This window comes from Diceros bicornis, chromosome 14 (genome assembly GCF_020826845.1).
Source record: "Diceros bicornis minor isolate mBicDic1 chromosome 14, mDicBic1.mat.cur, whole genome shotgun sequence".
Lineage (NCBI taxonomy): Eukaryota > Metazoa > Chordata > Mammalia > Perissodactyla > Rhinocerotidae > Diceros > Diceros bicornis.
In genome coordinates, this window is record NC_080753.1 from 42,411,166 (window position 1) to 42,555,344 (window position 144,179).

Consider the following 144,179-nt stretch of genomic DNA (forward strand, 5'->3'; position numbering starts at 1 on the left):
GATCAACAATAGCAAAATGGCTCAAGATGGTCCTTCATAAGCTGGAAGGTGGTCAGTATATTACACAGGTCAGATTGCTTCAGTCCTAGTGATGCCAACAAGTTACAGGTACATGTAAGGATCCCTGTCTCTTGGAACTGGTCCAGGAGCCACAGGCAGTGGAAATCAATGACACTTGGAATTTAATTGTGGTACTTGTGATAGGAGGGAACCCCTCTTTATTGTTCTTTTCATTGAGAACCACCACCTCCATGAGAATTTGGAGGGCCTAATGAATCTCCCAATATGCTCATTTTTTCAGTGGACTTTGATCTGAGTATCTCATGGTAGAACATAAAATAAGAAAGAACATCGATCTCAGGCACCAGATAGATTTCCTATTTGTTCTTTCAACAGGGAAACTGAACCTTTGCTTCCGGAGAAAAAAAAAAGACTTCATTGTAAATTGCCTGTGTCTCTGCAATTCCTGGAACAGCAGTGTCAAGTGATATAAAACTCACTAGAGGGGCCGGCCCGGTGGCGCAAGCGGTTAAGTGCGCGCGCTCCGCTGCGGCGGCCTGGGGTTCGCTGGTTCGGATCCCGGGCGCGCACCGACGCACTGCTTGGCAAGCCGTGCTGTGGCGGCGTCCCATATAAAGTGGAGGAAGATGGGCACAGATGTTAGCCCAGGGCCGTCTTCCTCAGCAAAAAAAGAGGAGGATTGGCGGATGTTAGCACAGGGCTGATCTCCTCACAAAAAAAAAAAAAAAAAAAAAAACTAGAAAAATTTTTAAATGCCAGTGGCAAAATAAAAAATGTTGGTTCATTAGTAAATGATTGCATAAAGTGCAGAGGCCCAAAGGGAAGACACGTGATGGGTCTCCTCATGCTGGTGGTATGCTGGTGAATACTTCACAACTGGCTTTCCAGGGGGAAAAATGCGTATAGGTTTATTACAAATTTTGCTGAACAAAGGATCTGGGGCACACAATTTACAAATAATAATAAAATATACAACACTGCTTATTATAAATTCCATATAGCCAATTTGATTCTCATGGGACTACTTTCCTTTTTTCAGATTTACTGAGGTACAATTAACAAATAGGAATTGTATATATATTTAAAGTGTACAACTTTCGTTTATTTTTGATAAACTCTGTGTCTGTAGGCAACATACAGTTGAAATTCAACCACAATTTGGCAAATGAAATTGCATCCCAATCTGCCAATTCTTCCCAATATATTTATTGTCATTAAATCTCATGGATTATCTGTTGTTAAATTATTTCTCACTCTCGTACAAATTATATTCATTAAACTGAAACCACTTTCAGCTTCAGCACTATGGATTACAATAGTTCTATATTTTTTTTAACTTTTTGCATAGTTGCGGGGATTGGAACATTGTTTTATTTTACATTACTATCTAAAAATATACAAGTTATCTAAATTAACTTCATGTTAGTAAAATTCGCAATACCACTTGAGGGTTAACATAAACTTTCTGATACTAATGTCCTTACATTATTTTTAAAATAACATTCATTTTCAGCTAAAATACTTAATCTGCTTTCCAGTTACCTCTATAACTTCAGTGTGATTCCTCTATTTCTTGAAAAATCCACTCTGAGTTTTTATAATTCTATCACCAACAGTGCCACAAAATCAGACTATAAATAAATGTTTGATTAATATCCAATTAAGCAAAAACATCACTCACATCATCAATAATGAGTATAATTCTAACATAATATTGTTTGATAAATTTCTGAAGTCTAGGAAATCAATAAATCAAGCCCAAATTTTTAGCATTTGCCATTTTTTCGGCATAAAAACTCCTGTCATGGCCAATTTCACGCTACCAACGTGACATCACTGAATTCAGAGCTAAGAAGAACTACACAATAGCCTGCCTTTGTGTAGTAATCCCACCATATAGATACAAGAGACATAAATGACCTCAAGAGCATAGCTGACAGTAAAATGCAGTAAAATAATTATGAAGTAATGAACTTTAAATATGTATTATCTTTTTAAAGAATAATTTATTTAACTCTAAATTTACATAATTTAATTTGTAATAAAGGCTATTTTCAACAACCAGCTTTCAGAATTCCTAAAAATTTAACAATCTGCTTTTGCAGGCTCATGGTAGCTGACTCCAGGACACCACTGCCTTACCTTGTACTCTCCTCTCTGAGGGGACCATGTTGGGGTTCTCTCTTGTTTTCCTATCTCAATTCAGGTTCTGCCTTGCCTTCATCTATTTATATAATTTTGTCCTCTGATATAACTTAATGTTCCTGAGGATGTCTGTTCTGTTGTCTTATTTTTCTTTGTAGGGCCTCCATTTAAACTTCTTCTACAAAAATTATTGAATTTCTTGGATGAGACAGATGTCAGATGACACATAGCCCTCAACAGAGTCTAAGGAAGAGGAAACTAAGAACGTGTTCCAACATCATAGTTCAGGGGACTCAGAGCCTTGAGCCCCCATTCTTGGCTGCTAAAATGGAGTGTATTCAAACACGTCAGCATTATTTCTGAACTCAGACCCAACTGCTAAGAGATGACATTTTGATCATCAAGTTTTACCTCCATTTTCCCTGCCAGATTATATATATGGTTTCACTTTTTCATGCTATGAGTCAGTTAAAAGCAACTTCACAATCCCAGCTACTCATTGATTAAACAAGAGGATACGTATACCTTTAAACCAAAGAGATCCCATTTACAACAGAAACACTGTTCACCTGAGGCAGTCATGGGACTCATGCAATTATTAGCATCTCACTAAGCACTTCTTTTTCTTGGCCAGTCATTGAGGATCCAGCATCCAATCTTCCCTTCAAGTGACCAAAAACAAGAATACAGAGGCTGATGCTCTGTGAAGAGGCCATAGATATGGGCAAGTCCCACTGCCTCTTAACTGGGGTTAATCTTAAGAGTGGCTTAGAATGGAAATCTGACATTCAGAGTGGTGAACATGATGTAATCTATGCAGAAATAGAAGTATAATGATGTACACCTGAAATTTTTACAATGTTATAAACCAATGTTACTGCAATAAACAAAACATTAAAAAAAAGAAAAAAAAGAATGTTCCAGTCCGAACAGTCCCACAGTAGGGGGCTGGTAAAGTTTCACAGCTACAGAGTCACATTGACTGACTTCATAACAGAGCATCAAAGTGAGAATAAAGATCACTCATGCGGAAAAGCTGTTAATGGAAACAACATGTTCCTATTCAGCACTGCTAGGTTGTACAACACTTTGGAAAATAGCTTGCCGTTTTCTTAAAAAGTGAAACATATACTTATCACATGACCCAGCTATTCCACTCCTAGGTATGTATCTAAGAGAAATGAAAGCACGCTTCTAACCAAAGACCTGTACATGAATGTTCACAGCAGTTTTATTTGTAATGACCCAAAACTACAAACAATGTAATTTTTCATCAAAAGGTGAATGGATAAACAAGTTGTGATAGAACCGTGCAATTAAATATTACTCAGCAATAAAAAAGAATGAACTATTAATATGTACAATGTAGATGAATTCAAAATAATTATGCTGAATGAAATAAGCCAGGAAAAAACTGAGTACATACTGTATGTTTCCATTTCTATAAAATATCTAGAAAACGCAAGCTAATCTGTATCACAAAAAGCAGATCATTGGTTGCCAGGGTGGAAGACCAAGACAAATGGGGATGAGCTGGGAGATGCTGCAGGCAAGGATCACAAAAGGACAGAAGGAAACTTTTAGGCAGTAACGTGTACGTTCACTATTCTGATTGCATTGACTGTTTCGTGGGTGTATACATCCTACAAAACTTATGAAATTGTACACTTTATATAAGCTTAGTTCATTGTACGTCAGTTATACCTCTATAAAGCTGTTTAAGGTAAAAAATGACTAGAGGGGAGACATCCAAAGGCCGAACTGAACTTGACCTGCAACCAAGTAGGATTATTTTAACATGAAAGGAAAATAGTAATCACGTTTAAATGGAATCATTTTTAAACCATGGTTCCCTAATAACTCTCTAAAAAGGAGACATTAATGTAAGAAATACTAATATAAGAGTTGTAATGCAAAAGAACGATGACATTATTAGAGATATTTTAAAAATAAATTTTAACACATAGAGGAGAATAGACAGAAGTGTGCTCCCCTCCTTTTTTTTAGGTACGTATCTCTACTTATAAAGTTCATTTATGTGAAGAATGGATGGATTTGGGTCCCGGAAGTAGGGTAAGTAGTTGAAGAAAAATGGGATCGAGAACAAAAAAGATCAATCAACCTGGTAATCACATACCGCCATGAAGTGAGAAAGAGAAGCAACACTGCTGGCCACATGCCACCAGAGGGGGCCTGCCTGTACATCCCAACCGGGCAGCCTACTGCACTGAATCAAGCCCTCATCTCCCGGGGAGAAACACCTCTGAATAGTGAAACTTTTAATTACAAAGAGATACTAAGAAGTTATGCCTCAGTTTGCAACAATAGTATTAGACCAGGTCTAGTTAACCGCCAGTTTTTAAATGTTTAAGAGGTATTTTATTTATTAAATCAACAAGTTTGATTTATTAGTGGCATAAGTAGTTATATATTTTGAAAGTTTTTAAAAAATTTATAAATTTAATAAATTGAGCAGTAAACATAACACAAATATTGTAATTCTACACACAGTACCACAAAAAAATCCCCTTGGGTGTTAAACATTCTAATATTGTAAGTGATAAGGATTTTTTTAGTTCTCTTACAGGCAAAAAGGTCAAAATCTCCAAGTTAGTTATTTCCAGAACTCTGTAGACACATCATCAACTTGTGGCCAAAAATAATATGAGATTAGAATTGTATCATCTCATTATGCAAATATGGTCCCCAGTTATTAGTGACATACGTATCAGCAACACTCACAGTGGGTCAAATGAAGAAGCGTATGGGACACATCAAGGGCACTAGAAACTAGTGCAGGTGCAGTAGAGGATTCTGAAGGAGCACAGCTCTGAGGTAACTCACGTCAGTGGTAGCTCCAGCGACAATGACAATAAACTATACAATTACCACTTGCTGAGCATTAGGCATGTGTGGTCTATTGAATTCTTACAATCCTTGATGAAGCCGCTGTTGTTGTTGTTGTTATTGCTATTGTTAGCAACAGATGGGAAAGTGAAACACATATATTTGCTCCTGGTGGCACTTGGCACATTAGGTAAATCACCAACCTGGATTTGAAATTAGAAATGCCTAGCTCCAAAGCCAGCGCTCTTAAACTGGCACACAGTGAGCACTCTAGATCCTAAATGGACAGTTCCAAACCTTAGGTGTGGTACACCTGTTGTATCGAGCCAAGAGGGAGTAATGATCCTCCCTATTCTCCATCCAGATGGAATGACCCAGTTTTGTTTGCTTGTTGCCCACTGGTTAAATGTCTCAAAGGAGTCGCTTTCTCTTGGCTGACACCTGTGGATTACATATTGCTCTGATAGGTGAAAAATAGTCATCAGGTGAGAAGAACGCGATGGCCACCGTGACAGAGTTGAGTCCCACAGCAGAAAAGAGTAAGTGCTCCCAAGATATGCAAGTGGATGAGAAGCTCATTCACAGAAAAGGTAAACTCAATCTCAACTACTTGGTTTTAGGATTTTGTGGTAAATCGAGTACTATTAATGTACATTTTGCAAATACATGAAGGAAACAAATACCACTATTCTAAAAAAAAAAAAAGTCTTTTATTTTTGATGATTACCTTCTGATCTTTGTTCATATGTGTTTACATTCTTGATAATTGCTACCAAATTGTCTATTTGTAGTATTGTGTATTCTGCTTGTTATTGCATGTAATATTGTAAACATAATTGTGTTGCTTTATTAGGTAAAGTAAGAAAATTTAATTACAGAATGTTTGAAAAATCAAGAAATGAAAAAAGATTTTAAGAAGCTTAATTCAACCACTGTAATTTGTTTTTACTGTCTTCCTTTTATATGTATGTTTTACATAATTCTGTGCTGTATATTTTTTAATTTGACAACAGATGCTTTTCCATACACTGTATAATGTTCACAATCATTATTCTTTTTTTTTTAAAGAGAACATGATTTATTTTTTATTGCAGTAACATCAGTTTATAACATTACATAAATTTCAGGTGTACATCATTATATTTCAATTTCTGTGTAGATTATATCCTGTTCACCACCCAAAGACTAAACACAATCCATCACCACACACATGTGCCTAATCACCCCTTTTGCCCTTCTCCCTCCCCGCTTCCCCTCTGGTAACCACCAATCCAATCTCTGTCTCTATGTGATTGTTTGTTGTTATTTTTGTCTTCTATTTATGAGTGAGATCATATGGTATTTCACTTTTTCCCTCTGACTTATTTCGCTTAGCGTAATACCCTCAAGGTCCATCCATGCTGTCACAAATGGCTGGATTTCATTGTTCTTTTATGGCTGAGTAGTATTCCATTGTGTGTATATATATATATATCACATCTTCTTTATCCGTTCATCCCTTGGTGGGCACCTAGGTTGCTTCCAAGTCTTGGCTATTGTGAATAATGCTGCAATGAACATAGGGGTGCATGTATCCTTACGCATTCGTGTTTTCATGTTCTTTGGATAAATACCCAGCAGTGGAATAGCTGGATCATATGTAGTTTTATTCTTAATTTTTTGAGGAATCTCCATACTGTTTTCTGTAGTGGCTGCACCAGTTTGCACTCCCACCAGCAATGTATGAGAGTTCCCTTTTCTCCACATCCTCTCCAACACTTGTTATTTCCTGTCTTGTTAATTATAACCATTCTGATGCGCGTGAGGTGATATCTCATTGTAGTTTTGATTTGCATTTCCGTGATAGCTAATGATGTTGAACATCTTTTCATGTGCCTGTTGACCAACTGTATATCTTCTTTGGAGAAATGTCTGTTCAAATCTTTTGCCCACGTTTTAATTGGGTTGTTAGTTTTTTGTTGTTGAGATGTATGAGTTCTTTATATATTTTAGATATTAACCCCTTATCAGATATATGGTTTGCAAATATCATCTCCCAATTGTTAGGTTGTCTTTTCATTTTGTTGATGGTTTCCTTTGCTGTGCAGAAGCTTTTTAGTTTGATGTAGTCCCATTTGTTTATTTTTTCTATTGTTTCCCTTGCCCGGTCAGACACGGTACTTGAAAATATGCTGCTAAGACTGATGTCAAAGAGTGTACTGCCTATGTTTTCTTCTGGAAGTTTCATGGTTTCAGGTCTTACATTCAAGTCTTTAATCCATTTTGAGTTAATTTTTGTGTACGGTGTAAAACAATGGTCTACTTTCATTTTTTTGCATGTGGCTGTCCGGTATTCCCAACACCATTTATTGAGGAGACTTTCCTTTCTCCATTGTATGTTCTTGGCTTCCTTGTTGAAAATTATCTGTTCCTAGATGTGTGGGTTTATTTCTGAGCTCTTGATTCTGTTCCATTGATCTGTGTGTCTGTTTTTGTGCCAGTGCTACGCTGTTTTGGTTATTATGGCTTTGTAGTATATTTTGAAGTCAGGGAGTGTGATACCTCCAGCTTTGTTCTTTTTTCTCAGGATTCCTTTGGTTGTTCAGGATCTTTTGTTGTTCCATATAAATTTTAGGATTCTTTGTTTTATTTCTGTGAAAAATTTTGGAACTTTGATAGTGATTGCATTGAATCTGGAGATTTCTTTAGGGAGTATGGACATTTTAACTATGTTAATTCTTCCAATCCAAGAGCACGGAATGTCTTTCCATTTCTTTGTGTCTTCTCACAACCATTACTCTTAAAGGATACATGTTATTATTCCAATATATCCAATAGATAAAGCATTATTTACCTGAAAAATCCTCTTGTGGTTGGATATTTAAGTTGTGGAGTTTTGTTTTTTTACTTAGCTATTATATATATAATGCATACACACACACACACACACACACACACATATATATATATATAAAACAGTTGGAATTTTTATTTCTTCAGGGTTTGTTCCTAAGAAATTAAAATTTTTTAGCAAAGGTTATAAATATTTCATTTCCATTAGCCACTACAGAGACCTTAGTTTTTAATCTGAACAAACCTGAAGCCACATAGATTTTGAGCAGAGGAGGAGGATGATCTAATTTGTGGTATAACTTGAGTACTCTAATTGCTGTGTTGAGAATAGATTGGAAGCAGGAAGTCAAGTTGAAGGCTATTACAAAATCCAGGCAAGAGATGTTGGTAGCTAGAATCACATGGAAGAGGCTCTAAACCAAAAGAAGCAGTGGCCCTGGTGAGAAGTGATTGGATGCTACATACATTTTGAATGTGAAGACAACACTATGTTCCAGATAGATTGGATATAGGATGTGAAAGAAAGAAATCAAGGATAATTGTAAAGTGTTTGGAAGGATGGAATTTCCATCAATTGAATTGGGAAAGAATCTGGGCAGAGCAAGTTTGGGAAGGGGAATGCAGGAGTTTAGTTTTAGATCTAAGTCTGATTTGTTGATTAGTTGGTCAGTTGATTTTCAGTGGAACAAAAAATGATGTCCGTTGACGTAGCGGTTAAATTCGCGTGTTCTGCTTCCATGGCTCAGGTTTCGCCGGTTCAGATCCTGGGCATGGACCTACTCACTGCTCATCAGGCCGTGCTGAGGCGGCATCCCACATAGAGGAACTAGAAGGACCTACAAGCAGGATATACAACTATGTACTGGGGCTTTGGGGAGGCAAAAAGAAAAAGAGGAAAATTGACAACAAATGTTAGCTCAGGGCCTATCTTCCTCAAAAAAAAAAAAAGATGCATCTTAAAATCAATGGCAGCTTGAATTTTACAAAATGCAGTATACTGTATTATAGCTTAACTTTACTTTGATTTAAAAGATGAGATATTGTTCCAACATTATCTTTCCATATATTTAATCAGTTATCTCAGCACCTGTTATTACATAATTTAGCTTTCCTCTATTAATTGCCATAACATCTTTTACTCACCATATGGGTGAGTTTTTGATGTTTTCTACTGTTCCTTGGATTTTTTTGCTTATTCTTTTTTCCATATGATTATGTCTTATCATTTTACCCTCATGACAAATTTCAATGCTTTATAACGCATATATCTTTCAATGCTTGCCCTCACCTCCAAAATAAACTCTTGTGTAGTCTATTAATATATTCAACTGATCTTTATTATTTCTTGCCAACTGTATTTATTTTCTATTCCTGCAAACATATTACCACAAACTTAATAGCCTAAAATGACACACATTTGTTATGTCATAGTTTCTGTGGGTCAGAGTTCCAACCGTGGCTTGGCTTAGCTGGTTCTTCTTCCCTGGGTCTCATAAGGCTGCAATCAAGTGGTTGGCCAGGTTGCATTCTAATTTGGAGGCTAGACTGGGAAAAGCCCACTGTGTTGGGGGGCCCGTAGCTGGTGTATTAAATTAAGATTATGATCTACTGAATGAGGAGGTACAAGCCACCCACATGGGATTGGCAGGTAGCTCCCTCAGCATCCGAGCTCCCGCTTCAGGGAAGTGAAAACCCCAGGGTCATTTTGATTGAAGGCATAGACACAATACACTCACACAAAGGAAGAAAAGTCATAGCACTTATTACTTACAGATCCCAGCATCCTATTACTTACAGGGTGGGTAGGAGGTGGGAGGGATGCAATGAGCTGGGGGAAGGGCAGTCTTCCGTCCCAGGTCATGAGCAATCAAGAGATAGAGAACAGGGCAGCAAGCACCTATTATAAGGTGACTGGGGAGAAGGCCACTAACTTTTTGTGGGCTCAGCTCTAAGTGGTTATTTTAAAGGTGCCCCGGGAAAAGCACAGTGGGAAATTGTGGCAGGAATCCTAAGCTCAGGTCCTTATCTAAATGTCCAGATTCGGGGTATGAGCAGGGTTGTCATACAGTAAAATGCCTAGGCAGCAACTCAAAATTGCTATTTTCTCATTACACCAACTTCCAAGCTTATTCAGGTTGTTGTAGAATTCATTTCCTTACAGCTACACAGCTGAGGGTTCTGGCTTTTGGCAGGATTTTGGCTGGATGCCACTCTCAGGTCCAAGAGGCTTCCCATAGTTCCTTACCATGTGGCCTTACCCAACTTTCTGCTAACTCCATTAAGCCCACGAGAAGAGTGTCTAGCTTCAGTTTCCTAAGATGAAGTCTTATGTAATGTAATCATGGGAGTGACATCCCATCGCCTTTGCTGGCTAGAAGTAATTCATAGGTCCTGCCCCCACTCAAGGGAAGGAAATTCTACAAATTTGTGAACAACGCGAGGTGGAAATCATTGGGGGTCACCCTAGGGTCTGTCTGTCACATCAAGTTAAAAATCAAGTCTCCTGGATTCTGATTAGAATAGTATTTAATTCCTCAATATAACCTTCCAGTTTCAAAAGTCCATGATTTATGGTGTCAATGCCCTCTGCCAGTGGTTAAATACTATGCCTTCAGGATATTTATTAATTCACACACTCTCTCATACACACATACAAACTCACACATTCTCAAGTGCCTAAGGAGAATCATTGAAAATATTTAACAGCCAGCATAGCACTGGCACCAACCTATTAGATTAGACACAACTGGAACAATTCATTCAGAATGGACACAAGAAACAAATAACTTTTAAGGACACATACAGTAGCCTGTAGGAAAAACTTAATAGCCAGCAAGCACCAGGCTAAGACTTTTAAAAACATCCTCTAGTTAATCTTTCAGCAATCTCACAAAGCAGGCGTTTTACTTACTCATTTATGAGCTTCCTATTTTGCTGATACTCTCTTTCAGTAGCCTTTGGCTCTAGGATCCCCATTCACTACAAAGACTCATGCTTCACTAAACAGGAAACATAATGGTCTTGAGGAGAAGGCTCTGTTAATCTCAAGGCACCTCTTTTCCTGAAGTTTGAGGACTTCTTGAAGATGGAAAGTGTTACTTTCTTCTCCCATACAATATAGCCATATAAACCCCACAGATGGGTGCACTTGGGTTGTAGCAAAGGTATTCTCATGAAACCGTCTGGGACAAAATCAAAGCCACCATATACATGCAGAATGGTGGTTAAGAGCGTAGACACCTGAGCTACACTGTTAGCTGGCCTCTCTGTGCCTGTGTTTCCTCATCTATAAAACGGGGATAGTAGTAGTAGCTGCCTCATAGGATTGTTGTGAAGATTAGATGAGTTAATTCTCAGTCATCATGTTACATAACCTATCAGAACCTGACACACCTGCTGACTCCCTCTTCCCTGAAGCCATTTTCCCTTGGCTTCCAGGACACCACACTCTCCTGGTCTTCTTCCCACTCGACCAACCATTCCTTTTAAGGTTCCATTGCTGGTTTCTCTCTATTTATCCAACCTCTAAACATTGGAAAGCCCCAGTGTCAGTCTTTGGTTCTCTTCTCTATTTATTTTCATTTCCCAAATATCATGGCTTCAAGTATCATCTGTAGGTTATTAACTCCCAATGTTATTCCTCAACCCCTACCTCTCTTCTCAACTTTAGAGTTGTATATCAGACAACTTTCTCAACACCTTCTCTCTTGGGTACCTAAAAGGCATTGCTGTCCTAATTGTCCTACTAAGCTCTTTATTACCTCGCTTCCCCAAAACCCACTCCTTCCAGAGAATCCTCTTCCTCAGTGAATGGCAACACCATTCTTCTAGTTGTGTAGAGCAAGAACCTCTCCAATGCCCCTCCCCCATCCATCTGTAAAATTGAAACCCTGATTTAGTTTAGTTGATTCCCATACTGGGATTTATCTGGGATCTGATCACATCTTAACTATTCTCCAGCTATCATCCTAGTCCAAGGTTTTTCATTTCTGTCCTGGATTATGGCAATAGCTTCTTCCTGACAATAGTCATCTTTTCTGGAAACACAAAAACACATTATTTGCATGCTGTGCTCATTTCTTTTTCCACTATTTTTTTCATTATATTTTTTCATTGTTTGTGGATGTTAATTTCTCTAATGAAAAAATCTTCCTAGAGGTTTAATTTCAAAATTTAAATGAAAGTTTGTCCTCAATGCCTGAAGACATATAGAAGAATAACCAACTACACCAATGAACAACTCTTTCAAAGTTTAAAAGTTACATTATATATATACAATTTATAATATATTAAATATAATATAAATTATACAACTTAAATATGTACACACAAATATTTTTATTTATATGTAAATATTTACTTTTAATACATATGTACTATATAGCTATATCTTTATCTATTTACTTATGAGTAATTTCAGCAACTATAGAATACAATAACTTAGGAATGAGAGAGACAAAATTACAGGAAAGACAGAATGCCCCAGAGCAAGTCAGGATCTATAAAGCACCCTCTGCCTCAACTCAATAATTTCCTCGTTTTGTATCTTTCTTTCCTAAAGCCAGTAGAAATGCCTTTTACCATCAGATGATCATCTGTGGTATTTTTCTGTATTATAACTTGTGAAAAATAAATGATGTCTCAATAAGGAAAGCGCTAATGTAATGACTAATGTAATGTCATAATATTTCCAGTTCCAAGCTTATGTTCCATCCGCTATGGAATAGCCTTCCTCGCACATCTCTGCAACTTCATAATAATGGCACAAAATGTTATCATGAACATCACCATGGTAACCATGGTCAACAGCACAGACCATCAGTCCCAGTTTAACAGCTCCACTGAGGGGCTGCCTGTCGACTCATTTGGTGGCCCAAATAAAGCCCCAAAGAGTCTTCCTGCGAGGGTAAGCAATGCAAGATTTAAGTTGTGCTCTTGTTTTTCTGTTTGTTTGTTTGGACATTTATTTTTCTAGAATTTTTATGTTAAAAAGTTCTAACTAAGAAAGTAGTGATTTTAAAGCAAGTGAAAGATCTAAAGAGGCTTCTTAAGTTATGTAAGAGCCTTCCCATAAATGGCTTACTACAGTTTTCTCTGTTTCTTTAAGGCCCCTGTGTATGACTGGAGCCCTCAAATCCAGGGCGTCATCTTTGGTTCTGTCAACTATGGCATGCTTCTGACACTGGCTCCCAGTGGATACCTGGCTGGAAGAGTAGGAACAAAGCGAGTTCTTAGTGTTTCTTTGTTTGTCTCCTCACTTTTCACTCTCTTCATCCCTCTGGCAGCTGACCTTGGACTAGGTTTCCTCATTGCAACTCGAATAGTCCAGGGCCTAACCCAGGTATCCATGTATTTTATAAATATGAGCTGGATATGAATTTCTATATAGCACCATATATCAAGAACTCTAACTATTTTTATTTCAGGGATCAGGATTTGGGGGTCAGTTTGCAATTTGGGAGCGATGGGGTCCTCCACGTGAACGAAGCCAACTCTGCTCCATTGCTTTATCAGGTAAAAGCATATACCTAAAACGAGTATGCTACAATCCAACATTCTTGCACTGGGTTCCTTGACAATTTTTCTATTGCATGATTCCCTGTCTTCTCAATGTTGACCAAGTATTTATAAATTAGAGAGATGGATCATTTGTCTGTGACATGACTTTCAGTTATTTTTCCCCAGGTTGTCATTTGTAATGTGACTTTGCCTATAATGATTTTTTCCATTTTTTAAAAATATAATTTTGTAAAGTCAAATCATTCTTTTCTTTTATGGTTCCTGGATTTTGGGTCGTAGATGGAAAGTTTATAAAAGCATCCACTCACGGTTTTTCTTGAATTTGTATGATTCTGTTTTTATATTATATTGGAGTTTATACCAATATTCAGTGTAAGTTATGGATCCAACTTAATCCTTTTTGGAATTGCTCTCAGTTGTCCTGAGAACTTCTTTCTGATAAGGATCTGCCTGGACAGTGTAGCTGGAATAAATATTCTGGAGGAAGAAGCCTAGGTTATATTGGGGAACAATGAAAAATGGAAAGAGTATGGCTAACAAACAGGAGATTGCCAAAGTGGGTGCTGGTAAGAAAAGAGGGGTAACGGGCCGGCCCGGTGGCATAGCAGTTAAGTGTGTGCGCTCCGCTGCTGGCGCCCCAGGTTCGGATCCCGGGTGCGCACCGACTTGTCAGGCCATGCTGTGGTGGCATCCCACATAAAGTGGAGGGAGATTGGCACGGATGTTAGCTCAGGGCCAGTCTTCCTCAGCAAAAGGAGGAGGATTGGCATGAATATTAGCTCAGGGCTGTTCTTCCTCACCCAAAAAAAAAAAAAACAGAAGAGTAACTCTCTAGGTAACTTATGGATACCAAGAAAGCCAGAGACTCTTCAAGTCCAGAAAACAAGCCACACACACACACACACACACACACACACACCCCATACCTGACCTCATGCCCCTCTAGAGGATTAGTCTCTGTCATCACAGCTTGTATTCACTGATAGGGGAATGGAGCCTCCAATTTGGACTAAGAAAACTCACTTCAGTTATCATAACTAAGGAAGGTCTTCAAATATAAATAAGAATTGACCTCCCCAAATCCTCCAAAATTTGAAGGAAACCAATAGCCTGAAAGAGAGAGACAAAACTCAAAAACTACAAGAACAAAACCAAATGAAAAAGAAATTAATAAATGAATTAGGAGAAAATCTTAAATAATTGACAAATAACATCAGAGAAACCCAAGGAAATATGTGTAGACAGCATTTATTTAAAAATTACTGTGAAAAAAACAGTTATTGCTAATTAAAAATATGATTGCCAACACTTTTAATTAAAATGAGTAATCTGAATTTCTAAATGAAGGGAGATGACCATTAAATTATTGAATTGGACAAATAAGTTGAGGGATTATCCCAGAATACAATACAGGAAAATCAGGAGTTGGAAAACATGAAAGAAAATTTAAGAGACTTGGAATGAAGATAGTGATCTTATAGGAGGGGCAATGCCCTTTCCTCTCACTGCCTGTTATACAAGGACAGAGCAACTGGAATAGGTAAACTGACAGTGTCTAGAGGAATCTTAGAAACCTACAAGACAGCAAGTTCCAGAGGTTTCCTTGTCTTTGGTGTTGTGGGAATATCTTAGCATACCCAGGCAGGTGGTCTTCTCTGGCTTCCAGAACCTGGTTCAGAGAATACAGAGCCTATGACTGTCTGAGGAGGCCCAATAAAAAGTCACTAGAGGAACCCATCAACATGTGGAGTGGACTGAACCTACTTGCTTGCCTCAGTAGTTCTTATAGAAACTGCCATTTCCAGTGATGCTGGGGCTCCTCAGCAGGCTGCACTGGTGAACAGGATCACTCAGCCCATGAGGTTGGAGGAGGACTCTCAAGAAAGGCTCCTGCCCTCAGTGGAAGGGCCCAGGTACTGCCAGCCTCTAGGACAAAACGTATCTTTCTCTAAGGGGGCCCACAATGGCACACCTATAGGCAGGAAAATTTTTAGCCACTTAAGGAGCTCAATAACGTAAGGGAGGAAGACTAAGCAGACCCAAAAGGACTAGTAGCTCGTATTTGAGACAGGCCTCATAGGTGATGGAAACACACACAAACACACACACATACTCACACCCCTTTAATCTAAAGATGAAATATCATACAGCAATGAAAATGAAGAAACTACAGCTGCATGCAATAACATGGATAAGTTTTAGAAACACAAATGTTGAATGAATAAAGCATGTCTAAAATTGCCTTAATGCAATGGTAGCCCTAGGTAAACTACCAGGCAAACTATCCGAGAGGTCATGGAACAGATAAGCTCACAGGCCAAATTAGGTGCTATAATTGCACAGTTTGTTAAACCAATTTAAAACACAGAGTGAGAAGTTAGATGGAAAACGGGGTAAAGTAACACGTTTAAGATAGGGTGCAAGCACGTGGAAGGACCACACTACCTGAATCAAGTGTGCAGAATGTTCAAACACTCTGTCTTTCTGTCTGACTCTGTCTCTCTCTCTGTCTCTTTTTCTCTCTGCTTTGTCGTCCTTCCCACTGATGGCGTGGGTATGGGGACCAGAGTTGGGCTTCAAGCAAGAGAGCCCACAGAGGGAAGGCATCCTGGGCCAATGACGCACACTTGCTCTGTGGGAGAGACACAGAGATGAGTACAGCTGACCAGAACTTAGTTTACCAAATAACCTATTATTGTCACGGGTTTCACTTATGTTTGTTAAACAGAGGACACATGGGGCCAGAGTGGGTATTCCCAGTGGATGGCTAAATTAGGCCTTCACAAATATTGAGCCAGTGCTATGCTGGTAAACAGGCTCCTTAGGAAGAAAAAAAAGCTGATTTATAGTATTTATCAATTTCTGTTCTCTAAATACTCCCACCGTGGCTGATTTAAAGATATCCACTTCAAGTCACTGAACGCGGTCAGGAAGAAATGTGCACAATCAAATTTCACCAGCATCAGCACTCCACTGATTGAGTGCCTCACATGCCCTATGAATGTACAGAGTATCATGTTTATAATTGTTACCTGACTAATGTTATGTGTCTCTTGATCTTTCTATCTTTTTCTATCTATGTTTAAAGATCAACACATTCTTTTATTTAATTACTTATCTTTAACACAGCTTGTGAATCTTGTCTCTCTGTCTCACAATCTACTGACAATCATTATCTATACCTAACGTATCTTAGGATATTTGCCTGTGTTTTATAAGATGAATTTATTCATCTTCTATGGTTGAAGTGAATATTCTTGAATAATGAAGCAAGCACACATTACAATGTCCTAGACGAGAACATCCAGGATGATATTGCTTTAATAAAGTACAAAAAATAAAACAGGGGTGGCCCCATGGTGTAGTGGTTAAAGTTTGGCGCACTCCTGTTCTGCGGCCTGGCTTTGAGGGTTTGGATCCCAGGCGCAGCCCTACACCACTCCTCAGCCACGCTGAGGCGGCGACCCACATGCAAAACAGAGGAAGACTGGCACAGACGTTAGCTCAGGGCTAACCTTCCTCAAGCAACAAAAGAAGATTGGCAACACATGTTAGCTTCAGGGCAAATCTTCCTCACCAAAAAAACAAGAAAAAGGAAGAAGAAAATAAATTAAAAAAAACATATACATTAGGTATACATATGCATATATGATACAGTTCTCATACACATATAGGTAGATAGATAGATGATAGATAGATATGTTCGAGTAATAAGTAATTTGCAGTGTACATAAATCAAGTGTTAGCTATGAACTATGAGGCATCTGAGTGGAGATCAGATTATACTCTGGAATTCAATGGAAAAATGAGAGATAACAAGACATATTGAAATTTCTCAGTACATATACCGACTGTATTTAAAGCATTGGGACTGAATGCTATCACTCAGAGAAAGAACATAGATGGAGAAGAAAACCAAGGAAATAGCCGTGCAGCCTTTAATATTCAGGCCTCAAACAGAGGAGAATGAGAGGCCAGCAGAAGGGACTGAGAAGCTTCCTATGAGGCCATTGGACAACACTGAGTCAGAGGTGGAGGGTCAACTGTACCACATACTGCTGGAGTTGAGCATATAGTCATGGGTTTGGCAAGCTGGAGGTCATTAAAGGCCTTGACAAAAACCATGTCAGTGGTGTGGGGGAAGTTGGAGGAGTGTTTGGAGTTGGCTGAGGAAGGAAAGGAAGTGGAAGCAGTAAGCACAGCCTTTTAAGAAGTTTTGCCCTGAAGAAAAGCAGAGAAATGGCAAAGTACATGGAGCCTCTGAAGAGGTCAAAAGTTTTGTTTTGTTTTGTTTCAAACATGGGCTATATGAAGGTATGTTGGCATGTGGATGGGAGAGATCCAGGAGCTGAGGATGTAAGTGAGGACACAGAAGTGAAAGTACATTCTCAGAGTAACCCAGGCCTAGGGCAGATTGGAGATGTGGTCCAGAAGACAAGAGGAGGCCTAGTCTTGAATGAATGCAAGAACCTGTCCCCCATTGTAATTGGAGTAAAGGCGGAGAGTTCAGGGGAAAGATGCAGATTTGGTGGACTTAGTGGTAGAAAAAGGTACTGATTTCCATCTTCCTCTATTCATGCCCTGGAATCAGGCAAACTTCATTTCAAATGCTGCCTTTCTTTGTTATTAGCTGTGTGACTTTGAGCTAGTTATTTAACTTTTCCATGTCTCTATTTCCTCAATTGTAAATTTTGATACTAGTACTTAAATGAGATAACACAGGTAAGATGCTTAAATAAAGAGGATGGCTAAATGAGAGGGAAAACATAAACGACCATTTTTTTAAACTGTGGGATGGAGAAAGCCCTTTTAAGCAAGGAGTAAATCTAGAAGTCATTACAGAGGAAATTCATAGAGCTGACCCTATAAAAACTTACAACTGCTGAATTACAAAACACACCATACACAAAGTTAAAGAGGGGAGAATAGAATTGCAGCCAGCATGATAAACAGAGGATTATTTTTCATAATATATAAAGATTCTGTAAATTGAAACAAAATTAAACAAGAGAAAGAAACGAAGAAAAATGATTACTAACATTTCACAGAAGAAATAAAAATGATTAACACAGGAAAAAATATTCAACTTCACTATAAAAAGGTAATAATGAGATACTGTTTTACATTCATATTTGGAAAACTATTTTTATAAATTCTGAGGATGTCCAATGTTGTCAAGGAGATGAGTAAAAAAACCAATATTTGTTGGCAATTTAATTTGGTATATATCTATCAAAGTTAAAAATGACCATAGCCTTTGATCTAGCAAGTCTACTTATGATATTCTATTGTAGAGAAATAAATTATGTTTATGTTCAGAAATGATGATTAAGTCTATGTTCACAAATAACAATAACTAGGTAGAATCTACAGTGACGTGGAAATACTTATAAGACCAATTGTTAAATGAAAAAAAGTAACGTCACAGGACAATAAGTACATTATGATTCTTTTTTATTTAAAAATAATAATAACTCATATACATATATATAAAATTTAACAAATTGATGTTAATATTCATCTAGAAAATAAAAAGCATAATAGTCTCGGATTGAAAAAGTTGTAAAAAAGAAATGTGTCCTACTATATATGAGAATACTCTGTAAAGCCGTGGAAATTAAAACAGAGTGCTATTAGCACATTTATAGATAAAACTATCTAGCTTCTTGTCCACATACTACATAATGCACTCACAAAGAGATAAGTATGTTTGTAGATATATAGTATGAATGCATGCAGAGAGGAAAAGATATACAATTATATATCATATCACAAATTGTTGCTAATGGTTAACATTAGAGAGAAGAGGAGGAATAGATTGGGGGACATGTGAGAGGAACCGGTTCTTTGTGGTAATTTACTTTTACAATAAGCATATATTATATGACTTGTGTAATTAAAAATTAAAATAGCATAAAATGAAGCGTGGCTCCCATCTGCAATGTTAGTAGGAAACTGCCAGAAAAATAGGTCCTCAGGAGAACGTATGAACTAAATCATGAATCTGAAGTTCATATATTCCAATATGTTCATCTCCTTATGGTTTGGCAATAACTGCTCTATAACATGTCAGTGTCGTTCTGTAGGTGTCTGTCAGGTGGGAGTCCAGAACCCCATAGCTTACTCTCTGTCTCTTTGCAGGACTGGTACTGGGAGCCCTCGCCGCCATCCTCCTCGGTGGCATCATCAGTGAAGCCCTCGGGTGGCCTTTTGTCTTCTATATCTTTGGTAAGTTACTGTCTACCCATTCCCAGGTTTTCATATTTGGGGCGATTCTTCTGAGTTTCTATCTATATGCATGTACTTTTATGGAGGAAACGAGTCAAGACAAAAATATCCTAGAAAAACAAAATGTCTTAATATAATATTAGAGAAAAATTCACCCACACTATCAAAGAATTTGGAAACCCTCCTGCCTATGATGCTATTAACCCACTCTAATGCATTATTGATACAAAGTGACTGGGCATAATCTGCAGGTAGCAGGGGACAGGTTTGCAAAGCAGTGCTTTGTGAGAGATAGAAGAAAGAAGTCCAGAGAGATAGCTGCTGCTGTCGGTTTTTTCTCAGATTAAGCACAGCAATGAGGGGTCCTGGAAAAGGCTCAAGTTCCCTAAAGGAGAGAAAACACTACACACCAATAGGATGAATTTTGCCAACCCCAGCATTTTCCCCAGAGCCTTCCATTTAACTATTAGAAATCAAGAAAGAACTTCTTCTTCCACTATTGCGTACTTCAGTAGCTTCTATATTCTACTTTCAAATCTCCCACCAGCTTGCATATATTTGTTTAAACATCTATCTCCCCTTCTGGACAAGATGAGCTTCTTGAAGGCAGAGATGGAGATTTGTTGGTTCCTTGGACCCTGCAGAGTCTCTGGCACATAGTAAGGGCTGAATAAATATTTGTTGGATCAAACTTAGGAAAGACAGAGTTACCCTTTCTGTGGCTCTGTCAGGATGTGTTTATTAATAACTGTAACCTGACATTTTCACTTGCCTTGGTGGGATCCATTGATGTAACTTGCTTCTTTTTTTTTTTTTTAATTTTTAATTTTTTAATTTTTTTTATTTTTTAATTTTTTGTTTAGTGCAGTAACATTGGTCTATAACATTGTATAAATTTTAGGTGTACATCTTTATACTTCTATTTCTGCATAGATTACATCATGTTCACCACCCAAATACTAATTACAACCCGTCACCACACACATGTGCCTAATTATCCCTTTCACCCTCCTCCCTCCTCCCTTCCCCTCTGGTAACCACCAATCCAATCTCTGTCTCTATGTGTTTGTTTATTGCTGTTATTATCTACTACTTAATGAAGGAAATCATACGGTATTTGACCTTCTCCCTCTGACTTATTTCACTTTGCGTAATACCCTCAATGTCCATCAATGTTGTCACAAATGGCTGGAGTTCATCATTCCTTATGGCTGAGTAGTATTCCATTGTGTATATATACCACATCTTCTTTATCCATTCGTCCCTTGATGGGCACTTAGGTTGCTTCCAAGTCTTGGCTATTGTGAATAACGCTGCAATGAACACAGGGGTGCATGTATCTTTACGCATTGGTGTTTTCAAGTTCTTTGGATAAATACCCAGCAGTGGAATATCTGGATCATATGGTAGTTCTATCCTTGATTTTTTGAGGAATCTCCATACTGTTTTCCATAGTGGCTGCATCAGTTTGCACTCCCACCAGTGGTGTATGAGAGTTCCCTTCTCTCCACATTCTCTCCAACACATGTTGTTTCCTGTCTTGTTAATTATAGCCCTTCTGACGGGAGTGAGGTGATATCTCATTGTAGTTTTGATTTGCATTTCCCTGATAGTTAATGATTTTGAACATCTTTTCATGTGTCTGTTGGCCATCTGTATATCTTCTTTGGAGAAATGTCTGTTCAGGTCTTTTGCCCATTTTTTAATTGGGTTGGTAGTTTTTTTTGCTGTTGAGATGCATGAGTTCTTTATATGTTTTGGGGATTAAGCCCTTATCAGATGTATGGTTTGCAAATGTCTTCTCCCAATTGTTAGGTTGTCTTTTCGTTTTGTTGATGGTTTCCTTTGCTGTGCAGAAGCTTTTTAGTTTGATGTAGTCCCATTTGTTTATTTTTTCTATTGTTTCTCTTGCCTGGTCACACATGGTGCTTGAAAATATGTTGCTAAGACTGATGTGGAAGAGCATACTGCTTATGTTTTCTTCTAGAAGTTTCATAGTTTCAGGTCTTACATTCAAGTCTTTAATCCATTTGGAGTTAATTTTTGTGTATGGTGTAAGGTAAGGGTCTACTTTCATTTTTCTGCATGTGGCTATCCAGTTTTCCCAACACCATTTGTTGAAGAGACTTTCTTTTCTCCATTGTATGTTCTTGGCTCCTTTGTCAAAGATTAGCTGTCCAGAGATGTGTGGGTTTATTTCTGGGCTTTCGATTCTATTCCATTGATCTGTGTCTGTTTTCGTGCCAGTACCATGCTGTTTTGGTTACTGTAGCTTTGTAGTACCTTTTGAAATCAGGGAGTGTGATACCTCCAGCTTTGTTCTTTTTTCTCAGGATTCCTTTAGCTATTTGGGGTCTTTTGTTGTTCCATATAAATTTTAGGATTCTTTGTTCTATTTCTGTGAAAAATGTTGTTGGAACTTTGATAGGGATTGCTTTAAATCTATAGATTGCTTTAGGAAGTATGGACATCTTAACTGTGTTAATTCTTCCAATCCAAGAGCACGGAATATCTTTCCATTTCTTTGTGTCTTCTTCAATTTCTTTCAGCAATGTTTTATAGTTTTCCATGTACAGCTCTTTCACCTCTTTGGTTAAGTTTATTCCTAGGTATTTTATTCTTTTTGTTGCAATTGTAAATGGGATGGTATTCTTAATTTCTCTTTCTGCTACTTCGTTGTTAGTGTATAGAAATGCAACTGATTTTTGTATGTTGATTTTGTATCATGCAACTTTACCGTATTCGTTTATTACTTCTAAAAGTTTTCTGGTGGATTCTTTAGGGTTTTCTATATATAAAATCATGTCATCTGCAAATAGTGACAGTTTCACTTCTTCCCTTCCAATTTGGATCCCTTTTATTTCTTTCTCTTGCCTGATTGCTCTGGCAAGGACTTCCAGTACTATGTTAAATAGGAGTGGTGACAGTGGGCATCCTTGTCTAGTTCCCGTTCTTAGAGAGATAGCTTTCAGTTTTTCACCATTGAGAATGATATTAGCTGTGGGTTTCTCATATATGGCCTTTATTATGTTGAGGTACTTTCCTTCTACACCCATTTTATTCAGAGTTTTTATCATAAATGGATGCTGTTTCTTGTCAAATGCTTTCTCTGCATCTATTGAGATGATCATGTGATTTTTATTCTTCATTTTATTAATGTGGTGTATTACGTTGATTGATTTGCGAATGTTAAACCATCCCTGCATACCTGGAATAAATCTCACTTGATCATGGTGTATAATCTTTTTAACGTATTGTTGTATGCGATTTGCTAGTATTTTGTTGAGGATTTTTGCATCAATGTTCATCAGTGATATTGGCCTGTAATTTTCTTTTTTTTGTTGTCCTTGTCTGGTTTTGGTATCAGGGTAATGTCGGCTTCGTAGAATGAGTTAGGGAGCTTCCCCCCCTCCTCAATTTTTTGGAAGAGTTTGAGAAGGATAGGTATTAAGTCTTCTTTGAATGTTTGGTAGAATTCACCAGGGAAGCTGTCTGGTCCTGGACTTTTATTTTTGGGGAGGTTTGTGATTACTGTTTTGATCTCCTTACTGGTGATTGGTCTATTCAAATTCTCTACTTCTTCTTGATCCAGTTTTGGAAGGTTGTATGATTCCAAGAATTTATCCATTTCTTCCAGATTGTCGAATTGGTTAGCATATAGCTTTTCATAGTATTCTCTTATAATCTTTTGTATTTCTGAGGTGTCTGTTGTAATTTCTCCTCTTTCATTTCTGATTTTACTTATTTGTGCCTTCTCTCTTTTTTTCTTGGTGTGTCTAGCTAAAGGTTTGTCAATTTGGTTGATCTTTTCAAAGAACCAGCTCTTGGTTTTATTAATGTTTTCTATTGTTTTTTTGGTCTCTATTTCATTTATTTCTGCTCTGATTTTTATTATTTCCCTTCTTCTACTGATTTTGGGCTTTGTTTGTTCTACTTTTTCCAGTTCCTTTAGGTGCATTGTTAGATTGTTTATTTGAGATTTTTCTTGTTTGTTGAGATAGGCCTGTATTGCTATAAACTTCCCTCTTAGAACTACTTTTGCTGTATCCCATAAATTCTGGCATGTCGTATTTTCATTTTCATTTGTCTCCAGGTATTTTTTGATTTCTTCTTTGATTTCGTCATTGACCCAGTCGTTGTTCAGTAGCATTTTGTTTAATCTCCACGTATTTGTGGCTTTTCTGATTTTCTTCCTATAGTTGATTTCTAGTTTCATACCGTTGTGGTCAGAAAAGATGCTTGGTATTATTTCAATCTTCTTAAATTTATGGAGACTTGTTTTGTGGCCTAATATGTGATCAATCCTGGAGAATGTTCCATGTGCATTTGAAAAGAATTTTGGATGGAATGCTCTGTATATATCTACTAGGTCCATCTGTTCCAGTGTGTCATTTAAGGCCAATGTTTCCTTATTGATCTTCTGTTTGGATGATCTATCCGTTGGTGTAAGTGGAGTGTTCAAGTCCCCTACTATTATTGTGTTACTGTCTTTTACTGTTTTTATGTCTGTTAATAATTGCTTTATATATTTAGTGCACCTACATTGGGTGCGTGTTTACAAGTGTTATATCCTCTTGTTGGATTGTTCCCTTGATCATTATGTAATGCCCTTCTTTGTCTCTTTTTACAGTTTTTGTTTTAAAGTCTATTTTGTCTGATATGAGTACTGCTACCCCAGCTTTCTTTTCCTTGCCATTTGTGTGGAGTATCTTTTTCCATCCCTTCACTTTCAGTTTGTGAGTGTCTTTAGGTCTGAAGTGTGTCTCTTGTATGCAGCATATATATGGGTCTTGTTTTTTTATCCAATCAGCCACCCTATGCCTTTTAATTAGAGCATTTAGTCCATTGACGTTTAAAGTAGCTATTGATAAGTATGTACTTACTGCTATTTTTTAACTTTTTGTCCTCAGTGTTTTAGTAGTTCTTCTCTGTTCCTTTCTTCTTCTATACAGAATTGATGTTCTCTTTAGTTTGACCCCTGTCTGAAAGCTCTACTCTTTAACTCCCCTCCTCCCTCCTTTTATGTTTTTGATATCATATCTAACCTCTTTTTTGTGCATTTGTATCCATTACGTTCTTATCATGGAAATAGATAATTTTTCCTATTTGTGGTCTTCTCTTTTTCCCTTAAATCAGTCCCTTTAACATTTCTTGTAGCACTGGTTTCTTGGTGACAAACTCCTTTAATTTTTGCTTGTCTGGGAAATTTTTGATCTTTCCTTCCATTTTGAATGATAACCTTGCTGGGTAGAGTATTCTTGGCTGTAAGTTTTTTTCCTGTTAGCACTTTAAATGTATCATGTCACTCTCTTCTATCCTGTAAGGTTTCTGCTGAGAAGTCAGCTGATAGCCTTATGGGGTTTCCTTTATATGTAACTTGACTTTCTCTTGCAGCTTTTAGGATTCTCTCTTTATCTTTAATTCTGGACATTTTGATTATGATGTGTCTTGGTGTAGGCCTCTTTGGGTTTATCTTGTTTGGGGCTCCCTGTGCTTCCTGTGCCTGGATGCCTGTTTCCTTCCTTAGGTTAGGGAAGTTTCCATCTATTATTTCTTGAAATAGATTCTCTGCCCCTTTGTCTCGCTCTTCTCCTTCCAGGACACTTATAACATGGATGTTAGTGTGCTTGATGTTGTCCCAGAGGTCCCTCAGACTGTCCTCACTCTTTTTAATTCTTTTCTCTTTTACCTGTTCACCTTGGGTAATTTCTTCTAGTCTTTCGTCCAGCTCACAGATCCGTTCTTCTGTATCCTCTACTCTGCTTTTGAGTCCCTCTAGTGAATTTTTCATTTCCAATATTGTATTCTTCATTTCTGATTGGTTCTTTTTCATATCTTCCATTTCTTTGTTGACATTCTCACTGAGTTCATCTATTCTTCCCCCCAGATCAGTGAGCATCCTTAACACTCTTTGTTTGAACTCTCAGTCGGGTAGGTTGCTCATTTCTGTTTCACTTAGTTCCTTTACTGGGATTTTGTCCTGTTCCCTTACTTGGAATGTATTTCTTTGCCTCCTCATTTTGCCTCTTTCCCTGTGCTTGTGTCTACGTATTAGGTAGGTCAGCTACGTCTTCTGCTCTTGGATAGGTGACCTTATGTAAGTGATGCCTTAGGAGACCTGCACTATGCTTCCCTCAGTTCTCAACGTTCCAGGGGTGACCCCTATGTGGGCTACATGTGTCCTTCTGTTGTGGCCTGTTTGCTCTCCCTGTAGGTGCCCAGGGAGGCTGAGTTATGCTCCTGGCCAGCTGTTGTAATGCTCAGCTGCTTGTAGTTGTTGTGGGCCCTTCAGTCTCTTTGTCAGGTGTGGGGAGCCCCAGCACAGTTGGCTGCAAGTTCTAATACCACATTTGTGTTGCAGTATTTCTTTTAAGTGAGTAGGCCCCCAGCATGGCAGGTTGTTAGATTCAGGGCCTTACAATTGCTATAAGCCTCCAGCCTTTAGGTCTCTTGTCAGCTCTCTGAGGATTGCAGCTGGGTGGGGCTGGCCTCAGGCACGGGAGTACCCAATTGTTTCAGGCTTTGGCAGGTCGGGCAAACCCCCTATGTGGGTCTTTGAGAAGCACAAATCTTCTGCAGCTGACAAGCCCTGCAGCCCACAGGTCCACACACACAGTCAACACAGTCCTGCCCCGTGTGCGTGCCCCAACCTCCCGAAGCAGACCCAGTCCCTCCACGGCGGGAGCCCCACACACTGCACCACCGCCCCACACTCTCCACCAGCTCCTTGTGCCCACCCTGCCCCACTGAAGTCGGCTCAGTTGCCAGGCTGCAGAGAATCCAGTCACCAATCTATGCAGGCCCACAAGTTGCCTGAGGGCTTGTTGTTGGGTGGGGCCAGTCTCTAGGGTGGGCTGCCTGCCCTGGCTGAGCTGGATTAAATCGGTGCTCTAGCGGGTGGGGCAGACCTGGGCTAGCAGGCCCCAGGGAAATCTCCAATGGCGTCCGTGTCAGCACACCCACACCAGGCCACAACAGTGGCCGCCGCCAATGTCCCAGTCCCTGGAGAGGTCTCATCTCTCACCGAGATGCACTCAGGGCCTATCAGGTGAGTCTCTTTTCACCACAGCACTGTGCACCTTTCTTTCTGGTGATTTTAGGTTGCTTTCTGAAATGGGTGAGTTTGTGCATGGGCCCTTCAAGAGCCGGTTTTAATTTCTTTGTAAACCAGCTTCTCTGGGGGTACTCCCCAATGTTTTAGTAGCAGGCAAAGTCAGATATTATGCCACTCATCTCGATTGTGCTGGGCCCACAAAATGCCCACAGCGGGGGCGCTCCCCGGCTCAGGGCCCCGCACCTCCAGGGAGGCTGCGTACCTGTGAGCTGCTCCCGGCGGCCGTGATGCTGGCAGCTTGTGAAGGCGGCGTTTTTCCTCTCCAGAAAGGAGTCTCTGCCTCTTCCACCTCAACCAGGATTGTCCGTTGTTGCAAGAGTTCCTCTTATCCAGTTTTCAGCTCTGTCTCAGGGGTGATTTTTCCACGAGTAGTTGTAAATTGGCTGTGTCTGGGGGAGGAGGTGAGTTCAGAGTCTGCCTACGCCACCATCTTGACTTCTTCCTGTAACTTTCTTCTTAACTTAAGTTCTCAACACTCCTTGCTATTCCTACACATTAATAGACTCCAGAAACACCAGGATGCTTTCCGTTACCAGAACAGCATCTGCACTGATGGCCCTCAGGGCTTTTCCTACACAGCTCCCTCTGCCTGGGGGAACTTTCCCTGCTTCTCAACCTGTTGATGTCCTACATCTTTCATAAGTCACTCTCCTGTGAAGTCTTTCTCTTTTCCTCAGTCATTCTGTTATTCTTTTCTTCATGCTCACATGGCATTTTGTTCATAATTCACTTATCATCCAACTTACATTATACCTAGTACCATGTAGTCCACAAGTCCAATCCCTCCAGTAGACAGTGGACTCCATTGTGACCATCTTAGTCGTCTTTGTAGTCCCCACCCAGTGCTAGACATACTTGTTGAACAAATGAATTAAACCTAATTGAATTGTTTGGAATTTTGCTCATGGATGTTTAAATTGATTCATTTATATGATGCTACAAATATTAAGCTAAAGTGAGACAGAATAAATTTTTAAATAACAGTAATAATAATGACAATAATAGTTAACTATAAAACAATTACTATTTAACAGGCTTTAAAGATTTTATGTTCATTTTCTCACTTAATATTTAAATAACCATGTGAGGTTGGTATTATTATCTCCATTTTACCAATAAGACAAAGGAAGGAAAGGGTCTAAATGCAGATTTGTCATGTTTATTGATGCTGCAGAAGGGGCAGTGAAACTTCAAGTTTCACTTCAAAATATCTTTCTTTATGGCTGCCTGAATTTAAAATCACATTTTGTGTCTCTATTTTTCAGTTTCAGACATTACTTTGTCATTTCAATGGCTTCAGTAATTTGATAGAGAAATGTGGGACAATAGTCTATATGTGCCAATCAATCCAGGGTGTTCCTCAGATGGTGAACTCAAGTAAATATTCAATACTCTCTCTCTTTCTCTTTCTCTCTCTCATGCATTCTCTCTCACTCTCACTCTCTGCTCTCTCACACGTTTACTCAAACACACGTGTAGTCACATACATACAACTGAAAAAATTTCATTCATTCAAGAAATAATTACTGAGATTTAATTCCACTCTTGTAGCATAAGTCTACCATAACCTATCTCACTGATTAAAACAGAAAACTCTCAAGAAAATACAAAAAGCACCATTTGAGGACTCTTAAACAAAAACAAAAGTAGGCAGATTGTGGGAAAGAATTAAAAACTTGGAAAGGTGATGTGCAAGGGTTGGCTTTCCTTTTTTCTTTATTTCTCTGCTTTTCCCTGAGGGTGATCCTAGTCACAATGATGCAGATGGGTAAAATTCCAATAGAAATTCCATTTTTTAAACAGAGGAACTGGGAAAATAGACTCCCTCAAGCAAGATAGTGTATGGGAGAAAGAGAGGAAAGGCTTGGAGATAAACCTGCACAAGTCTTAGGATCACCGCTAAATTGCACATGTATGGGGCAGATCAAAGTGGATTAGCAAAGGCTGTAATAATCGCACTGATTTAAATCATGGTTCAAGTCACAGCAATTACAATGTTCAAGATATAATTAAGAAATTTCTCAACATAAGCATATCAGGAAAATGTGACCAATTCCCAAGGGAAAAGACAATCTACAGATGCCAGCCCTGAGGTGCCTCAGATATTGGAATTACCAGATAAAAGTCTCAAAACAGCTATTAAAACCATGTTCTATGAGACAAAGTTAAACACACATAAATGAATAGAAAGATAGAAGTTCTTAGCAGAGAAATAGAAACTGTAGAAAAGAACAATGTGTAAATTTTACCAGTGAAAAATACATTATGTAAAACAAAAAATCACTATATAGTTTTAACAGGAAAATGGAGATAATAAGAAAAAGTCAGTGAACTTGAACATAGAGAAACAGAAAGTATATAATCTAAGGAAGAAAATAAAACAATTGGAAAAAATTAAAGAGAGCCTTAGGCGCTCATGGGACAATATCAAAAGGTCTCCTATACATGTTATTAGAATCACAGAAGAAAAGAAGAAAGAGTGCAGGGCTGAAACAAATGTGGAAAAAATGCCCTCAAAATACCCAAATTTGGTGAAAGACATAAATTTGCAAATTCAAGAAGTTGAGTGAACCCCGAACAGGATACACTTAAAGAAAATCATACTTAGATACATCATAATCAAAGTGCTGAAAAACAAAGTTAAAAAAATTCTTTAAAGAAACTAGAAAACAGGTAAAACATTACACACAAGGAGACAACAATTTTAAAAACACAGACTTCTTATTAGCAAACTTAGAGGCCAGAAGGCAGTGGAAAAACACCTTTAAAGTGCTGGAAGAAATGAACTGCTAATCAGGAATACTATACCCACTGAAAATACCCTTCAAAAATGAACGTCAAATAAAAATATTCTCAAATGAAGGACAACTGAAAGAACCATCACTAGCAATCTTGCTCTAAAAGTTATGCTAAAGAAAAAATTTCAAGTTGAAAGAGAATGATACCAGAGAGAAACTTGAACCGTCAGGAATGAAGAGTAACACAAATTATAAATATATGAATGTGTAAAAAACTACTATTTTTTTCTTAAGTTATTTACAATATGTATGATTGTTGAAAGTAAAACTTACATCATTGTCTGGAGGTGTTTTCAATGTATGTAGATATAAAATATATGACAACTACAACATAATGGCCAGTGGAGAGGGTAATGGAACCTATATATTTGCAACACTTTTATATTTTACTTAGAGTTCTACAATATTAACTCTATGACTATGACTAAATTAAGAATAAGAATAGATAGTATAGATAGTATGTATATTGTATTCCCTAGAGCAACAAATAAAAAAAAAAATAGAGAGACAAAGCTGAATTTCAAAAGGAAAACTACACTGGACTATTTAAAAATTCCAAATAAACTAAAACAGGGCAAAAAAAATTGGACGAAAAAATACATAAAGAAAACAAAACAGAACAAAAAAGAGATAATAAAATGGTAGATGTAAATGCAACCATATCAAGAATTATATTAGATATAAATGGTTTCGACACACCAGTTAAAAATACAGAGATTTCAGACTGGAATTAAAAAGAAAGACAAAACTATATCCTATGTTCAAGAAACCCACTTTAAATTTAAAGACATGGATAAATACAAATAAAACAATGGACAAAGATGAACCAAGAAAACACTAATCAAGAGAAAATAGAGTGAATATATTAATATTGGCCACAGATGACTTCAGAACAAGGACTATTACCAGGGATAAAAGTAGACAGCAAATAAAGATAAAAGTGTTAATTCACCAAGAAGACGTAATAATTTGAAATGTATATTCACCTAACAAAAGGCTTCAAAATGTGTGAAGAAAAACCTAATAGAAGAGCAAGGAAAAATAGATAAATCCACAATTAGATATTGTGGAAGACGGATGAAGCATACTTCATCTAACAACAGCAGAATATTCTTTTCAAGTGTGCTTGGCACATTCACCAAGATAGTCAACCTTATGGCTCATAAACAAACTTTAACAAATTTAAATGAATTGAAAATTATATAAAATGTGTTCTTCGAACATAATGGAATTAAAATAAAAAGCAGTAACAGAAAGATATCTGGAAATGCCCAAATATTTGAAAATTAAACAACATACTTATAATAGGTTAAAGAAAAAGATACAAGGAAAATTTTTAAGTTGAATAGAATGAAAATGAAACTCAATATATCAAAATTATGGAATGCAGCTAAAGTAATGCTTTGAGAGAAAATTTTAACATTAAACCCTTATGTTAGAAAAGACAAAAGGTCTCAAATTAATGATCTAAGTTTACATCTTATGAAGGAGAAAAAGAAAAGAACTAAACCCAAATCAAGTAGAAGAAAGAAAATAAAAATAAAAGCAGAAATTAATTAATTCAAACAGAAAAATAATCAGTAAACCCAAAAACTAGTTCTTTGAAAAGATCAATAATACTGATAGGTAGGTAGATAGATAGATAGATAGATAGATAGATAGATAGATAGATAGAAGATAGAGAAGATACAAATAACCAATATCAAGAATGAAAAAGAGGACATCAATACAGACCCTACAAACACTAAAAATCATAATAAACGGATATTATGAAATACTCTATGCCCATAAATTTAACCATTTGGATAAAATGGACAAAGTCATTGAAAGATACAAAGTAACGAATTTCACTCAAGAAGAAAGAGATCCTCTGAATACTTCATATATATTAAGAAATTGATTTTGTAGTTTAAAGCTTTTGAACAAAGAAAACCCTAGACCCATATGATTTCAGTGGCAAATTTTACCAAACATGTAAGAAATGATACCAATTTTACACAAATTCTTCTTGAAACTAGAAGAGAAAATACTTTATGAATCATGATATGAGACCAGAAATACCTTGATACTAAAACCAGACAAAGGTATTACAAGAAAGGAAAACTATAGACCAATATTTCTCATGAACCTAAACACAAATATCCTGAAAAAAATATTGGCAAATAGAATCCATCAATACATGAAAAGAATAATGCATCATGACAAGAGGAATTTATATCTGGAGTGCAAGGCAGGTTCAATATTCAAAAATCAATGTAATTCAGGGGCACAATGAGGCCTATGCAAACAAAACTGCATGGAATGTCCACTTTTGCTTAACATATAGTAACAAGCAACAGATATACCTTCTGGCCTGAAACACCTGGAAGAAAAAACACAGACACAATGTATGAAACAATGGTTTTCAAGATACTAGACATCAAGCAATAAAGAACAATGGCCTGTGAGAGATGAGCTCTAGGGCATGGCATAGAAAGAGGGAACTCAGGCAAAGCTCAGCAGAAACAGAGTTGAAGAGAACGAGCTAAGAGCCCGGAGAGAGTAAGGCAGGTAGAGTTCATAGGAAAGAGTACCTACAAGGAGACAACTGCACACAGAGATAACCCTGGCTATCTGCAGAGTCCCCCTTGATACTCAGCTGAGCACTGATCAGGATATGTGTGTGAAGACGTAACCTGAGCCCAGAGGAAAACATCTTTGGAATAGATTAAAGAACAGTGTCCATTACTTACAGAGAATCAGAAATAGTGCCTGTTCCCACAAGACAGACTGAAAAAATTTATAATTCATGGGTCATTGAGCAGAATACCCATAAATGTCTTTCCTAGTAGCAAGAAATAATTATCCCTAGAGGAAGCACTATTGTGTATACCTCTCACAAATGATGATGGCAAGACCTAAATGGATCAAACTGTTTCCACATAACAACTGCAACCCAGAGCAAAGCTAAAAGATATTTATAGGAATACAAAAATATTCAGCACCCAGCAAGGTATAATTCACAATGTCTGGCTCCATGGAAAAAAAGCAAGAAGACACAATCCACAATAAGAGGAATAATAAAACAATCAAAACACCCAGAACTGACAAAAATGTTAGAATTAGGAGACAAGAACATTAAATTAGATAGTTGTTATAACTGTATTATAACATAAGTCTATTTATTCAAAAGTTAAGTAGAGACATGGAAAATATTTTTTAAAAGACCCAAATCAAACTTCTAGAGATGAAAACTCTAATATATGGATGGAATTAATGACAGATTAAACACAATAGATGAAAGATTAATGAACTTAAAAATAGCAATAGAAACCATCCAGAATGAACCACACAGAGAAAAATAATAATAATGAAATGAGAACATCAGTAAAGTGTGGAGTGTCCAAAGGAGAGGAATGGCATGGAAGAATAGAAAAAAAGTCTTTGAAGAAATAATGGCTGAAAGCTTTCCAAATTTGATGAAAACTATTAACTCACAGATTCAAGGTCAATGAACCTCAAGCACAAGAAACATGAAGAAAACTACCCTAAGCTACACCATAATCAAATGGTTCAAAACCAGTTATAAAGATAAATCTTAAAAGCAGCCAAAGCTAAAAAACGTGTTATATACAGAGGAACAAAGATAATGATGCCGCTTTCCTGTCAGGAGCAATGCAAGCGAGAAGGCAATGGAATGACATTTTTCAAGTACTGCAAGAAAATAAAACTGTCAACGTAGAATTCTAGAGTCAGAGAAAAAAATTTTTCGAAACCAAAGGCAAAATAAGAACATTTTTAGACACTCAAAAGTTGAAAGAATCAGAAATCTAAATTAAAGAGAACAGTATCATCTTCAATAACATCAAAAAATATGTAATACAGGGATAAATGTGACAAAAGATGTGAAAGACTTATGCACTGAAAATTAAATTCTCTTGAGAATAAAAAGACCCTAGAATAAGCAAACGATTTTGCAAATGAATTACAAAGTTGGAGGACTAATACTGCCTGATGTCAAGACATATTATAAAATTACAGTCATCCAGACATTGTGGTATTTGTATAAAGACAGACAAATAGATAAGTGGAACATAATACAGGCATAAATAGACTCACACATGAAAGGTAAACTGATTTTTGACAAAGATGCAAAGGCAATTCAATGGAGAAAGGATAGTCTTTTCAACAGATGGTGCTCAAAAATTGGATATCCATGTGCAAAAAAAAAAAAAGAACTTTGATCCATATCTTACACCCTATACAAAACCTAACTCAAAACGAATCCTGGACCTAATTGTAAAATTTGAAATTATTATCCTTCTAGAAGAAAACAGATGAGAAATTCTTTATTCTCTAGGTAGGCAAAGCTTTCTTAGATATGACACCAAAGGCTTGATCCATAAAATAACAAATCGATAGATTGAATTTCATCAAAGTTAAAAACTTCTCCTCTTCAAAAGACATTATGAGAATAATAAAAAGACAAGCTGAGATAGGGAGAAAATACTTACAAAACACACACATACATGCACACACATATATATATAAAATAAGGAATCTTATCCAGAAAGTGTAAATAATTCTCAAAACTTAATAATAAGAAAAAGACCCAATTAAAAAATGGGCAAAGACACTTCACCAAAAAAGATAGAGGGAAAATCAGCACATAAAAGGGTGGTCAACTCAACATCATTAGTCATTAGGGAAATGCAAATAAAAATGACAGTGAGATACCTCTGCACACCTATTAGAATGGCTAATTATGACATAATAAGAAATATATATATAGTGTCTGCTCCCAGTTCCTGACACAGAGCTCCTAAAATCCTTGTAACTTCCTGAGTGATAGGAATGACAGGAGAATCTTACACAGAGTTCCTAAACCCCTTGGAATTTCCTGAGCGATAGGAGTATCTTTTGTTCTAATAAGACAACTCTTTGTGGCCTGCTGGATAGCTTCAGGATGGAGGCTGGTCACCAGAAAGACCAAGCCATGATTAGAAGTTTGGAACTTTTGGCCCCACCCTCCATCCTCTGGGGAGGGATGGGGGCTGCAGATTGTACTAATAATCAATTATGCTTACATGATGCAGTCTCCATAAAAATCCCTAAACTGTGGGGTTCTGAGAGCTTCCAGGTTGGTGAATACATCCACATGCTGGGAGGGTGGCACACCCCAACTTCGCAGGGTCAGAAGCTTCTGCTCTCAGGACACTTCCAGACCTCTCCCTGTGTGTCTATTCATCTGGCTGTTCATCTGTATCCTTTATCATATCCTGTATAACAAACTGGTAAACATAAGTAAATTTCCCTGAGTTTTCTGAGCTGTCCCAGCAAATTATCAAACCTGAGAGGAAATTGTGGGAACCTCTGACTTTGTAGTCAATTCGGACAGAACTTTGAGTAACCTGGGGACCCACTCCTTGCAACTGGTATCTGAAGTGGGGAGACAGTCTTGTGGGACTGAGCTCTTACCATGTGGGGTCTGTGCTAATGCCAGGTAGTGTCAGAATTGAACTAAATTGTAGGATACCAAGTTGGTGTCCACAGAGAATTGGAGAATTGCTTAGTGTGAAAAATACCCACACATTTGGTTTCAGAAGTGTTGTGAGTAGAGAAGTAGTTTTCCTTTACTAGGATTAAAAAGGTTGAGATACCAAGTTTTGTGCTATTCCTAGGGTCTGTGATTTCCACACACACAAATAATCAAGAAAGATAAAGGAATGGGTTCTAGAAAGCTGTGATATTCATGTGAATTTTTTGAGAAATGAAAAGGGGATATTATGAGCAAGAGATTTTCCAGGGACCTGTACCAGAAAATGTCCCAACATAAAAGAAAAATTCACGCAGAAGGCAGAAATCAGCTCAGTTACCAATTTTACCCTCTGCTTGCAGGAGGCATTGGCTGTGTCTGCTGCCTTCTCTGGTCTGTTCTGGTTTATGATGACCCTGCCTCTCACCCATGGATAAATGTCACAGAAAAAGAATACATCATATCCTCCTTGGCCCAACAGGTACATGTAAGGACTCCAACCTTCTCTACCTATATAGTGTCAGCATCTGGGTTTATCAGGGTGACTAAGAATGTGTGAACATGTCTCAGATCTCACTATTCTGATCAGGAAATTTGTTTTCAGGTCAGTTCTTCTAAGCAGTCTCTTCCCGTCAAAGCTATGGTCAGATCTCTTCCCCTTTGGTCCATGTGTTTTTGCAGTTTCGGCCATCAATGGTTAGTTAACATATTGATGGTATACACACCAACTTACATCAGCTCTGTGTTCCATGTTAACATCAGAGATGTGAGTATATGTCCCCCCCAACCCTTTCTCCTATTTGCATGACTCATTGATTACTCTGCCTTCACAAATCATTCCATCTAGAAAAATTTATCTTTTATTACCAAGAAATAATCTAATATTTAACACTCATGCCAGTAGCTTTTCTGAGGGTATGACTGAAGAGGCTACTGATTTTCTTAAGAAAGTATGATTCAGGATTATCAGCATGATTATCAGTGATTCATCAATGAAAGATGTGGTCTCACCACCTTTATTATGACGGTTTACTCAATTTTTTCCCCTCAGAATGGGTTCCTGTCTGCCCTTCCTTTTGCTGTTGCCTGGGTCGTTGGTATCCTGGGAGGCTACCTGGCAGATTTCCTTCTGACCAAGAATTTTAGGCTCGTTACAGTGAGGAAAATTGCCACAGTTCTAGGTAAGAACAGGACCTAAGGGTCAGTAATTCACAAAGCATACACAATGGCAAAAGATGTATCACATTATTTAATTTGTCTGCTCCTCATTCCCTAGGAAGTCTCCCTTCTTCAGTATTCCTTATGGCTCTGCCCTACCTCACCTCCAGCTATATCACAACAATCATTCTTCTGACGCTGTCTTGTGGACTAACCCCATTATGTCAGTCAGGGGTCTATATCAATGCCTTAGATATTGCTCCAAGGTAGGACACCAATCTCCACTCATATTTTTGCATTTTTTGAGAAAAATTTAGCCTCCTTAGCTTTCTGGGAGCCCCAAACTTTGGAAAATACTAAATCATGGGCAAGGACCACAGATAGACCTGTGGCCATTTTTTTCAGGTATGTGGGGGGAGGGGTATTATTGATTTGTCTTAGTGCCTCTCATGAGTCATACACAGCACAAGTCCTTTTTGATATAATTATATGATGGAGTCATACATGGAAAAGGGCTGAAGAATACTGTCAAGCATCTCTGGATCTAGCCTGGAACATTCCTGTCACCCACAGACACTCCAGTTTTCTCATGGGAGCCTCAAGGGGATTTGCACACATAGCAGCTGTCCTGACACCCACTGTCAGTGGATTTCTCCTCAGTCAGGTAGAGTTTTCTTGTCAAGGACTCTTAAAATGCTCTGCCAAATCCATTCATAAAGGTAATAGCATAAAGAATGTGTTCCCATTTTGGAAAACAACGTTAAATTGTGAGTAACTTTGTCATGAAGATCAACCTGGCAAAGAAAAATATAGAACAATTTCCTTCATGACCTCAATCTTTATTCATTCTAAAGCCAAGAATTATCTAGTGATCCACTAGTAGTATTCAGTCTTTGAAACTGAAATCACACAGCCACATAGATGTCATGAGATGATGATTCCATGCATAGACGCAACTGGCCATGTCTTCTGCAACACTGAAATTTTCATTTTCCTAACCATACAACATCAAAGAGATAATAAAAGCAAATATGTTTAAGTGTCTGATACATGCAGGCATTATTATAGTTATTTTATATGCGGCAATGTCATTTAATTATTGATTCTCACACCAATTATGAAAATGGAATATTATTATCCTCATTTCCTGATGATTAAACTAAAAATCTGATAAGTCTTTTCACTAAGAAGATATAGAATCAGAATTCTTCCAACTTAGACCTGTCTAGCTCCAAAGCCCACAATCTTTTCACTATGCCATTGCAATGCAAGAAGAACCTTGAAAACATCCTTAGTATATTTTACATTGTCCCGATTCACACAAAAGAAAAAGTGTATGGCACTTTGACCTACAGAATGCGACTCTGGAGGTTAATTGTAAGGGCTCCTAAATCTCTTTTATTAAGAATATTCTGAATGTATTTTGAAATTCTTCTTTCCATCCAACTATCAAGCCACTTTCAGGAAATGAATTTCTACACGGACCTTACTAGCAAGCCTTGTCTTCTAAACTATTAATATGAGTTTCAAAGAAAACAGGTTAAAGGGGTTATATTGACTTGAGGTTTTGTGTCCCCAGGACCCTGAAAATGGGTGGAGGAATGTCTTCCTCTTGTTGTTGGCCATTGACCTATCAGTACTGATCTTCTATCTCATATTTGGAGAAGCAGATGTACAAGACTGGGCTAAAGAGAGGAAACTCACTCATTTATGAAGGTAAAAGATAATGATTTCATCTATGGTTCTAACCAGAGAAGCACTGCCTAAATTTTTAATTCTATGTCATTTTTCTTTCTTAGTAATTTCACCTTGGATGGAAAGTCTTTAGGCACCTTATTTCATAAATGAGAAGGCTTCAGTGATGAAAATACCAACAGAAAGAATTTTGTTTGCCGTGGCTCTTTTCAAATCTGAGATCAGTTCTTTATTTTACTCAGATTTCTTTTTGAGGAAAATATAAGATGAGTGAAAATTCAAATAAAATGATAGCCAAGAACAAAGTTGTCATCTTCATAGAATTAACAATGGATTCAGAGGAGCTGCTTGCTATAAAGGAGTCAATAGGCTAGATTCAGTTTCTGGATCTTGAAACAGAAAACAATGTTTTGAAATTCTTAATCTAGAGTGGTAACCTCACTAGAGGAAAAACACAATGGTTTTTCCTATTTGTGAAAATGAATATTAATTTATATTTGTTGGGCTGGATATTGTTCACATGCTCCTCCCTTTGTGCATTCTACTCTTCTCCATCCTGCTCAGGCCCCAGGAGGCTGACCTGCATGGTTTCCATCCCACCCTCCTTTGTCCACTAGCTTCTGCTGGATTTCCAATGGAGGCAGGAGAGTGAGGGCAGGGAGTATTTATCTCTAAGGTTCCTCCTTGTGGGGTCTGCAGGTGGCTGATCCTTCCACTACAGTTCACAGCTCCTGACAGGCAGCTCCTCCACATGTTCTGGTAACTTCTCTCTTCCCCTGTCCCTTCAGGTCTTTTTTGGCCTTTATTTTGCTAGTTCTGGGATTCTCCACAATTTCTTGTGATTTCCTTACCACCTTCCCAATCCTCTGTAAATTGTGTCTTTTAACACTGCCCTCAAATTACCCAATGTAAGCCCGCCATATTTTCCTTCTGAGATCCAGCTAATTCAGTGGTCAAATCATATATAAAGCTCAAAACATGAAATGGATCAGTATTTTTGTAAAATGATAATTTGTAGGTGTTGGTGGGTCAGAGCACATTCAGAGGGGCCAGGACCATGTTCCAGGTTGCTTCTTGTGGTGATCTCTACCATGCAGATGGAGATTACAGCCATTGAGTCATTTTGTGTAGAGGTGATGTGATGGACACTAATTCTGAGTGAAAAATCAGCGCTAGGATATAGAAGGTCAAATTTGAATAAATTCAATAATTACTGAGATCTTGCTATAGTCTAGAATCTAGGACCTTGGGACACTAAAGTAAATTAGACACAGTCACTATGCTCCATTCTAATATGGAGGACAGACATAATAATAGATGGCAGTGCATTGTCTTAGGTACAGTAGCAGGAAGACATGCAGGCCATTATGGGAGACCAGATGAGGTGTTCCAATCCCAAGCTGAAGAGCACAGGGGAGATCTCCTTCAGTAATTCCTGAGTAAATGTTAGATATGTAGTGTTACGGTAAGATTTCCCACTCTGGAGCCCAACATCTGCAAAGGCGTGAAAAGAAGAAACAGGATGGATTCTGAAAGGAATCACCAGCCTGTATGGTCAGTTATTAAAGGACAGAAGATGAGTTTAGGGAAACAGGCATGACTAGAGCATGGAGGTCTTGTTTGCCATGTTAGGGAGCTTGAGGAGTATCTTACAAGCAATAGTGACATGGGAAGGTTTTGTCTCTAGATAGAACACTCTGGCCCAATTCCAGAATCAGGAAGACTAGTTAAATGACCATCTGTGCAGTGGTCCACACAGCATTGGTAAGGACTTAACTAGCATAGGAAGAGCTAAAATGGAGAGGAAGAGAGACATGAAAAATGTTTAAGAGGTAGAATTGAAAGATCATGGCATTTGGTTAGATGGATGCAGGAGAAGAAAGCAGTTAAGGAGTCTTGGGTCTCTAACCTGAGAGACTGGATAGAGAATGGTCTGAACAATTAAGCCAGATAATGCAGGAAGAGGCGTCCTTTTCAGAGAGAAGATAATGAGTTGACTTTGGGGCACATTGTGTTAGTGGTAACAGTAGGATTATCGAGTGGGCATGTCTATTCGTTTCCTGGGGCTGCCATAACAAAGTACCATAAACTGGTGGCTTAAACAACAGTAATTTTTGTCTCAGTTCTAGATGTCTGAAATCAAAATGTCAGCACAGTTGGTTCCTTCTGAGGGCTGTGAGGGAGAATTTGTCCCATGTCTCACTTCTGGTAGCCTCAGGCATTCCTTAGCTTGTAGATGGCTTTCTCCCTGTTTCTTCATATCATCTTCCCTCTGTACATGTCTGTCTCTCTGTCAATGTTTCCCGTTTTTATAAGGATGCCAGTCGTATTGGATAAGGGCCCACCCTAATGACTCCATCTTAACTTGATCTTCTACAACGGCCCTATTTCCAAATGAGGTGACATTCATAGGTACAAGGAGTTAGGACTTCAGCATCTTTTGGGGAGACACAATTCAACATAAAACAGCAAGCCCAACGAAGAGCCAGACCATAAATCTGAAACTTGTAGAAAGACACTGGGCAGGAGACAAAAATATAGAAGAAAAGTGCAGATGTTTATTACTAAAGACCGGAATATTTAGTGCTCAGAGAGTCTGTGAATGGAAAAGCACCAGGCCAAAGACAGAATGCCAGCATTAAAGGAGTGAGCACAATAAGAAATGCCCTCATATAGCAGAGATGAAGGGGTCTGGCTTGCACATGTGAGGAACAACAGGAGGATACAATTACCATAGAAACTCATAAACATGGCCTTTAAGAAAGATGGAAGATCAGTGGACAGCCCCATGGTGTAGCGGTTAAGTGTGCGCGCGCTCTGCTGCTGGCGGCCCAGGTTCAGATCCTGGGCGTGCACCAATGCACCGCTTGTCAGGCCATGCTGTGGCAGCATCCCATATAAAGTGGAGGAAGATGGGAACAGATGTTAGCCCAGGGCCAGTCTTCCTCAGCAAAAAGAGGAGGATTGGCATGGATGTTAGCTCAGGGCTGATCTCCCTCACAAAAAAAAAAGAAAGATGGAAGATCAGCAATAACAAGTATAGTGGAATTCAGTTAGATAAGGTCAGGAAAGGAACCCAGTCATCTTGTGATTAGTTCATTGGTGGCTTTTTCATGGCACATTTAGCATAGATGTGGGTTTGCAGGTCAGTTTGCAGTTTATTGGTGAATGACTAGGAATGAGAGAGCAGAGAAAGCAAGAGAAATATTTTCACAAAGTTTGGTTGGGAAGAGGAGGGGATGGGGATATAGCCAGAGGAAAATACAGGAAAAGGAAAAGTGACCTAAGGGGGAAAGGGACTGGCCCACAGGAGGCTTTGGGGAAGAAACAGTGGAGTGGGAGTGAAGTTATAGAAGGACAGGGCGAAGAGATGGAGCAAGGTCGTAGAGGAGGCAAAAAGGATTCAGATGCAGGAGTTTAGAAAAAAATATAAAATCAGAAATGTAAATTTTCTCTTTAAGAAATAGACTCCAGAAAACCATCAACAAAATGAAAAGGCAACCTATGGAATGGGAGAAAATATTTGCAAACAATAAATCTAATAAGGGGCTGATATCCAAAATACATAAAGAACTCATACAACTCAATAGCAAAAAAAATAATAAAAAAAAAAATTTGATTACAAAATAGGCAGAAGAACTGAACAGATATTTTTCCAGAGAAGACATATAAATGGCCAACAGGTACATGAAAAGATGCTCAACATCACTAATAATCAGGGAAATGCAAATCAAAACCACAATAAGATATGACCTCACACCTGTTAGAATGGCTATCATCAAAGAGATAAGAAACAACAAGTGTTGGCGAGGATATGGAGAAAAGGGAACACTTGCACACTGCTGGTGGGAATGTAAATTGGTGAAACCACTATGGAAAACAGTATGGAGATTCCTCAAAAAATTAAAAATAGAACTACCATTTGATCCAGCAATCCCAGTTCTGGGTATATATCCAAAGGAAATGAAAATAGGATCTTGAAGAGATATCTGCACACCTATGTTCATTGCAGCATTATTCACAATAGCCAACACATGGAAAGAACCTAAGTTTCCGTCAACAATGAGTGGATAAAGAAAATGTGAGATATATATATATGTATCATGTGGAATATTATTCAGCCACGAGAAAGAAGGACATCCTGCCATTTGTACAACATGGATGGATCTTGAGAGCATTATGCTAAGTGAAATAAGTCAGACAGAGAAAGCCAAATACTGTATGATATCACTTACATGAGGAATCTGAGAAAGCCAAACTCATAGAAACAGAAATTAGAATGGTAGTTACCAGGGCTTGGGGGATAGGGGAAAAGGGGAGATGTTGGTCAAAGGGTACAAACTTCCAGTTGTAAGATGGATAAGTTCTGGGGATCTAATGTATAGCATAGTGATTAATAGTTAATAATACTGTATTATATACTTTAATGTTTCTAAGAGAGTAGATCTTAAATGTTCTTACCACAAAAAAGAAATGGTAATTATGTGACGTGATGGAGGTGTTAGCTAACACTGTGGTGGTAATCATTTTGCAATTATATAAGTGTATCAAATCAACAGGTTGTACACCTTAAATGTACACAATGTTGTATATCAATTATATCTCAATAAAGCTGGAAAAATAAAAAAGGAAAGGGAATCCTTTTTGTTCTCAGTAAAATGCCTGCTGACTACACTTGTTAATCTAGATTGAGTTCCAAAGCAGATACATTTTTGTTTGATGAAACCTCTTTGTTCCCTATGATCTTGATGTCCCAAAAGAAAAAGAAAATTCACCTGGTGCTAATGAAACCTGTAAGTTTTCCCTGTTGTGCATTATAACCTAAAAGCTCCATATGCTTATATCAACTGTAAGATCTTGATTATCAAATATATAATTAAAATGTCTACTGTGAAAAAGAAACATGATAGGCAAGGGAGCCTTCACCTTCTGTTTTTTATATGTGCTCATCTTTATCATTTCTAAATTCTGCAGTTTGGGTCATTTGGCCAGAAGTGACCAGTTTCCTCTGTAAAGGATTCAGCCATATGGTCTCCCCGCTTGAGCACGTATCTGACCAGAGATGCACTGACTTAGGGTGAATTTCTGCTAGTTTTTCTTTTCTGTACCCTTGCCTTAAGTCTATATACTCTGATCTCCCTTCCCATGATTTTATGTGCAAGCAATTCATTACCAAGCATACACACAGCCTCTAGTACAACATATTTCATACACTAATTTTAGTGTAAATTTTTATAGACATAATCTACATGATACTGGAAGTGAGCTGTTTAACTGTAACTACTGAGCTATTTCATGAAGATAGGAAGTTTTCAGGTGATATTCAATAAATAAAGACATGAACTGTCATGTCATTATTTCAACTCTCATGAACTGTGAAACTTTTATTTCCCCAGGCAATACCAACCTGGGGTAGAAGTGGGGGGAAATGATTCACATTTACGGGGGAATAAATTGTGTTGATCTGACTCCAGCCACAACCTGCTCCTATCAAGCCTTCAGCCTCCAATAAAGCTCAAATATTTTGGGGAATCCCAATGAGGAACTTATGAGTTTTGTGTTATCATTGCAATGTCAATATTTTGTGTCAAATCAACAAGAAACTTAAAATGATTTCCAATATGGTCATTTGATTTCCTCCTTTTCGTTATTTGGATATTCCATTACACATGTGAATAGGCACGGTAGATGATATAAGTATTTCAGGAAGCCGTTCCTGTACCAGGGTAGCTAGCAATAATTTAACTATACCTGTTACCGACCCAAACTACATAAATGTATTCTAATTTTTAGCCCAAACTATATTCCCACTTAAGCTTTGCCTTAGCTATATTAAAAAATTTCCTCCACCACTCCATCAGCCAAAACTAGAGGGAGTCCAACAGAATGCAGATAAATAGTGGCCTTACACAATTGTGGTTAAACAGTGGTTAAAATCATCAAACACATAAGATTATGTGAACACATTACTAATGTTCTCCCTCCACTCGGCCCTTGGAAATGGCCCATACTGTTGACAAGGTCTTAATCTTGTCACTGAGAGTACTAAATAAATATGACTGATGTGCTGAGCCCCTGACATTCCGAGGCTGTGCCATGCTTCTTTGAGTCTTCAGTGTATGCACTTAATAAATATCTAGTAAACTGAATTGAAGCACTGGTGTCTTCCAAATGTCCATTCTCAATTCATTGCGTGAGTTTCCAAGACGAACTGCCTTGTCCACAACGTCTTAGAGAGATTTTGGTAGAACTGTCCGTTTTGTTTTCACCTGCAGGCCCCTCTCTCCTCTGAGGTCTTAGGGGCTGAACCACACTCACTTTTACTCTCCAATTAATTGCTTCCCTTCTCCATATACTGCACTGTTGCTACTGAATCAGCAATATTGATATTGTATGCCTGCCTCCATCAACCTTTTGGTTTTTTTTTTTTTTTTGGTTTTTCATCATTCCCAGGGGGTCTTTAGTCACTTATGAAGAGGTTTCTGGTGAAACCTATCCCATTGGATTCCTCCATAAACCAGGCGTATCCAGATTTTACTGAATATTAGCGATTAAAAAAGTTTAGGTTCAACCTGAGACAACCCCCACCTTAGATAAATGTGTACAGATATGCAGAAGTACAGGAAGAAATAAACCTAGGGATGATTTCCCATCAAAAATAAGAAATCTTCAATTACATTCAGTAATTGCAATACACACCCTCAGTTCTGTGAAAATGAACAAAGGGAACCTAAATCAAAATGGAGCCATGAAGGGAGGACTCTCATGCACGTCTAACTCACCACAGCTTACAGACCCCAGCAGGAAGAAAGATTTCCTTCTGACCCAGCAACAGCAAGCTGCCCACTGCTGCCAGCCAATGAAAAACCACCATGGCCCTCCCCAATTTCCTCCTAAAACCTAATAAAAGCTGACTTTCCCTTTGTCTCTTCAGACTTGCCTATGTCTCACCATAGTTTGTTTGTTCCAAATTGCAATTCATCTGCTATTCCCAAATAAACTCACTTTGGCTAGCTAAAGACCCTGTTATTTCATTTTCATTTTTAAGGTTGACAGTTCCCTTTACCATTATGCTGCATACCAGTTCCTAGTGAGTTTTCATTCCCAACACCTGGAACCTATTTTTCCTTGCTTGACGGCTGCCCTTAGGCTAGAGGAGCCTGTTTTGCCTGCCAACATGGACTTGCCTGGGAATTTATGTCCTCCTGGGGCATAAATTGGCTTGTAGCCAATAACTCATTGCTACAGAGATATAAATACTCCAGCTCCCTTGCTCCTGCCTGGGACACCTCTGAGGCAAAACCTACATTGTCTCCCAAACTCTGTAAGAATTGAGCTGGACCTTGCTTGATATCCCCTCCAGATCTTACATCTCTTCTCTGCCAGTTTCTCCTGGGAATGTGTCTAACAGATCATTTTCACAGGAATTCCCATCTCAGGATCTGCTTCTAAAGAATCTGATCTAAGACAGTTGTTTCTACAAGGGAACCTAAGATGCAGACTCTCAGGATAGACTTCTGGAGTTGGATCATTCACAAGCCAGAGGGCACAGGGACACACTTGATGTTAGTAAGAGCAGTGGTAATAACGCTGGCCTACTACAACCCTATGATTGCTAAGACTCTCTTCTGTGGAATATTGGAATGGCAAATGGGATACAGATGAAAGGGAGTGCACTGTCTTGGTCACTACTGCTAGCACTGATAGATATAGAGAAATGGCAGTTATAACAACTTTGAAGTTAGCTGTTTGTTTGTCAGTACCACTGAGGTGTTCAAACTAGAGAATTACATCATAGATGGTATGAAAGTCAGAAAACTTGCCTGGCAGCATTTAAAGATATCATGATCTCCAATAGCCAGAGAGAAGACCTGTTTTGAAGATCAGACTCGGGATTTGATTATCAGAGTAGCAGAAACAAAAAGGAGGCTAGATTCAAAGGCACTACAAGTCTCTTATGCTAAAGTCAAGTCTTGGGTAGACCTGAAATTTTTCCTGCAGGGATGGCCGATACCTGGTGCTGGTGGACAGCAGCCTCCTTTTACCTGAAGACTACTACACAGAAAGCACAGTTGTTACAAATGCCTTGCAAGAAAATATTTGCTTAGGTAAGTTCAATCTTCACTTCCTCTAATACTAGACAAATAACAAAATACTACACAAATAACTAGGTCAGGTCTTAGTATGCTCCACCTAGCATAGTGCTGGTCTTACTGAGAGAGGGAAGGGATTATTCACCAACAGCATGGTTGGGACAAGGAGAGCATGCCTGGAATAAAGGACCAGGATTTTTTGGGTAGAATATAAGGCTGGATAAGGGACACTTTGCCGATATGGGGATACAATGCTGTGACTCAGGATTTAATATCACGTGAGCCTAAATGGGAACTTCTGAAATGGTCCACTCCTGCCAAATTAGTAATTCAGAAGCAACACTGCATCCCAGGTGGAATGGCAGAGAATGATGTCATTTTAAAAGACTTACAAGATGCTAGAATGATGGTCTCTATCATATTCCCATTCAACTCACCAGTGTGGCCCCAGCAAAAATAGATTGTAACAGATGATAGAGGCCTACAACAGACTTAACATGGTGGTAGCCTTACTTACATATACTATGCCAGATGGCATATCTTTAATAGAACAGACGAACACAGGCTCTGTTACTTGGTGTGCAAGTACTGATTTGGTGAAAGTGTTCTTTGGAATAGCCATCAGAAAGGAGGATCAGAAGCAATTTGCTTTAACTTGGGATAGACAACAGTACACATTCATAGTCTTACTGAGGACTACGTTAACTTTCCAACCCCTTTCACAATATAATCTGAAGGGATCTTGATTATCTAAAACATCATATTGTTTCACTATATACATGAAATCATATTGAAAGTACCTGAATGGTAAGAAATGGTGAGGATTCTGGACGCCCTGTAAAGATATGCACACTCGAAAGGGAGGGCGAGAAAGTCTACAGAGTATCAAGGACTTGTCATATAAGTGAAGTTTTCAGAAATCCAGTGGTCTGGAATATGCCAGGATATCCTCTCCAAGTCAGAGGACAAGTTATTGTGTCTTGAAACTCCTACCACTAAGAAATAACCACACAAAGCTTGGTAGAAAAAAGGCGTAAAATTCATCAGGTTTATGAGGCAACATATACCACACTCAGGAAATACAATACTGTCCAATTTATCAGGTGACTCAGGAATGACGCCAGTTTTGAGTGGGGTCCAGAAAAATAAAGGGCTTACAGAGGAACTAGCTGTATCACAAGCAGTCTTGATGCTTGGATCATATGGCCCAGCAGATCCCATGGTGCTATGTAGAGGCTCCATCAATTTCCAATAGGAGAATCATAGCTCAGATCCCAGAGATTCTGGAGCTAGATCATGACAACTGAAGCAAAGCACTATATTCTATTCAAAAAGAAGCTCCTGACATGCTACTGGTAACGTGGAGCATCTGATGATGAGATCAAGTTACTCTGCAACTAGAGCTAGATGCTTTCATCAAGTCATATGAGTTCAAGCAGGCTCAGAAGCAATCCATTTTACAATGGAAGTAGTTCATCTGGAATCGGGCTTGAGCAAACTCAGAGAGCACAAAAACATTTCATGATCAGTTGGCCCGTTACCCACCATTGTTGCATCAGTGCTTGACAGGGGGTGATCTACGACCAACTAAGGGAGGAAGAAAATACTGAGGCTTGGTTCACAGACATGTTGGCTCAATATATTGATGCAAGCCAAAAGTGTACAGCTGCTGCACCACAGCTGCACTCAGGGAGTGACTTTGAAAGGAAGAGTAAGGGAAACTCTTCCCAATGAGCATAGGTTTAGTTGATGCAACTTATTATCTCTCCAACTTTGAACAGAGAGAGAGATGGCCTGAATTTAGGATACATCCAAACTCCTGGGGAGTGGCACATGTTTTGCTGGTTGGAGGAGCAAGACAGAGATCAATGACAAAGAGATCTGGAGAAGAAGTGTGTGGATGGAATTATGTTTGAGGAGCTTTGTATCACACGTTACTTTGTACCAGGGACCATCCTCTGCAGAAGAGGCATTAAACAATCAGAGGAATAGGATGACTCAGCCAGAAACATCAGCCACTCTCTGTCCTTGACCACTCCTGTGCTTGCAAATGGACTGCTGAAGAGATTAGCCTTGGTGGGCATGGGGGAGGCCATGAGTAAGCCCCAAATTCTGGGATTCTTCTCCCCAAGGCTAAACTAGCTATAGTCACTGCAGAATTTTCAAACTATAAGCAGTAGAGACTCCTGTTTAGTGTTCTATATAGCACCATCCCTGAAGAAGACCAACCAGCTATTTGTTGGCAAGTTGATTATACAGGGTAGCGATTTGCTGGAAATGGGTCTGCCATCCTTGCCCACAGTGCCTCAAACAGCACCACACTCTGAGTACTCAGAGTGTCTGAGTTATGGACATCAGATATGCACGACATTGCCTCAGACCAAGGGACTCATTTGACAGCAAATGAGCACTTGTTCATAGGATCCAATGATCACTTCACATACTGCAACATGCTGAAACTGTAGACCTGACAAAATGTTCTTAAATGCCCCACTAAGGGCAACCACATTAATGTAATGGGCGTTACCTATTACAGCAACCACATCCAGACAAAAGCATGACCTCATGCGCAAGAGATGAATGATCGAGTCATCCCATTCTGCAGGCAACCCAAACCAGCAGAAATACCAAGGCCAAGGGAGAAGGACACCTGAAATAGGTGAAAGAAGAGAGATCGTGGATATCAATTAAGTGCTTCGGACTGACTACAACAGTAGGAATGTAAATGTTTCACTAACTCTCTCTTTTCCTTCTGAAGAATCAGTGCTATGAACTTAATGTGAAGAGAGAATGGAACTGAGCAGTGTGAAGAGTAACAGAAGCTATCAGTGTTCTGCTCATATCTGCTGGGATCCTTTATTTTTTGGTGCACATGAGCTCCCCTTGTGCTTTCACTGTCAAAAGCCAGCACACCTATCATTTGGTCTGAGGGCTGCTCTTGGGCTGCTGGAACCTACATTACGTGTGTTCACTGAGTGCCTGGGAACTCAGGACCTCCCTGAGGCAGCCCTCAGCCAGTGATCAATAGATGCTGGCATATAAATACTCTAATTTTTTTAGCTTTGGTTAGGACAACTCTGAGGTGTAGCCTACACTGTTCCCAGTGCTTCCTTGCAGAATTAACCCCAAATTACTTTCCTCCAGACTTAGCTTGTTATCACATTCTTTTTTGGTCTCCCTCCTTTCCCTGCCCACTTCCCTACTGTTTTTATTGTTTTGCTTTGCTGAAAACACTATTAAATCACTTTTACAGAAATCTTAATCTCAAGGTCTGCTTCTAGGAGAGGTAGTAAATTTATTTTGGTGATAATATTAGTGTTATTTTGACATTAATATAGGTATATTATAATAAAGCAAAAAGTAATTATATTCATTAGAAACCAAGACATTCAACATAAGAGAAAAATGTAAGAGTATAAAATCAAAGAAGTTTTAAAAATTACTCTAACATTCAATTTGAATTAGAAATATCAGACAGAATTTATAATTATTTTTCTTAAAAAATACTTTTTTCAAATTCTTTCACTGAAAAGTACCTAGGAACAATGAGACCCAGGAGCAACAAGCACCCTAATGCCCAGAAGGTGGTCTCTAAATGTTGTTTTCTATTGAAAGGAACCAGCACTCCTTAAGAAAGTCCGGATCTGGGAACCAGAAATATATACTAGGAGCCTGAAAATTTTTTGGGTGTCCTAGAAAACAAAGCAGCTATCCAAGACCACTAGGGTCACATCATAATGATATAGGAGCCATCTTGAAGGAACTCCCACTGGACAGAGAAGAAACAATTTGAGCATCAAAAAAGAAAAAGGATTGTGACATTGAAACACATGAAACAAAATCCATAAGGTCATAATTTTACTTGGTCATCTCTGCTAAGGCACTAAATTATTGTATTACTCTGAAATTTTATAAAGTATTTATCCTAGCTTTTCTATTAAATCTGTATTTCTGGGTAACCAAATATTTGATTAGGTAAATTTCCCATTTTGTAGAAAATTACACCCCATAAATGAAGAAGACATAATAGAATTAGAAAATCACCATTTGCAACTTCTAATGAAATAATGGGTCTAGGCAACATTACTAACAACTGCTATAAGCCATAGGTGAAAGGTTGATGAAAAGTTTATTAGTGGGTAAGTCAAGCTGAGAATATCTGAACCCACTGATCAATCTTACCTCAGTAAAAGTGAGACAACCTGCATCATGAAAGTATCCAGCACGCCTATGAAGTATTCTTGTCCTGAATTTAACCAAGCCTCTCTATATACCTAATAGTTTGCAAGATATAAGGGCATAAAGAAAAATATCAAATGACACTAAAAAGAAGCAATTAACCAAATCAATTATGAGAGTCACTCTACAAATGACCCTGTTTTGTTGTTATTATTGTTGTTGTTGTTTTTAAGTAACAGTAAGTATAAAATGGAGAAAGCAATTGTTATGAAATTAAAGAGATATGAGGGGCCGGCTCCGTGGCTTAGCGGTTAAGTGTGCATGCTCCACTACTGGCGGCCCGGGTTCAGAACCCTGGACACGCACCGTCGCACAGCTTGTCCTGCCATACTGAGGTGGCATCCCACATACAGCAACTAAGAAGGATGTGCAACTATGACATACAACTATCTACTGGAGCTTTGGGGAGAAAAAGAGAAAAAAAGGAGGAGGATTGGCAATAGATGTTAGCTCAGGGCCGGTCTTCCTCAGCAAAAGGAGGAGGATTGGCATGGATGTTAGCTCAGGGCTGATCTTCCTCACAAAAAAAAAAAAAAAGAAAAAAAGAGATATGAGAGTCATAACAATTAAGTGCCATATGTGAATCTTGTTTCAATCCTTGCTTAAATAAACCAAGTATAAAAGGATAACTTTGAAGCAATTGGGAAAATTTTCATAATGACCAGATATTAGATGATATTATGGATTATTGTTTATTTATAAGATGTGCTGATGGCATGTTAGTTATGCTTTTAAAAGTCTTAATGAATTATATATCCATGCTGTACTCTTTATAGGAGAAATGACATAATGTCTGAGATTTACTTTAAAGTACTACAGAAAACAACCATTGGGTAAATGGAAACTCAGACGGCCAAATATTGAAAATTGTTGAAGCTGGTTAATGAATACATGGTTATATTAAACTCTTTTACTTTTTTTATATGTTTGAAAATTTCCATAATAATATATTAAATTTAAAAACTCAATAAAGAAAACAGAGAATTCAAATGTAAAGAATTCAGAAGTGATTTCAGAGAGTATTACAGAGCAACATAGAGCTTTGAGGCCAGCAAACAGAAAGATGGTTCCTTCCTGGGTAATCAGTACCCAGAGCCTGGGACATTGACATCAGATGGCAATGTTGTTTATTTAAAGCACAGGCATTAAATAACTGCTGACCTGGGTCTTTCAATCACTAACTGGGTCCTTGTACCAGAAAATGCCAGAAATTGCCAGCCTTGGTGCCAAACAGGACAAATAATACAAACATCTGAGAACAGCCAGAAGAGGATCAACAGAATCTGGACTTCTGAAGAAGAAAAAATCCAACTGAATATAACAACACATCAAAGCCTCTTGGGCAACAGATTAAAGATTTTCAACATTTATTTAGAGAGAAAATAATTGGTTCAACTTACAGAGCATCTGCTATGTGCCAAACATTTATTAGGGATTTTAAACGCATAATAAAAATTTAGAAAGCTAAAGTATATAACAAACTATCTACAGTGCAAAATCACTGATTTAAGGGCTTAGATGTTCCTTTCTGATCAGTAAGTTGCCTTCAACAAGTACCAAGGTAAAACGCTCCCAGGTGTTGCTATAGACAGATGTCTGAACCAGGAGAACTTACAGTCACTGCAGGAGAGGCCATGAGGGAAGAGGGAAGTCACACCCTTTGGGGGACATGCCTTAATAAAATGTACTTCTCTCTGAGTATCTTGAATGTCAAACAGATGTGACCTTTGCAAGAGAGAGAGAAGAGAAGGGAAGGGAAGGGAAGGAAAGGGAAGGGAAGAGAAGAGAGGAGAGGAGAGGAGGGAAGAGAAGAGGAGGCAAAGGAAGGGAGGGGGGAGAGGGGAGGAGCATAGAGAAGGGAAAGAAGGGAAGAAGAAAGAAGGGAGGAAAGAAGGAAGGAAGCAAGGAAAGAAGGAAAGGAAAGAGGGAGGGAGGGAGAGGGGAAGAAAGGTAGGGGGGAAAAAAGCCAATAGGGCATTTATAGGGCATTTCGAAAACCATAGCGTTCCTGTCAGAATAGTACTGTGTACCCAGAGCCATCCTCAATAAAAAAGTCCTGAGAGCACTGATGGAGCAGGCGGGTTCTACCTCCCAGCAGGGAAAGAGACTACCGATGTCTGTCTATTACAGTCATGAAATTACTAGCAGATTTCCAGCAGGTTTCTAGTTCATCGGATAATTTCTAAGACTCACACTCCTCCCCTGAAGATTCAAGGTAATGGTGAAAGTGAAGTTAAAAATTAAGCTTTTAGCTTCGTCATGGTGAGGTTGAAGGATTCGGTGAAGGATTTACAGGGCCAAAATTAGTAAATCCAAAAATACAGTATCTTTCCAAGTTGAGAGGCAAGTCTTCACAGAAAAAGAAAGAATCACTTTTCCGTCCTGAATCAGGTTAGTCTTACTCTTATACACTACTCATTTTATGAAATTAACAATCAATTAATTCCCCAGAGGGTGATAGAGGGGCCTTCTCTGTTAGAGATCCTATCAAAAATATTTAGCAATCTGGGGAAATGTTCAGGAAAACATATCTATTTTCACAGCTTTTTAATAAGAGAAAGAAAAAAGAACATATTCCTAGGGATGAGTGTGAGGTGGACAGCTGTGTGAATAGATAAGGGAAGAGAAGTATGTGTTGTATGGTATAGGATGCTTGTGTATCTGTGAGTGATGTGGTGTGTCTGTGGTGTGTGTGGTGGAAGGTATGTATAAGTATGTTTGTAATGTGTGTGATGTGGTATGTGAATGTGTGGCTCGTATGTGTGTGGTATATGTGTGTGGTGTGTGTAGTTTGTGTGTACACGTTTGTATGGTGTTGAGATGTGTTTGTATGTGTGGCTTGTATGTGTGTGGAGTGTATTGTGTGGTGAGTATGAAAGGAGTTTGTGGTATATGTTTGTACTATAAGTGGTATATGTATATGTGTGGTGTGTATGTGTGTGTTTTGTGCGTAGTGTTGTGCTGTGTTTGTATATGTGGGTAAAGTGTATGTGTAGCAAGCACGAGGAGGGTTTGTGGTGTGTGTTTATGCTTTGTGTATGTGTGTAATGTGTGTGGTGTGTTTGTGTGTGTGTGTATTGAAATAAACAGCAGTCCCAGAAGATGTTCCAGTGTATGATAAGGGTAGTTGACAAAATGCTCATTTAAAAATACTTTGCAAATCCAATCTTAGGAATTTCAAGTATCTTTTGAGTGTCTGGTGTCATATAAACTGATGTGGTCAAATCTCAAGATGTAAACCAGCACTTGACCAGAGCATGTTGGTGCTGAACTCCTATTGAAAAGGGCTGCCTGAAATGAAACTGCTTCCTTCAATTCACCCATTTTGCTGAGTTTCCCACCAGCAAATGTAGACCTGGCAGCAGTGGCCACTCTGTCCAGGGGAGGGGGGAGTGTGTGGAGAATGATCTGCCTATCTTCATGACAGTGATATTAATAATCAGACAGTTATCTTTCAGAGCTGTTATGATATAAGGAAAATAAAAGAATTTATTTTACCTTTATTTATTCCTTTTCTGACATTCTTTCTTTCTTTTTGTACATCCAAATTTCTGATGTTTAGCAATCTCCTCCTGCCTGAAAAACTTTTAACATTCATTGCGGGGCAGGTCTACTGGCAATAAATTCCCTCAGTTTTTGTTTGTTTGATAAAGTCTTTATTTCTCTTTCGCTTTTGAGGGATATTTTCACTAGATACAGAATTATGGGTTGGAAGAGGTTTTTGTTTGTTTTCTATAGTTTTCAGGTTTTCTGTATATATTTTTTATTGATGTTTTAATAGTTTATAACATTGTGAAATTTTGGGTTGTACATTTTTGTTTGTCCATCACCATATATATGTCTCCCTTCACCCCTTGTGCCCATCCCCTACCCCCATTGCCCCTGGTAACCACAATACAGTTTTTTAATCAACCAACAAATCATTAAAGTGAAATGTCAGAGGAAGTGCATGATGGAGTTGAGTGGGTACTGGTGTGATGAAGCTCGTTTCCCTTTGACGCATGTTTTAAATCAGAGAGGACTACTAGGTGGTTTGGGGTCATTTCCTTCCCGTGTTATTCTGACATCAATATGTTTTGCACTTGCAGTGGATAGAGACCAAACCCTTCAGCAAGAAGAGAAGCATCAGGAACCCCTATGCAAATGGATAACAAGTTCCCTCCCAGGAAAGGTAGAAATTATTCTCTGTCCCATCACATAGGCTTTCTCCTTCTTAACTATGACACCATAGATTCCAGGTGAGAGGATTTTGCCATCAAGACATATAAGGCATCTTAGAAATGTTCAGGAAAGGAGGTGAAAAAACCGGTCTTGCTATGGTTTTCCATTAGAAAAACCCTAAATAAAAAGAATCCGTGTACCCTGGTTGTTCACACTTTAAGTAATTTAGTGAGACGCACTGCTTCTCCGGCCATGCTGAGGCCGCGTCCCACATACAGCAACTAGAAGGGTGTGCAACTATGACATACAACTATCTACTGGGGCTTTGGGGAAAAAAAGGAGGAGGATTGGCAATGGATGTTAGCTCAGAGCTGGTCTTCCTCAGCAAAAAGAGGAGGATTAGCATGGATGTTAGCTCAGGGCTGATCTTCCTCACAAAAAAAATAAATAAATAAATAAATAAAAGAGGAGAAATTACAATGGATACCACAGAAATACAAGGGTTTAGAGGAGAATACTATGAAAAACTATATACCAACAAATTGGATAACCTAGAAGAAATGGATAAATTCTTAGACTCATACCACCTCCCAAAACTGATTGAAGAAGAAATAGAGAATCTGAATAGACCAATCACAAGTAGAGAGATTGAAACAGTAGTCAAAAACCTCCCAAAAAACAAAAGTCCAGGACCTGATGGCTTCTCTGGAGAATTCTACCAAACATTCAAAGAAGATTTAATACCTATCCTTCTCAAACTATTCCAAAAAATTGAAGAAGATGGAACACTTCTTAACTCACTCTATCAGGCCAACATTACTCTATACCAAAACCAGACAAGGACAGCACAAAAAAGATTACAGGCCAATATTGCTGCTTAACGTAGATGCAAAAATCCTCAACAAAATATTGGCAAATCAAATACAGCAATACATTAAAAGGATCATACACCATGATCAAGTGGGATTTATACCAGGGATGCAGGGAAACTTCAACATCCACAAATCAATCAATATGATACACCACATTAACAAAATGAGGCGTAAAAATCACATGATTATCTCAATAGAGGCAGAGAAAACATTTGACAAGATCCAATATCCATTTATGATAAAAACTCTCAATAAAATGGGTCTAGAAAGAAAGTACCTAAACTTAATAAAGGCCATATACGACAAACCCACAGCCAATCATACTTCACATGAAAAACTGAAAGCCGTCCCTCTGAGATCAGGAACAAGACAAGGTGGGAGCACTGGGGGCATATAGCTTGTCTCTTTAGTTCCACAAGTCCACAAGTATAGAGATATTGTGCCCCAGGGTGGATTAGTTCTAGGAATCTCATCCACACCTATTTTAGATGATGTAGATGATGAGATTTTGATGACACTTTGGACTTGATACTGTAATGAGATAAGACTTTTAGGAACCTTGGAATGGGATGAATGTGTCTTGCATGTGGGATGAAAATGAATCTTTTGGGACCACAGGGTAGGCTGTGGTAGGCATAATTCTAAGATTGCTCCCAAGATTCTGGTCCCTGATGTACAGGCATCTTCCTCCATTATTTAAGCAAACACTAAGCTAGGCTCTGCTTGAAGGGAGTTTGCAGGTGTAATTTTGGTCCCAAATCAGCTGATCCTAAAAGAGGGAAATTATCCAGGTGGGACTGATCTAATCACACAAGACTTTAAATGAGTAGAGGTCAGAGACAGAGCAGTTAGAGAGATTCAAAGTGTGAGAGGGATTCAACATAAGGGGAGATTCCTCCTTGCTGGCTTTGGAGCTGAAGGGGGTCGTGTGGCAAGTAACATGTACAGCCTCTCAGAACTGTGAGCAGCCCCCAGCTGACAACCATGTTCATCCATTCCAAATATTCAGCTATTTTGAATAAAGCTGCTATAAACATTTCAGTACAAGTCTTTTTGTAAATATGTTTCTATGTCTCTTGGGAAAATGCCGTTTGTTGAAAAAGACTTTACTTTCCTCCATTGAATTGTATTAGTATGTTTATTTAAAAGCATTTGACCATATACATGCATCTGTTTCTGGACTCCCTACTTTCTTCCACTAATGAATTTGTTTGGCCTTACACCAACACTACACTGATTACTCTAGCTTGAAACTACTTCAATAAGTACATTACATACTTTTAAATGCAATTTTTCTCTGCAATGTGCATATATAAGTTTCTCAACCACACTATTCATATAAGTTTGGAGAACAAAGCAGTTTCCTTGTCTTCGTTGTTATTAAGGGGACTTACTTCCAAGAGTAACCCAGACTATTTGTAAATGGTCCTTTAAAATAGACATGAGCCAAAGTACTTGGAGGACTGACTTAATTTTCTGGGATATTCCAGTTGGGATTATATTTTAAGGGAGTATGGGATTATTATATCAGTCACATATCCTTTTCTTATATCATAATTTCTCAAAGGCCATTGAATACAAGAAAATTTTAAATTAATATCTAGGGCTTCAAGTTTCTGCGTGGCCCTTCCAAAAGCTAAAGTCTGTTTTTAACTGTGTTGACAATGAACACTTTCTGTTCTACTTCCCAGTTCCAAGTTTTTGTTCCTTTCGCTATGGATTATCTCTCCTCCTGCATGCCTGTAATGTCTTAATAACATCACAATGCATGTGTCTGAGCCTCACAATGGTAGTCATGGTGAACAGCATGGATCCGCGTGGTTTGCCCAACACTTCCACAGAGGAGCTCCTGGATAACATAAAGGTATACCAAAAATATTATCCACAGTCATAAGTTTAAAATTCCATCTTGCTAACTAATTTGTGTAGAGATTGAATGTTATCATAATTGATATGACAGTAATAATTAGAAAAAGAAGCTTAAGTCTTGATCTCCTTTCCCAGTAGTAACCTAAATAAACATGTCCATGATTGGGGCCGGCCCCGTGGCTTAGCGGTTGGGTGCGCGTGCTCCACTACTGGCGGCTTGGGTTCGGATCCCGGGCGCACACCGAGGCACCACTTCTCTGGCCATGCTGAGGCCGCATCCCACATACAGCAACTAGAAGGATGTGCAGCTATGACATACAACTATCTACTAGGGCTTTGGGGGAAAAAAATTTATTAATTAATTTAAAAAAAATGTCCATGATTAAAGTATGCCTCAATATTGTGAAAGGCTTCATTGTATGAATCCCTCTATGTGAAGAAGAATAAAAACCAAAAGTTATGGCCTCTTTAGAATTGAGAAGTTTTGACAAGACAAAAAAGGGAAAGCATTTTAAACTAGAAGTGAAAGTCAAGACACATTCTCAGGGTGGCCTGGTGGCGTAGCGGTCAAGTGCATGCACTCCACTGTGGCGACCCGAGGTTCGGATCCCAGGCACCGAGGCACCGCTTGTCAGGCCATGCTGTGGCGGCATCCCATATAAAACACGAGGAAGATGGGCACGGATGTTAGCCCAGGGCAATCTTCCTCAGCAAAAAGGGAGGATTGGCATTGGATGTTAGCTCAGGGCTAATCTTCCTCACAAACAAAAAAAAAATGAGGCCAGCCCGGTGGTGCATCAGTTAAGTGCCTGCGAGTTCTGCTGCGGTGGCCCAGATTTGTAGGTTCAGATCCCAGCGTGCACCGACGCACCGCTTGTCAAGCCATGCTGTGGCGGTGTCCCATATAGCGTGGAGGAAGATGGGCACGGATGTTAGCCCAGGCCAATCTTCCTCTGCAAAAAGAGGAGGATTGGCATCAGTTGTTAGCTCAGGGCTAATCTTCCTCACAAAAAAAAAAAATAAATAATAATTAATTAATTAATTTAAAAAAAATCAAGACACATTCTCTTTTTTAAGTTTCTGAATATGCAGCATATTTACATGTTTAATTTCATCTCCAAAAGGTAATGAGTTGTTATCTGCCAGAAAATGTAGTCCAGGAAAAAATGGAAATGAGTGGGAAGAATACTTTTTCCCTTTACTCTTCCTATGTTCCTTTATGAATGCACAGGCAAATATGAACATATTTCCTTCCTTTTTACATTAAAAATAACACTCTATATGCAATGTACTGCACTTTGACTTTTTTTTTACATAATCATCAGAACTAGGCTCACATATGACACATATGTAGGAATTCCCAGACAAGAAATTTAAAATAACTGTAATTAATACGTTAAGGGCTCTAATGGAAAAAGTTGGCAACATACAATACCAGATAGGTAATGTCAGTAGAGAGATTGAAACTATAAGATTTAAAAAGAAACATTAGAAATCAAGGCAATAGAAATGAAGAATGCTTTGACAGGCTCATAAGCAGTCTCAACACAGCTGAGGAGAGAATCAGTGAACTTGAATATAGGTCAATAGAAACTTCCCAAGTTGAAATAAAAGAGAATGAGAAAAAAAAAGTGCTTAACAGAACATCCCAGAACTGTGGACAATATCAAAATGTATAACATATGCATGGCTGGAATAGCAGAAAGAGAGAACGGGAAGAAGAAATATTTTTAAAATTAATGGCTAAGAACTTCCCAAAATTAATGGCAGACGCCAAATCACAAATCCAAGAAGCTCAGATAACAACAAACAAGATAAATACCAGAAAGGAAAATAATTAACAACAAGAAAAACCACCCAGACATACATATTTAAACTGCAGAAAACCAAGACAAAAAGAACATCTTGATGAAGTCAGAGGAAAAAACAACCTTACCTACAGAGGAACAAGGATAAGAATTACAGAAGCCTTCTTATCAGAAATCATTCAAACAAGAAGAGAGAAACGAAATCTTTGAAGTGGTGAAAGTAAAAAAAACAAAAAACCTGCCAACCTAGAATTCTATATCCAATGAAATTACTTCAAGAGTGAAAGAGAATAAAGACCTTTTCAGCCAAAAACAGAGGGAATTCATTGCCAGCAGGCCTGCTATGCAAGAAATGTTAAAAGATGGTAGATTTTAAGCCAGCTATATCAATAATCACTTTAAATGTGAATAGTCTATACACACCAGTTAAAAGACAGAAATTGTCAGATTTGATAAGAACTGAAGAGCTCCAAATATGGGGTCTGTAAGAAACCCTCCCTAAATACATAGATTCAGATAGATTAAAAGTAAAGGGATGAAGAAAGATGCAAACATTATGCAACCATGCAAACACTAATCAAAATAAAATTGAAGAAGCTGTATTAATTTCAGACTAAGCAGAATTTATAAGGAAGATTATCAGAGATAAAGAGAGCATTACTTAATGACAAAGAAGAAGACATAATAATCTCCAAGAAGACATAATAATCTTAAGCATGCATGTCCCTAATAACAGAGCATCAAAATATAGAAGGCAAAAACTGCTAGAACTGAAAAAAGAAAGAGACAAATATAAAATTGGTAACTGTTTTCTGTTTGTTACATTTGTTTCTAGTTTCCTTTCTTTTTTTCATTCCTTTTTTTGGCTCTTCTGAGTTTGAGTATTTTATATGATTAAATTTTATCTCTTCTTTTGATGTATCATTATACTTAAAAAAAACCTGATTTAGTAATTGTCTTAAGGTTTACAATATACGTTTTTTAAGAATCTAAATCCACCTTCAAATAACAGTATCCTGCTTCATGTGTAGTGCAGATACCTTAGAACATGGTATTCCCAATTCCTCTCTACCATCTCTGTGACACTGCTGTTATTCATTTCACTTATCCATATGCTATAAATACCCAATACATAATTACATTATTGCTTTAAACAAATAGTTATCTTTTATATCAATTCAAAATAAAATAATTTACACCTTCATTTATTCTTTTCTGTTGCTCTTCCTTTTTTATGTATATCTACATTTCTGAGCTATATCATTTTCTTTTTGCATGAAGAAATTCTATCAACATTTCTTTTGTAGGTTGTGCTTTTGTTTGTTACATCTAAGAAATTTTTGCAAAGCCCAAGGTAAAAAAAATTCAGCTATGTTTTCTTCTAGAAGTTTTATAATTTCAGGTTTTACATTTAAATGTATGATTCATTTCAACTTAATTTTTGTATATATTGTGTTGAAGATCCTTTTTTACATATGGATATACAATTTTTCTAGCACCATTTGTTGAAAAGACTCTTCTACCTCTGCTGAATTGTCTTTGAATGTTTGTCGGAAAATCAGTAGTTGTAGGATTAACACGACCTACCTGATTTTAAGACTTGTCATAAAGTTGCAGCAATCAAGACGGTGTGGTAGTACCATAAAGACAGAAAAGCAATCAATGAAATAAAGTTCAGAAATAGACTCGCACACATATGAACTGCTGATTTTTTCATGATCCACAAAAGAACAAACATAAAATTGGACTTCATCAACATTCAAAAGACACTGTTAAGGGAATGAAAAGACAAACCAGAGGGGCCATCCCGGTGGCATAGCGGTTAAGTGTGCACACTCTGCTTCGGTGGCCGGGGGTTCGCAGGTTCAGATCCCGGGCACTCACCCACGCACCGCTTGTCAAACCATGCTGTGGCGGTATCCCATATAAAGCAGATGAAGATGGTCACAGATGTTAGCCCAGGGCCAGTCTTCCTCCGCAAAAAGAGGAGGATTGGCATCGGATGTTAGCTCAGGGCTAATCTTCCTCACAAAAATAAATGGAAGGAAGGAAGGAAGGAAGGAAGAAAGGAAGGAAGGAAGGAAGGAAGGAAGGAAGGAAGGAAGGAAGGAAGGAAGGAAGAGAGGAAGGAAGGAAGGAAGAAAGAAGGAAAGAAAAAGAAAAGACAAACCAGAAACGGGTAAATATTTGCAAATCATATCTAATAAAAGAATTCTATAAAAATAATACAAAATACAAAAATAATTTAAAAATGATTAAAAAATAATACAAAAACAGAGGAAAGATGTGAACAGACACTTCATCAAAGAAGATATATGGATGGCAAACACTCACATGAAATGATGCTCCTAATCATTAGTCATTAGGGGCAAGCAAATTAAATCCACAAAGATTTATTCCAAAACACCAGTTCAAATGGCTAAAATTATAAAGACTGGACATACCAAGTGTTGACGAGAATGTGGAGGAACTGGAAGTCTCCTACACTGCTGGTGAGAATGCAAAATGGTATACCCACTTTAGTTAAGCATACACCTACCACATGATCCAGCCATTCCACTGCTAGATATTCACTGAAGAGAAATGAAAGCATACGTCCATACAGAGACTTGTACATAAATGCTCACAGTAGCTTTATTTGTAATAGTCCAAAATTGGAAACAACCTAAACATTCATCAATAGGTGAATGAATGTACAAACTATGAGACATCCATAAAATGGAGTACTACTTAGCACTAAAAAGAAATGAACTATTGATACACAGAACAACATGTATGAAACTCAAAATAATTATACTGAGTGGAATAAGCTAGACAAAATAAATAGTACATACAGTATGACTGCATTTATGTAAAACTTCTAGAAAATGAAAACTAAGTTATAGTAAGAAGCAGCAGATCAGTGATGGGGAGGAGCAGGAAGCAGCAATTATAAAAGGATTAAGGAAACTTTTGGAGGTGAAGAGTATGTTTATCATCTTGATTGTGGTGATAGTTTCATGAGTCTACCTGTATTTAAAAATTTATCAAGTTGTATACTTTATGCCAAAGATTAAATGTGCAGTTTATTGTGTCAATTGTATCTCAAAAATCTGTTAAAATCTATATTATTCAAAAACTTTTTCCTGAATTGTATTCTTAAATATTTTAATAATCCATTGTTTTAGTTTAAATAATGAGAACCCCATTTTCTAGAGAAACGGCCACTCACAGGGGCTGTATTTTAGATCCTTCTCTGTAGCAAGAGAGGAGGAACCTCAAGCTGTGGAGCTTGGAACATTTCTCTGGAACATTCACTCCCCTATGGAACCTCCTGCTGTAATCCAGGAAAATTGATCTCCTTCAAATATGAGTCACAGAAGAGTAATTCTGTTTGCTGCTATACAAAGATACTAGATGAAGAAATAAAGCACATAAGTATTCTAAAATATGAAAACTCATCAGAAAATTGTTTCCATGAAGCAGATCTAAATCATAACCTGAAATTACAAAATGAACCTAAAAGCTAGCAAAGCAATTATAGCTATGGAAGGAATACCACAGGGCAGCATATGCAGGAGCTCAAAGCAGAGATGGTCAGGCTGTGCTCAGATGGAGGCTATGCTCAGACAGCAGATGAATGAAAAAAATGAAATTGACAGAACTCAGCAAAGGATTATGAAAAAAAAAAGACAGAACATTTTAGAAAAGAAGACAACAGGGAAAACAAGAGAATAGAAACCACAGAGAGCACAGTAAGGGACACTAAGTATGGAAAAGGAAGGGAGATGAGAAAGAAGGTGATACACATGAATGAGGAATATTCTGTAATCAGGTTTCCCTCTGCCACAATAGCCAAGGAGTATGTATCATTATTCTATTTAAAATTTACCAATCTGATAGCTAGAAATTCTGCCATATCGTTAAAATAGTCTATTATTATTAATGGAATTGCACATTTTTATATTTCTGTGACCTATATTTATTGGTCATTTCCATTTTTTTATCTCATAAGTTATCTATGGATACCCTTAGTCCATTTTACGTATTGGGGCATCATCTATTTGTTATTTATTTGTATGACTCATACAGATGTGTATATATATTTTTTCTTCCTTTTTTTTTTTTGTGAGGAAGATTAGCCCTGAGCTAACATTTGTTGCCAACCTCCTCTTTTTTGCTGAGAAGGATTGGCCCTGGGCTAATATCCGTGCCCATCTTCCTCTATTTTATGTGGGACGCCTGCCACAGCATGCCTTGATAAGTGGTGCATAGGTCCGCGCTTGGGACCCAAACCTGCAAATCCCAGGCCGCCGAAGCAGAGTGCGCGAACTTAACCACTACACCACACGGCTGGCCCCTAGATGTATATATATTTATTCCTAAGATTTATATGTATATATATTTATATGTGGAGTACTTTGTTTAATGACAACTAGTTAATGCATTAAATAAATGAAATATCAACTGAGGTTTTATCCTTCTGGTATGGAGAATTTCAGTCTGAGCTCAGTGGTTTTAATCCAACTATGGTGGGCTCTTTTTCTTCTTTCTCTAAGAAGAAAAGGAGTGATGGCTCAGAAAGAGGGATGGCTTTATCCTATAAGAAAAACAACCCAAGATTTTGAGTGATCTCTTCACGTACACAGCGAAAGTTGAATACATGTGTGCTGGACCACATGATGTAAGTAAGGGTGAGTATTGATTTCCTTGGTGCAGCTCCTGTGATTTTAAAAAACATGGCAGAGCATTCTCTTCCACCCTCTGGGTAGCCTCCCACCAAATATCTGGAGCTTCCATGCCCCTCCAGCTACTTTATGGATGCCTCTCCCTGTTATTATTCTGTATTCTCAGTCGTACTCCTATCAGAGCTCTCGTGAAAGCTTATTTCTCTCAGAGACATTACTCTCCAGAGGCCACAGCCACAGGATGACAGGGATTTGAGAAAGGGAGAAAAAAAGAGGAATGAGGGGGACAAGATAATACTGATGAGAGAACAAACACATAGATTTCTACCTATTTCCTTATTTCGTATTCAACCAAAAATACCACTTGGACCATTCACTCTTTATTCAACAAAATCCTTCATTACTTAATATATTCCTCCTAATTATGCAACTAGCAGAGAAAGTTTAGAGAAGGGGACTATCTTAGATGCTTCCAAAGAAGCTTTATCCTGCCCTCACCTACTACCATGAAAGTTTCTCCCTGTTCAGTGAGTCCAAAAGCATATGCAACCTCCTCCGCATAGTCCCAACCATAAGTTCAATATTCAGAATTTCTTGTATCAACTTTAACAATGCAACAAAAGTACAGAAGGCTCTCTAACCTGGGAATTGACAGAGAAATCCACTCCCAGGAAAGACAACAAAACATGCCACATCTGGGGCTGGCCTGGTGGCTTAGTGGTTAAATTCGCACACTCTGCTTTGGCAGCCCGGGGTTCATGGGTTCAGATCTCGGGCATGGACCTATATACCGCTCATCAAGCCATTCGGTGGCAGCATCCCTCATACAAAATAGAGGAAGATTAGTTCAGCGACAATCTTCCTCAAGCAAAAAGAGGGAGATTGGCAATAGATGTTAGGTTAGGGTCAATCTGCCTCACAAAAAAAAAAATATCTATGCCACATCAAAGCCAAGCAAAGGAAGAGAAATGGCCTTTTTCTTTCACTGTCCCATCCAATTATTTCCACAGTTCAGCCTGAGAACTTCTCTTCATGATTTGATCTTCTCTCTATCACTATTTTTTTTCCTCTGGGAGCAGTGCATATGTGGGGAAATATTATTTTGTGAATGAGGCTAACTTAATGGAGGAGTTAGAAGAAGAGAAGAGGAAAGAGGAAACTAACAATTGCAGTAGATGTCGTACCATGTAGCACTCTACAGAAGCATTTACACATAGTTTAGCAACATTCAAGAAACAAGTATTAAATGTTTATGCTGTGACAGGTACTGGGGATATAGATGGTGCCCTTGGCTTGCAAGGACTTTACATATAGTTGAGGATACCAAAGATTAAATGTAACTACACACAGAAAATAATGTTATAAAGGAATAAAGAAGGTCCTGTGACAGAGAATATTAGGCTAAGGGGAGCTACTTGACACAGGGTGAGCTGGAAGACCAGTTTTACCACATCCCTGATTATCATAGTAAATCACCAACATTCAGAGTGGCTAAATGTGTCTCCTCTTTTCTTTCAGAATCCCATGTATAACTGGAGCCCTGAAATCCAGGGGATCATCTTCAGTTCTATCTTCTATGGTTCAGTTATCATCCAAATTCCTGCTGGATACTTATCTGGAATATATTCCGTAAAGAAAATTGTTGGATCTACATTATTGCTTGGCTCTCCTTTTAACCTGTTCATCCCACTGGCAGCTCAAGTCGGGGGAGAAACTTTGGTCATTGCATGCCGAGCAGCCCAGGGAGTAGCCCAGGTATTAAGATAATGCAAAAACTGAACAGAGTTTAAATTCACAGAAAGTATCAGATATCAACTGTCCTAATCCTTCTCGTTTCAGGGAACAGTAGTGACAGCTCAGCAAGTAATATGGGTCAAGTGGGCTCCTTCCTTGGAACGAGGCCGACTTACCTCTATTAGTCTATCAGGTAATGACTTAGGGCCTAGGATGTTTGAATCCCATTGTCATTTCATTGTATCATGTTATTCCCTAGAGCCATAAGTGTTCTGAACTGTCAAGAGCTTTGGAAACCATCTATTCCAGCACCTTCACTTTAAGGATGTGGAAACTGTCTAGAATGGAGAAGAAACTTCCTTATCTCAAAAAGTAGAAAAGGAGGAAAAAAGCAAATGTTTTATTCCTTTCTTCTGCTCAATGTTGTGCTAAAACAAATTTATTTCACTGAAAATTGTTCATTGCTACCATGAGGCTACATTATGTCTACTTTCAGATACCTGTATTCATTAGGGATGTGCTTTCTGATTAGGATTTATGCTGGGACCCTTCATTATCATCCTTGTGACTGGATTCATCTGTAATTCTCTGGGCTGACCCATGGTCATCTATATTTTGGATGAGTCTCTTTCTATAAAATCCCAGTCATTATTCAGAACTTAAGAAAAAATTAAAAATAGAAACTGAATATAATGTAATAATTTATATAAAGTTAATGAAATTAAAAATCATGAATCCCATCGAAGAAAAGATATGTCAACATTCACTAATTTCTTATTACAAGCAAGGAATCATGCTCATAACTATACATGTATTATTGTATGTAACTTTCAAAATTCTATAATGTAGGTGCTACAGATCCATACCTCTTAGATGAAACTCTTGCACAAAAGGATGATCAGAGTAGATCACTTTTCAGATTTCAGAAAGACAATATGATAAGTATACTATTTATACTTAACACCCCAAGCATGATCTGAAGCACCATCTCATAATCAAACACATTGATCTCTGAAGTAAAACATGAAATTCTCACAAATTGGAATAAATAAAAAGCTATAAAGAATTGGAGTTTCCAAATAAATTAGAAAATCACTTGTCGCTTTCAGATCTTGGTTTCAGATTTACGGACAAGGGACTGTGGATGGGCGGTATTATGCCCATTTGATAGGTGAGGAAATTTATAGAGGCTTAATTCAGAAGGACTTATTTACAAAGTGATTAATTAAAAAAGAAGGTAAGAGATACGGCAGAATCACAAGGATAATACAGTAATCTGGGGCTAGCAATGTGGAAGCTGTTACCATCCCCAGGTCCAAAGGGGAAAGCAAGGGAGTAGTTAATGGGAATCCATTAGGAGAGACTCCCATAGAGACGGCTGCCTTAAGAAGACTCATGATTTTTCATAAAAGGGCATATAGACTGAGGCAATGCTAGGAAGGTGATGACTAAGGGAAGAGACACACTAACCTCATTCAACTCTCTCTCTCACGTCTTCTGCTTGGGCTTTCTGTTGGCCAGGTCCATCTGGAAAGTAGAGGACTCGGGGGCCTGTTGATATTCATTCAAGTCAGCCATCTGTGGTCAAAGCAGGGTAAAGAAGGGTGGAGAGTGGATCTAGGGGGACAAACAGAATACACACAGTGAGCAAATGGCAGAGCCATAATGTGAAAACACGTCTTCCATCCTCAAAATTTCATTGCTCTTCATCACTGTGTTAGTCATCACTAGTAAGTAACGGTTGGCGTATTGATGGTATGCAAACCCTGTATCAGGAAAGGGGCTGAAAAATCTGGAACTGTCTAGCCTGGTGAAAAGAAAACTTGAGAGACTATGCCTTGTAGGACTGTCATTTAAGAGAAATGCATACCTGCTCTGCATTACAAAACTAAAACTAATATGTAGAAATTATAGGGAGGTGAAGTTTCAGCCCCATGTAATAAAAACTTTTTAATAATTAACGCTGCTCAACATTGCTGATCAAAGTTTGGATGAGCTCCAACATTCATATTGCATACATATTTCAATGTCATATACATGTGTACCGCAACATGTGTCATTTGCAGTTATCCTGAGTGGCTCCATGAACCTCAAAGAAAGGGACTACATTTTACGATAGCAGCTTTACTGTGAATTGCCTCATACACTTTTTGAATAGAGGAAAAGTGCCATTACTTAAATGGCAGCGGTATAGAGACTTAAGTATCTTCCTCCACAATGAGTGTTTTTTTACTGCCTCAATCTGCCTCTCTTACAATGAGTCATACGATGCCCATAGATGTGAAATGACCTGCCCACGTTAGTGGCAGGATTTTTTTTTTTTTACTCTATTTAATGTTCTTCTTAATAACGTTAAATAAATCTAAATTGATACTGTTTTAAAGAACAAAATATTGTCTGCCGTTTAGCAGCTGATAATTGCTGAAGAAAATTCCCAAACAGAGCAAATTGGATCACACATTCACATTTGCGCTTAAAATGGCCTGACTGTCCTGCTGTTTCTTTCCACAAAGACTATTTCAAACTTCTCAAAACTTCTCTCCTCTACTCAAATCTCTAAAATGGCTCCCTTTCCCCTGCCTGCTCTTTTAAGTCACCACCCTTTTAACAGTCAAAATTATTGTACAACCTGTCTGTACCCACTGCCCCCATTTCCTAGCCTCCCACTCTCTCCTCAACTTACAACTAACTAGTGTCTGACCCATTCTCCATCAAGGCAGCTCTTGCCAAGATCACTTACGGCTTCCATCAGAGCTGCTCTGAGCCCCAGCCAAGAGGGCCCTTGTCCTAGATACCACACTGTAGACAGCCCATTCTTGCCCCCTTTCAGCCAAGACCTCTTCATAGGGTAGAGAGTCTGTGGCATCAAGATTATAGGTGCATCAGAGCCCATGACTTTCCTTCTAGTCATCACTCCCAGAATTTTTTACCCAAATACAACCAAAGCTCTTTGAGACATGACGGGACTCTTCCCCACATTCATTGAATTGAGGCTTAGCCGGGGGTGAAGGCAAAACCATTTGCAGAGGATGTAGACAGAGCACGATGGAGAAGGCAAGAATTTCTACACATATCCAATTAAGACGCGTAGTGATGTGGGAATGAATCTGGGTAGGAACAGAAGAGGCCAAGCCTTATATCAGTGACCAGAGATTTTTGGCCAGTGGAATCTAAAAATTCTAAATTTAAACCCAACTCCTCAGGTCATTTTTTCCCTCACACTTCTTTCAAAATTTTCTCATTGTCTTTGACTTTCTGAGGTTTGAATATGACATGCCTAGGTGTAAATATTTTTAGTATTCATCCTGTTAGTGTTCTCGGAGCTTCTTATATCTGTGGTGTGGTGTCTAGTGTTAATTTTGGGAAATTCTCAGTAATTATTGATTCAAATATTTCTTCTGTTTCTTTCTCGTACTTCTGCTTCTGATATTCCCATTACACATATATTACACCTTTTGTAATAGATCCACAATTCTTGGCTATTCTGTCTTGCCTTTTTTATTCTTTTTCTCTCTTTGCTTTGGAAATTTCTACGGACACCTCTTCAAGCTCAGTGATTTTTTCCTCAGTCATGTCTAGTCTATTGATGAGCCCATTAAAGGCATTCTTCATTTCTGTTAAAGTGTTTTTGATTTCTAGCATTGCTGTTGAATTTTTTATTCGAGTTTCCATCTATCTACTCAGATTACCCATATATTCTTGTAAGATGCTCACTTTTTTCATAAGAGGTCTTAGCATATCAATCATAGTTGTTTTAAATTCTTGATCTGATAATTCCAACATCTCTGTCATATCTGAATCTGGTTCTAATGCTTGCTCTGTCTTCAAACTATGTTTTTTGTCTTTTAGTATGCCTTGTGATTTTTTGTTGAAAGCTCAAAAAGATGTAATAGATAAGAGAAACTGAGATAAATAGCCCTTTAGTGTGAAGTTTTATGTTTATCTGGCTTGGCTAAGGGTTAAGCTGTGCTTATTGTTCTCTGTAGTTGTAAGTTTCAGAGGCTACAATTTCCTCTGGTGTCTTTGTTTTTGTTTTTCTAGAGACTTCTTAAACAAGGTTTGAGACATGCAGTTCTTCCATTTGTATTCCCATTTATATACAGGGACCCTACTGATGTGGTAGTAAGGTATGTATGTGGGAAGATAGTGTTCTATAGTCCTATGATTAGGTCTCAGTCTTTTAGTGAGCCTGTGTCTCTGTACATATAAGAGAGATTATACGGTATTTGTCTTTCTCTGTCTGACTTACTTCACTTAGTACAATGCCCGCAATGTCCATCCACGTTGTCACAAATGGCAAGATTTCTTTCCTTCTATGGCTGAATAATATTCCATTGTATATATATGCCAGAATTTCTTCATCCATTTACCCATCAATGGACACTTAGGTTGTTTCCATATCTTGACTATTGTAAATAATGCAATGAACGTGGAGGTGCATATATCTTTTTGAATTAGTGTTTTTGTTTTCTTTGGATAAATATCCAGAAGTGGAATTGCTGGATCATATGGTAGTTCTATTTTTAATTTTTTTGAGGAACCTCCGTACTGTTTTCCACAGTAGCTGCACCAATTTACATTCCCACCAACAGTGCGCAAGTGTTCTCTTTTCTCCACATCCTTGCCAATACTTGTTATTTCTTGTCTTTTTGATAATAGCCATTCTAACAGGTTTGAGGTAATATCTCATTTCAGTTTTGATTTAGGATCTTCTTTATATAATATCATGCCATCTGCAAATAGTGACAGTTGTACTTCTTCCTTTCCAATTTGGATTATTTCTTTTCTTTTTTTTTTTTTTTTTTTTGTTTTTTTAAAAAGCATTTATTTAAATTTTTTTGTATGTGTGAGGAATATCAGCCCTGAGCTAACATCCATGCCAATCCTCCTCTTTTTGCTGAGGAAGACTGGCCCTGGGCTACCATATGTTCCCATCTTCCTCCACTTTATATGGGATGCCGCCACAGCATGGCCTGACAAGTGGTGTGTCAGTGCGCACCTGGGATCTGAACCCAGGCCACCAGCAGCGGAGAGCGTGCACTTAACCACTATGCCATGGGGCTGGCCGTGTTATTTCTTTTTCTTGCCTAATTTCTCTGACTAGGACTTCCAATACTAAGTTGAGTAAAAGTGGCAAGAATGCGCATCCTAGTCTTGTTCATGATCTTAGAGGAAAAGCTTTCAGCTTTTCACCATTAAGTGTGATGTTAGCTGTCGGCTTGTCATATATGGCCTTTATTATCTTGAGGTACATCCCTCTATACCTGTTTTCTTGAGAGTTTTTATCATAAATGGACGATGAATTTAGTCAAATGCTTTTTCTGCATCCATTAAGATAATTATAAAATTTTTATTCTTCATTTTGTTAATGTGGTGTATCACATTGACTGATTTACAGATATTGAACTATCCTTGCATTCCTGGAATAAATCCCATTTGATCCCGGTGTATGATCCTTTTAATTTTGTTGAATTCAGTTTGCTAATATTCTGTTGGGGATTTTTACAACTATGTTCATTAGGGATATTGGCCTGTAATTTTCTTTTCTTGTGGCATCCTTGTCTGGTTCTGGTATCATGGTAATGCTAGCCTCATAAAATGAGTTTGGAAGAGTTCCCTGCTCTTCTATTTTTTGGAAGAGTTTGAGAAGGATTGGTATTAATTCTTCTTTGAATGTTTGGTAGAATTCACCAGGAAAGCCATCTGATCCTGGTCTTTTGTCTGTTTAGGTAGTTTTTGATTACAGACTCAGTCTCCTTACTAGTAATTTGTCTGTTCATATTTTCTATTTCATAATGATTAAGTCTTGGTAGGTTGTATGTTTCTACAAGTTTATCCATTTCTTCCACATTGTCCAATTTGTTAGCATATAATTGCCCATAGTAGTCTCTTATGATTCTTTTTATTTTTGTGGTATCACTTATAACATCTCCTCTTTCATTTCTAATTTTATTTATTTGAATCGTCTCTTTTTTTGTTTTTTTTTTTATGAGTCTAGCTAAAGTCTTGTCAGTTTTGTTTATCTTTTCAAACAACCAGCTCTTAGTTTCATTGATCTTTTCTACTGTCTTTTTAGTCTGCATTTCATTTATTTCTGCTCAAATCTTTGTTATTTCCTTCCTTCTGCTAACTTTAGACTTCATTTGTTCTTTTTCTAGCTCCTTGAGGTGTAAACTTAGGTTGTTTATTTGAAACTTTTCTTGTTTCTTGAAGTAGGCATTTATCGCTATGAACCTCCCTCTTAGAACTGCTTTTGCTGCATCCCATAAATTTTGGTATGTTACATTTCCTTTTGTTTTGTCTCAAGGTATTTTTTGATTTCTCTTTTGATTTCTTGTTTGACCCATTGGTTGTTCAGTAATAAGTTGTTTAATCTCCACGTGTTTGTGAATTTTCCAGTTTTCTTTGTGTAATTAATATTTAGTTTCATACCACTGTGGTCAGAAAAGATGTTTGATATGATTTCACTTCTCTTAAATTTACTAAGACTTGTTTTGTGGCCTAAGACATGATCTAGCTTGGAAAATGTTCCATGTGCACTTGAGAAGAATGTATATTCTGTTGCTCTGGATGGAATGTACTATAAATATCTAAGTCTGTCTAGTCTAAACTATTGTTTAAGGCTGATAATTCCTTATTGATTTTCTGTCTGGATTATCTATCCATTGATGTAAGTGGGGTATTAAAGTCCCCTACTGTTATTGTATTGCTGTCTATTTCTCCCTTTATGTCTATTAATACTTGCTTTATATATTTAGGTGCTCCTATGTTGCGTGCATAAATATTTACAAATGTTATGTCTTTTTGTTGGATTGACTCCTTTATCATTATGTAATGCCCTTCTTTCTCTCTTTTAACAGTCTTTGTTTTAAGGTCTATTTTTGTCTCTGATATAAGTATAGCTACTCCAACTTTCTTTTGGTTTCCATTTGCATGGAATATCTTTTTCCATCCCTTCACTTTTAGTCTGTGTGTGTCCTTACATCTAAATGAGTGTCTTGTAGGCAACATATAGATGAGTTTTTTCTCTTTTATCCATTTATACACATTTTATCCATTTATATGTCTTTTGATTGGAGAACTTAGACCATTTACATTTAAAGTAATTATTGATAGGTATGTGCTTATTCTTTTCTAGCTGTTCTTCTCTGTGTGTCCTGTGTCCATGTGGCCCTAGGCAAGTAAGTTGGCCTTTCTGAGCATCAGTTTTCTCATTTTGAAAAAAGGCTAATAGCATCATATGAATTTTCTGAGGATTGAATAAAATAATATACAGAAATATATATATTGCACATGTATTTATTAGGTGCTCACTTTTATCCACTTGCATTTCACCTTAGGATTGTGTTCTCAGGTCACAGAATGAGGTTGAAATAGTATATTGTCAAAATATCCTTTTAATGTTGTTTCAAGTGTGCTGTAACAGTCTAAGATCTTACAATGTCTCCAGGTTTCCACATGGTCTGATCCCATTATCTCTCATCCTCATCCATTTCTACCCTCCCCATGCTCCCTCTCCAGTCACACTGGCCTCATAACACAGGGCCTTGGCACTTACTGCTTCCTCTGCCTGGAATGTCTTTGCCCCACATCCATGTCACAGCCTTCCCTGAGCATGGCAGTCATCACCTCGTCCCCCCTATAACTTCTCTCCATAGTTCTTGCTACTGACATTTAATATCTTTTACTTACTTACTTTTTATTATCTCTCTTGCTATCCACTAAAAAGTAAGCTCTATGAAGGCAAGGATTCTTGTCTATTTTATTCACTGCTGTATTCCCAGTACCTAGAAGAGTGCATGGTACATAATGGCGTTTAATCAATATTTGTCAAATGAATGGATGCATTTCGGGAAGACTGACTGATGAGCACTACCTACTCCTTGTCCTAACAGAGGATCCCCTATGATTAGGTCATTAGCTTATAAAACTGAAAAAAAAAATTAATTTGGCAAACTTTTTTTAGGATTTGAACACTCTCTGAGGCCTGGACTGTATCTTAAGAGCATGGCTAAAGCCTATCTCTCAAAGCTGAGTGATTGTCAAGCCCTGTGTGGGCTCAGCTGTGCCATACTTTCATGGTGGAACATGTTAGAAATACGCAGAGATGAGATCCTAGAGCAGGGAGGCCCAGTTGTCGTGAATGGAGGGATACAGAGGCTAGGAGATTGGGAGAGGCCAGAGGGCTTACCACCATTTCTGTAAAATTCATTCTGTATGGAGAGGCAGCTGTGGATACAGAGAGTCCTGTCAAAAACAGGAGCCTTGTTGCAAAGTTTCAAAAAAGAAGGAGAAGGTCCAGGTTCTCAGACCAATAATACAAAATGCCAATTTGGGAAAGAGACTCACTACAGACAGAAACTATTCCAGTTCTAATTTGTCCTACTTTGATAGGTGCTTGTGGCTGTGCCCTAAGTCTTCTCTGGTTTGTTCTGTTTTATGATGACCCAAAGGACCACCCATGTATGAGCATCAGTGAGAAGGCATACATCACATCCTCCCTCGTCCAGCAGGTATAACACAGATACTCCACTTTGGTATCTCCCAGATTCTGCACCAAATGAAATGTGTTCCAGCGTGTCCCAATGTGCTAAGAATTAATGGGTTCCTTTCCAGGTCAGCTAAAGTAGACACTCTCTGCCCATCAAGACTATGCTTAAGTCTCTTCCACTCTAGGCCATTTGCCTCTGTAGTTTTGCTTTTTTGTGGACAAATACCATCATAATTTTCTATACGCCAACGTTTATCAACTCCAAGCTTCATGTTGATATAAAAGCAGTAAGTATACTTTCCATTCTCCTTTTAACTTTATGAAGGACTCTATGCTCATTTCTCTGTCTCTCATGACTCTAGTCTTAGCTCTTGCCCAGCCTTACACTGTTTAGCTGATGTTCTTTCCCTAGAAACTCACTGTTGCCAATTTTTATGTCAACATTGCACAGAACAAAAGGTGTAGACACAGTATCCGGCACTCCCACAACAATGCATGCTTACCCATGTTCCCACAGGTTCCCTACCTCCTATTCACTGTATGATTGCCCTTGTGTATTAAGGCTCAACACCATCGTTCCCTACAGGAACTGGGATCCTTCCCTGAAAGTCACTTGGCCAGGCCCTGCCACCCTGCCCAGCTCCTACCAATCTTCTCCCCTGGGGTAAGGCAATGAGTCCTGGGTTGTGAACCCATGACTCAGGTCTTGCTCTGAAAGGACTGGTACTCTTATTGCTTCTCTGACTTGGAGAATCACTGACGCCTGGAATCTTCTATTGTTTGATGCCACAATAACCAGAAAAGACTCTTTTAGAAATGGAATCTGGGCTTGCCACTTTAGGGCATTCTATAATGAACCTCCAGTAACCCAGCCTAGGGGCTAGCATAACAGCGAGATCATTTAAGCTCTCTCTGACTCAATTTTATCTTTCATGAGACCATAGAGTTGTTGCAAGGATTAACGGCAGCTGGTCCAAAGTAAGCACCATATGAATGTTTGCAATTATCATTATTATCTCTATCATTTTCTCCAAGGCCAGCATTTCCCATTCCCAACATAGTCTTCCTCTCTACTACCCAGTCCTTTCAGGTCCCATAATACTAAAAATAGAAAACTAGACAGATTGTGACAACTGTTTCTAACCTCAAAACTATTTTTCTCTTTCTTTTGGGTAGTGTGGCCCCAGCAGCAATTCTAGCGATGTATGTTGATGTTTTCCTGCATGAAAGTACAAATTTTAGATACTGAATTTCAGTGTAGGGATTACTCTACCTATTATATTCACTCTCAAAATAACTTCCTCCTTAGCATGGGCTGCTGTCTGCCCTCCCCCATTTGTTTGCCTGGATCTTTGGTATCCTAGCAGGTCAGATGTCAGACTTCCTCCTGTCTCGGAATATTTTCAGCATAGTTAACATCCGGAAACTCTTCACCATGTAGGTAAGGAAAAGCCAGAACATTCAAGATTTTGGTGTACTTCACCTCCATCTTCAGGATGCACCTGACTGTGTTGTCTGAATCACTCCCCAGGACTTCTCCTGCCTGCCCTCTTCTGTGTGTTCGTGCTCTACCTGAGTTCCAGCTTCTATAGCGCTATCATTTTCCTGATACTTGCTTGTGCAACAGAAAGCTTTTGTGTAGCCGGAATATTTATAAATAACTTGGATATCACTCCGAGGTAGGGTTTTAAAAATCTCTTTTATTTTTGTATGCCAGCTTTCCAGGGTTTTTTAAGATTTCAACTATTTTGGAGCCCATGGCCAGCAGGCCAAAAGTTCTGAAGAAGCATCAATATAGGTCAGACATATAACTTAAGTAATAATTATGTAGCTAATGATATAGGTAAATGTATGCAACTCTCATATATATATGGAGAAGTATAGCCAGTGATTAAGAGCACAGATTCTAGAGTCAGACTGTTGGGTTTCAGTAACATCACGCCTATTTTCCTCAAGCAAATTGCTTACCTTCTCTGTGCCTGCTTCTCATCTGTTAAATGGGAGTAACAAGAGAATGCTTACCTCATAGGGTTATTAAGAAGATTAAATAAGTTAACATAGGTCAATAAATAGAATAGTGCCTGACACATAGCAAACACTGTATAAGGGTTTAGCTACTCCATTATTATTGTTGTTGTATGTATGTTTATATATTATTAATCCTCATGACAATCCATCAGTTAGTAATATTTATTTTATAACTAAGGAAACTGAGGTTCAGATTCTTAATCATTACACTAAAATCTCACCATTCGTTTGGGATCTTATCTAGGATTTTAATCCAGAGCTGTTTGGCAAAAAACTTTTTCTCTTTTTACTATGTTATGCCTCCTTTTTTAGATATAAAAAGTGTGACTAATGGAAGCAGCTCTGCCATTTGCACAACTCCAGGGGATGCTGTTCACATCGTACTTTGTGGGGCTAGCACTCCCTGGAGAACATAGACCCACTATGAACAGCATTCTCTGAAGTTCTGTAAAGCAGTGGCCCTGAGGTAGAGAGGCAAAATCAACCAAGAATAATCCACTTTGTCACAGTTCTATAAAGAATCTTGCCCATCACATCCACACAACATGAGTGCCAGAGTAATGAAGACATGTATCCATTTGATTTATTCAGTTCTGAGACCTTCTTTAAAAATGGCTGTAGGTGTTCTGATTAATACTTGGAATTGTATAAAGATGCAAAAGAATTATTTGATAATAGAATGCACAATACCAACTGAGCTATATGCACTTTGAAAACCAGGTAAATTAAGAATGTATGTACAAATAGATAAAGGAAATTATAGATAGCTGCTATTTATTGAGTATTTTTTACGTGCCTGTCATACCCCAGTGTGAGTGAAATAATATTATCCACATAGTGTGGGTGAGGAAACAAAAGACCAGGGAAATGAATTTATATAAAGTTACATGATTAGTAATAAGTAGAGTGAGGGTTCATACTTGGATATGTCTGCCTCCAAAGCTGATTAGCTGTAGTCATTCCCTTACTAGTGTTATTTGCCAGCACCTGGTCAATAGGATGTGAAATATCTCAGCCAGCAATGATTTGGGTAACACAGGACTTTGCCTGAGTTGCATCGTTCCAATGGGCCTAAATTCCATGATAGCCGAGTAATTTTGTAGAGTCAGAGAGAATAAATACACTAATATAAAATTTGGAAAAAATTCTTAGTCTCTTAACCTAGTTCATCCTCAATCTTTAGGGCATATATATGTTATATCCCAACCATATCAAGTTTTATTGCTTAAACTATTTTTTATTAATGGGATGGAGACAAAACTTATTTAAGCAAGAATGTTCCTAATCATATACCTCCCTTCGCTTTTAAAGAGAGTTCCCTTAGAGGATAAATTTCTAAATTATCCTTTTAGGGGAATTTGGTCTTTGTTAGAACTGAAGAGTAGGACAAGAGATTTCATTTGTATGAGCAGAACAAAGGTGGCAAGAAGGAAGGTCTGGAAGGAAAAAGAGGAGACATACAGATATGGTTATGTGAGAATATTGTTTGAGAAATGGGATTGAGTGAGACAGAGAAGACCTGAGAATGTAGTGGCTGCCATCTCTTTGAGGGGTAGCAAGAGTAGAAAAGTATAAAGTGTTCTAAAGATACTTTGTGATGCATTAAGAAGGCACTGCCATCCCCTTGACATTCTTTTTTTTTTTTTGCTTGAGGAAGATAAGCCCTGAGCTAACATCTGTGCCAATCTTCCTCTATTTTGTATGTGGGTCGCTGCCATAGCATGGCTGATGAGTGATGTATGTCCGTGCCTGGGATCCAAAACCCTGAACCCAGACCACTAAAGCAGAGCATGCCGAACCCAACCACTATGCCACAGGGCTGGCCCCAACCCCTTGACATTCTTAAAGGGAGGCTCCGAAAGTAATTTTAATTGCTTTTAAATATTTTTGACTTGATGAATGGATCGTGAACGCTTGAATTTCGTTCCATGTGGGACTAAACTATAATTCAGACATCTGAATCTTATTCAGGTTCTACTAAATCATATTATGCCAAAATATAAAATCAATAAAATTGAAAGTCTGCTTTGGTGGCTATTTACACTTCCAAAATGTTTTTTACCATGGGCTGTTGCAGCTGAAGAATAAGCAATTTTAGAGCTGATTGTTGCTCAGAAAATTGCCCTGCCTGAGAACAACCTCAAGGTTATTTTCATTGCCCATATCAAATACCTACTGTTTGGGGATTGGGTGGCATGAGGGATGGAGCATAAAAAGCTCTCACCTTGCTACTCACAGATAAGTTTACCTCTCCATCCTGTGGATGTGTAATGGGTTTCAGAGGAATTGTCATGGCACTCAGGATTCTTGACACTGGGAATTCTATTTATATCTCTGAGTATGTAATAAAAGCATCTCTTTCAGTAAAAATAGGTCAAATCCTTTCCACAGCCACAGCACGCTAAAGACTTCTGAAATTGAGAAGAGCATAGTCATTAAAGATGTCATAGTTACAGAATATATATAACAGGATAAATGGAAAAAACACTATATCTAGATTTGTCGTAGTAAAACTGCAAAAAATGGCTGGGGGGTGGGGACAGGAGAAAGAGAAAGAAAGAGATCTCTTAAAAACAGCCATATACAAAAGGCACATTAGTTTCAAAGGAGCAATAATGACTGACAGCTGCCTTCTCAGCAGAAACAATGAAAGCTAGAAGCCAATCTCTAACATGCAAAAAATTGCTGTTAACCTAGAAGTCCATATCCAGCAAAAATGCCCTTTAAGAATTAAGGTATGTAAACACATTTTCAGGCAAACTGTGAGAATTTATCAGAAACAGACCTCTAATGAAAGAATTATTAAATAAGAATGCTTCGGGCAGAAGTAAAATAATCACAGATAAAGCATAGAAGTATAGGAACAAATGAAGAGAGATGGAGAGGAAAAATATCAGAGTAAATCTAATAATTTCTGAATTCACAAAACAAAAACAATAATACCTTATAGGGTATAAATTATATGTAAATGTAAATGCACATCAATAAATAGCACAAAAGATGAGAGAGTATAAATGAATTTAAGTGTTCTAAGGCAATTTCATTAATAAAAATAGATAAAAAAATATTAACATATTAGACTAAAATAAGTCAAGGATATGTGTTTTACTCTCTAGGGCAACTACTGAAGGATAGTAAAAATGTAAAGGAGATGATATTTTTAAAAAACAATTAATGAAAAAGAAATCAAGAATGAAGTTAAAAAGGAACATAGAATAGATGGGGAAAAAATAGAATGATGATCATTTTAAGTCAAATGTATCAGAAAAACATAAAATATAAAAGGAATAAATCTTCCAAATTTTAAATTAATCTGGATTGAAATAAAAGCAAAAACGAAATATAAATTAAAAGGAAAATAGATCAGACAATGTAGACTTTAAGGCAAGATACATTACTAGAGACAAAAAAGGATATTTTAATAAGTATTTTAATCCACTAGAAGATATAATGTTCTAAATTTCTATGCATCTAACATTTTACAGCCATAAAGCAAAATTTGAGAAAACTGTTAAACTTCCACATGGGATTGAGCAAATTGTAGATGATTGACATTCGAGCTGGGAAAAACTTGAAAAGGCAAGACAAAATATCAAAAGTATTCACTAAAAGTCATCAGACAGCAGCAGAGGCGAATAAGAGCAGACACCAGAGGCTAGCACCTCCGAGAGGTGAGCTGACAGTCCCCATCAATTTTTCCTTGGCATCATTCGCTAATTCTGGGAATTGGAAAAGGGCTGGTAATCCAGGTTTGGCCCTGGTAGAACTCTGCTGCTCTGAATAGAGAAATTAGCCAAGCGTTTGGTAGTTGCACAGTGCTGGGGTGAAAAAATTGAAAATTTAAGAGAACTTAAACGCAAAGTAGTTTTTCTCCTTGAAATATTTGTTGAATTCTGAAATTTGATGGGGCAAAGGGCAAAAAAATCTAAGATAAAAACCTATGAGAAGCATGGCAGAATTTCCCATACCAACTATGCTAAGGAGACGAGATTTACCAGGGCCTGGAGGCATCCGACTGAATATACTGAGCTCTCCGTTTAACACACCCTGGAGGGCTGTACCCAAGGAACAGCGGGGTACCAGAGGTAAACTGAGTCTTATCAAAATAGAAATCTAGCCTCATCTCAGTTCATTCCCTAATTAGATTAAAGTGATCAGTTCCCTCCCTCTAAATCCAGATAACTATTAGAGAAAAGGGTGAATCTTTTCTGGCAAAGCATAACATATTCCAGAGTCCATATACCTTCTTATTCACAATGTCAAGCATTTAATAAAAATCACTGGGTATCCCAAGGGATAGGGCCATGTGATCAATAACCATAAAATGCTGTTAGAAACAGTCCTACAACTGATACAGATATTAAAGTTATCAGGCAAGAAGAACTTTGAAATAACTATGATTAATATATCCAAAAACCAAAGGAAAAGCTTAAGAAAACAAGTGAAAAGATAAAGAATTTGACCAGTGTTGGAATCTATAAGAACAAGCAAATGGAAGTTCCAGAATTGAAAAATAAAATGTCTGAAATTAAGATCTTAATAGATAAGTTTAGTTACAAATTAGCCAAAGAGGAGACAGAAGTGGTAAACTAAAAGACATATCACAAGAAAATATCCAGATTGAAGTATCTAGAGAAAAAAAAGAATAGAAAATACACAAAAGAGAATAACAGAAATGTGGACTGAAGTAAAAAGGCTAAGAAATCTGTACTTAAGTCTCAGAAGGAAAGAAGAGATAAATGTGACATAAGCAATATTTTAAGAGAAAATAGCCCCAAATAATGAAAGACAATAATGAAAGACAGTAAACCACACGTGCACAAAGCTCTGTGAATTTCAACTATGATAAAATGTTGAATATATATATATGTGTGTGTATATATGTATGTATATGGTAAGAATGCTGAAAACCAAAGACAAGGTCAAAAATCTTACCAGGAAGTAGAGAGAAAAGACATGATACTTTCAAGTAGCAATAGTAAGCCTAACATCCGACTTTTCAACAGAAACCTTGAAAACTAGAAGATAATGAAATGAGCTCTACAAATTGCTGAAAAATTAATAAATGCCAGCCTAGAATTTTATGCTCAGTGAAAATATTTTTCAAAGATCAAAGCAGAAATAGAAAGGTTTTCAGGCAAACAGGCTAACAGAGAAATTGTCACCAGCAGATCTTCACTAAAAGAAATGCTAAAAGGAATTTTCAGGATTGAAAATGCAAGAAGGACTGAGAAGCAATAGGAGGGTAAATATGGGCATAATTACAGATACTATTGATCTTTAAAAACAACAGAGAGTACCTTGTGAGGTGAAATGCATATGGAAATAAAATGTGTTAAGGAATTAAAATATAGGATGAAATAATGCAAAGAGCAGGAGGAAGATACATAGAGTTAAAAATGTTCTAAGATTCTGGTATTATAGAGAGCATAGTAAAACTACAATTTATGATACACTGAAGTAAAGAATGCATGTTATAATATTTTCAGTGCTTGAAAAGAATAACAAAATAATGTAGAAGGAAAAATGACATTAAAATGGATGAATCTAAAAGAAAGAAAAAGTGGAATGTAAAAGAAGAGATCAAAAAATAAATAGTAAACAGATAAAGATAATCACAAGTATATCAGTAATTATACTACATTAATATGAAATACTCAAGTATGAGGATTGTCAAACTGAATAAAAAACAACATGCAGCTCTACGCTGCAAATAAAAACACACATTAAACATGAGGATACAGAAAGGATGAAATAAAAGGATGGAAAAAGATATGCCAAGCAAATATTAACCAAAAGAGACCTAGAATAACTATGTTAACATCAGATAAAATAGACTTTAATGCAAGAAGCGTTACTGGAAATAAAGTGTGATATTTCATAATGGTAAAGAGAAAAATATCAGAATTCTACATCTATTTGAACCCAATAATATAGCTTCAATTTATACTCATCATGAGTTAGGAGAACTCAAAGAACTAGACAAATTTACAATGAAGGAGGGGACTTCCACACACTTATTTCAATAACATGTACAAAAAAAAGAAGCAGAGAAAAACTTAGTAAGGATATGGATTATTAGAACAAAAAAAATTAACAGAGTTGACCTGATTGACATATGAACACTGCACTCAACAAGGAGAGAATTCACATTCTTTTCAGTTGCCTGTGGGACATTTACTGAAATGGACAATATGCTGAGTCATAAAGCAACCTGCAATTAATTTATTATGACTGAAATAATTCAAAATATATTCTTTGATCACAGTGAAATTAAGGTTACCATCAAAAGCAAAACATAGGTAACCCCCATTGCTTTGAAATTAATGTTTAGGTCAAAGAAGAAATCACAATTGAAATTAGAAAATACTTTAAATTATAATGAAATATAACATATCAAAGCATGTGGGATGCTTTTAAAATCATACCCAGAGAGAAATGTATAGCTTTAAACATACATATTGAAAGACAATTAAATCTTAAAATCAATAATCACGTTTCTATATTAAGTAGGTAGGAAAAAAGCAGCAAATTAAACCCAAAGCAAGTAGGAGGAAAGAAATTAGGAAGATTAGGACAATAATATGTAATTGTAAATAATTACATGTATAATATGTAATAATATAAAATATGTACTTTTTACATATGTAAAACCAATAGGGTCAAAAGTTGGTTCTTTTGAAAATTAATAAAATTGATGAAATAAAGAAGATTGATCAAGAAAAATAAAGAGAAAAATTATCAAAATCAGTAATGAAAAAAGGTGCATTATGGTAAGTCCTAGCACATGATGAAGAAAATAACAGCATTTCATGAACAACTTCATGCCAATAAATCCGACAATTTAGATGAAATTGGAAAGTCCCTCAAAACACACACACACACAGTCATAAAAATATAATTTTTAATATTTTTATAGGGACTCATTAAGGCAAAAGGAACAAGGGTTTGCAAAAGGCGTAAGTGGCCCTATTCCCACCAAAACCCCAGGGGTTCTATTGCCAAAATGAAAAAGAGAACAATGAATTGTGGGGACAATTGACGGTTTCTGCCCAAATCTGCACCTGTTGCTGCTCATAACCATATATGTTCTCCTTCACATGTTAGACCACACTCTCCAGCTCCCTAAAAAGAGAGAATTCAAATTTCCACCCAGTGACTGCACACAGCTCAACATCCAGGGACTCTAGGTCCAGATATGATGCCTCTCTGACTAGGGACCCATAAACTAATAAACAAACTATACACTCCCCCCCATATTCAACACATAAAGGCAGAGAAGGAATGGAGTCGACCCAGGGAGATAAAACAAAAGGAACAGAACAAAACAAACAGAAAGCCCTCTCATGAAAGGGAAGAACTGAAAACACAGAACATTTAACTGTGAAATCTGTTGGGCAGGAAAGGCAAAGACTCTCTCCTGGAGTGAACCCGTTTCTTGATTAGACACGACTCTGCTCTCCAAAAGGCACTCTTTTGCTCTGTATGGTTCATGGATTGACCTCTACTTTATCTATTATTCTCCATGGCTTCCCTGCTTTTGTAGCTCACTTTCTGTTGAAATTGGTTTGGGCATCCAGGATTGGATAATTACAGTTTCTTGTAAACTAGGCTTCTGGTTTCCTTGCCTGAGTATTGGGAGCAATCATTGGGGCCAGAAGCTCTGGGACTGTGTGAACAGACCACGTGAACAGAGTCCTTCAATTCTGTATTAACCCTAAACCAGTTCCTACTACCAACCCACATCACCTTTTGAATTTCTCAGCCGTATTTATAGATTTCCTAACTCTGCTGGCTTTCACTCTAATATGGTCTCATTTTCTCAATATTTTACTATCCTTTACTGCTAAAGCCAAGCTTTCTGATTCTGTATTGCAACTAGAAAGTTACTTATATCCACATACTTTTTCTGACATTTTAATGGAATTTAATAGAAATAAGAATGGGAAATTCAGGAAATCAGCAGTTCTTTCTCTTAAACCTCATTTGATTAGGTTGGCTTTTCCTGCAGCATTTGTATTACTTTACATCTGTTTATTCTCATTCTTTGCTGTTATTCTCATTCTTATTCTCTTTTTGCATAGATATTATGGATTTCTTAATGGAGTTGTGCTTGTAATTGGAACGGTAGGAGGAATAATTTCTTCCGCTCTGACTGGAGTAATTCTTAATCAGGTAAGGAACATCTAGACATGGGTAGTTATTTTTCTGATATTAATTGTACAGAAAAACAAGGTAATACATATACAAAAAATTGCAGAGGAGACATCAGCAGGAGGTGAGTTATGAGTTTTTGTGTCATATTAAACTTGGTCCAATCAGGCATCCCCCCAAACCTACAGAAAATACAATTTCTTTCTCATTATATGTCAATTAGTTGTGACAGGAACTCTTGAGTCATTGGTCATTGGAACAGAAGTGGTTCTCTGTGGTTTTTAATAATGAATGCGTGGCTTGATCAAAACAGGTGTTTGGGCGAATGGTAATATAAGTAACGTGATACAGTTTTTTCAGAAAAGGAATGAAAAATCAGGAACAAATAGAATTAAAGAATGACCAAAAGAAACACTTCTATGAAGGCTGATTTCTGTTTCTACAAGTGTTGTGGGTAAGGTTACCTGAAATCCTCCTCTTAAGAACACTTAAAATGCCCTATAAAGTTTTAACAATCATTTTAAATGCACACCTGATCTTGAAAAAAATTTTCAGAGAAAATTTCAGAGATTAAAAACGAAGGAAAAGCTTGATTCCAGAGAGGTAAAGGATCATCAAAGCCACTGGCTTCCTTGGGAAAATTGCCCATCCTGGGTAGTTTATAGCTTCAGATGTAATGGACAAACAGAGAATAAGAGATAATATCCCAAAACCACTCATAAAAGAAGAGTTAGAATGGAAATGCTGGCATAAATCTGTAATCATCAAGGACTACACCCTCACTCCGCTAGCATCATGTATCTCGTACATAAACTTGATTTATTTGGAGGAAAACTTACAAGCTGAGAAGTAGTAGTGTGCAGGCAATTCCTCCAAATGCTCCTTATCCCATGTCTTGGGCCAAGGAAAGATAGTTTGCATTCATCATGGCCAAATTTCTCATAGAGAGGAGCCCTCCATGATCATCTATGTACTTCTGGTATCAGAAAGGCAAGAAATATCACTATAACCATGGAAGCTCCCTGGTCAGAGAAGTGGCCTCACTGGAAAAGAATAACTCCAGGAGACCAGGGTATGTTTTATCCCCTGAGCATAGAACCCACTCAACCTGTTCTTCCATTGAACTCACTCGGATCTGCTGAGCTGACTTCCAGAAGTTCTTAGATGAGCTAACTTCTCTACTAACTTCCAAAAGGTGGAAGGAAATGTGGCTCCACAACTGTCAAAAATTGTCTCTGCCCAGTAAGGAAACTTGTCTGTCTCAGCCTCAGCCTCAAAGGGAGAGGAAAACTTGAATAAAGACGCTTCTGAATATTTGAAACAATAAACCAGTTTTACAAGTGTGAGGCCCAAATTCTAACTCTATTTGTTCCAAATGCCATAAGCCAAGAATTGAATTTCAAGTAGTCCACAGATGCCCAGTGGAAGCAAATAAAATTTTTCTGGAGAAACTCACCCTAAATTCATACCCCAGAATTTCCTCATGTATAATGTTTTAGAGAATATGATTTCACAATCTGTCAAAAATCACAAAACACTTGATGAAAAAAGGTGACGTGAGAATTAGAAAAATAAAAAACCACAGAATCAGATCATCAGAGATATTGGAAATCTATGCACCTGTTTAAAGAAGTGAAAGAGGATTGAAAATATAAATGAGAAACATAAGATTTGACCAAGAACCAAATCTAACCTCTGGCAATTAAAGTAAAAAAATTAAAACAAAAATTCAGATTAAATACAGCTAAAAAGAGAATTAGTGAGACTTCTGCTTCCATTAATGGCAGAGTAAGTAATTTGGGCTAACCCTCTTAAAAAGACAATGAAAAAGGCTGTAAAAATATAAAAAGAATCTTCTATGAAGCTTTAGAGAAGTAAAGAGATAGAAAACTTTAACAGACAAGATCTGGGAGAAGCCAGGAACTGAAAGAATTGAGCAAAGGACTAGGGGTTATTTTCCTGCTGGGGTGAGAAAGCTGAATTTTTTTTTTTTTTTGCGCTGCTCTCCAGTACCTGCTCAGGATGAGGAACATGGTAAATTAACTTACGTTTAGTCTGAGACCTTCCAAGAGCTGCACTGAAGGAGTGAAGGTGAACAGAAATAAACTAGTCCTCACATGGCCTACTTTGAGTCATTCAGGTAGACCCGAAAATATCAAATCTTAAATTAAAGGGATTCAGGGGTGCTAGTGCCCTAAATGAGCCTGGAAGCAGCAAACAAAAACACTATTTGGAGGAAGATGGCATCACCCATCAAATTGTCCTTAGAAATAGTTATTTAAGTACAATCTTCTGCACACCACAAAAGATAACCAGGCACATTGAGGAGGCGTGACAAAATGGGGGAAAACCAGCAGAACAACAAATAAAAGCAAACAACAGCAGCAACAGAAATAGACTCCAAGGACAACAGATAATGGAATTATCAAATTAGACAGTAACACCAGTATGCTTACTCTGTTCAAAGAAGTATAAGAGAAGCTTGAGAGTTTCTGTACAAGGCTCAAAACTGTAATGTCACATAGAACAGTTGAAAAATTACTACTAAAAATAAATTTTTTAAATGGAAAATTTTAAAAACAAAATTAGGAACTCACTGAATGAATTTGACAGACACAGCTGCGGTGCCAACAACCCCAAACTTGAGTAGCGAAAATTTACAAGTGTTTTTTTCTTTTTCTGTTGATAGATCTATGACAAGTCAGCTGGTGGGGTTAACTGGGGAGAGCCCCTTCTCTAAGCATCCCCAATGGCCAAAGCAGAGAAAAGGGACGTAGTGAATTGTGCAATGGCTCTTTAACCTTCTGCTCCATTTCATGGTCCAAAGCAAATTTCACTGCTAAACTTGACTTTAAGGAACCTGTGGAGTGCCACCTTATCCTGGAAGGAAGACCAAAAATGTTTAGTGAACAACTTATTGATTACCTCAGCTCACTTTTCTAGTCACCAAAAATTCAGTTTACTCTCCTTCCTGCATGCGGAACAACTTTACTCCTTCATAAGGGAGGCAACACAAACCCAAAGTCCCACTTAGTTATGGCACCAAGTTCAAAGTGCAGAATGTGTCATCCTTCATTGGGGGATAATGCACAACAGTCCTCCATATCAAGGGTTACATGCTCCGTACTATTACATACTATTGTAGCACAGTAATCTGGTAGCCACTCTAAATACTTCCTTTCAGAAAAGGAAGATTGGGAGACAAACAGCAACCACTGGCCCATAGTAATGCTGACACTCTGCTACGCAGACATTTTGAAAGTTACCTCTTGGTGAATGTTTGGATGTTTTTGATTAGGTCTTGAAGTGGCTGAATGTAGGGACTGGAGGGTTAAATTTGAAAGCTTGAATTTTTCAATGATTCTATAATTATTTACTTAGGAAAACCAACAAAATCAATAAAAACTAAAAAATAGAAAAAGTAAATAAGAATAGAATTAAGTAGCTTTGCTCAGAACAAAACCAACATACTTAATAGCATTTATAAATACCAGAAAGGCCATCTAGGAAAAAATAAATGTAAATAATATGCTATTCACACTAGTAACAAAAGTTATAAATATCGTGGAACTAATGCAACCAAAAATATGCAAGACCATAACGGAGAAGTTTTTAAAACTACTGACTTTATTAAAAACTATTAATAATATTATATGTAGAGTTATAAATAAAAACAAGATAGAGCTAATGTATAAGAAAAAATAGTGTATTTAATCTGAGTGAGACTGATGGGAAAAGAAAACATTCAATATTTTTTAATGAATCAATATTTATTCAGAGGCTATAGAATTCTCTGACTTTCTTTTTTTAATTTTTTTTATGTGGTAAAAGACATAGATTTACCCTTTTAACAATTTTTAAGTGTACATTACAGCATTGTATAGTTAACTATATTATTAACTATATGCACATTGTTGTACAACAGATATTTAGAACTTTGTCATCTATGCTCGTTGAACAACAAGTCCCCATTTCTCCTTCCTCCCAGCCTAATTTTTTTTAATATAAGGATTAACATAAATTTTTTTATATACATGCTAATTTGAAGGGCAACTATTAAAAATAGACATAGAGTGTGGAACTTTCAAACTGGAAGAGGCGGGGAAATGGAACGAGAAGAAAGAAAGCAAAAGCAAAAACCCCTCAATTTGAAAGAAGGTAAGAAATGGTGTGGGGTGTGGGTAGGAATATAGGTAAAATACAGGACAAATTGAAAGCACAAAAAGAGATGGTAGAAATAAATCCAAATATAACAGTGATCACAATAAATATAGATGGACTAAACTCTGCAGTTAAAGGACAAAGTTTGTAAGACTGGATTAAAAACAAAATCCATTCATATGCTATTTATATATAAGATACATACCTAAAATAGATAGAAACATTGAAAGTTGTAAGGACAGCATAAAAAAATGAAGCAAACATTAACTGAAGAAAGATGGTATTATTATATTACCAGGAAAAAAGTTTCCTTTAAGCAAAAATACTAGAAACAATGAGAGTCAGCTGCTTAGCAGTTTACAGTGTGTATTTCTCTGGTGAAACTATCTTGTTCAAATCGTAACTCAGCCACGTATAAGCTGTGTAACCTGGAAACATTTCTTAATCTAACCCTCAGTGTCTCCAGCTGTAAATGGCCAAGATGACACAGAAACCTCACAGGGTTAAGCTTATTACCAAATCAGATCTGCATGCAAGTGTCAGATGCTTATGTGTTCAATGCGTAATGGCTATTAGTATTATTATTTACACATCCTTTTAAATCAGGAAAAATAAAAGTGTGTTTGGGTCTATCCTATTGTTTAGCATTCTGAAAACGCTGGCAAATACAATTAGTCAAGAAAACTAAATTACAAGTATATACAATGTAAATGCAAAGAAAAAATAACATTATGTACGGAGAATATAATTGTCCTCTTGGGGAAAAAATCAAAGTTAGATATCATACTGTGGAAAACTCTAAAGCACAGTAGCAACCAATATTGCAAAATATCTATGGGGAATAGAACATTGAAAATTGTGCAAAGTCCATATGAAGGAAACCACACACCTATTGAACAACGTCAGTGAAAATATATGGAGGGAGAGGCACGTCAAGTTTCTAGGTTGGACTTCAATTCCAAATCACAATGAATTCTATTAACTTAACCAAATTATTGCAAGCTTCGTTATTTATCATTAGATTTCTAAGTACCTCTTGGTCCTTTTGCTAACTTTCTGTTTGCCAATGACCTGTCTAGTTTGGCATGTTTTAATTATAGAACTCACTACAATTAAATATAATTAATGTCTAGTCTGGCAGGAAACATATTTTTTTATTTTTTAAATGTCTACTCTTAATTATATTTTAAATTAAACTGATGATTATTTGGTCAAGTTCTGAAAAAAATACATTCTGAATAATAAAGTTTAGTTTCAAACCAGAGGAGATTGATTGATTTTTTTAAAACAAAGTGGCAAGCCTACTTATAGAAAAATATAATTATACTCTATTCTCATATCTTACCCCCAAATTAATTCTAGGTGATTAAAATGTAAATGAAGAAAGGAAACAATAAAGATACTAAAGTAAAATCAGAGTTAATAATTATATGAAGTTTAGGCAGGATATCCTTCAAAAGTATGGCACCAGAGAACAAAACGCAATCACAAAGCATTATACATTTAACTACATAAAATTTAACCTCAGCTGATGGAAAAAATAAAGGGCAAAATGGTAAAATCTGAAACATAATTGAAATTTATTGTAATCTTTGAATACAGATGCAAAAAATGAAATAAATTACCTGTGCATAGAATCCACCAGCATATTAAAATATATTTGGCACCATTGTTAAGTAGGCCATTTTCTATGAAAGTAAAAGTGGCTCAATATTACAAAATCTATTAAGGACGCTGATCATATTGATAGGCTGAAAGAGAAAATGTGTCAACCATTTTGATAAATAATAAAAAGGTATTTGATAAATTTTATTCAAAAGCATTGATGTGTATGTAATTAACCACCAAGACATTCAAATTTGTAGCAGCAAAAAGCGAAAAACAACATAAATATAAAGAAATAAGAGATGTGTTTATAAATTTTATAGATCTAAACTCTGGATGACTAGTCAGTAAAGATTATGATACAGTTAAATATTTCTTGATATGCAAACATGTTTACAATATATTTCTAAATGAAAAACCATATGCAATCTTGGCTTTAGCACTATGTACATTATAATGTCATTTTTATACGTGAAAAGTTGTATGTACATTGATGTGGGTCAAAAAGCGGAAAGACAAATAGCAATTATCTTTGTGGAGTGAAGTTATGACTCTTTTTGTTCCTTATGAGTGTGTTTTTCCGTGTGTGTTAAGTGATCTGTGGAACCTATATTAATTTTAATATTACCTTTTAAATATTACAAAGTACAACAACAAGGCTAATAATTTATAATTACTTTGCATTTTAATCCCTCAGGATCCAGAATCTTCTTGGTTTAAAACCTTCTTCCTGACGGCAGGCGTTAACGTGATAAGCACAATTTTCTACCTTATATTTGCTAAAGCAGAAATTCAGGACTGGGCTAAAGAAAAACAACACACATGCCTCTGAAGGTAAGAAGTGATAGATTAAGGACAGATTTTGAAACTGGCGATACACGAGAGAGAGGAGCTGAGGATGACCCCTGAGCAAACTGTGGTGTTGCTGACTGAGATGGAGAAAAATAAGGGGTGCAGGCAGAGGGAAGAAGAGTAGACCATGTGAAGTATGAAACTATTTGACTTCCTGATGGGTATGGCATGCAACCCAGAAGATGTGCTACTCTGGAATTCTGGGGAGATACTGGGACTAGAGATATAAATTTGGGATCCTGGGCCTCTCTAACACCTGAAGGTGAGGAAGAGAAGGAGAAGTTTGCAGGGAAGACTGGGAAAGGCCTTCAATGAAGTAGGAAGAACAGCTGGAGAAAGTAGTATCTCAGAAAAGAAGTGAAAAAGGTGGTTAATAAGTACCCATGGCAAATGCTATCAAGGGGTCAAATTATATAAGGTCTGAAAATTTACTAATGGGTTTGGCAAGAGGTACCTTAAAGGTTACCATGGCTAGAATGATTTTCAAATGAATGATGAAGACAAAGGATCCATTAAAGTTCAAAAGAGAATCTGATATTGTGTCTTTCTTCTCTAAACTTTGTCAGTGGTAAATAGAAGGAGAAGTATCTTTGTGTAGAATTATTTCAGCTTATACAGAAGCAAGAATTGATCGGTGTAGAATATCCCCCTTTTGCAAACCCCAATGAATTAAGGGATCCAAGTATTGTACATCAACAGCTGTTAACACCACAGAAGAGAGACATAGAGACATTGTGTACATCCTGATGGAAGAACATACTACCACTAAGGTCTTGCTAAGAAAATCAAATTGAATATGATCAAGCCTCTGGGAACAGCTACTGTTTTGGAAGAAATACAGAGAACAGGGAATATGTTGAAATAAAGCCTAAGGGTATCATCAGCAAATATAAATGGTAGGAAGGTTACAGGTCAAAAGACTCAGATTCTTTAACAAATAAATTATGAGGGAAAAAAAGATGAAGGGGGAATCTCTAGATTAAAACAGACTTAAAAGACAAATTTTTAAAAACTGGCAAAACTAAACTCTGTAGGGATACATACATAGGTGATTAATCTATAAAGACATACAGAAGACATTACTCTAAATGTCAGGATAGTCATTACTTTTAAGGGGGTGGAAGAGGTTGTGATTAGGATAGATCACATAGAAAATTTCTAGGGTCCTGGTGATATTTTACTTTTCACATCCAGGCAATTAAAAGAGTGTTCATTGAGTTACACATTTGTTTCATGTGGTTTTCTTTATCTGTATATTATAAGAAATGAAGGAAGAAAGAAAGGGAGGAAGGAAGGAAGAGAGAGATGGAGGAAGGGAGGGAGGGAGGGCAGAAGGGAGGAAAGAAGGAAGGAAGGAAGGAAGGGAGAGAATGTGAGCTGAGGAAATGGAGACAGCCAGAATAGACAGCCCTACAAAGGAGAGCAGAGAATTGGCATGGTGCCTGTAGAGGGATGTGGCATTAGGGAATTTTTGTTTGTTTGTTGTTTGTTTTAGAATTGGGTGCAATAGTATTTAAGCTGATGGTATAATCCAATAATGAGGTTTCACAATGTAGGAGAGAAGGTTCACGGGCAGAATTAAAGACTTGAGTCATCCAGAAGGGATGATATCCAAGCACAGTGCAGGGGTTGGCCTTGGATATGAACCTAGAGTTTATCCAAAGTAGTGGAGAAAAGGTAGAGTTGATGACACACATGGTGGGTCAGTATATGGGCTGGCATTTTATCTGTGCAATAAGCAGCAAGGTTTTCACTTAAGAGGGAGGAGTTGAGAGAGAAAGACATAAAGGAATTCACATTGGAAAAGGGTAAAATTACCATTATGAGCGGATGATATGATTGCTTACCTGGAAAATCCAAGTGGGTTGATTGGAAAGCTATAGAAACAAGAAATGCATACAGTAAGTTTCCTGACTAACTCGTTAACACAGAAATAAATCTTTTCACGTTACACAACAATAACTAGTTAGCAGATTTATTGAAAGAAATGGTCCAAATGATGGTTGGAGGAAAATTTGATAGTATCAATCAAAAATTAAATTGATTCAGTATTGCCAGTACTAAGAATTTCCACAATGCTGCAGTCACAAAAAATCACCAAGATATATATACACTCAAGATTGCTGATTAAAAATGGCAAAAATCTGGATCTAGAATTAAACATGTTAATAAATTTTGTGTAACTGAATGGAATATAACCAATAGTTGGAAAATATGGGAGCTAGAACAAATATTTTAACATATAAATTGCTGAGATTGTCCTTATGAATAAGCACATAACAGCACTAGGAAATATTCCACAGGCATTAGCAAAGGGTTATCCTCTATTTCCATGGTATAGAGTTGGGCACAGCCATGGCAGCAATCATATTACTTTATTCAGACTCTATGAATCTTATTTGTTTCTACATAGTTGCCTATTAGATACTAAAAGTTACACTAAAGTTTTCCATTATTATTTCTATTAATTTCTGTTTATGTCAAAGCAGTTATTATTGAATATTCTGATGTAATGTTACAATTTCAAAAAGATTTTGACAAGTATAACTTAATTGGAAATTTAATTTTGATTTTGTAAAATATCGGCCTTTTCCATAATATGATTTTTACTCTTAATTGACTTTCTGATATTGATAGCACAACATCAAATTTTTTGTGTGTGCTTCTTGTAGATTCTGTAGAATACTTTTTCATAGCCTTTAAATTCCACCTTTTTGAATCATTTCATTTAATATGTGTTTCTTACAAATGGTACATTTTAGGGCTCAATTATTTCACCCACTGAGTGCTGTCTCCCTTGTATAGATGAATTTAATCCAACTGCATTCATTATCATTACAAATATCTTCATTTTCTGTCATTTTATTTTATATTCCCTTAAAAAATGTCCTCATTATCTCTGTGGTCTTCCTCTTCCTCCTGCCCCCTTGCCTGCCTCTGTAGTTCAGAAAGTTTATGGAATATTTTAAATTTTGATTGTGCTTACACTCTCTAATGAAATCTTCTTTGAAAATGTGTTCATTTTTCATTAGCATGCTATATTCTTTTTCTGCCTTCTTTTTCCTTCCAAAATATCTAACACATTCGACTTTTCTAATTACTTTTCTCTGGCTAGGACTGATTCTACCTGAGCTTGTAATTCCCCAAACACGGTGTGGTAGAATTTCCTCAGTTCTTCTCTTTGTTTACCTGGTCACCATTTTCATCTTCCCATCAGGCTGGAGCTGGAGGGCTCGAAGCTTTAAATCCGTCTTTCAGATCCTAGGCTAGGTGAAAGCTCAGGGAACACCAGCACAGGTAGCATGATAGTTCAGGAGATGTTTTCCTTAGCCTTGCTTTTTGTTGTCCTGGTGGTTGTTTCTTCAACAACCTGCATCTTCAAGGCTGTCAGCCATTAGGCAGTACAGAGGCATTTTGTTTGCAGCATCAGCAATATTTTTCCCATCACAGTTAAATTGATCCATTGTTGCAAAGTTGGTCAATCTCAACTTTCCATCTTGATTTAAGAAGCTGGGGGAAAATAAGCAAGGGCCGAGTCATAACCACATATTCCTCCTCTAGCCCTGAGGTCACAGCAAAAGGGCCTGGGACACCAGAATTGCAAGGGTTCATGTGGTTCCCAGATGCACTTCCTACTGCTTCACTTCACTCTGGTGGAAAGATCGTGGAGGCCCTGGCCTAGGACACTTCCCTCTTATTTCCTGAGGAATGCACCCAGCCCATGAGTCTGGTAGGCAACTGGAAGTTGATTCCCAATGTCATCTTTTCATTTGGCCCTCATTGTTTCAAATTCAGCAAATAGTCCTTGTTGGTTTTGGCATGAGGCAGTTCCCTAGTTTTTGCAATTTTCTATTTTTGCTTCTTTGAGTTTATTTCAGTGGCCTCCAGAGACAATAGCTGTGTAAAGGAACATGCATTCTGCCTCTGGAAGTTCTTTACAGGAGGGCTTCTCAACTTCTTTTGTGTAATGGACCTCAATTCAGAATATAATGCAGAGAACTCCAAAGGAGAACAATTACGTTGAAATACTTATTAAGATATTTAAAAAGCACATTTATGATAATATATATGCTTCTTTATTAATTCGTTAAATAATGAGAACTAACAACAGGTCTAATACAACTATAGTAATTTTAAAATAGTGACAAGCAAAACAGTGTATTTTGAGGTATTGATAATAATAATAATGCCATAAGAAAATATCTGTGACTTCTTATGGCATCAAAGTCATATTAGTCACTGCTAATATTGCTATGGTTTGTCGCATATATTCATCATGGAAAGAACTGTTAAATTTCAGTCAGTAGTTAGGGATATAAAGATGTTAACTTTTTTTTCTATATAAGTTCACAGACCCCAGATTAAGAACACCTGCTGTCTAATATTCAGGTGCTGGGATAGGAAGTGAGCGATGCCGTCAGGACTTCTATCCTTAAAAGAGCTTTATGTTTTGGTGTGTGTGGCAGGGCTGGGAGCAAGAGGGAGATGAATGATATCTATATTAAAAAAGTTAAGACAACTCCAGGTACTGATATACCATGAAGAACATGAAGTAGGGTAACATGATAGAGAGTACCCGGGAGAGCAGCTGTAGCTGGAGGAACAGGAGGTGACATCTGTGTTGAGACTTCAGCAATGAGAAGAAGAGTCATAATAAAATCAGGGGAGAGAGTACTCCATGCATAAAAAATAACCGAGGTAAGTACCCTGAGATGGGGATGAGCTCAGTCCACCTAAAAGGGAAAACAGAGGGCAGTGGGCTGGAATCTAGTGTTGACCTAAAAATAAAGCAGCCAGTTACTTTATCAGCAAAAATGAGTTCATTTGGAAATAGCAAAGGAAATTGCAATTCGAGACAAGCAAACTATAGCAAAAGGTGTAGGTAAGTCCAGAAAGCAAAGGAAAGGAACTTTATTTTATAGATAAAAAGGAAGAAGTTGGGAGGGGTTGTTTTGAACAAAAGTCCATTGGTGGAAAGCGAGAATTCAGGGTGGTGACAGTTTCTCATTGGCTGAGTTGCTGGGATGGTCGATTTTTTGTAGGGGATACAATGTACTTCTCTGCCTTTTGGGGTCTGTAAATGATGATTCTTCCTGTTGAGGAGTTCTTTCTGTTGAGGTCTATAATTGACAATCCTTCCTGTAATTGACATGAGAGGTAGTACTGTGAGGGCTCCCTTTCTGGCCTCCTGACTCCATTTTAAGTGAGGTTTCCCTTTATTAATTTTCACACTAGTGAGTAAAGAGAATTAAGTTTTGGAGCTAGTTATGGGTCAGATCCCATAGGGCTTGCAGGTATGGTAAGAGCTTGGTTTGAATTTAATTCTGTTTATAATTGAATCTATTAAATGCTTTTGAGGAGGGGAGTGACTTGCCTGATTAACACTTTGTAAAGATCCTACTGGCCACCTTCTAGAGAAAGGACTCTAGGGGACAAGAGTGGAGGCAGGGAGAACAGGGTAGAGGCTGTTTCAGAAGTTCAAGTGAGAGATGCTGGTGGCATGGACTAGGATGGAAGCAGAAAAATGGTGAGAAGCAGTCAGATACAGACCCATTCTGGAGGTAGACAGGGCTGGCAAGACAGGGCAGGGAGATTACGGACTGTGCAGAAAAGAGAAGAATCAAGGATGGGACCTAGATTTTGGCTTTAGCAACTAAGTGAATCAGGATGTTAGTTACTGAGATTGGAAAGCTTTTGAGGGAGGAGGACTGGTGTGGGATTTTGTCCACATTAAGTTGGAACTGCTTGTTAGGAATCTCACACAGCTATCCAGTGGGCAGGGAGGCATATAAGTCTGGAACAAAGCAGAGAGGTCCAAGCGGGAGAAAGACATTTGGGGTTATCGGCATGTAGTTGAGAAAACCTAGGAAAAATTCTGTGCACAAAAATGCGGGCCCAGGCCCCATGGCTTAGCGGTTAAGTGCACGCGCTCCGCTGCTGGCGGCCCCGGGTTCGGATCCCGGGCGTGCACTGATGCACCGCTTCTCTGGCCGTGCTGAGGCCGCGTCCCACATACAGCAACTAGAAGGATGTGCAGCTATGACATACAACTATCTACTGGGGCTTTGGGGGGAAAAAATTAATAAATAAAATTATTTAAAAAAAAAAAAATGCGGGCCCAGTGCCCGAGCCCTAGGACACTCCAACATTTAGAGACCTGATAGAGTAGGTGGAAACAGAAAAGGAGACAATAAAGTGGCCGGTAAGGTAGGAAGAAAACCAAGTGAATGAGGTCCCTCAGGAACCTGTGTCAGGAAGGAGCAAGTTCCGGCCCATGTGTGAAATTCCTCTGAGATGCTGAGTGAGAGGGAGGTCAGGGAGAGGAGCATTGGCTTTGACAGTTGGTACACTCTGAGAGGCTGAAACATAACTATATACATTATACAGAGCTCTCAGCATTTCACTTCATGGTGTGTTGTCATAGTGGCCTTTGTTAGGGGGTGAGGTGGGGTGGGGCATCAGTATCAGTAAGGCTATTCAGTAGTTCATATAATGATAAAAAACTTAATTGGCTAGAGGGTTTATAAATTAAAAGGTATAATTATGTGGTCTTAAGTTTTTTCAACTTTTGTGTGTTATGTTTTATTGATATAAGTGGATTTTCTTGAGCTGATAGACTTAGGTGAATGTGTCTGGATCTGTAAAGAGAAATAGACTGTAAAGTTCTGCCTCTCCCTGAAGCTGGTGGCAGAGAAAGAAGCCACAAGAGTGATAGAAAAGGTTCCCCTTGCCTGTGCACCTGCCAGTGGACTCAGTCACTTAAGTGTGTGACTTCTCCTCTGACATGATCACAGCCACATGGCCTGTGGGCAGGAAGGACAACAAGGACTGGGATAGCAGAGTTTAATCTCCCGCGAGCTTTTTTTTTTTTTTTTTTGGTGAGGAAGATTAGCCCTGAGCTAACATCTTGCCAATCTTCCTCTTTTTTGCTGAGGAAGATTGGCCCTGGGCTAACATCCATGCCCATCTTCTTCTGCTTTATATGTGGGATGCCTGCCACAGCATGGCTTGATAAGCAGTGAGTAGGTCCACATCCGGGATCCGAACCTGCAAACCCTGGACCACCAAAGCGGAGCACGTGAACTTAACCACTACACCACCAGGCTGGCACCCAACTTTTTTTTTTTTTTTGCAGAGAAAGATTTGTCATGAGCTAACATCTGTTGCCAATCTTCCTCTTTTTCTTTTTTCTTCCCCAAAGCCCTGGACATGATTGTATATTCTAGTTGTAAATCATTCTAGTTCTTCTATGTGAGCCGCTGCCACAGCACGGCAACTGATGGATGAGTGGTATGGTTCCACTACTGGGAAGTGGACCCGGATGCTGAATCCTGCAAACTTTTAAAATCAGCTGTGCCAACCAATTAGGGCAGTTGGTGGCCTTGCCACTGTCAAGAATTTTGTAAGCCCATACAGAGGGGAAAGGAGAGAAAGAAGTAAGTGCATATAGATGTTTCCTTCTAGATGATTCATGGTTTCTTTTAAGTGTCTTTACTTCTATCTACAGACCTTTATTGAATGGCTTAAGTAGGGATTTGGGTTTGCTTTCCAAGTAATTGAATTTTACCAACATCACTTTTTTGAATACTTCATTTTTGTTCCTCTAAGTTAAAATACCAACTTTTAGTAAAATAAATTTCCATATATTTATATCCATTTCTGAGCTTAATATTTAGTTTAATATCTATTGTTACTGGGACCTGTTATGTAACATATTGATTAGTTTAAATTTTTAACATATGTAAACGTCAGGCAGATCAAACAATCTTTCTCATTTTTATTTTTGAAAATGTTATTATCTAGTATCAGCTGTTTATTCTTCCAGGAAAGTTTATAATAATTGGGCATCTTTTAAAAGACCTGTTGAGGTGTTTAAATTGCCCTAAATTGCAATTTAATTGCACTAGATTGTGCTAAATCAATTTGGGAGAAATTAAAATAGCTATAACAGCACAATCTGTTAAAAGAACATAGTACCGTCCCCTCTGCTGAACTTGGGTTCAGTTCTCCTTCGGTCAAGTCCTGCAGTTTGCTTCATATACTTCCAATGCATTTCTTATAAAATTTAATTTATACTTTCTGAATGTGATTTTTGTTTATTATATTTTCTTAAAAGTTTGGGCTTGGATGTAGGAAAGATATCGTTTGAATATATTTATTTTTTTAACTGAAAAAACTTTACTATGGCTATGCTATCTTGTTAGGATAGTTTGTGAGTTGATTCTTGGATTTTCAAGTAGATAAGCATATCATTTGCAAATAAGAATAATAATTTTGTTTCCTCTCTTTTGATATTTAAATCTCTTTTTTCTTTTTTTCCCCTTGGCTCATTGCCCCTAACAGAATTTCCAGAACTAACTTACCTAATGGGTTATTATTAGTGTTCCTTTATTCCTGATGGCTTTAAATGCATAGACTCTAGCTCTACTCCTAAGTAATAAATTAATTGTTAGTTTAAAATAGGTATTTTATTATGGTAACAAATTGCCTTTCTATTCTTTTTGAGTTTGAAAATCGAAAACCAAGAATGGACATTGAGTTTTGTCAAACGCATTTGTAGCTTCTATTGAGATGATTGCATATTTTTCTCCTCTATGAATCATTAATATAATGCATTTTTTAATATTGAAAGCAGACTTACATTCCTGACATTAAACTCTTTAGATCAAAGAAAAGGTTAATATTACAAGGAAACTGGGATGAAATTGATATGGCAACTGAACATTATATTTAGTTTTGAGCTTCTAAGTATCAAGGATAAACTAGGAAATGCAATTTTGCAAGTTGTGAGGATCTTTGTCTGATAAAAATAAATCACCAAGATGAATTCCTTAAGTGAATAGTGCTATGGACAGAACATAAGCAGGAGTAAGATCTTCTCCGCCATCTTCCAGACACATGGCTCTGGGCTTTATTAACCTGTTAGGGTATTAGATCAGATGTTTATCAAATGCCTGGATGAACATTATTAAAATCAAAACCAATAAGTTGAACAAATATGACTTGAGGAATGTAATCAAAATGCAGTTATACTTTTATCTCCTACCTCTACTATTTAATTTGAAAAAAATATCAAAATTATGGAAAAGTTACAAGAATAGTATAAAGAACTTTTATTCCTTAACCATTTGAGAGTGAGTTGCTAGCATGATGGCCCTCCCCACTATCCCCTCCCCTGCCCCAATATGTTAGGATGTGTTTTCTATCCTACCTAACCACAAAACAACTATCAACATCGGGTAATTAATATTGATACATTTCTACCTAATCCTCAGATCCCATTAACATTTCACCAGTTGTACCAGGATTCTTTTTTTTTTGGCAAAAGAATTCAGTTCAGAATCTCATGTTTCATTTAGTTGTCATGTCTCTTTAGTCTCCTTAACTCTGGAATTGTTCCTCAGTCTTTCCTTAACTTTAATGATATGATTAAAGAGTACAGGTCAGGGCCAGCCCGGTGGCGTAGGGGTTAAGTTTGCGCACTGCACTTTGGCGGGGCCGCGGGGGCTTCACAGGTTTGGATCCTGAGCACAGCCCAACGCACCACTTGCCAAGCCATGCTGTGGCCGCATCCCATATAAAGTGGAGGAAGATAGGCACAGATGTTAGCCCAGGGCCAATCTTCCTCAGCAAAAAGAGGAGGATTGGCATCAGATGTTAGCTCAGGGCTAATGTTCCTCACAAAAAAAAAAAAAAGAGTACAGGCCAATTATTCTGTAGAATGTCTCTCAGCTGAGGTTTCTCTGATGTTTTCACATGATTAGATTCAAGTTAGGCATCTTAGATAAGGATACCACAGAGGTGTCACTGCATCCTTCTCAGGATCCTCATATGACAGTCACGTGAGGCTGATATGCACCCTTCTTTTTTCTTTTTGTGAGGAAGATCAGCCCTGTGCTAACATTTGCCAATCCTTCTCTTTTTTTGCTGAGGAAGACTGGCCCTGGGCTAACATCCGTGCCCATCTTCCTCCACTTTATATGGGATGCCGCCACAGCATGGCCTGACAAGTGGCGCGTGGGTGCACGCCCGGGATCCAAACCAGCGAACGCCCGGCCACCGCAGGGGAGCATGGGCACTTAACCGCTTGCACCCCCGGGCTGGCCCCTGGACCATTCTTTACGATGTTAATTATCTTCTCTTGATTTAGATGGTGTCTGTTGGGTTTTTCCTCAGCAAAGTTACTCCTTTTCCAATTAAAATTAATAAGTAGTCATGAGAAGATACTTTGGGACTGTGTATGTATTCCATTTCACATCTTATTTATTTGTTCATTCACTTATTTATTTATTCACTTATTTATTTCAGTGTGGACTCATAGGTTCCTGTTTTATTCAGTGTTTATAATATGCTACCATTATTTTTTACTTTGATGCTCAGCTTGTCTCAGATTTGGCCAGTGGGGGTTTCTTCGTCATTCTTTGAGCATTTCCTTACTTTCTGGCACAACATGTCATTCTAGGCTTATCTTGTATATTCCTTGGCCAAGCCCTGGAATCAACCATCTCTTGAAGAAGCTCTGGTTCCTCTTAATGTTTGAGAATAATATTTAGAAACCAAGTTCAAGTTAGGGACTATATATGTATACATACTTTATCTATCTATCCATCTACTTGTCTTTCTATCAACACCTATGAATTTACACCAGTACTTCCATTTCACTCTAACACCACAAGGTTCATTCTAGTTTTCTACTTTAACATATTTGTAACTCTCTTTTTCAGCATGAGCCCCCATTATCCTTTTTAAAAATTTTTTATTTATTTATTTTCTTGCAAATAAAAACGTAAGGTGTACAATGTGATATTTTGATATATGTACACATTGTGAAATGATTATCACAATCAAACTAACATATCCATCACCTTGCATAGTTGGCATTTGTGTGTGTGTGTGTGTGTGTATGTGTATGTGTAATGAGAATATATATTTACTTAATCAATCCATCTACATATCACCAATCTCTCATTGCCATTGCTATCCTCTCACTTCCACAGATGCCTTCCTCATTCCTCTTCTGTTCCTGCACCCCCTTGCTATCGTGCCACCTGTAGATGCCTTCTTTCTCTATCCATGCTCTGACACTCTACCCTGGGCCACCCCTTCTGGGGCATGGAAACCCTCCTCAACTCTCTTGGGTGCTGACATCCTACAGTAGTGTCAAAGATAAATAAAGCTGGACACTATTTACCGTGGTAAGGACAGATTTTAATCAGTGATACACTATTGCACTAGGGGAACAAGTCTAGCATGATCTGAACTTAATTTTGATTTGTACAAAGGTGAGGGGTATCTTAAAGGGAAAATGAGGGAACAGGGAAGGGGATGAGCAAGGGCTCAGTAGAGTCAGAGAAGTGAAAAATTACAGAAAGCAGGAAGGAGGTTGGCTCCTAATGAAACTCATCTGGGTTTGCCAACTGGTGCTGACTGAAGTTAGGCTCCTACCCTCCCCCAGAGGCTGGGAGACAGGAGTCGTATCTTCAGAGGTTGGCTGGAACAAATGGCAAATTCTTTTAGCAGCTTTGAGTTTTCTCAGGCAAGCGCTTTAAGAGAGGCTTCCTAGAAATGTGGCCTTGAGCTGTTAGAAACTATATTAGTGTTTTGTTTAAGTCTTTATTGACCTAGGTGGAGGCCTAGTTGAGAAGAGGGCTCAGAGGAGCCTGGCTAGAGTTTGGTCAAGGGGAGAATCTTTGTCAATAGGTTGCACATCTCTGCCTAGAAGCCTTCCTCAACTGGCTTTGGCTCCAAGACCCTGTGCCAGGCTGTGACCCAGCACAGACACCCTCCATACTCTGATCAGGCTTCAGCCTCCTCTACCAGGCTGTCCTCCTGCATGAACGGTCCTTACCCTGCATGGCCTCTGACGCTCCTCACCGTGCCCTGCTGGGGTAGCCCTGGATTATCCATTAGGCAAAATAAGAACATGTTTAGGGCACCAAGAGAAGAGGTACCACAGAGTTTCTCTCCTAGCTGTCATGTCCTTAACTCTTTCACTTCCACATTCAACTTTAATAGAATTTTTTGCAATTGTCTTTATCTATGGTGTTTGATTTTACTCTAAATTATTTGGGGGAAAAAAGTTGTCTTTGACATGGTGAGTGACTAAAGTTTAAAAGCTTGATTTGAAGCTTGGTCATCAGGTACCACATTTGTTTCCGTTTCATGGTCTGAGAGTGTCATATCCCTGACAGCTGGCTGGGTCTGCCTAGCATTTAACTCATCACCTGATTTGTAAAAGAGACCCTTAAGCTCTTTCTTTTAAGCAATGGAAGGGCCAAGGGGACAACCAGTGTTGGGCTGTGCTTAGGGCATCAATTGGCCTTAATCCGTCTTTGCAATGGAGCAGCCTAACTTGCCGATTGTTTCCTCCTCTCCCCAATAACTTCTGACGAAAGTCATTCAGGAAATGAAGAGGAGAGGGGAAGGGCTTGCACTTTCCCTTTGAACCTGCTCAGTGAGGAAAGAATGAAAAGTCTGGATTCCCCCATCCCCTTTTTTAAAGCACTGTGGTCATATAAAAAGTCCTGTGGTCAAATAAAATTTCCTATGGTCACTTTAAATAGCAAGCACACATTCCCCGTTAGGTAATAGAAAATACTCATTCCAATATATAATTCAGCGCATCAATTATCATTCAAGTATGAGACTCCTTCTCTGTCTCTCTGGCCAGGACGTAGTTGCAGACAGACCATCTCCTTCATGCAAAGGGTGTGACCATTTTCTTCTTTCTCCTCTCCTCACCCCGCAGTTTGCTGACCCCATTTCTGGCCCCTCCTAGGTATAATAAGTAGAGGAAGGAGAAGAAAGCAAGTAGAGAAATTTCTTGTTTACCTGGTTCTGTTGTCAGATGCCTCATGCTCCCTGGGCTGGCAGATGATGCAAGCAGACTCTTTCCTTTGTGCACAAGAGGCCTCGATGCAATCTCCTTTGGCTCCTCGCCGCCACTCCACACGGGTCGCTCTTTGTGGATATTCTGTCGCCCTTCCAGGTAGTCCCTTGGGGCCAACTACCTCTCCTGTGACCTGCATCTGGTCCACAAGAAACACTAATATACCCTCTGGCCTGACAAAATCGAGTACAATCCACTTCCAATGCAGCGCTCACCTTTTTGTCTGCCCTGCCCCTCTGGTGGAAAGCCACAGCCCCTCGCTATCAGGTTCCTCAGAAATCTACTCCGGGGCTGGCCCCGTGGCTTAGCAATTAAGTGCGTGCACTCCACTACTGGCAGCCCGGGGTTCAGATCCCGGGCGCGCACCGTAGCACCACTTGTCGGGCCATGCTGAGGCCGTGTCCCACAGACAGCAACTAGAAGGATGTGAAACTATGACATACAACTATCTACTGGGGCTTCAGGGAGAAAAAGGGGAAAAAAAGGAGAATTGGCAATAGATGCTAGCACAGACCCGGTCTTCCTCAGCAAAAAGAGGAGGATTGGCATGGATGTTAGCTCAGGGCTGATCTTCCTCACCAAAAAAAAGAAAAGAAAGAAATCTACTCCAAGTGCTTTCATTAAAGGCTTATCCCAGCTATAAATGTGGGATCGAGCAACCATCCACCTACCCTGGAGGGAGGCAGGGTGGATTTATTCACATAAAGAGTATAATTCACATACCGTATAATTCACCTATTTAAACTGTACAATTCGATGTGTCATAGTATAGTCGCAGATATGTGCAACTATCACCACAGTTAATTTAAGAACATTTTTATCACCACAAAGAGAAACCTTGTATCTTTACCATCACTCTCCCATCCCCCCATCCCTCCAACCCTAAGCAACAACTAATCTGATTTCTAATGCATCCTCTCTATAGATTAGCCTATTCTGGACATTTCATATAAATGGAATCATATAACACATCTTGTGTGACTAGCCTCTTTCACTTAGCAAAATGTTACCAAGGTTCATCCATGGTGTAGCATGTAGAGGTACTTCATTCCTTTTTGTGGCTGAGTAATATTTGATTACATGGATATACCACATTTTGTTCATCCATTCATCTATTGATGGATATTTGGGTGGTTTCCACTCTGTCTATTGTGATTAGACTGCTATAGACATTTGTTTACAAGTTTTTGTGCGAACAGTTGTTTCAATTCTTTTAGGTATACACCTAGTAGTGGAAATACTAGGTCGTATGGTAATTCTATACTTAACTTTTTGAAGAACCATCAAACTGTTTTCCATAGTGGCAGCACCATTCTACATTCCCACCAGCCATGTGTGAGGGTTCTAATTCTTTACGTCCCTACACTTATTGTTTTCTGTTTTGTTTTTGTTTTATTATAGCCATCCTATTGGGTTTGAAGTGGTTTTGATTTATGTTTCCCTAGTGACTAAGGATGTTGAGCATCTTTTTATGTGCTTATTGGCCATTTTTATATCTTCTTTGGAAATATATTTATTCAAGTTTTTTGCTCATTTTTTAATTGATTTGTTTGTCTTTTTGTTGTTAAGTTTATATATTCTGGGTACTCGACTCTTATCAGATATGTGATTGGCAAACAGTTTCTCCCATTCTGAGGTTGTCTTTTCACTTTCTTGATAGGGTTCTTTCATGCACAAAATTTTTTAATTTTTTCACTTTATCTATTTTTTCTTTTGTTGCTTGTGCTTTTGGTGTCATATCTAAGAAACCATTGCCAAACTTGTGGTTGTGAAGATTTACCCCTATATTTTCTTCTAAGAGTTTTATTGTTTTAGCTCTTACATTTAGGTCTTTGATCTTTTGAGTTAATTTTTGTAAATGGTGTGAGCTAAGGGTCCAAATTCATTCTTTAGCATGTAGCTATCCAGTTGTCCCAGCACAATTTGTTAAAAAGACTATTCTTTCCACACTGAATGGTCTTAGCATCCTTATCAAAAATCAGCTTTCCATAAACACATTGGTTTATTTCTAGACTCTTAATTCTATTCCACTAGTCTATGTATCTATCATTATACCAGTACCACTCTGTCTTGATTACTGTTGCTTTGTAGAAAGTTTTGAAGTATGAGTCTTCCAACTTTGTTCTTCTTTTTCAAGACTGTTTTGGCTATTCTGGGTCCCTTGCAATTCCACATGAATTTTAGAATCAGCTTGTCAATTTCTACAGAGATATCAAGTGGAATTCTGAGAGAGATTGCATTGAATCTATGGATCGATTTCAGGAGTATTACCATTTTAACAGTATTAAGTCTCCCAATCCGTGAACATGGGATGTTTTTCCATTCATGTAAATCTTTAATTTCTTTCAACAATATTTTGTACTTTTCAGAGTATAAATTTTGCACTTCTTCTGTTAAATTTATTCCTAAGTATTTTATTCTTTTTTGTGCTATTTTAAATGAAGTTCTTTTCTCAGTTTAATTTTTGGATTATTTGTTGCAAGTATATAGAAATATGTCTGATTTTTGTATATTGATCTTGTCTCCTCAAACCTTGCTAAACTGTTTTATTACTTCTAACTCTTTTTTAGTGAATTCCTTACAATTTCTATGTAGAAGATTATGTCATCTGTGAATATAGTTTGACTTCTTTTTCAATCTAGATGCCTTTTATTTCTTTTTCTTGCCTAATTGCCCTGCCTAGAACCTCTATTATAATGTCGAATAGAAGTGGCAAGAATGGACATCCTTGTCTTGTTTTTGGCCCTGGGGGGAAAAACACACATTTTTATATTCTTTCAAAGCCTTTATCCATCTCCATTCTCCTGAGGCTTTCACTTTTATGTAATCCTAAATTGTTTTAGAACCATATTACTGTTCCTTTTAATCACATCCTGAAGAATATCTGTAAGTTACCCTTACACCTCACTTTGGAATTCTATATCTGTTGTATATTGCCACCTATATCAAAGTCTCCAGTGTAGGTAACATTGTCATACACCCTGTTTCAGAATTATTCACCCTAAATTTGTCCAAATGTAGGCCATCCCAGAAAAGAGGAGAAAAAAAGATACTTTTCTCCTTCCGATGGATTATGTGCACTTAAAACAGTGACATTGTGGCGAAAGATGTCCAATTTTCTCTCTTTGCCTAGTGAAAGGACAGCGTTGTGTAACATTTCACCTCCGTTGGATAAAATGCATCATGACTGCCTATGATAAGAAATGCTTATATACAGCTAACATGTAGAAACACATCTGGAGTACTTATAGACAGCTGTTAGGCAATGTAAGTAGCTGTTTCTATTGGGAAACCCAGAAAATGTCTATTAGTATGAATGACATGTTTTAGTAACTAATAAAACTCCAAACACAAAAAAGTATAAAACGTTCAACATAAAGGAAAGATAGTGTGTGCCTTCCTCATTGTTACCCCAGATAGGACCCTGGATTAATGCACCAGTTTAGCACCTTGGCCAATTCCCCCTTTTGGATTTTGGAGAATATGACACCAGATGAGTTAATATGGACGCCTGCCAACCAGGTGAAGCTGAGTTTCAGTCCATTTTACCAGATAGCGCTGTTCCAGTTGCCACGGGGTACGGCAGTTTCTTGGGGATCCTTCTGAGCAGGGCCAGAGGGTGTGGTTGGTGTAGGATCACAAGGGAAGTTTTATTTTCATTTTTTTTGTAACAAATTGATTACAAAGAATGGGAATTTAGTAAAATACAAAAAGTGTGCCTTGTTATTGCTGTGGATAAAATGTATTCTTATTAGGGAGAGCAGCAACATCAAACTACCTGAGTTCCAAACCCCATAGGTGTCCAATGTTTTTTTCTTTTCAGGATACAGCATAGATATAAAGCAAATGGTGGATGGTTTCATACCATGTGCCTGGACCTAGTAGGATGTTGGAATTGTTCAGACCTTTTACACATAGACTTTTGAGAGTAGGGAGGAAGAAGGATGATAAAATTGCACCAGTCATATATATTTTTATGTCAAGAGGAGAGAAGTGTAACAAATGCCTAGGATAACATATCATTAGAACAACGAATACAACTTGAGAAAAATATACTAAGCCAGACTATTTCTTTAAACTATTTTAAAGCTTCCACTGAGTACAAGGACTCACCAGTGACATTTGTGTGTCCTTTTTTCTTTCTCTACAAAACTTAGTGTAAAACAGAGCACTAGGAGAGCCTGGGACCAATCTCCTTATTGAAGGGAAGAGGAACCAGCACATGAGTTGGAACTGAGGGGCAGTCACCAGCCCAAAGAAGAAGACGGCATGTGGATTCCTAGGAGGCCAGTTTCCCTGACAACACACCCTGTGTGCATCTCTTCTGTATCGTGTATTGTTTGTAACGTGTCTGAATTTTAAATGCAGGTTTATTTGTCTTCCACTCTGCATCAGTTGCTTTATGAATGATGGTTAAATAAACAAGCACAATAAGATAAAATTTTATTCTAAGACTTTGTGAAAGAGCTTTTCCACAGTTTTCAACTTTCACTCCTGTGTGTTGTAGATGTGTGGGCCAGTGGAAAATCTGATATTTCTGTACAGCTATGTGTCACTTAACGATGGGGATACATTCTGAAAAATGCATCATTAGGCAATTTCGTCATAGTGTGAATATCATAGAGTGTACTTACACAAACCTAGATAGTATAGCCTTCTACGCACGTAGGATGTATGGTATATAGCCTATTGCTCATTGGCAAACCTGTACAGCATGTTACTGTACTGAATACTGTAGGCAAGTGTAACACAATGGTAAGTATTTGTGTATCTAAACACATCTAAACATAGAAAAGGTACAGTAAAATATGGTATAAATGATAAAAGTGTATAGGGCACTTACCGTGAATGGAGCTTGCAGGACTGGAAGCTGCTTTGAGTGAGTCAGTGAGTGAGTGGTGAGTGAATATGAACGTCAGGACATCAATGTACACTACTGTAGACTTTATAAACACCGCACACTTAGGTTACACTAAATTGATTAAAAAAAATTTCTCTCTTCAATAATAAGTTAACCTTAGCTTACTGTAACTTTTTAACTTTATAAACTTTTTAATTTTTTAACTTTTTGACTCTTTTGTATTAACAGGTAGCTTAAAACAAAACACATTGTAGAGTTGTACAAAAATATTTTCTTTCTTTATACCCTTATTCTATAAGCTTTTTTCTATTTTAAAATTTTTTTATTTTTATTTTTTACTTTTTAAACTTTTTTGTTAAAAACAAAGACACAAACATATGCATTAGCCTCGGCCTACAAGGATCAAGATCATCGATGTCACTTCCTTCCACTTCCACAGCTTGTCCCATTGGGAGTTCTTCAAGGGCAGTAACACACATGGAGCTGTCATCTCCTTTTGTAACAATGCCTTCTTCTGGAATACCTCCTGAAGGACCAGCCTGAGGCTCTTCTTCAGGAGGTGTTACTCTTTTCAGAAATAAGCCCATGGTGGTTTGCTTGGTTTGTTTGTTCCTTTCATCATAGATTTGCTTGTAAGCAGATAACGCACCATGAACATTCCTCTCTATTAATGAAAACCTTTTGGTGTTGGGGTCTATGTTTTCAGACTTTGAAAGGAGCTTGTTGAAGTCTGCAAACCTTCTGCTAAATCCTCTACTGTGAATTTTCTGGGAGGTTCTTCCTTTTTTTTCCTCTCCTGCAGTTTCCTTTTCTCTTGCCTCATCTTCAGCTATGTGTTTCTGTCCCAGTCCCAACAATTCCTCATTAGTCAATTCCTCAGGAACCACCTCTAGGAGTTTCTCAATTTCATCCTCATCCACATCCAGGCTAAAGTTGTTTGCCACCTCAACCATAGCCTTGTTGAATTTGCAACCTCCTCATCCTTAGCAAATCCTTTGAAGTCATGGATGAACTTCTTGAGTGTCTTCTTCCAAATGCCATTCATACACTCCTTGGTGACATTACTCTAAGCCCAATCAACATTCTTGATACAGTTATAGATGTTGTAATCCTTCCAGAATTGCATTAGTTTCTTCTCAAGGCCTTCCTCAGTTGCAGCAATAGCCTGGGCAAAGGTCCTCCTCAGGTAGTAGGTTTAAAAGCTGCTATAACTCTTTGATCCATTAGTTGGATCAAAGGGGTGGTGTTTGGAGGGGGAATTACCATTTTGATATTGGTATGAAGATCACCAATAAAAGAAGAATGTCTAGGAGCATTATCAACAATAAGCAAAATCTTGAAAGGTATGTTATTCTCCCAACAGCACTTCTCCATTTCACTGGCATGGCAATTCAGGAGGGCATCTTGGAAGAGGAGCTGGGTCATTTTCCTTATTATTGCTCCTGTGGGTCGTCATGGATTCTTATTGCTCCTCTAGTACATTAGCAGTGTGTGCTTATTGATACCCTTGAAAGCCCTGGGGTCTCACTGTGCCAGATCTAAAGAGTTTCAATTTGTAGCCTGTAACATTGACCCTAGCAAGACTGTTATACTGTCCTTAAAAGCCCTGAAACCTGGCATTGACTTGTCCTCCTTATGGATGAAAGCCTTTAAGGCATCTGTTTCCAGAATAGGGAGTTTTCATTCATATTGAATATTTGGTCTGGCAAGTAATATTCCTCCACAATTAGGTTATCCAGAGTTTCCAAAAATTCTTCTGCTGCCTTCACATCAGCACTCGCAGACTCACCACTCATTTTCACAGTATGTAATGAATAACAATTTTTGAATCATATAAACTACCCAGAGCTAGCAGTAAATTCAGTGTTGTAGTCAAGTCTAGTCTTCTCTTTCAACATAGCAAAAAATCCTTTTGTTTTGGCCATGACTGTCATGGTACTGAGAAGGATACATTTCTGTGTCTAGTCCTCAATCCAGGTCATTAGAAGTCTCTCCATGTCTGATATAGGTCCTTCTTGAATTTTCGTTAGTCTCATTACCTTCCACGAAGCAGATCCTTTAACAGCTTCTATCACTTTGTTCTTGTTCTTCAAGATCATAGGTATGGTGGAATGGGACATGCCTGACTGACGAGCAATAACCACCACTGATTTTCCACCTTCATAGTCCTTAATCACTTTTAATTTTGTTTCCAGGTCAATCACTCTACGTGGCCTCTTACTGGCAACATTAGCAGTGGATTTTGTATGCTTAGGGGCCATGATGAAGAAAACAACATGAGAGTAAATCAAGTTTAAGAGAAAATGATGCAATTAAGAGATGTGGTAAACACAAGATATATGAGGCTTACCGCTGGCTTAACACAGCATGTTGTTTTACAGTGAACTATTTTTAATAAGTAGAAAGAGTACACTCTAAAATAACAATAAAAAGTATAGTGTAGTAAATACATAAACCAATAACATAGTCATTTATTATCATATTAAGTATTATGTACTGTACATAATTTTATGTGCTATACTTTTATACTACTGGCATCACAGGTGGTTTGTTTACACCAGCATCATCACAAACACGTGAGTAATGCCTTGCACCATGACTTTACAGTGGCTACGACATCACTAGGCAACAGGAATTTTTCAGCTCTATTATAATCTTATGGGGTCACCATCATGTATGTGATCTGTTGTTAACCAAAATGTCATTATGTGGTGCATGCCTGTACTTTAAGGACAGCCCATTTGGGGGGAACTACTAATCAGGCCCAGGGAGACATCAAACTTGTTTTCAGATGCAACTAAAAGTGACAGATTAGGAAGAAGCAAAAGGATCCAAAGAAGGAAAGGAGATGAATAAATGCAGATATGGGTGGTTCAGAAACAAGCAAGAGACACTGTGCCCCGACTGGCAAATACCTTAATCATCACTGTTAAGAGTCTGGGGTTGGCTCTGCAATTCTTACAGAAACGGAATGGAGCAGACCTAGTCTTTCAATATCTTAATACCAGATGAGATAAGGAAAGGAATTCATAGGTTTAGATGATTTTATGTTCCGAAAAACAAAGGGAATTAAAGAAAAATTGGGTCAATATAGGGTCCTTTGCGTCTCACCCATTTCTTCTCTAACTGGTCTCCCACACCACCCCAGAGCCATTCTGTTCATTGATTCATACTGTGATTCAACAAGCATTCATACACATACACACACACAAGAATCTATTGACACTTACAGTGTACGAGACACTGTTCTTATATTAAGGATATTATAAAATGATGAATGTCATGGTTCCTGAACTTTAGAAGTTTACAATCAGAATAGGCAGAGGAAACAGTCATAAATGAAGCAGTCGTGGGACAATGTGAGTTACTGGAGTTACTGTATGGGAGATGATCACCCCTGCTTGGCAACCTGCAGGTGTCTTGCCAGGTCGCTCTCCTCTTGTCGACAAGAGCACTTCAGACCTTTCTCTTATCCTACAAACTGCCAGTCGCGCTGCCCACCCCTCTTGCAAGTAGGAGGCAAGATAAACAAAATAAAACCACACGGCAGACCCTCCCTGGACCTCTCACTGGCGGACATGGACATAATCATGAGTCGTCTGGTGAAAAGGCAGGAGCTGCCCTCACTCTATCTCTCATCTTCCTCCCAACTAGGCTTTAGGTCATGAAATTCCTCCCTTACCTCAGCCTTCTCAAGAATTTCCATTAATGTGTGTTCCTTAGCATACTCAATTTTTTTCTCTCAACTAGATTCTTCTCACAGGTTTTGAACATGCTTATTGTAAACTCCTTTCTTGATCCCAAATCCTTCTGCAGCTACTCTCTTGTCTCGTTCCTCCTCTTTGCAGCCAAACTTCTCAGCAGTCATCTCTTTTTTCTACTTTCTGCTCACTCCTCATCTTACCTGATCTGTGCAAAGTTGACATGGGGCACTGTTCACTTCTTCTTGAAACATATTCTCTCCTTCCTTTCCTTTCTTAGCACCATATTCTCTTGGTTTTCTTTCTATCTTTTTGGTTGTTTCTTTCTTCTCTCTTTTTTTTTTTTTTTTTTGAGACTAATCGGCCCCTAGCTGGCCATTAAATGTTGGGGTTCTTCAAGGCTTGTTCCCAGGCTTTCCCTTCTTATACCATCTTGTCACCCTGGGCAGTCTCAGCCATGCTAAGAATTTTAATCACCACCTATATCTAGATGCTTCCTAAATCTATAACTGGAGCCCAGATCTCCCGTGTGAGATTCAGAGCTGTGTATCCATTTTCCTTCTTGTCATCTTCACTTATGATCTCTATCTTAATGAAAGGCATCCCCATCGTCTAGAAGCAAACCAAAACCTAGGAGTCATTCCAGACACCTTCCACTCTCTCATTTAGTCTCCAAGTCTTATCAGGTTTATCTCCTAAATCAAATAGTCTGTTCACCTTTCACCACATTCGCTTTCTCCTGCCAGGGGCCATGACTCTCTCCTGGACTACACAGTGAATTTCTACTTCAACCTATTCCCTCATGCAGAAACCTTTGAAAAATAGAACCTTGATTACATCCCCTCCCACTAATATACTTCTTATTGATTTCAGGAAAAAGTCCAATGCACTTCCCTGGACCACAGTGTATTCTTCCTCTACATACGTTTACAGCCTCCTCACAAATCATGCTTCGCTCATTCTCTATACTCTGGCCATACTTGATTACTCCCTCCTGCCAGCAAACTTTTGCTTTTCCTGTGCCCTCTTCCTAGAATGTTCTCCCCATATACCTCCTGCATCAGTTAACTATTGTCCTTCAGATCCCAGCTCAATTGAAACTATGTAGTGGTGGTCCTCCTTCACTCTCAGACTCAGGCATATGCTCTTATCATTCAGGCTTATAGCCAAGCATGCCCCTCGTTATTTTACCTTCCATAGTTGTCATTGCGCATTCATCTGTGTGATACTTTGATTAAAAGTCATCTGCCCTCCTGATATGTTAAGCTCCCTGAAGCTGTGTCTGATTTTGGTTTCTACCAGTCCCCATGTTATATGTTCATTAATAGTCCTTTAGTGCCTAATGCTTTTGCTTTCTTTCATGATCCTAATACTGCCCATTTGAGGGCTTAATGAAAAGCAGACACACTATACACTCTCCAGACATTTGGAATGGGGTCAAGCCAGCGTAGGTCTTACACACATTTTTGAAAGATAAGTTAGGTTAATGAGATGAATATTAAATGAGGCTTACTGAAGGTGGGTAGGATTCCAAGAGTCAGAGAAGCAAAGGAAGGGCATCCAAGACAGGAGTGGCAGCATGAACAAATGTTTGAGGGGGTAGGAGAAAAACTGACAGTGTCTGTTCACTAAGATAGAAGGGGTCTGCATGGATCCACAAACCAGATGTGAGGCAGAGCTCAAGATGGCCAGAAAGAAGGTAGTTGTGAAAGAGTTGATTCTGAAGAGCGCCTGAGCACTACAGTATTATAGAGGTGGTTCTGAAAGCAAGAAAAGCAAGATGTCTGAAATAGTTGTAGTTTACTATCCCACTCTCATTAGTTCCAGGCACTAATGAGTAACGAGTTCATTACTCTCATTACAATGCATTCAGTCTTTATTGTCCTTTCCTCCTTGGTGTTTTTCACCTGGGCGTCTTGCCTGTGCCAAGCTTCAGAATGGTCCTGTATCCCTCTTCACTTGATGTGAGGGTGACTTCAGATGCTCTGGCCTCCTGCCCAGGACTTACACTATGGCTTCCATTCTTTAGGGCTTTCTTTTCATGATAGTTCTCAGGGTTCATCTTCTGGATTTTTGGACACAATCCCTCTTGTAATTCTCAGTTCTCACTCCCATGGTTCTGGCTTCGTCTTTTGCTTTGGTGAGAAATTGTCCTCCAGCCCCCGATGCTTTTACCAGGATAACTAAAGGAAAATTGTTTCTATACTCACAACACTTCTGACATCAAATGTGTGGGTTTTCCACACCAAGTAGTTCTCCAATTCTCTGTGGACACCAACTGTGTGTCCTACAATTTCACTCAATTCTGACACTAAATACCCAGAGTTAGCGCAGACCCTATAGGTTAAAGGCTCAGTCCCACAACACTTCCTCACCTTCAGACATCAATCAAAGTAGTGGGTGCCCAAGATACCCAAACTTCTGTTTGACTTAGCTACAAAGTTGGGGGTTCCTATGACCCCCTCCCCAGGTTTGATAATTTGTTAGAATGACTCACAGAACTCAGGGAAACAGTTTACTTACTATTACTGGTTTATTATGAAGGCTACAACTCAGGAACAGCCAAATGGAAAAGATACATAGGGTAAGCATGTGGGAAGGGAGGCAGAGCTTCCATGCCCTCTCCGTGTGTGCCACTCTCCCAGTACTTCCATGCGTTCACCAACGTGGAAGCTCTCTGAACCCCATTGTTTAGGTTTTTGTAGAGGTTTTATTGTGAAGGCATGGTTGATTAAATCTCTGGCCATTGATGAGTTACTCAATCTCCAGTCCTTCTGCCCTCCCTGGAAGTGGCATGGTGGAGCTGAAAGTTCCAACCTTCTCATCATGCGTTGGTATTTCTGGCGACCAGCCCCTCATCCTGAAGCTATCTCAGTCCCCCAGTCACCAGTCACCTCATTGGTATACCAAAAAGACACTCTCATCACTTCAGAGATTCCAAAGATCTTAGAATCAGGAACCAGGAACTAAGACCAAATATTATAACAAAAGATACTCCTATCATTCCTATCACTCAGGAAATTACAAGGGTTTTATGAGCTCCATGCCAGAAACTGGGGGCAAAGACCAAATATATGTTTCTTACTTTGTCACAATAACAGTGGAAAGAGTGGAGAACACATATATATTCAGATACACCTGTGCTTTCAGGAGCTCCTAGTTAAATAACTAGCTCCCTACCCCGCCACCACCTGTAAAATTTCCAGACAGAAGCTTCAGAATTAGACAGCCAGGACCTCTGAAGAAATATTGGAAACAAAATCAATTCAAATTGAATGGCTATTCAAGCAGCAAGGCTAGTCAGGCAGGCACAAAAGGGGTATGTCCATGAGGGCAAACAATGAACAACTAAGCATCAAGATCTAAGGCATCACTCAGTTTGCTCAGAACTGGGTGAATGTCTGTTCTTTGGCCCAGTCCTGGACCTCTGCTTGGCCGAAGATGAGGTAGAAGACCAGGCCTGATACGTTAATAGCAGCTGAAAGCAAGAAGACATTTCTCCAACCAAACTCTGAGTCCTGGAGGCAGGAAACTACAAGTTATTTATGGTCTTCAAGTTCTTATCCTTCCTGGTTCAGAAAGGCTCTGGCACCAAGTCCTACTGCCCCCACCCCCAACTCTGCTCCAGCCTCTGTGGGCTTCCTGATTGTTCCGGGAATATGTAGGTGTATTTCAGGAGCACTGGCCTTTCCTTCTGCTAGAATGTTCCTCCCCCCAGATAGCCATTTGTCTCACTCCCTTACTTGGTTCCAGTCCTTGCTTAAATGTTACTTTTCCCATGAGTCCTTCATTGACTACCCTATTTAAGATTGAAATCCCACCCCTTCTTACATGCTCTATTCTCCTCTCCTGCTTTATTCTTCTCTTAGCACTTACCACCATTCAATATACTGTATATTTTACTTATTTCATTAGCATTCTATCGGTTTCTTTCCTACAATATGGGTTTCACACGGGCAGGGATTTTGATTTGTTTTATTCACTTAAACAGTGCGTGACACATGCTAATGTTCAATACATTTTGTTTAATGAATGAACGGAGGAACGAACGAATGAATGAATGAATGACAAGGGAAACAAGGTCAATTTGAGAATTTCCATTTTAAACAATCATTTCTTGACAGTGTGTTAGTCAGTGACTGGAAGGGAATTGAAACTTCAAAAGAGAAAGGACTTGATGTCAGAAAGAATACCCTTTCTTTGTTATCTTCCATTCATTCTCCTGACTTACTGGTGGAAAATCACAGGAACTTAAAGAATGATATTCATATGAATGTCATATACATCTTTCTTCACATAAAGTCTATATCAATGAGATTCTTAGGAAATGCTCAAGTTATCAGATGAATTTGTTTATTCTGACAACTTTAAATGCATCTCTCAGGATGGAAGGCTCACAAATGTAAAAACACCATGCAAGCAATACTGGTCAAAGGAATTTCTGCATTAACCACTGATGTAAGGTGCAAATTCCTCCTTCACTCTGTCATTCACTCAACATCTCTCTCATTCATTCTGTAAATATTTGTTGGGTTCCTACATAGGGCAACCAACTCTTTCTAGATTGTTTGGAACTTTCAAGGTTTTGGCATTGAAATTCCCACATCCCAGGAAACCCCTCAGTCCCAGGTAAACCAGAAAGGTTGGCCACTCTATATCTTACAAAAAATGCCATGAATATTGATAGAAAATTTGATGATTAGCATGAGAAATTCATCTTCTAAGAACTCATAATACATAGACTCATAAAATTGAGCATTCTCCCTCACTCCATACCCCAAACATGCGGTAATTTCCCTGCATGAGCTGAGCCTAGGGTGAAAATGACAGCATGTGGGGTGCTCAGGACCCTTGAGCTTCAAATTCAGCCACATTGAGGAGGGAACAAAAATACCCTTAGTCTGACTTCTACTGTGTGACCTCTATCGGTTTCTCTTATGAATATTTTCATAACATTCATAACAACATAACAATATTTTCACAACATTTTACCTTACCTGACTGAGGAAAATTCCAGTAACAGTGGGAGAGATGGCTCCTGATATAAGAGAAAAGACCTGCGATAGTCCCCTGAGAAAGCCAACATACCTGAAAGAGAGAAAGAAAGAAAAATATTCCAAAGTACGCAAAAGGTTCATCTCAGCTGATCTGTTGCAACTCGGTGCTTATCTCTGAGGATGCCTGGAGTTGTGCTGACCCTTAGTCAGACCTGAGTGAAATGTACTGACTAGTGATTAGTATAATCCCATGCTAAGTCTGAGACTTCCAAGGGGTAACCTGTAGTAACTTGTCAATATTGTTTATACAAAATATACAAATTGATGGTTTGCACCTAATTTATGTTCTCTTGGTTTCTGCTATGGAGCCTGATGTTGCAGCCTTGTCTTGGGATATAAAAGACCCCTCACTGAATGAGACATTGGCTTCCCTGAGACCAAGGTACCTCCCACGTATCTTGGTGATTCATTATCTGAAGATGAAGTGTGTTGATTTTGACAGGACCTTGAGAGCTCAGTTTGGAGTTGTGGTCATCTCTGATATTTGCCTGTATCAGAGGTAAATGTTTCCCCTGCTCTTCTATGTCCGTTACCTTTATTAAAGCTTTACATGAGCATGGCCTGTAGTTTCATGAGTCCTTTCAGTGATCCAGCCCCCTGTAACTGCTGCATTCCCCAACGGAAAGAGATTGGTGTGAGTCTCCCCTAGTTGAGCTGTGAGTGTGGCCACTGACTACTCCTGTTTTCACCTGGAAAAACTAAGTTCACAATGATTGACCAGCTTTGCATCCCTTCCAGGAATTATTTGGATCCAGGGCTGGTGCCAACATTTCCTGTGACCTCTTGCACGTGTGACGCACATTTTACCTGTGCGTCAGCATAGGTCTAGGGCTGCTGGACCTGAACTGAGCTTCTGTAAGGATGAGGCAAAGGGATCCTACCGAGGAGCAATATCCAAGATGTTAACAAGTGATCCTGCTTCACAGAGGCTGCTGAAGGCAGAAGACAGTACCAAGAAGGCCATGGTGGTGATGTGGCTGGAACTGACCCAGGGCAGAGACACGCAGAGCAAAGATGAGAAGATAACCCCTGGAGCAGAAGGACCAACAGAGTAAATAGGAGGCTGACCTGAGCTTCCACATGTACCAGTGTAACCACCTTGGTCCTTACCCACTGCAGTGAAGAGTTTCCTGATCGTGATGAGTCGGAGGATTTTTCTGGAGAGGAGAAAATCTGCCAATAGACCTCCAAGGATAATGCAGATAGAGCCAACAACAAATGGCAGGGCTGACAGGATCCCACTCTGAGGACCAGAGATGAGGTGAGATATATGCTTTACCACATCACCATGATAGTGAATGATCCCTGGATAGATTGTCTACATCTATGGCATTTTTGTGTGTGTGTGTGTGTGTGTGTGTGTGTGTAAGGAAGATAAGCCCTGAGCTAACATCCGATACCAGTCCTCTTCTTTTTGCTGAGGAAGATTGGCCCTGGGCTAACATCCGTGCCCATCTTCCTCTACTTTATGTGGGATGCCTCCACAGCATGGCTTGACAAGCGGCGTGTCCGTCTGCGCCCGGGGATCTGAACCTGCGAACCCTAGGCCGCTGAAGGGGAGCACAGGAACTTAACTACTACACCACCGGCCCGGCCCCTATGGCAGTTTTTAATATACACATCACTTTTAATACAAAGTCTATGCTGAATGAGCCAATATAATTTTAGTGCCTGGGGAAAAATATGCATGTAGTTCAATTTGCAAAAAAAAAAAAAAAACGGACTAATGCTCTCTTCATATATAAAGATCACCTGGAAATAGATATTAAAGAGAGCAAACCCAGTAAAAAAATAGGCAAAAGATATTAACAATTTATAGAAAAGGAAAAATAAGTGATTCCTAGACATATTAAAAGGTACCCCAACTCATAATTATAAAACTACTGTGAAATACCGTTTTTCATGGATCAAATCAGCAAAAATCCAAAAGGTTTTGACATGATTTGTAATGATGCTGTGAGGAATCAGGTACTTGCAAATATTATTAGTGCCCTATGGAGGGCAATTTGACAATAAATATATACGTTTATATTGAATTTACCTTTGACTCAGATATGCAGAAATTCACCCTGCAGAAGTAGTTGCACAAATGTATGACAAATGAACAAGGTTTTCACTGCAGCACTGATCAAAGATTGGAAACAACCCAAATGTCACCCAGTAAGGTTCTCATGTACTAATATGAAGAGATCCCATGGTATAGTATATAAAGAATAGCAGCATAAACAGCATATGTTCTGGGGGAAAAAAAAGTTGGGGTAAATAAGAATATGCATTTGTGTTTGCTTGCATTGTCATAAAGAAACAATGGAAGAATACACAAGAAATTAATAAAAAAGAGTATTAGGTATATGGAGAGGGCAGGGAGAACAGGGTAGATTGGGGACAGGAATGGGAGTAAGATTTTTCACTCTTCACTTTTTTATATAGTTTTATATAGTTTTTAAAATGTTGAACCCTTTTACTATCTATGCAACCTCTAAATTAAAATGCTATTAAATAAAATGCAAGGAAAAGGAGACCATCTTTTGTTGCATGTAATCCAAACAATGGAAAAGGTTTAACTGTCACCTGGTCCAAGCTGTTCATTTTATGGATGAGAAAACCAAGGCCATCAAGGTTATGTATAGACTTAGTGAGAAAACACTCTGAGAGCAATGGGAGTCTAGGTCTCTTGACTTCCCAAGCTGGGAAAGTCTACTCTCTGGTCTCAACTTGTCTTTCCAATCATTCTCCCATCCTCCTCCTTGGCATCCGAGGGTGGAGAGCCCACCTGGCCTCACACCAGTGACATCACTCCCAACAGCCAGCCTCAGGCTGTCTATCTCTCAGCACTGGAGTCCTACTTCTCTGGATGTCCTGTACCCTGATTCCCTGGCCTGAGGTTCTGGTTTCATTGTCTGCTTCTGGCTCTTCTTCTCCTTTGGGAAGACCCATAGCCACTCTATCCTTGGGCTTTCTGATCTCAGTACCTCTAGCCTGTTTGCATGCATGCACCCCATACTCTGACCTCTGCTAAGAAGGTCAGATCTCTGTTGGCCAGTTAGCATGTTTTCACCAGAGAAGCCCAGTCAACACGAGAACACTGCTTTTTTAGTACAAAGGGCAAAAATGTAATGGTATTTCAACGACCTTGTGAACTGTCACTAGCAGACTTTGAAATCTGATACACTCTTTGCCACTTTTAAGACATCCATCCTGTAGGAATCGAAAGGCTCCTGTCAGCCAATCAGAGCATCTGTTCATTTTGTGAAAAATCAAAGAGCTGTACACACGTGTGCACTTTTCTCTATATATGACATACTTGAATAAAATGCTTATTTAAAAGAGCATTACCCACAAGTTTTTGATATGTCTTATTTAGGACTTTATATCCTATTAATAATGTCTTATTTTCAGCATACATTGTTTATGCTTCTCTGTCACAGCCTTCTCAAAGGCAGAATTTGTTTTGTTAATGCTTTATTGTTTATGCTGCAGAGTGTCTTGTTTATAAACATTGATTGGACTGAACATAAAATTTTTACATTGATTCCTTAAAAAATATGACATTTTGTGAATGTCAAGCTGACCAAGAACCGTAGCAGTCTGCCCCAATAAGCAGTAGGCCACACTGAGATGAATCAAAATTCAAGTGAAACGTGTTGCGTTTCCTTCATGAAGGTCCTGAACTTAATCCTCTGACTTTGTGACCAGATGATTATATGATGGCGCATTTAAACTAAAGAACAGAGTGAGCTCTCTCTGTACTTACATCTCTGAGGTTAGCTTGAAGTACAGTGTTGATGTATGTTGGTATATACGCCATCAAGATATGAAAAAGCCAGAATTCACTGAAATAAGAGACTAAAATGCCCCAAAGTGGTAGAGATTTGATCATAGCCATAACGGGAAGAGACCAGTCTGCCGAACAGTCCTGGAAGAAAGCACATATCAATATCCCCTCCATCAGAAGACAAGGGCTTTTCTCTACTGCACTCTTCACCTCTGAGACATACAGACAGAAGTAGGGAAATGGCAGAGGAGTTTCTCAATGCACCTGTTGAGCCAGTGAACACACGATGTAGTCCCTCTCACCAGTGCTGATAAACGGATGATTCACGGGGTCATCATAAACAAGAGGAAACCAGAGAAAAGAACAGGCACAGCCAACTCCACCTAGGAAGAGGATCTAGTTAGCACAGGAATGGAGTTCTTTCAGTTTGACTCTGGCCTGAGATGATTCCTAGGGTTGACAGAATGACTGTCCCCAATACTCCACTCATCCCTGCATCTATACCCTTGTGTGGCCCTATCATAGGTGGAGGGTACTTCCCCGCCACTTGACTTTGGCTTTGGCCGTGTAACTTGCTTTTGCCAAAGTCTAGGCCTTATGCAGCACTGCGTTTTTTTTGCTTTTTGTGTTTTTTTTGGTAAGGAAATTTGGCTCTGAGCTAACATCTGTGCCCATCTTCCTCTATTTTGTATGTGGGATGCCGCCACAGCATGGCTTGATGAGTGGTGCATAGGTCTGCATCTGGAATTCAAACTTGCGAACCCCAGGCCACCAAAGCAGAGCATGCAAACTTAACCATGAGTCCACCAGGCTGGCCCCACACTGCATTTTTTTACCTGTCCTCTTGGGTCTTAGCCATTGGCACGGGAAGAACTTGCTCCAGCTAACCCACTGTCCAAGGCAGATAAGAGCCACAGAGAGCAGAGCTGTCCAGCTGTCCCACAGAATTAAGAGAATAAATTGTTGTTTTAAACAACTGAGTTTTGGGAGGCTTTGAAATGCACCATTATTAAGGCTATAGCTCATTGTTAAAAGTCATTAGTGTGTTTGTTCCACGTGCTTGAAAACGCCCTTGCTGTTGAAGTACCAGTTGGCGTCCTTTCTGCTAGTCATGCTTCTGCAAAGTTCCTTTCATCATTAAACCTTTCCATATCTATCTCTGGCACTTAAGAGTTAGCAGCAGTACATATGTGCGACTGATTACCCAGACAATTTCTAGACATGAAATGAAATTAATTCTTAGCAAAGGAATTTTCTCTAATATATACGTTATTACAGTGTTGGACAATGCAACATTATTAGTATTGAGTGGAAATACGATTCTTCTTAAAATTCCCTGCTTAGAATCTTAAGAAAGTCTTAAGAGTTTTCTTCACTTGCTAGCTTGTTTTTTACACCTTCTTTCACCAATATAGAGCAGCCATCATACACCAGGCAGTTTGATAAATTTTGAGAATATAAGAATATAAAGACGCAACTTTTTTTTTTTTTAATGAAGAAGATTAGCCCTGAGCTAACACCTGTTGCCAATCCTCCTCTTTTTGCTGAGGAAGATTGGCCCTGGGCTAACAGCCGTGCCCATCTTCCTCTACTTCATATGTGGGATTCCTGCCACAGCATGGCTTGATGAACGGTGCTTGAGTCTGTGCCCGGGATCTGAACCAGCAAACCCCGGGCCTCTGAAGCAGAGCACGCTAACCCAACCACTACGCCACCGGGCCAGCCACCTAAAGACACAATTTTGCCACCAAGGAACTTAAAATCAGGTGAGGAGGAATAGATACGAAAATTAACACTGTTGCACACTGAGAATGGATCATGTTAACATTGGTTCAACAAATATTTAGTGAGTTCCTATCTTACTTATACTGCTTACTGTTTCTCAAATTCATGAGCATGGTGAGCCTCTCTCATTGCTTGAATAATTTTTGTAACCTACCCTTTTGAAGTTCCCATGACAGAGCCTTTGAAGGTTGATGTACTGTAATAATCAATCTTCATACATTTTTTTTCTTCTAGTGAATATATTGACCTAGTGTTATGTTACAGGAACGCTTGATCTAAGGGTATTATTCTGTAATGAAAACACTTACTGGGACTTACTGGTCCCACTGGAATCAGGTGGTTTACAGATGGGATTTCAGAGAATGTTTTAGAAATCAAACAAACACAAACATTAGCTGAAAGTAGCTGAGCAGATCCCAACCAGGGCTAGGTAAAGGCAAAATTGTGAAGCAGTAGAATATTGCCTCTGGAACAGTTCACGTGTCTTTGGAATCTTGTGACATCTTTCTGTGTGTTATGTCCACTTCTGAGCCTTATCTGGTCTGCTCTGTCCTGCAGCCTCTACTGGTTGATTCTCTCCTCCAATCAGTATTTTACTTATGACTAGGTCACATTCCCACAATTTTCTGGTTGTAGTAATAATGGGAGAAATTTAAAAGAATGTATTAAAAAATAAGCATAACTAAAAATATAATCTCACCAAGATAACGTTTTCAACATCTTATGAAAGAAATCCCTCTGGGATCCCTTGTGGGTTCAATTTAGAAGCAGGAAGGAATATAGTGATAGCTTTAAAGTCATCAGGTTATCCTAGCTACACACTCAGACTACTGAAACTTAAATGTCATTTTGCAAGATTCACAACATGACTGGCTCTGAACATTATCAACTTTAGTTATATAAATATCCATATCTGTTAGGATTTGGTTAACCATAGATGAGTTGCACCACAGAAATCATGCCCAGCATTCTCTGTCGTAAAACAAAATTCTGAGATTTGGAAAGCACAAACTCACCAAAGATATAGAAGACATAAGGCCATCCTATGGTCTGGCAGAGGAGACCACCGATGAGGAGGATGACAAAGGACCCCACCACCGATCCTAAACAGAAAATGTGAGGGTGTCCTGGGTGAGAGGGTCAGGCTTGGGACTCTGTGTGCTTCCTACAGATTAACTCCTTCACAAAGCTGAGTTGCACAGTGATTAGTCTACTTCTGTCTCAAATTTCCCTATGTGTGACGTGAAAATAATTATATATAGCTGAGTTATAAGATTGTTCTGAGGCTAAAATGAAATTAATATGTGCAAAGCACTTACAATAATGCTTGATGCACAGTAAACATTCAATTATGATCAAGAAAGATAGTAGAAGGTAGGGCTTTAGAGCAAGCAGACAGAGTAGTTGGATGTAAGGTCTTGCTTCTGTTGACAGGCCATTGCAGAATACTCTTGGTGGTACACATAAGATGACAATTTGGGTATCAATTACCTGACATTGCAATAGTGACGAGTTGACTCCTTTCCAGTGGGGGAGCCCATTTGACCCAAATTGAATACTGACTTGTGGTTACCATAACCTGAAAAAAAAATGTTCCATTCTGGACTACCTGGGGTCGTTTTGGAACCTGTATTCCACTCACACTAGAAAATCTCTTGGTACCTGGGCTACGCCTTGGACAATCCGAAGCACAATGAGCAAGGTCACTCCAGCATCAGTTGCCAGTGGAATGAAGAGGGTCAGGACTGAGGAAATAAACATACCAGCACCAACCAAGTACTTGGCTCCAAATATTCCAGCCACATAGCCACTAGGGATTGGGGCTAAGAAGGAGCCATAGTTGAGGGAACTGAGGATGATTCCCTGGATTTCAGGACTCCAGTCATACATAGGAGCCTAGATGACAAAGAGAATCTTACTGTTTATCTTTGGCTAGAGAGTTGACAATATTTATTGTGAAGACTTGAGAGGCAAAAAAATAATTGGCAGTTTTCTTTCCTTTGATCTCTCTCCAATTCCTCCAATCTACCAATTTCATCAAGAAAACCTAAATATATGCTCAACGTACTCTTTCCCCCAACACAATTTCCCCAGTTACACAATTAACTGACCAATTAAAAAATAAGAGATCCTGTAAAGAAAGAAAGCCTATAAAGAAGAAAGCATCATAGGCAAGGTAATAGAAAAATACGTGAAGGAAGAAAGAGAAAGCAGACATAAATCTGTGAAACTTATTTTGTGATGATTTTCGTCATTGTAGAGGAAGAATTTATGTCCACTAAATGATAAAATCTGTTTCCTTCATTCTATCATGGTCCCTGGTTACATTTACAGACACTAAGTAGGGATATAATCTCCTTAGATACATACTATGTTCTTGTGTAATCGAGTTCCTTGAATATAGTAGATGCTTAATAAATAACCCTTTAGAGCAAACCATTTGAGTCAAAGAAAAGGTCTGGAGTCTCATTAAACTTACCACTGCCTTAAATTCCTTTAAAGTTTCCTTCCAGTTGTCCTGGGAGTCAGTGGGAGGCCTTTCTGTTGAGGCATTGGGCGAGCTGAGCAGGGCTGTGTTGTTCACCATCGCTGGGATGGCAATGCTCAAGTTCATTTGTTGGGTGAGAATCAAAAAATTACAGATATGCAAGATGAAGGCCAGCCCATGTCGGACTGAACAAAAGCCTGAGATGAGAGAGCACAGAAAGTCTTATAATCAGGGTGCTTTTCTCTCACGCTTCTTAAGTCTGGAAGAGGGAGAAGATTGCAGTTTGTCTGTGGAGCAGAAATATAGAGAGAGCAGACATTGCTCTGTAGATGTCTGACGGACACCTTTTCCCCTGGGAAGTGAGGGGACCAATAACTCCCTCAGAACTATTACTCAAGCTGATACTTGAAGGATGTGTGGAATCGGCCAGAGCTAGCATTAGGAAAGAGTTTTCCAGGCAGGGCCCTGGGATGAGCTGATGAGAGTAGGAATGGAAAGAGGTGGATTTAGAGAAAGAATTGGTTGGAAGCAGTGGTTGACTGGATATGGATAGTAAGAGAGAGAAGTTGTTGGAAATGACTCTTAAGTGCCCTGCTTGGGCAGCTGGGACGGCTTTCAGTGCCATTTTTTTTTTTTTTTTGTGAGGAAGATCAGCCCTGAGCTAACATCTACCAATCCTCCTCTTTTTGCTGAGGAAGACTGGCCCTGGGCTAACATCCATACCCATCTTCCTCCACTTTACATGGGACACCGCCACAGCATGGCTTGCCAAGTGGTGCCCGGGATCCGAACTGGCGAACCCCGGGCCGCTGCAGCGGAGAGCACGCACTTAACCACTTGCGCCACCAGGCTGGTCCCTCAGTGCCATTATTAACAGGAGAACATAGTAGATTAATATGTTTGGGGGCTGGGAGGAGATAAGACTTGAAAAGTAGCCTGAGCTAAATTATAGAAGTAGTTAAACTTCATCTTGATACTGTAATCTACACTTGCACAAAATTTGCCAGGGATACATGGGAGCTCTGGAGTTATCCCTGAGGTTGTTGAGTCCAGATACATTAGTTTGACAACAGCTGGAAGGATTGATTGACTATCTATGTGATCACTGTCCTCAAGGCACGTGGGTGCCCCATTTCTTGGCTCCTACAAGGGGGTAAACGCAGTGGGAGTGGCCAGCACTGTTTTCCGTGGTCTAGTTATACCCCTGTTAAGCTCCAGGAGTCAACAGACAAATTCTCACCTTTGGTTTAACTCTGGGAGCATTTAGTAGAGACTTTCTCCTCCCCCATTCACAAAACTCTACTTTGGAATTTTGGTCAATATCATAATGATACAGCAGATTAAATTAAGTGGGATTGCCACGTTTACTATATTGCCTTCTCCCAACCAAGAACAGGAATGCCTCCCCATGTATTCAAGTCTTTTTCTCTGTCCCAAGGTGGAATTTTATAGTTATCTTCAGTTAAGTCCCACACAAGTTTCTTAAAGTACTTTTTATTGTTTCCATAACTGAGTCCTTTTCCCTATCATTTCACCTGTATTTGCTCTTGGCTTTAGGCAAAAAAAAATAAACAAACACATACACACATTATGTACAAATAATGGAAAAAGTAGGTGATTATTTTTGCCGTTTGTAACATACGTTTCCTTTTCTTGGGCAATTTTATTCACTGGCATTTTCAAAACAATGTTAAATAGGAATGGTGAGAGTGGGCACTCCTGCCATATCTGAATTGACTGGGAATGCTTCTCACATTACACCATTAGGTATGCTGCTGGTTGTTGGTGGGACTTGTACTTTTGTTGTAGTAAGCTATCCTATTCCTATTTTTTATTATTTTTATGGGAATAAAATCGAGTTTTATGGAAATAAGATGGAGTTTCATCAAATGTATTTTAATGCTGGAGTCAGACACTTGGATCCTACCTGCTCTATTTACAGCTATGTGTTCTTAGGCAAGTTACTGAGCTCTCCATGGCCTCAGTATTTCACCTGTAAAATGGGGTTAATAACAGAGCCTAACTCAAGATGCTTTGATGAGAATTGAATAAGTTTATGTAAGTTCATTATAATTATTATTTAATGATATTTTATTACCCTTACATTCTTGGAATGATCTCTTCTTAACAGGCTGTTTTAATGAAAACACATGATTTATTTTGCTTATATTTTAGCTAGAATTTTATAGTAGCATATATAATTGAGCTTAATTTGTAATTTTGGGAGGGTTTTTTTTGGTGAGGAAGACTCACCCTGAACTAACATCCATTGCCAATCTTCCTCTTTTTTTTTTCCGCCTTGAGGAAGATTAGCCCTGAGCTAACATCTGCACCAGTCTTCCTCTATTTTGTATGTGGGTTGCTGCCACAGCATGGCTGACAAGTGGTATAAGTTCGCACTCGGAATACAAACACGCGAACCCAGGCTGTCAGAGTGCGCCAAACCCAACCACTATGCCACAGGGCCGGCCCCCTAATTTATAGTTTTTGATTGTGTGTGTATGTGTGTTATTTTTGCCATGCTAGCTTTGTAAAGAAAGGAAGTTTTAACCTTTCCAACTCAATCTATGATTTGAAGTATTTTAGGTAGTCATTTTCTTTTTTTCTTAATAAACTTATTATTTTAGAACAGTTTCAGACTTAACAGAATTATTGAGTTCCTATGTACCTCATACCCACTTTCCCCTATTATTAATATCTTATATTAGTATAGTACATTTGTCACAATTAATAAACCTACATTGATGTATTATTATTAACTAAAGTCTGTACTTTATTCAGACTTCTTAATTTTTACCTAACGTCTGTTTTCTGTTCCAGAATCTCATTCAGGATACCATAGTATATTTTATTGTCATGTCTCCTTGGGTTCCTTTTGCCTATGACGGTTTCTCAAACTTTCTTTGTTTTTGATGACCTTGACAATTTTGGAGAGTACATGTAAGGTATTTTGTAGAATGTTTATTAATTAGAATTTGTCTGATGTTTTTCTTATGATTAGAATGAGGTAATGTGTTTTTGAGAGGAAGACCATATAGGTGAACTGCCCTTCTCATCACATTATCTCAAGGGTGCATACTATGAGCATGATTTATCACTGCCGATATTCGCCCTGATCACCCGGCATGAGGTAGTGTTTGTCAGGTTTCTCCACTGTAAAGTCACTCTTTTTTTCTCCCTTTCCATACTGTGCTCTGGAAGAAGTCACAAGCACAGTCCACACTTAAGAAGTGAGGAGATATGCTTTGTCTTCTTAAAGTGGATATTTACATAATTTGGATTTCTTCTGCACAGGATGCATAGGCACTTTCTGAGGGTATTATGCTAAGTGACATAAGGCAGACAGAGAAAGACACCATATGATTCCACTCATATGTGGAAGAGAAACAAGCAGACAGACACATAGACAAGGAGAACACATTGGTGGTTACCAGAGGAGAAGGAGGTGGAGAGGGGGCAAAGGGGCTAAAGCGGCACATATGGATGGTGATGGATAAAAACTAAACTATTGGTGGTGAACACGATGCAGTCTATACAGAAGCTGAAATATGATAATGTACACCTGAAATTTACACAATGTTATAAACCAATATGACCTCAATAAAATAATTTTTTAAAAAACCTCACAGAATTTTTCTTCTACTGAAACTACCAGGATATAATTTGTTTGTTTATTTTAAAAGGGATAACGTTTTGACAACTTTCTCCATTTTTTTACGTTTAAATGTTTTTTGACATGTATAATTTTAATTTTTTTATTTACTTTATTGAAATTTATAAATGTAAATTATATTTTCATAGAAAATCATGTACTTTACCTAATTTCCCCATACTTAGCCTCTTATACACTTTGAATGCTTCTGTCTCCTTTTTCCCCGTGATTACTTGAATGTGTCGCTCTGCCTGATCAATCTGAGTAGTGGATTGTTCGTTTTATTGCTGTCAATGGCATCTTCAGCTCTTGTACAGTTTCCTCATTTCACTTTTCTTCATGATATAAGCTTACATTTTTTCTACCTTTAAGTTGTCTATTTTGTTTTCCCACATATTTTCCTTGAAGTTGTACTCAGTGAGTTGGTTGCTTAATTAACTTGCTTTCATTTATTCTTGTATAATCTGTTTTCTTCCCATCTTCATATCATCATCTTTTGATCCACTATCTTTCTACCCCTCTGCATTTTCCACGACTTTTTCAAGCCTCGGCTCTATGTCAATGATTTGATTTTCTGTAGTGATCATTTCTTTCCTTGCTACTGTTAATTCTGTTTTAATTCTGAAGTGACATTTTTTCCCTTTTAGTTTCCTTTCTCGTCTATGTTGGGTTCTTCTATCATATTTTCCTGTTGATTTACTTCATACACTCTAAGATTTTTTATTATTATTATTCTTGAGAACTTGAAGAAATTGGAAATGAAAATATTCTTCAATTTCCCCAGGTAAAATCAGCACAGCAGTGTAATATAATGGCTAACAATCAGACTGTCCCGGTTTGAATCCAGATGACACCTCTTCATGCCTGAATGACTTAAATGAGTTACTTAATTCCTCTATGCTTGAGTTCTGGCTCCTGTAAAATGGAAATGATGCTAGTAGCACCTTCATTGAAGGATTGTTGTGAGGACTCAACAAATTAATTCATATAAAGTGCTTAGACTGATGCCTGACAGAGCATGTACTCATTATGCAATGATATCTTTTATCTAACACATTCCCTTCCTTTTTCTTTTCTTTGTGCTCAAGTATTCACATAGGTCCCTTGGAGTCCACTCCTACAGTCTTGGACTATAAAGGCCCGTTGTGTGTGATTTTGTCCCCATGTGTTGAAACCCTTGCAAAGGGCCACCTTTGTTGGTTCAAGGCCTGCAGTTTTGTGGCAGTGATAGCGTGTATGTGGGAGGGAGGATGGTGTCTTGGAATTCTTCCACCAATTCAAGAGAAGCTAACTACTCTTCCATTTTAATTCTGCAATGATATTGCAGAATTTGATGAAAAGTCTCCCAATTTCCAAGTTAATTTCTACAATCACGCATGTTTTCCTCTGCTCTGTTGCACTGGCCCCTAGATGCTAAGTTGCAGATCTTTAGAAAGACTGGTGAGCCATTGAGGAGAAAACACCAGGATGTGGGCATATGTTAGCTTCACCTCCACATCCTAGCACTGCAGACCCTTTGTGGCCTCATCTTGCCTGTGGTCTACCCAGCCTCTTAGACACTGCCACTTCTAGGTGGGTGTGTCCTCCCCTTTCTTCCTGTAACACTGCACCGTGCTCCAAGGATGGGAGTTTTGTCAGCTCCTGGCATCCTCACTCAATTTCATCCAAATTGTATTAAATCTATCAGTGACCCTTAGAGTTTGTAGTTTGTGGTAAGAATAAATCCCTAGTGTCAACCTAGATGGAGATACTTTCTCAAAGTCTTATGCTTGTTTTATTTATTTCTGTGGCTTTCAGAAAGGGATATTGTTGTAGAATGGCCTTTAGGTAGCATTCTTTCCATAGACTGGGGTATATTTACTCCATGTGGGTTTTTGATAGAAAGAAAGCTGTGCCTGATGTGCTTGATTAATTCTCACTGCCATCCCTCCCCTTCTAAGTTCTCCACAGTAACAGAGGGGCAAATATGTGGAAACTACAATCCTCAATCTACCATGCAAGTGGGATTCCAATACAGATCCTATCAATGAGGGCATTCTGGCAAGATTCGGAAGGCTGAACACCACGAGAAACCATTATGCTGCAGAGGCAGCTGCAGGCAGGGGTATAACGATCAGTGATGGTAAACATGGGATTTTTGCTTGTGACCTTTGGGTCACCTTTGGGTGTTCTCCTGAAAATTGCCCACTCTGTGCTGCACATGATCATTAGCAGTGTCTCATCCATCCTGCACTACTGGATTTCCTGAAAGTGGCTAACCTCACTTTTGCTATCCTAGCCTTCCAAAGTCTGTGGAATCTTCCAATCTCCTGTATTAAACCTCTTTCTTCTTACCTACAGTGGCTTTTGTTTTTCTGATTGAACCCAATAGAAGCTCTCAGTCTCTTGGAGAAATGAGAATAGGAATGTCAATTTGATGTCTGTTCCCCTCCTAGCCCCAAGAACCCTTAACTGAACCTGTTAGAGAGAGACCACTGACCTTCTGGCAGAATCTGGAGGTCCAGCTTTTTTCACTCAGAGTTTCTACGGATACAGGAGCATAAGCAACTCTACTATGTGGCCAGGTGACCAAATGTGACATATAATGGGGGAGGGGGCATTTCCTGATGTCCCATGGAATAATTGAATTTCATTCTGTGGGCATCTTAGAAGCACAGCCATGCCCAGCAAAGATGTCAGTAGCCTTTGGGGGCACTGCCACCTAGAGAAAGCCCCAGCAGTGCCCGGTGAGTGTGGGCCAGAGAGAGCAAAATGAGAGGAAAGTTAATGTTGGACACTATGGCTGATGAAGCAGCCACTGATGAAGCAGCCAACAGGCTTCATTCATAAGCACCTGTGAGAAATACTAGAAGACGCACCAAAATAACCAGGTGGGACTTTGAGGCATAGTGAGGGTTCTGCCTTGTCAGATGGGATAAGAGCCAAAAAAGGATTAATATTGTAAGCATGATGTGACAAGCTGGTGTCAAGTGGGTTACCAAGATATTGCCTGATACAGCTGTAGCTCCTAGAGTGGTCACCAGAGGACTGAGCAGCATAGTGGGGTGGATGCCCTAGAAGGCAGTGGAAGAAACCGTAAAGACCACATATGAGTCCCCCTTTAGACAAATTATCACAGAGCATTCCAATGACTGCCAAAAAGTGGGCTGAGGAGGGGACATTGTGTGAGAGATAATAATGATAGCTAAAGTTTATGTAATGTTTACTATGTTCTAAATGGTTTACATATTATAACTAATTTAATCCTCATGGAAATCCTATGAAGTAGGTACTGTTATTATCATCCCATTTTTACAATAAGGAAACTAAGACACAGAAAGTTTAAGTAACTTGCCTAAGGTCACATAGCTCATAAAAGACAAAATCAGGATTGCAAACACTAGCAGTCTGATTTCTAATCTGTACTTTACTCAACATGCTATATTGTGCCATGGAAAACTTTTACGTGTAAGTTCTCTATATTACTGATTTTGAGAGAGAAAGAATTAGGATAAGAGAATTTGGCCAATCGTATAATCCAATAGACTCCTAAATATTTAGAAATGGATGAGATCTTAGAAATATAAGTCAAACTCTTCCATTTTACAGGTGAGGAAGCTGAGGCAATGGAATAGCCTTCATTCCAGGTCAAATGGTAGTCAACTGTAGAATGAGTATTAGAATGAGCATCTTCTGATTTCTTCTTTGATGGATAATGTTAGTAGAACCCTCTTTTCCTTAAGACATGCTCACTTCCCAGCAGACATTCTGGCTAAAATGTTAAGCATTCCATCTTGGTTAGTGTTTTACTTTTTAAAGGCATTATCTTATGAAAAGCCTATGTCCTTAAGAGAATTAATGAATCACATAGTTAAGAGTCATTAAGAGTTGACAATAAAATAAGGTGTTCAACAGTTTTCCTTAGGACATATTATAGAAAAGCACTAAGTTGTAATATAGATGAGAGGGAGAAGGAAAAGTGGCTTCTATGATATATTGTAAAGGAAAAGCCCGTTCTCTTTGAGGCAGGTCTAGATCTAATACATGCAGAGCTAATGGGATGCTCTCTGGACTTAGAAAAGCCAAGATTAGTTTCCACATTTTCTACTTAGCATCTGCTCTGAATTTTTCCCTTCATCTGTAAATAATGTCTTGATACCTACCTATCCTATATACCTTCAAAGTTTCTTGCAAGAAATGAAATAATTCTTAGTAAAAATGCTTTATAGTTATATAGAATTCTTGGCAATTGGTGGTAGCAAGAAGATGCTGTATATCACCAAAAGGGAAGTCAAGGCGACATAGATCCAGGGTGTATCCACAACCAGTACATGATTTTACCTTTCCTGGAGGTTTGCACTTGGGCCGTGTTTAAATTACCATCGTTGGAAATATCTCCCACTGTGGCCTTGACTTCTGCTCTAGCACACATTTTGGTTCTCTTCTTCCAGGGACTGGCATTTACCAACTGAAATAAAAGAATGCAAAAAACAGAATACAAATACAGAGAGAAAAATGTCCTATATCATATGTGACATTGCCTCAATTCTTCTCTCTAAGAATTAGGAGGAAATATTTGGTGGGAAAAGTGCTAGGTTAGAGTTCAGGACATCTGGTTTGTCGTCCAGACTCTACCACTAGCCAATTGTGTGGACTTGGGAAGGTCACAGTTAACCTGGGTCTTAGTCTCTGCTTCTCTAAAGTGAGGGATCTGGCCTGGATTGCCTTAATGGATTGTAATATTTTTTCCAGCTTTATGTTTCCATGTCTCTCAACTGATATCAGTATCAACTGGATGTTAAAACTTGACAATCTACTTCATCTGGAAGATTCCAATAAAGTTACCTACATAGTAGAAGATACCCCCACGCATGTAATGAAAAGTTAGAGGATTGATCTAACTCTTCAGTGACCCTGGGACTGGAGTGGGGGGGAGGCATCAATTTCAGTGATGCAGGGGCTTGAGGTCCGGGCCCCTGTGGGGGTGAAGGATGAAGCCTCGGGCACATGCCAGGAAGACGATTATAGTGGAGATCCTCATTTAGAGCCAGAAGCCTCAAAGGGGTTCAAAACTGAGTTAAAGAGGCTCTTCCCCTTGTAACAGTGAGATGCTGACAACTCTCATCTACATTGTCCCGAGCTCTGGTTTGAAAATAAAAAGCCTATCCCCAAAATTCCAAAAATGCATAACTATGTTATGGGGAGTTGGGGGTTAGAATCCACACTGCCTTCATTGTCGGAGAACTCTTCTTCAGCTGAAAAACTGAATTAAGAATCGGGCGCAGGCTGATTTGTTCAACAGAGATCATCACACAGAATTACTGAAGATGAAGCTCCACTTAATATGACTTCAAGAATCAAAATTATAACCACTTAAACAAGTGGTCATCAAGAACAAGTCCTCAGCCTCAACACACAGCAGAATTAAACTGCTGAGAACTTCCAAAAATAGAATAAACTGATAAACACATTATATAGACATGCTTAAAATAATTGAGGAAATAAAAGATAGACTCTAAAACATAAGAAGATACTAAAAAGAACAGGCAGATTTAAGAAAGATACTACTTGAAATACAAAAGACAAATTTAGGCATTTAAATTGGAAACTAAGCAACTAGATATAGCTAATGAATTAGTGAAATAGAAGGTAGAACCAAGTAAATTATACAGAATAAAGCTCCCTGGGATAATGAGGTACGATAGCAAAGTTAAGAGACCTGGAAAATGGAGTGAAAGATCCAACATATGTTGAATAAGACTTTTAGGAGGAGAAACTAAAGAGAATTGAAGAGAGGCAATACCTTAAGAAATAATGAATAGGACTTTCCCAGAAGAGATGAAACACAAGATTTCTCAAATTCAGCAATCACAGTGAGTCTCAAGCCAGAGAAACGAAATTAAATCTACACTTAGACATATTATAAGGATACCACAGATACAAAAAGCACAAAGTTAATTACAGTATGAAATTAATTACAGTATGATATCAGATAAGGGAGTAGTGTTTTTTAAACTTCAAGATAATAAAAAAAGACAAAATATAAGAAATCGGATAAAGAGTAGGTAACTATTAGAACAGTATATAAATACAAATGAAGAACAAACATGGGAAAATGCATTCTGCCTTACTATCAAGGACATGGAAGTTAAAAGAACAAGATCTTATTATTTCTTACCCATTATCTTTCATAAATATTTAAAAGACTTTCATCACCAAGTTTAGGCAGAAGTGTGAGGAAATAAGCTGTTATCTGTGGGAGTCAAACTGCATCCTTCCATTTGGTATTACTGCTTCATGGTGTCTGCCAAAGAATAATATGCACAGCCACACAAAAGAATATGTTTTGTGACACTAATGATCATTAATATTTCAATAGTTAAATAAAGTACATGTAATTTTTGGAATACTATACAGCCACCAAAAAGAATTAATTGGATCTATACATAAAAGCACATAAAGATTTAAAAGACATATTAGGTAAAAAAAAGCAAGTTGTAGAATAATAAGTAAAAGATAATAAAACGGGTAAAACATATGTACACATAATATTACACTATGTAATTTATATGTTTATAAGTGAACAGAAAATTTTGAAAAGAAAAATTGTAGCACTGAAATAGTGACAGGTCTCATCTACATTGTCCTGAGCTCTGGTTTTAAAATTAAGATGCATTAATCTTATAACACTGGCCATATCTATAGAAGAGAATGGAGAGGGCCAGTCCCTCGGAGAGGAATGTCCACATGGGAATTTAATTTTATCTTTGGTGTTTAAATGTGTTACAGCAATAATGTGCTTGTGAATTGTTACTGTGATTTAAAAATACATTTAAAACAGCAACAACAAAAAGCTGTCACAAAGACTGTGGTCACAATATGCAGAGTGTAGGACTGTTTCATCCTGACTGATACTTTCAGAAATTGTGTGCACGTGTGTGTGGTAACATATGTATAAGTGTAACTGGATGTTAAAATAGGACTCTTCTGACTCTAATTTGACTGAACCTATGCTATGTTGAGAAGAAAATAATGTGTTACCTCCATTCCAAAGTGATGAGAGACCACCATCCAGGACTTGAGGAGGGGGAGGCTGTTGAGCCCACTTTAAGGGCACAAACTGACTGAGATGAAGAAGTTAAGAGAGAATTTATTTAGAGAATCTTTCTGGTATGCTCTGTCACTTATTCACCCTGCCTCCACGAAAGAGGAGAGGAGGGCACTGCCCCTAATTTCAAGTCAAATGATAGCGGCTGCCTGCAAGAGGGTCATCCAGAGAGCTTGGCTTATGTCCCCTGGGGATTGTGTGTGTGTGCCTGTGTGTGTTTATTTGTGAGAAGGGGACTGCTGGGTGACACTTGTCTCAGAATCTAAGGGCGTGACTCTGTGATTATTGACCTGAGGCTGCATAGCAGAGACAGAGCCCATGTCATGCTGAGAGATCATGATACCTCCCACAACAGCAGGTGCAAAGATGACAAATAGAGACCCGCAGGTTCCTTCTGAACCAAATATAGATGATACAGGAGAGGTCCAGTTTACAGCTTTTTAAAATCCTGCCAAGAGAACTGTCTAGAGGGGCGACATGACCCCAAAAGAGGTGGGAGGGACTGCAGGATACTCAACAACTGAGGGAGGACTGGTAAGGGCTGAGCAGTGGACGCACATCTCTCATGACATGAGAGAGATGAATGCGTGTTCTCAATGGGGAACCCTCTAAAGGATTCAGCATTGAACATCCACCCAAGCCCAGGGAGCACCAATGCCAGATCACAAGAATCCCACAAAACCACACTTTCTACCTTTTACTGACCACCCCTCTATCTCTCTAACCACCAGCTCTAAAAGCATCAGAAGCCTCAGCTGGCAAAAGGGGTGAGGGGAAGAGCTGGCAGAGAAAGAGAACAAGAAGCCAAACTAAATGACCGCCCCCACTCCCAAGGCCCAAGTTGGAGATGGGGAGAAGCTCTACTTTTAGATCAAGTTTGGAGTTTTGTGCTTTTCATTGGACTAGACCTATTAATTATAACATGAGATTATTCAGAGGTTGAAAATAACTGATGGACTTTTTTACTCTCTGAAAATGATCAGAGAAGTTATGGGGCCAAGCAGATGTAAAGGGAAGTGAGGGCGGGGCAGAAGATGCTGGTGAAATAAAATCATTTCCACTTCCTCTCTATGGAGTACTACTTTTATTAATATAAAAGCAAATATACTTCTGATTCTTCGATGGTGTTGTTTTTGACTGCAAGTGGAAACATTGTGTAATGTCTGTGCACATCACCACTAAGGTTGTTCAGTGGCTAACAGATAGACAAGTTGCCTCATTACAACATTCAAAAGAACAGATGGTAGACAAAGGAGCCCTCCAGTCCACACTGGAACTCAGAAACAAACTGCAAGTTGAATTGAAATCCAAATCGATGCTCATTGGCAAAATAGAATGGCTCTGGTAACCCTGAGAAGAAACCTGTCAAAAGAAGAGACTGGATATTCTGCTGTGAAAGTAATTTATCATGTCTGACCACACCTTAGCACAATCAGTTGAATTGAAAGGATTATATCAGTCACAGGAATTGAAGACATAGCTTTGAGAGGAACGTTTTTTCCCAAGGGTTATAGCTATAAGGACTCTTCTAGCGTACTAGTTTCTAAGAGTTCACTGACCACTAGTTCATTCGTTGGTTCAGTAAATATTTGTTGAACCAATGAATGGAATGTTCTGCTTCTTTAGCTCTTTCTCTTGTATTTATGACTGGAAGACTCAGTTCTCATTATTACCCCCTCTCTATACTTATTATGACAGAAGCACTTGTGGTTTTCCTGGTAACTAGCAATAATTGTTACCTGACGTCTCACATGTTGTTCGCGGCTGCACCCCTTGCCCTACTCAGCTTTGTCCTACCTTCACCCTCCACCACCAACTTCCACGGCCTTGTTAACTTTAGCAAAGCATGCAGGAGGGGCACAATATGAAAAGAAAGAAGTAAGAATGACATTTGCTATGAAGAAAATGAGAATAGTAGTGACAGTGACTAGGTAACTAGCATAGCAAGAAGTGGGCGACTACTTTGCCAAGTCTAACCACTTTACCTGGTTGTATGAAAAAGTTATTTTTAAGCTGAGATGGGAATGATGAGAAGGGAGAAGCTCCGAGCAAGAATATTCCAAGCAAAGCAACCAGCAAGTTTGTCCAGTGTGTCCAGTGCAAAGTGAGTGAGGAGGCTAATGGTGGGAGATGAGATAAAAGTGGTGATCAGAGGCTACACTGTGTAGGGTCCTATAGGCCAGATAAAGGGACTGGATTTACCTTGGCTGTTGTGTGGTTCATGGTCTATAAGGAACAAGGCTGAGAACCAAGAGACTCTGGAAGAGGCTGCTGTAGTCACCTGTGCAAGAGTTGATGGTGTCTGAGCTAGGCTGGTTGCAATGTGAAAGACTAGATTGGGGATCTGTTTTAGAGCTTGAGCCAATAAGAATTGCTGATGAGGTGAATAGGGTGATGAGAGAAAGGGGGGAATCATCGGAGACTTCTAGATTTATGGTTTGAGCAAATGAGTAAATGGTGTTGTGGTCAATGGAGACAGGGAAATGAGCAGGATGGGAGCAAGTTTCCTTTGGGACATGTTGGATTTGAGATGCCTGCTAAACCCGAAAGGGAATATTGCCAAGTAGGCATTGGGTCTATAATTCAGTAGCTTGGGACAGAAGGTGCAAGTAGAAATATAAATTTGAAAGTCATCAGCCTTATCTATTTGTTTAGAGACTAGGTAATGAGAAAGAACCAGCAAAGATATTGAGTCATTCTTATATCAGTTTACTGTCTGTCTCCTTAGTCAAGACTGATTCTGTGTCTATTCCCTTCGCATTAACTTATATCCTGCTCTTCTGCTATTTGCTAGTTTACTGTAGAATGAGACTTTTCCTTAAGATGCCATGCAGAGCTATTAATAGCTCAAATATTATCTCTCTCTGGTCTCAGCTTTGAACATTTCCTCCATATAAGAAGCAGCTCAGTGATCTTATTCATAGCTCCAAAATGAAAGTCCTCTGCCCCAAATTCTTCACCCGTTAATTATTTCCCAAAGCCACGGCATTTCATTTTGTTTTACTTTTTCCCATACATAAATTCATTGGAAAGATCTGGTCTGTTTTGATTAATTTGATCTTTTAACCCTGATGAAAATCTTCCTCTGCCAGAATTCAGCATTCACATTTATTGTCTCACCGTAGATGTAATCAGTGGTGTTTTTTTATTAACACATCTCACAAAAACAAGTCCAATATACGAATCTTGAGCTGCAGGTCATCTAGTCTAGCAGCAATATTTGAATGATATTAACCCTTAAAAGTATAGTTTAAAATTGCTAGTTCGCCTCCAGATGCTTCAGACAATTCAGACTCTCTCTTTCTGTAGCTATTCTTTGGATGATTTTATTCCCTGGAGTTTTATTTCCTGGAGTTCTGGGGCTCTTATTTCTTATAGGAAAAAGCGACAACCTCTCTCACTTTTCAGAATTATATCAGGTGTTCTTATCCCCATCCCCACAATCTCTACCCCAAAATAGCCAATTAAGCTGCTTCCTATGAGAAAAAGACCCATTCCCATCATCTCAAAAGCAAAATATTAAGGGGAAAAGATTGAGGCTAACCTGAGGGAGGTAGAGCGCAGGGTCCTCATTCCATTCAAATAAATTTCTCTAAGCTTTTCAAATTTTTCTAATCGCCAGGAGGTAAATGATTACCCAAAACCTTTAGCACTTATGTTATCAAATGGGAGGATTTTATTGACTCAGTGGTTTAATTTTTAACTTTACTTTTATTGTTTTACTGACGACTAGATCAAGCTTGTTAAATCTTCCTCATGTTTCAAACCCAGCTTGGGTCACTTACCTCTTCCCTGAAATTCCAATCAGAGTCAGTTCCTCTTATAGGATTCTGACACCCCACGCCCTTGTTTACAGCACTGCCACTTTCTGGGGTCTCTCAGGGTTATTATATTCTTCGTGAGGATGGGGTATGTCTTGTCCCTCTTAAGTCCTATCTCCACCTTTTAATAGAATTAGGCTCCACGCAGAGCTGAGATTTAACATATTTTGGTTGACTTGAATGGTTTTTGTGGTTTTCTGATTATAGCTATTTGCACAAAGGCCATTGAGTTTTCTATGAAAATCAACACCCTGTGATTCTGCTCCTTTTTGTAGTGAAATATTTCAGGAGACTCATGCATACTTGTGGTTTGTTTCCTCACCTCCACTTCTCTCTCGAGCCCACTAGAGACAAGATAGGCCTTGGCAAAGCCATCACCGACCTTCATGCTGGCAAACCCAATGGTCACTTCCCAGGCCTTATCTGTCAATGCTTGACAGCTGTCATCACTCACTCCTTCTTGACGCCTTGTTTCACTTGTTTGTCACACACCATTCAGGCCTGATTTTTCTGATCCCTTATTGGTTGCTCCTTCTGAATCCTTTGTGCTGAATCCTCATCTTTTCTCTAACTCTTAATGTTGGTGTACCCACGACTGCATCCTTGAACTTCTTCCCTATCTAAATTGACTCCCAAGGTGATCCCATACAGTCTCCTTTCCTTACATCCGCTTCCTCTCACCTCTTCCCTGAGCTCAGAACTTCATCTCTTCAGCTGCCTTCATCTCTTATTGAGCTTGGATTTCCAGCAAGTTCTGTAGGCACAAACCACAGTGACTTCTCTGCCATCTAGCGAGCTACACACATGCCCTCCCCAGGAAGGTCTGGATCTCAGTCATTGGTGCTCTCCTTCAGCCTAAGGGGTAGTAGCTGCCCCTTATCTCTCCTATTCCTCTATTAGAGTTCTCTTTACTACTTCCTAGCCAATTTCTCTTTTCCCCAGTCCCCTGAGTTAACAAATTTTTATATTAAACTTTCCCTATTCAAATAACTGTGTGGTTTCTCTCTCCTGATTGAATTGACTGATACAACCATAAACTTGTCTTTTCGCATATTACTGAATATCGAGCCATTTGGGTCAACATTTGGCCTTGTGTTTTACTTATTTAGTGTTCTCCTAGAGTTGACTTCTAAAATCTAATGTAGGAAATAGGGTCACTCACGCTGAACAATTTTGAGCACGTTGTCTTCATTAGGTTTCATCATACCATTGTATTTTCTACATAAATAGAAATAAATGTATTTTTGTATAATTTATGTGGTTCAATTTTCTCTCCATATTTTCAAGAATTTTTCTGCCTCTTCTTGGTAAAAAGAAGCCTGCAGCCGGTATACACACACACACACACACACACACACACACACACACAAAGAGAGGGAGAGAAATCATGTGCGCTTAATTCAAGGAATAATTGACTTTCATAAACTTGATTATTCTTAGCTATCAAATTATGGAATTTCTTCAAATCTTATGTTAACCTTTTTAAAGAACTTTAGACTTTTCTTCACAATATTACCACACATTTCTGTTATTTTTGTCGCAAATCTCTGGAGCTCTTGTATGTGTATGATAATTAGCGGGTATGTGGATTACATTGTTTTATCTCACAACCTCATAGTTAAAAAAGAGCTTTTATTTTTTTACAGTAATGTATTTGGATTTCTGTTTTCAGTTCTCTCTGTAGATGTTTCTCTATATCCAGTGCAATAAATCAACTGCTTGGAAAATACCTTGACTAACATTCCTGAATATAACACAAAACATCATCAAATACTGATGGTGATATAAAGATTCCTTGTCCTGTTCCTGACTCCTGGGAATGGTACTGATATTTCACCATCAGACATGATATTGGGCTTTAGGTTGATATATATTTGGCCTATATGTTAAGAATCCTATTAGTCTTGTCTTACTAAACACTTTCTTAATGTAAAATAACCAATAATTATGCACATATGCTGTTTTAGCAAACTTTAAATTTAACACACCTTTTTTGTGTTTTTTGAGGTTTTTTAGGACAAATACAACATTTAATTTGAAAACAAAAACTAAAAGCAGCCATAAAAAAATTTGCAGAAAATGGGGGAAATTTGAAAATAGACAAGTGTTAGGGAATTATTGTTAATTTTCCTAGGTATGATAATGGTATCAAGAATATCCTTTTTTAGGGGATGCACACTGAAATTGAAGTAAAATACCATAATGTGTGCAATGTGAGTGTTCATCATACTATTCTTTCAAATTTATGTTTTAAAAATTTAACAATAAATAGCTGAAAAATGAATGAGGTAACATAAAAAGTGAATGATAGTTTTGGGAAGGAGATATTATTGATAATAACATTTACAGATTAAATATAATTTTTGTAGTCTACTCCTATTTTAAATTTCCATGTAAATTTTGTATATTATATTTATCTAATTTTGTTTACTGGAAAAAATAGACTAATTACTATCAAGTGAATATTAAAGTTCCTGGTATTAAAAAATATAGCACTCCTTCATTGAATAATGGGCTTCAGGAAATTGTATTGGAAGGCAATGAAGTAAAGAAATGATTTATTTATGTGCAATTGAAGATGATGAGAAGGGTATTCTGAGGAACTATAACATTGGTGTGAAAAAATGGGCAAATACTTTTAAAACAATTTGTTAAAGTGAAACAAACAAAATCTATGAATATGTTTGTACAAAATATTAGTTTTAAGAGAAGAATTGAGAAGTCTTTGTACCTGCTAGTCTTCCCGTGGGTAATAATACATCAATCTTGCCCCTACTGCTCAGCTCCCTAGTCACTTCCCTCTCAAATGAGATTATGTCAGAGAAACTACTGTCATAAGTTTAAATAAAAACTATTTCAAGTTTTTAATAAAATGGATTCTTTTTGAAATAGCAAAAAGGACAATCTCATTAAGGAAAAATATCACTTATGTGGCATATATTGTATAAATCTGATTTTACACTCACTTTAGCTTTAGAACCAAGTGTGATAAACCAAAATCACACTACAGTCGCTGTGATTTCATTGCAGCTCTTTACCACTTGTAGGGCTTTGCTTTTTCTATACCTTGGCTTCTTTTCAAATCATTAATTTTTTACATTTGCTCTCTCAATGGAAAGAAAGTAGATTTTATTTACATAAATCTAAAGTCATTTAAATATAAGGTTATCTCTCAAACTTGAAAATTGATGACCAATATGTGAAGATTACAAGTTGTTACATTCTAGTATTTACCCAGAACAAAATGTTCATATAATTCACTTGACCTCTGTCTCAAGAGCCAAAGGCCAGAGCAAAATTAATTTTTATGGAGAATAATAATGAAAAAAAGGAATGAGGATGAGTTCTAGGTTCTCAGTACTGTTGGTGGTGGATTGGAAGAAAGGCATTAACACTTTTTCTAAATCTTTTGGCTTGGTATCATAAATCCCATATTATAGATTTCCCAATGTTAATGTATCCTAAGTTTCTTGGAAGTGTATTCCTGACTAGAAGATATTAAAGAATTTATACAGTCTTGGAGGTGTGGTGTTACTTGTCCCGTGGGCTTACTCTTTTATCAGACTGTTGAGTTGAAAGCTCAAAGTTTACGTGCTTCCTACCAATGCTTTTAACCCAATCAGCATTTAAGCCTAACTCCTTACATCATTGAAATACAAGCTCCAAAATAAGATTTCTTCACCTATCCACTACAATCTACATATTTATTCTTTTTTCTGAAGAACTGTGTTGTTGTCACAATGGCCAAACAACTGCACTTTGCTCCTTTACCCTAGAATAGCTTCACAAATGCCCCAACCAAGAAGGCTGGCAATGTTGCTGCAAGACCCTGCTGTGGCAAGGCAGCTGCTCTGCCTACCAGCAGAAGGTGCTCAAGTAGATCCACTTTCATGCCTGCATCCCTGCAACCATAGGCATCATGGGTTCCTCTGTTGGTGATATTCTCAATGAACTGCTTTGGGAGGCCCCTGTCGTTCAAATGAAAGATTCTTTATACAGTACTGTGAATTTGAAAAAAAAAATGTGAAGACTAAAGTATCTCTTTTTATTGGCAGTCTATTGCTGAGAATCAGTCAATTGCTAGGTTTACTCTGTCTCCTACGTTGTGCCTAAAGGAAGCTGTATTATCTACCAGAACTAATCTCTAAAGTGGCATACCATCACTTCTGCCATATTGTATTCTATTGGTCACATAGACTAACCCTGGTAAATGTGGGAGGGAACTACACAAGGGTGCCAATATCAGGAGGCAGGGATAATGGGATGCCATCTTAGAAGCTGGCAACCACACTGCAATTAATTGCAGGTATGCAATTAAGTCATCCAAAAGTATGATATTGTCTTAGAGTTGATCATGGTTAAATTTATGCTTAATAGGTTTGTCTAATATTCCACAACAAGACACATGGTGGTGATAAGGGCTTTTTTTTTTTGGCAGGTTCCTGACTCTAATGAT

At 38.3% G+C, this 144,179-nt stretch overlaps 3 protein-coding genes across 3 annotated transcripts; 2 read left to right on the forward strand and 1 right to left on the reverse strand.

The window, feature by feature from the left end:
- The first annotated feature begins 5,512 nt into the window (after positions 1-5,512).
- On the forward strand, positions 5,513-38,299 carry SLC17A3 (solute carrier family 17 member 3). The gene is made up of 12 exons (XM_058555120.1): positions 5,513-5,603; positions 12,540-12,751; positions 12,953-13,186; positions 13,272-13,359; positions 19,507-19,593; positions 35,383-35,501; positions 35,625-35,786; positions 36,072-36,201; positions 36,297-36,444; positions 36,752-36,842; positions 37,758-37,894; positions 37,978-38,299. The coding sequence occupies exons 1-11, from the start codon at positions 5,513-5,515 to the stop codon at positions 37,890-37,892; spliced, it is 1,497 nt and encodes a 498-aa protein (XP_058411103.1). The 3' UTR covers positions 37,893-37,894; positions 37,978-38,299.
- Positions 38,300-45,367: 7,068 nt separating this feature from the next.
- LOC131413380 (sodium-dependent phosphate transport protein 1-like) lies at positions 45,368-108,317 on the forward strand. Its single transcript, XM_058553912.1, is given in 13 exon segments — positions 45,368-45,519; positions 45,875-45,981; positions 56,930-57,102; positions 65,101-65,337; positions 65,422-65,509; positions 65,849-65,931; positions 73,707-73,829; positions 73,933-74,094; positions 75,117-75,242; positions 75,332-75,486; positions 83,920-84,010; positions 90,453-90,589; positions 107,654-108,317. Coding segments are annotated over 12 exon segments (1,632 nt in total). The 3' UTR covers positions 90,588-90,589; positions 107,654-108,317.
- A 7,114-nt stretch (positions 108,318-115,431) lies between these two features.
- On the reverse strand, positions 115,432-125,304 carry SLC17A4 (solute carrier family 17 member 4). The gene is made up of 10 exons (XM_058555124.1): positions 125,155-125,304; positions 124,338-124,571; positions 124,167-124,254; positions 123,692-123,778; positions 121,155-121,273; positions 120,870-121,031; positions 118,226-118,358; positions 117,997-118,144; positions 117,056-117,146; positions 115,432-115,576 (listed from the first exon to the last, which is right to left on the reverse strand). The coding sequence occupies exons 1-10, from the start codon at positions 125,287-125,289 to the stop codon at positions 115,442-115,444; spliced, it is 1,332 nt and encodes a 443-aa protein (XP_058411107.1). The 5' UTR covers positions 125,290-125,304; the 3' UTR covers positions 115,432-115,441.
- Between the last annotated feature and the right edge of the window lie 18,875 nt (positions 125,305-144,179).

Bases quoted from the DNA above. Each gene is read 5' to 3' on its own strand.
- SLC17A4 (XM_058555124.1), bottom strand. From the start codon at position 125,289: ATGAACTTGAGCATTGCCATCCCAGCGATGGTGAACAACACAGCCCTG. The intron at 123,779-124,166 runs GTAATTGATACC...TTTTCTGTTTAG, and splicing joins CGTCACTATTGCAATGTCAG to GATCGGTGGTGGGGTCCTTT. The intron at 121,274-123,691 runs GTGAGTTTGTGC...TCCTCTTCCTAG, and splicing joins TTATGTCTTCTATATCTTTG to GTGGAGTTGGCTGTGCCTGT.
- SLC17A3 (XM_058555120.1), top strand. From the start codon at position 5,513: ATGGCCACCGTGACAGAGTTGAGTCCCACAGCAGAAAAGAGTAAGTGC. The intron at 5,604-12,539 runs GTAAACTCAATC...TAATATTTCCAG, and splicing joins GAAGCTCATTCACAGAAAAG to TTCCAAGCTTATGTTCCATC. The intron at 36,843-37,757 runs GTAGAGTTTTCT...TTGTGTCCCCAG, and splicing joins GTGGATTTCTCCTCAGTCAG to GACCCTGAAAATGGGTGGAG.